Here is a 144,179-nt window from a genome sequence, read left to right on the forward strand (position 1 = left end):
CATAATGGACTCTTCAGAAGAGGTAATTATCTTCCCTCGGTTTTCTGCGCACAAAAGTTGCCAGATGAGACCAGTTTCTGAACATAGCCATACTGAGAAATACAGAGAGAGTTTCGTGGAGCTGATAGTCTTAATTAGCTTTGTATCAACTCATTTGTCAATGGCTTAATGTAACGGACGTCCATTAATATAAAAAAGTTACGCACTAAAGCTTTAACTTAACATGCTTATTTTAGACAACATGACTCCAGAAAAATATGATTTATGTTTTACTAATGATTTTTAGTAATGACTACTAATGAAAACTTAATTTGTCTACTGCCTCAACTCACTGCTCTGTGTTAATACAACTTGATCTGTTAAGTTTCACCTTGTGTAAAAGCGGGTTTCGATGCAAATTTCTAGTAAAGTCAACTAATTCGGGATAACAGTGCAGTATTGAAAATGGATGGATGCATATTTATTCCTGACTGAAAACATTACAAATTGGCATGGTTTGTGCACAACCCAGGACAGGAAGGTTTTGATTGATACCCATCTACATAGCATCAGTGATATCGGTGCGGTGCCCAAAAGTTATTAAAAGACAATTCCCACCCTAGCAACAGCCAGTTCACCCTGCTGCCGCCTGGGAAGCGATGCAGCTTTTTTCCTCAGGCATCTCAACTCATCCTCCGTATCCTCCATCATTAACAAATAGTTTAGTTTTTTCTTGTGTAGCATAAACAGACTAACTTGCATTACATTGCACCCTGTGTTGCTTGGTGATACATTATTAGTTTAAAGGCATCGGTGGAAAAATTGCTATCAAGCCAATGGATGAAGTATGCAATTAAAAATGAAGCCTGAACTATTTGTGTTTACTTTTTAAGAGCAATTGTACATTGACATTTTTTATAAAAGAGCACAATATCTGAAATATATTTTAAAAAATCTGCAGAAAAGGTTGTACGAGGTAGAAATTTCTAGTGCAGTTGAAAAAACGCAAAGAACCACCTTGAGTGGATCCACTATAGTATGTCACGGCATATTTGTAGACATACCAACAATTTTTTCAAGGTTCAACACCAAGATTCTTTGTCAGTGTGGGCAATTGTCAATATGCTTTAAAGGATTCAATTATTGGATTCTGGAGTCAGCACAGTGACGAGTGTGACTCTTTCGATGTAATCCTTTTGTGTTTCTCAGAAGGTTTCTAAGCATCAGAGCATTCTGTTCTATCTTGCCAGTCAACAATGTAGCACAAAGCAGTGCAATCAGTAATTGCGTAAATATTGTGTTCATGTGCTGTACAGTGGAAAGAAGTACTTGAAAAGAGAAGTATTTTAAAAACTCATGTCGTTACAACCTTTGACTTCTAAGCTGAAACTGTTGGAGGGCACAGTACAGTGTGGATGAATTGATAGACCAACATGACCAATCACAGCAGCTGCAATTTGCAAAAGGCACATGGAGCATTGCTAGGAGATAGTCCAAGGTAATGGTTATCTATGACAAGGATAAACTACACAGTGGCTTGTAATGAGCTGCAATGAGAATGATGTAATTGACCTGCTAATTCTGACTAAATTCTAATGTGACAAATGGGCTTCTTCAACAGCTAAAATGTATTGCATAAGTAAACTGTAAGAAAAGGTTATTAAAAACAAAGCATTATAATTTGAGAATGATACATACAACTTCCAAATGTTGTTTGTTGGTCTGTCTTATTCTGCTAGGTAAGTATTTTACGGCTTAGTCTTTCACTGTGGCTAATCTGCAAATGTGTAAAGATTTGTTAGCAGATAGCAGAGAACTTTGAAGTTGCTGTATAACTCAGAGCCTTTACAGCTCTGTCAATTATCCACTTGTGATCCCAGTTCATTTTATTCCCTGCATGCACCTTTCTTATTTTTGCCTTTTTGAGTGTCTGTTAAGAGCTCAGTATACTGTCACCTGCACTGTCCCATGTAGAGGTACAATTTAGGACATGGCAGGAAAAGAACCTACAGGTGTACTTGTTCTTCACATTGTATGGCTCTTATGGGGTACTACCCTTTGCTTGGTGAGATCTTTTTTTTTAAGATACTGTATGATAACTATAAATTTGATTTTCATACCTTTTCAATCAATAACATTTACATTTTAATTATCTTTTGTTTAGCCCACAACAAATGTACTAGGTAAGTGTTTTTTTTTCAAGCAAAACACGGACTACACTTACAATTGTCACTTTTGTGCTGTTTTCATTTGACTATTCTTCCACATTTATTTTCAAATCCATTTACACAGACTATGATGTGGACAGTGGACGGGACCTTGACATTTTTGACATCAATGAAGGTATGCTGTAATTTTTCATCCTTATGTCTCCAGATGATTATTCAGTAACCATTGTAAACCGATTTTCCTTATGCTTGGTCTCCATAGAGGCAGGGTTAAATCTAGTAGAGGGGGACATTGTGCTTGATGAGGTATGTCAATTTAACAGCTTTTAATTTTCACCTGCACAGTTGAATTTTGTGGAGTAAAGCATAACCTTGACTCATGTCGTTCCTGTCTTTGTGATTGCTTTTATTGACCGTCACAGAGACAAACTCGAAATTCCATAATAGGAGATGAGTACAGGTGGCCAAAAACAATCCCATACTACATGGAAGATGACTTAGGTAAGAGTGCCTGTTAGAGACTGGTTTTAGAAAATGTTTCTACATGTGCAGTAATGTTTTTTTATTAAGAAATAGGGATGGATTTATACAATATGTTCACCTAAATTAATATTATGGTAAGCCATGGTGAAAAGTAACTACGTGCTATTATACTGGTATTAACTACCCAACCATATATGAAGCAGTTATATTACCTCCACCTTGACCAACTGTAATATTTAAGTACTGCTTACATATTCATAATACCCGGAATTGGGGAGAATTTAACAACATTGGCAGCCCAGATGACATTGTTTAGTGCCGTTAGCCATGTAACGTTAGCTGCTATAGTTAGCAGTTGACACTAATAGAATATAGCAGCACTTTCTACAGTCAAAAATCGCACATTAAGGCATTTAACCAAATGCTACATAAACAGAAAATGTTTCAGGAGTGATGTGACTCGGAATTGGGGAGAATTTAAAGTGCTCGTATTATGCTCATTTTCAGGTTCATAATTGTATTTAGATAGGGTGACCAGATTTCCCGGAACTAAAACCGGGACACTTTGCGAGTGACCGTAGTGCTCGTGCACGCACACGCTTTTTAACGTGAACATGTGCCAGCCCAAGTCATATTTTTCAGAGAAAATTGAGTCCTGTTTCCATATAAATTGTCTTTTCAGGAAACCGTGACCTGTAGTAAGTAGCAGTGAGTGATTGGGAAGTAGCCTACTACAGCAATCAGAATGCAAATTAGATTTTTATTTCATATTTTCCAGAAATAATAATAACTGAACTGTACGTATTGGGAAGTAATGCAATCATCATGAAAACAAATTATTAGTGAATATGTTTTCAAAAAATAGCCAACGTGTTGCATCCCTACTGTCATTGTCAATCTACCAAAACGGTAATTTGTCGACGGTCCCTTACACAGAACCTAGGGACAGAACAGATGATGACGTGCTATGAAGCTTTATGTCGGATACAAATCTCTAGCAATAATAATTGTAGTTGTTTTCTCTTGATACTCTGTAATAATGACAACTTTCTTTGACCCTGATCACATCATTGACTTGAATTGCGTTGTCGATCTCGAACGAAGGGGAAGTTAAAATTGAATATGAACTGAATATCAAACGTCCAACCAACTTCACCACGCTTAAAACGAGACAGATAAGAAGAGGCATTGCAACGTTTACAAATATACATTGTAACGTTGGCTGCACAGATTATGCAGACGCAGACCGCTACGATTGACTGACACACACTACTATATTTAGAGGTTGTACCAGAATAGGTTTATGTGGTTTAATTTTCTAAAAACACCATATTTCTGTTGTACTGCACATTTCTGCAGCTCTTCTTTTCACTCTGTGTGTTGAGCTCTCTGTTTTAGCTACAGAGTGAGACATCTCACTGGTCCATCTTTTTTGTGAGTCGCACATGCGCAGTAGCTAGGTCAGCACAGCTAGCTAGTCAGTTGCAGAGTATGAGGGTGTGCCGTGCTAGCAGCTAGGCGAGCATTATAACGTGTTACAAAGTGACGCACGTTCGTCACGGAAGTAAAGGCTGGACTACAACAGAGCTGTTTGGAGCAGTTTGTGAACAGTGTTTTCTGTTGGAGATGGTGAATCCCTTTGGGGTGGACTTTGGGCTTTTTCACTTTGGCAACCTATAACGTGCACAAAAAGATATTTAACACAATAAAGGAAAGGAGAAAAGCCAAAAAGCATCATATGAGCACTTTAACAACACTGGCAGCCAAGATGACATTTTACTGCCGTTAGCATGTAGTTAGCTACATGCAACAATGTTAACACAGCAGTGGCTTAAAAAAACCACTCCAGTCTCGCCTACCTGGAGCAGATGACCAATCATTGAAGGCCGGCTTAGAGTTGCTTAATACTTAGCCAGAGTAGAAAAAACTGTTGAAACTGGAGCGTTCAGAACAGTTGGAAATCTGAACATTTTAGCTCACAGGGATTTCTCTATAAAATGTTTACCTCATTATTTGACGTTTAACATGAAAATCCAACATTATAACATTGTAGATATGACAGAAAATACAGAAAAGCATACTTTGATAATTCAACAGAGGCCCTGGATTTGCACTGCATTGCAGTCAATCTTAAAAGGGGATTTGGAAGACATATTTTATCATCTTTAACAGAATTGATTTATCATGTTCTCTGCAGAGATCAATGCAAAAGGTGTAATTCTGAAGGCCTTTGAGCAGTACCGACTCAAGACCTGCATCGACTTCAAGCCTTGGAGCGGAGAAGCAAACTACATTTCCATCTTTAAAGGGGGCGGGTAAGGCAAAAATAACTTTTATTCTTTATGGTCTGTTTACATGGCAAGACAAGTTGAACTTTCTTAAGGATCAGTGCATTATATATGGTGTATTCTATACTTACAACAAAAGTCCTCAATGGGATGTTTATAAAAGCCTTGTTTTTTTTTTCTTCCAAAAGCTGTTTCTCCTCTGTGGGAAACCGACGAGTTGGGAAGCAGAGCTTGTCAATAGGGAGCAACTGTGACCGTATTGCCACCATTGAACACGAGTTCCTTCATGCTCTGGGTTTCTGGCATGAACAGTCCAGAGCAGACCGCGATGATTATGTTAATATCATGTGGGACCGCATCTCAGAGGGTATGAATATGTAACTGCTACACTGCCAACTTAATTATAATTAATTTAAATTCTGCCCATTCATGATCCCACATATCATTTATTCCTTCGTGACATGCCTACTTCATGGTTCATATTTGTATGTGTATAATTATAAATCTGTAAGATGGAGAGGGAGTGTTTCATTTATGCATTTTTTACACAATGTACATTCTAATAATTAAAAAAAAAAAAAATCACTTAATTTCATGCAATGTTTGCAATGAGGTTTGTAATGTAGGACTTCATGCAGCAGTTGATTTATTGTTTGTTCGATAAGCATTTGTTGTATTCCTGGCTGCATAATCTCAACGAGATAAGCAAAAAGACATGATCAGCACATTAAGGCATCACATTACGATCTTGCATTGACCTATGCTCTTCAAATTGTAATTAATCTAATGTCTGTGGGTTAAAGTACAGTGTACTTTATATGTCATCAATCTTTTGTCAAGTCTTTAAACACGTGTCAGCTATTGATAATAAACTAAAAAAAAGGATCACAGATGTAAATTAGCTGTATAGCTAACTCTGGTACAGGGCTTGAACTGTGCATGGTCCCTGACAAATAAACTAGTAATAAGCCACTTTGATTAATGACCCTAACAAACATCTCTGAAATCCAACCCCACATTTTTAAGAATGGAATAAGACATTGTGATATTGTGAATTGATCTGCACTGACACCTTTATTCATGTCTGATCTACAGGTAAAGAGCACAACTTTAACACCTACAACGACAACACCTCCAGCTCTTTGGGTGTGCCCTACGACTATGGCTCCATGATGCACTACAGTAAAAATGCCTTCCGCAACGGCACTGAGCCCACCATTGTCACCAAGATCCCTGCTTTCAGTGATGTCATTGGCCAGCGTATGGAGTTTAGTGACAGTGATCTGCTCAAGCTGCACCGCCTCTATAACTGCAGTAAGAGTCAACAACCAGCGGTGTTTGGTGTTTTAAGCCCCCAACGTCGTCTTCCAGGCAGCGCTACCTGGAAGGCACTAGGATTAGGCAATGGTTAGGGTTAGGGTTAGGTGCCTTGAAGTCGACAGTTGCAGCGCTGCCTTGAAGTCGACGCTGGGGGCTTAAAACACCATCGAGCACAACCAACACCCAAGTTGGGTTTTACTATGTGTAAAAGAAGTGTTGTGTCAGCTTGTACCACCGTTGTCATAACACCTAATTCTCATTTGTAAGCAAAACATTTTTCATTACTGTCGATCAGTTGATAGCAGTTTAAAGTCCTACACTTGTGTATATGTGTTTATGAAATGGCTACTAGCCCAGGGCTCCACATTCCTGGACTCATGTGACTTTGAACGCGAGAACATCTGTGGTATGATCCAGGGACAAGGGGATAAGGCAGACTGGGTCAGGGTTGCCAAAGCTGACGGAGGGCCCAACACAGACTACTCCAACATGGGCAAATGCACTGGTGAGAATTCTCTTGCAGGAACATACATGACACATGGTGCAGATGCATAGCTCTGTGTTGAAGGATAAGTTCAAATTGTTTTTCAAAAGTCTGTCATAAAACGACACTCACATGCCCGTTTGTACATTGGAAAAAGTTTTTGGTCACTGTAGTTTTTCTACTCTCCATACTGGCCCTGGGGAAAAAAACATTCAAATACAATTCCAATGTAGGTGGACAAAAAACAGTCCTTGTTCTGTCTAGAACATTTTCCAAAGTTCAACCAAAGCTAATATGAGGCTTTAGCAGTCTGTGTTAGACAAATCAAGTGGGTATCTTCTAAAGATACAGTCTTTAAAGTATGAAATTCCACCTTTCGTGTTATTATCCCTCCACCACAGCCCAGCAAGAAAACACAAAGAGGACATTTCAAACTAAAATACCCTAATTTTGGAAGATATATCCACTTGATTTGGTTAACTTAGACATATGAAGCCTCGTTGAACTTTACCACTGAACTTTAAAATTAATTTAAAACAAGGACTGCAGAATTCCCCCCCCTATCTCTTACATTAAATGCACATTAGGAGGGGATCTCTTCACAGGAGGAACAATTACAGCAACCAAAAACGGTTTCAGTATAGCCAACATTTAGGCATGTGAGGGTTGTTTTTAAGATTGACTTTACAAAATGTACACCTATCTTTTAATTGTTGCTATATGACAGATCGGCCTTTGTAACCGTCCCTCTTATAATCCACTGTGCAAAGTGCATTCAAGTAATGCTAAGGTATCAACATTATTAATTAAGTGAAATTCGGATCTTTAGGCTCGGGGTATTTCATGCACTTCAGCACTGGCACAGCCAACACTGGGGATACGGCTCTGCTGGAGAGCAGGCTCCTATACCCCAAAAGAGGATACCAGTGTCTGCAGTTCTTCTACTACAACAGCGCCGGCCCCAGCGACTCACTGAAGATCCATGTCAGAGAATATGACAATGCTAACCCTAATGGAAAACTACGCTTTATAAAGACCATAGATGGTGACTATTACTAAATTCTGCTTCTGCTCAACATGTTACAATTTTGCTTGTGAAATCTGGTCATCATAATCTTGCCATTCAATAAATTCCATTTGTTTACCTCAACAGGCTCCCCTCAGGACCTGTGGCAACTGCACCACGTGAGTCTAGACGTCAAAAAAAAATTCCGTGTTGTCTTCCAAGGGACCAAGGAGGGTTCTGGGACCTTTGCAGGGGGACAGTCACTGGATGACATCAACCTTTCTGAGACTACCTGCCCAGAGTTTATATGGCGTGTGAAAAACTTCAGTCACGTTATGGAAAACACCCCAACAAACACATCTATCTTCAGCCCCCCATTCACCTCTAAGGAGGGTTACACCTTCCAAATGGAGCTGTACCCCAGCGGTAAGGCAGGCTCTCCTGGTGAGTTGTCGGCCTATGCTCATCTAGTGGCCCGTGAAGGAGACACAGGACAGATATGGCCATGCCCCTGGAAACAGATAACCATGATGCTGATGGACCAGCACCCACACATCCAAAAGCGCATGTCCAACCAGCGCAGTGTCACCACGGACCCCAACATGAAGGCAACAGGTGCAGCTACTTTCACTGTCAATAAGATTCAAATGAATTATTCTTTATGTAAAAACAAACCATAAAAATACTATATTCATAACAATGTCCTTTTAAACAGACTCTGACAGATTCTTCTGGGACGACCCTCGGAAGGTGGGCGTTGAGGTCACACACACAGATGGGTCCAAGTATTTCAGAGGGCCAGGCTCTGGCACTGCAGTGTATCTCACCCACCTCAGAGCCAAGAGTAGGGATTTTATAAAGGGAGGAGACGCCATCTTTCTCCTCACCATGGAGGGTAAAAGCACCAGAATACAGTATAAACTCAACACATTTTAACATAAAAAACATACTGTGTCCAATGATATTTAAGATAAAAGGGAAGAAATGTATCGCCATTTATGTTATATCTTTTGTGAAACCACATCCATCCTGTCACACATTACATCAATTATGTATTAATTAGTATGGTACTGTACATACTCATCCCTGGCACCCATGCAAAACAGCATGTTTGTGGGATATTGTATACCAGTGATGCATGATTACATCCATGATTAACATCTCCACTTGTCAGAAAAACACTACAACCATGCTATCCGGTCTGCTCCTCCACTTGGATCCAATTAACCACTTTCTCCCTCTTCAGATGTGTCTCATCTGACAGTGACCCAGCCTCTGCCTTCCACAACCCAGCAGCCTGTCACCACTGCTGTCACCACCACTGTCACCACTGCACCCATTAATCTCTGCCTCAGTGTGCAATGTCTGAATAACGGAGTCTGCATGGTGGATGAGGGGAAGGCTGCTTGCAGGTGAGCACTTTTTGACTGCACTCACTTAACTGTGAATGTAACATCAGGAAGCCTTAAAGCTGTCAGACTCTTTACAATCAAAATTGAGCAATCTACATGTTCACAATCCTCCAGCGTTACATTATCGTTGTGTGAAATTATTTGTAAAGGAATAGTTCAACATTTTGGAAAATACAGTGGCACTCATAAGTTTATGGACCCATGCTAAAGTTGACTAAAAAGAGGAATAAAAAAATCATCTTTTGGAAATTGATCTTAATGCCTTAATTAAAAAAAAATGAGGAACAATCCAACCTTTAAGGACACCAATTTTCTTTGTGAATGAATAATGTATCGTAAATAAATAAATGTTCTTCCTTAAAATACAAGGGGCATAAGTACCCCTATGTTAAATTCCCATAGAGGCAGGCAGATTTTTATTTTTAAAGGCCAGTTATTTCATGGATCCAGGATACTATGCATCCTGATAAAGTTCCCTTGGCTTTTGGAATTAAAATAGCCCCACATCATCACATACCCTTCACCATACCTAGAGATTGGCATGGTTTTATTTCAGTTAGCCTAATAGCTGGTTTGATTTGCATTGAGAGATGATTTTATGGAAAGTACCCCATGCCAATCTCTAGGTATGGTGAAGGGTATGTGATGATGTGGGGCTATTTTAATTCCAAAGGCCAAGGGAATCAGGATGCATAGTATCCTGATTCATGAAATAACTGGCCTTTAAAAATAAAAATCTGCCTGCCTCTATGGGAATTTAACATTTATTTACGATACATTATTCATTCACAAAGATAATGGTGTAATAAGGGTGTCCTTAAAGGTTGGATATTTCCTCATTTTTTTAATGAAGGCATTAAGATCAATTTCCAAAAGATGATTTTTTATTCCTCTTTTTAGTCAACTTTAGCATGGGTTCATAAACTTATGAGTGCCACTGTATGCTTATTCGCTTTCTTGCTGAGTTAGATGAGAAGATTGATGCCACTCTTTTATCTGTCCTTTCAATACGAAGGTACAGCCAGCAGCCTCTAAGCTTAGCACAAAGAAACGGGGGAAACAGCTATCCCAGCTCTGTACAAAGAGGAAAAAAATCCACCTACCAGCACCCTCTAAAGCCAGTCTGATATTGCTTGCTTGCTGGGATTTCTTGGCCATGCTCAGGTTTTTGCTACCTTTGGATTAGGGCTGTGCGATATGGAGAAAATCAAATATCATGATATTATTGACCTAAAAATACCTAAATGTTGATATTGTGACAATATTGGTAGGGTTGACAATTGATGCTTTCACAAAATATTTTCACAATGAGATTTTAGATGAATAACCATCAATAATGTTGATTAAATGACTAAGTGGTTACATACAAATAATAGAACAGTCTGGTAAGTTCAGAAAATGAAATTACTTTACTGTAATGCAGCCTTTAAAACCAGGAAAAAACAACACTTACAATATTACAATATCCAAAATCTAAGACGTTATACAGTCTCATATCACAATGTCGATCAAGATGGTTCCCCCCCCCGTTTCCAGTCTTTGTGCTAAGCTGAACGCCTGCTTCATCGATACCACATAAAAGAGGTTTCAATCTTCTTATCTAACTCTTTGCAAAAACAGAACATAAGTGTATTTCCCAAAATCTTAATTTTCTATTCTTAAGAGCCTTTTAAAATTGAATATTTGAGGAAAAAGTATAGTTTTTCCAGTGGGTATATCCAAAAATGTGATGCTCAATATCTCAGAACAGCACTTTATCTAGATAAAGCCTAATAAAAGCTTGTACATCAGTTCCATAGTGAATCATTGACCCTCTAATTTTGTCCCATCAGATTAAGTTCCTCTTATATTTACCTTCCACTAATTTTCCATACCCTCTATACATGATGGGAATACCTTCAGGTCTGATTTTTCTCTCGACCTCTTTTTTCTTTGGTCTCCAGGTGTGTGGTGGGTGATGACTGGTGGTACTATGGGGACAGCTGTCAGTACAAGGGCTCCATCATGGATAAAACCACCCTTGCACTTGCTTCTTCTCTGTCTGTACTGGGAGTAATGCTGCTGGTTACAGCAGTCAGTGTCATCTGTCTGAAGAAGAAATATAAAAAACACGCTAATAACAGCAGTGTTGTCATGGAAAACATAAGTGCCACTCAGAAAGCGTAGTGGAAGACCCTGACGTTTCCAATGACAACTTGGTGAACAGAAGGAAACTGCAAAATAAAAGTCAAATAAATTGATCTTTATCAGTTCAGTGTTTTTTGATAAATATCTTGTAGATCAGGCTTTGGATTTATAGATGTAAGGCTTTAAACTTCAGTGCAAGAAGGTAACGCAATCACATACTCTGGATCAGGGATCTTCAACAGGGGGTCCGGGACCCCTAGGGGCTCCTCAGAATCAATGCAGGGGGGCCACCAAATTATTGTTAATTTTTTTTTTTTTTTCAAAAGTTAAAAAGTATTTTCTCATTAAAACATGCCAACAATTATTAGGCTCTTTTCATAGCTTAGTTCACTATGCAAAAAAATTTATGAATAAAGGCTTTAGGCCTGCCTACACGTTATTCTAGGCCTAGTTTATTATACAACTTTATTTTATATAATGTATGTAGTTGGGGGTCCCTGCTCTGTCTCTCTTTCAGTTAAGGCGTCCTTTGCAGACCACTGCTCTAGATCATACCCATTGAGTCTATCATCATACCATTATGAGATTGCCCCCTTCTGGTCTTTCAATGTAAAAACACTAGAGCAAACTTAGAATACTATTGTAAATAAATTATTTTGAAATTCTGAAGTCTTATATGAATGTTTTCACGTAAAAAAAATCCAATAGAGCATGACTTATATTCACAAATTTAAAATTTATTATACCAAAGACAGGAACATCTGTGTTGTCTCTTTTCCATGTGGATATATTTGTTTGTATTACTGAATTTGACACAGTCATGCCGGTGATAACAGTTACTGTAGGAGGGAGGTGGGACTAATATTACGTGTGGGTGTCCATGTATGTGCATTTGTGCGTATGTATGTGCGTGCATGCGAGTGTGCATGCAAATATCTGCCTATAAGTGTTCATTAGATACAGTGATGACTACAGGACATCACAATCAAACAAAGTGGAGCAAACCATGGTAACTTTGTGTAGTTATTTTGCATGGAATGTTGGGGTTTCTGACCTGCAATTGCACATATATATATTTGTGTGTGTGTGCGTGTGTGTGTGTGTGTGTGTGTGTGTGTGTCAGATTTGTGGGTCTACATTGTAAGATAAAGAGGGTGGAGGGGTGACACCTCCATAACAGCAAACTCTTGGTGAACCTCACGTCCTCCCCACCAGTAAAACCTTCACCGACATACAGGTACGTAGTTCCTTTAAAAGCATCAGTATACAACATTTCTCTTATTTACAATCATTGGAGAAAAAAAAAATCACCATTTCTCTCAGAGAAGATTAGTAAAAGTGACTGAGTCACCATAAAGAGTATGCAACTCCTAGGAGTTAGTATTTAAAATTTCTACAAAAAATTTCTATGCCATTTTACAGGCCAAGAGCCATGATTTACTGAAGAAATACAGTATTTAAGTGCCCTATCTACAACAGTTAAGTGTGGTATTATTGGTGTACCATTCGACATAGTTCACTGATAATAAAAACATTTTCAACTTTTCTGTTTTAAAAAGTCCTTTCAGCAACTTCACTGCTTTCACATTAAAAGATATGGTAAGTTCTTACAAAACAAACAAATAAACCATGGAATTGTTATCCATAATACCAAGTGTTGTGGCAAGCTAATGCTATTGCAAAAAGACTAGTGTTAATTACATACTCAACTGGTTGTCTAATGTAAAAACAATGTTCCACAGTCTGTGAGAAGGGCACAACCCCAGGAGCTGTGTCCACAGCCTATTCAAGAGGGTTGAGTATCGTTAAAGGGCTCATTTGCTTGTTTTATCTCATGAGTTGCTGGGGTAAAAATGGATCACGTTACAGTGTATGATTCTTTAATGATGAGGCTGCGTTGAGCTAGGAAGGCTGTTTAGAAAAAGTATGATCCAACTTTTTCATGTGCATTTTACAGCCTCATGTTTGTGTCCGTACATGGAAAAATCAAACTGGTTAGGTCGATGGTACAGTAGGCTTCTGTGCATGCTGCAGCTGGGAGTGAGATGAGGCTGTAGTTGGTGGTGGTGTTGTTTAGAGAGGGGTATCGTAGTAGTCTGTGGGCTGATCGGTCCCAGGTGGTTTCTGCTGTTTCTGCTGATGCTGCTTCATAATTTCCTTCACCTCCTCCTCCAGCTCAGGCGGGATGATGAACTGGTCATCTGGGTCGGGCTGGGCTGGAGCTGTGAAGTAACCCCCGGACTTCTTGGAGGGAGCATCAGCAGCCACCTCAATAAGGTTGTGACTCTTTTCCTGGCGTGCCACCGACCCATTAATCCTCCTCTTGCCTGACAACTTTCCTCCATCCCCACCTCCAGCTCCGGCTCCCTGCCAAGACTCATCTCTCTCCAGCCCATTCTCAGCCTCACCGAGGCTCATGTCGGCCCCTTCCTCCAGGGGCTCTGGGGTGCATGGCGGTGGAGGAGGTGGCGGAAGAGTCAGCAGGGTTTGTTCCTGGCTGGAGGATGAGGGTAACAATGTTTGGGGTGACGAGGAGGAGGAGGACTCTGCTTTGAGGCAGTGGACATCCGCCTCTACTTCTACACGGCTCCCATTAGAGAAAACACCAGCGATGGGCTCCTCGTCCTCGCTGTCCAGCCCGTTGTCAGACAGGGCGCTGGAGAAGGTGGCACTAGACAGCTGCCTCTGGAAGGAGCCAGCTAAGCAGGCGGGATGAAGGGCACAGCAGCTGCGGGCAGAGGGCAGCTCTGAACCTGGGAACAGGTACTGGCAGGGCTGGGTGGTAGTGTGGGTCTGCTGGTTCTGTAGGGACAGCGGGTGGGCCTGATGGTGCAGGTGGAGGTGTGGATGGTGGGGCTGCTCATGCAGCAGCACCAAGGAGCTCTGTGGGGGCTCATCAGATGAGGCTGTGGAGCCCACCTCGCTGCTCATCTCACTGGTACTGATCTCACTGCTGATTTCACTGCAGGAGGAAGGCGGCACAGGGAGGGAGCCATCTGAGGGCCGCTCCTTGATGGCAGAGGACGATGGGGGATAGGGGCCCAAGCCGGGACTAGGAGGTGGGTGGGGAGGCTCAGAACAGCAGCAGGAGCAGCAGTCTTCACTCACACTGAGCTGGACCACAACAGCGCAGAGGCTATCTGTGCAGCCGTAGCCCTGCGCCAGCGTGCACAGCTTCTTAGCAGCAGCCAGGGCATCGGGGACGTTCCGAACAGCCTCCACAGCCTCGGTGGGAGACACGGCATCCCACAGGCCTCGGCTACCCAGAATGAAGAACTCATCCTGGGGGGTGAGAGTGACTGTCTGCACGTATGGACAAGGGATGACGGATGGGTAGAGAAAGGAGTAGCCCATAATTCGTGTAGAATCTGTCACGCCATTCACCTTGTTGTCCTGTGGAATAGAGCATAAACATCAATACAGTGTTCACGCAGTGCACATCTAAAGTTACATTTACATTATTGTACTCCACATTGATTACAATGTACTTGGGATGCCTTCAGGGATCTCTACCTCAGTGATGATAGCCCTGTGCTGCCTGATCCTGCGGTATTCGTCTTCAAGCCCCACATTTTGAAGCAGTGACAGTGACAATGGCTTTCCATCTCGGCACAGGATGGCCTGGCACTTGCCCACATTAGCAGCTGTGAGGGTGAAGCAGCCACCGGGGTCGGTGGGGTCGTGGCGAATGTGACACAGAGCCGCTGAGCCACCCAGTTTCTGCCCAGCAGTTCCCAGTTTTCTATGGTGGCAAAGAAAGAGGGGACAAGAGTAAATATTTAAAATTTCTAGTCTCAATCAATAATTTCTGCAGATTATAATTTGTGCTAGCAACTAAAAGTCTGCTGCAACATATTATGAAAGATTGGTAACAGAAGAGGACGGCTGATAGAAATGCTTGTTGTCATGCACCTTTGCATGACGAGGAAGGTGTTGGTCATGTAGTCCTCTTCGCTCTTGGTCTTGTGTAGTTCTTCCGCCAACACGTCATTCATTGTGCACTGCAACAAGTAGGGCACCTCCACATTCCTGTCCCCATCAAACACACCATACAGGGCCTCAAGACTCCCACAGAAACGGTTTACCGAGAGAGCTGCAACACACAGTCTAGACAAGAAAAAAGAAGAAGGCCATAACGTCATTGAGGCGTGTGCTCAGTGAGGAAACAATGAGGGCTTCAAAACTCTTCTGTTCTCCATATATTGATCACTTTACTCCACTCGCTTATAACCATGGAAACAATACCTTCTATGATTCCTTTGACTGTACAGTAGAACCTCAGACGTGCCTATTCAACTTCTCACTTATATGAAAATATGGAAACAATACTGTACGTCCAATTGCTTGAATCTCTTTTTAAGCATTGAACTGGCAATTTAGCCCATATAAAGATGTTTTGGCGTGTTAGTTTACATGATTCATATTTTCAATAAGCACTACTTCAATATTTCCTTGGGTTGAGTCATCTGGCTTTAACAAAGTGCATTCTCAAGAGGGTTGGATTAGTGATGCTTCACTGGACGAGTGTGATGGTGGTTGTTTTTTTTCTCATTGACTGAATTGAACTCACTTATTCTTGACGCCCGAGGCCTCTGTGTAACCATGACTCCACACAGCAGGCCCGCCAGATGCCTCATTCGACGAAAAGGTTGGAGGCGGATCAATACGGAAGCAGCGGATATTACTGAAAAACAACAAAATATGAAATAGATGACATTCACTGTAAAGATACATGAGCTTCTGACAGTATCCTACTCAGGATCTCTATATGGTGGTTTATATCATAAAAAGGTTAGATTAGGTTAGATAAAAGTATTTTTTTGGGGAAACTGGACCATTACAAAAGCAAAGTACTATAATAGAAAACCAAAAACACAGTATCTACACAACAATAACATTTAATCACTGGCAGAGCAAATATTAAGCATGAAAAAATGTATAAAATACTCCCAGTGCAAACTATATAGACACATTGTCAGAACTACATGCATAATTGCACTGTAACTAAAGTCAAAAAGACCTACAGAGAAAAACAATGACATACTTGAGATGCTCGAGGGTCTTGTGGTCCAGGTTGAGACGAGGGTTTCCAGTCAGGTCCAGCTCCTGAAGCTTGGGAGGCAGATTCTCTGGTAGCGTGATCTCACTCAGCTCATTACAGCTCAGATCCACACACTGACAACAGAGGACAAGACACTCACGCACATGCAAATACAGTACGGGCTTTGGGGCTCATACATACACTGTACATAAAGACCCGCAGAGATGTTATTACATAATACTACTGTCTTACTTTCATCTCCATCAGCTGCATGACCTCAGGGAAGACCTCGATGGCGTTGGAGTGGGCGATGAGTGTGTGCATTCGCCGGCAATTCATGATGGTTGTGGGCACAGTCTTCAGCATGTTTCCACTCAGGTCCACCTCCTCCAGCTCCTCCAACTTGGCCATTTTACTGAAGAATGAGGGGAAAGTATTGGGTGAGTTGAGTACATAAAATTTGCTGCCTAATTCATTCTTGTAAATTTAATCTATTGGGGTTTAAGACTTGTGTGGAACATTTTTTTTTAAACTATTTTATAGTCTAAATCAGAGATCTTCAACAGGGGGTCCACAGAGGGGCCACCAAATTATTGGTAATTTTTTGAAAGTTTAAAAAAAAAAAATCTAAATGTCTTAACATGAATCCAACATATTATTAGCAAATATAAATCTGCCTAGGCTTACTGGCTTATAGGTAAGATAGCCATCCACAGATATAGTTAACCCTAAGGATTCACTGTGCCACATGTATGTTTAACATCAAAACATGATTTATGAAATCATGCCAACAATTATATAATATACAACTTAATTTCATGTAGTAGGGGGTCCCTGCTCTGTCTCTCTTTCAGTTAAAGGGTCCTTGGCTTAAAAAATCATTGAAGACCACTGGTCTAAATAAATTAGAACTATATATCTGTCAGCTATAAATTCCTAATTTATTATTATTATTAGTATCTGTGTACGTGTTGGCCAATAAGTACAGAAATGCCAAAGACATAGTATGTATGAGGTAATTTAGAAACAATGTCACTATTACATTTTAACTGTATAGTATATCAGTATCGGCCTCCAAAATCCAGTATCGGTTGAGTTAAATACGCAACAGATGAATCAATAACGAAAATAACCGTTAGTTCCAGCTCTAATGTAAAACACAGGCGAGGCTAAAGGGAAGAGCAAATGACAAAGTGCATGTAAGTTCTTTACCTGGCCGGGAAGGTCTGGAGATGGTTGTAGGCCATGTGCAGAACACGAAGGTGTGTATGGCCCGTTAGCAGGGGTACACACTTATCCGTCAGCCGGTTATTGGTCAGGTAGAGTTCCTGCAGGATGCTGTTGCTCTCCTCTGATAAGCTGGATGGCGGCAGGTGCTCCAGCTTGTTGGCAGACGCATTTAAGCTTCGTAAGCTGAAAGTAAAAATTAAAGTACAGACTCATTTTTGTGCTCCTTCAGACAAGGACATAAAAACATAGCGCTGAGTCACTTTGATAACACACTTCTACATGGATACTTACTTCTATGACCCCCCATTAAAAGCTCCCACCTCTACCATCCGTGTCCTGGCTGGATGTTTTTTATTTGCCTGTCATCCTTGCCCTTGGATATCTTGTCCTCGATTAAAATCCTTTGCATAATTTCTGTCCTTCATCTTTATATAGCTGCATTTTTTTTCCTACACTTAATCTTCTTATGAGATGCCGGGTGCATTAGCTGATAAAAATCAAATAACTTCCAGCTTATAATTAATGCTACCTGTCAGATTTGAGGAACAGGTTGCTGGGCAGCTCCACTAGTTGATTGTGCTGTACATCCAAAACCTCCAGCAGAGGGCGCTCCACTCTTTCAGGCAGCTTCTGCAACTGGTTATGTCCTGCACTCAGTTTCCTCAGACTGTTGCTGCATAACAACCTGCGACATAAAGGATATACAGATTGGTTAGCATAAACATTTAGACTCTTATGAACCTACAGTGGATATATATGTATATATGTATGTATAGATAGATAGATAGACAGATAGATAGAGAGTACCAGTCAAAAGTTTGGACACGTTTCTCATTCATGGGAAACGTGTGTCCAAACTTTTGACTGATACTGAAGATAGATGTATAGATGTATAGATAGATGTATAGATAGATAGATAGATAGATAGATAGATAGATGTATAGATAGATAGATGTATAGATAGATGTATAGATAGATAGATAGATGTATAGATGTATAGATAGATAGATAGATAGATAGATAGATAGATAGATAGATACAGTAGATAGATACAGTAGATGGATGGTAATGTGGTTGGTGAGCAGGTGACACCATTTTTTGGCTTGTGAGCGACTAGACTGTAACTGAAGTAGGCTGAAACAGTCATGGAAATAAGGATAGCGCACTAGGAGAATGAAGGTGAGGATGAGGATGTGAAAAAGGAAAATAGCAGCGCCTCTAGTGGAGCCCGCAGCTGAAATTCATCATCCTGACACTTATTAGGTCAAAAATAAATCTGCAGACAATGATGGGACCAGAGGAAGAGAGAGAAGCAGAGGGAGGAAGGTTGGCAGAGGCAATAGGAGAAAGAGAGAAGTTGAGGAAGCAAGCTGCATCTGACCTTCTAAAAGGCTATATAAAGAGGAAGAGAATGGACGGAGGCTGCAGAGGTTACAGGCTATCTGTGTGATTTATGAGGCTCTATGGGGGATAGATGACTGGCCGGCAAAGGGCAGGGAGAGTAACGCAGTACTGTACTCCATTTACAGGCTAACGGACACATTTGCTGAGAGAGAGACTCACCGCGCCGGGAGCTCAGTGATGAGGTTGTGGCTCATGTCCAAAACTTCCAGTTTCTTAGCTTCACACAGCCAGTCTGGCAACGACTCCATATGGTTCCTACAGGAGGAGAGGGGGTGATGATGATGATAAATTCATGTAAAGCGAGACACTTTACATGGAAAATAATGTACTGGGATACTGCGTGTACTTCAATTTCCAACAGTGCTTCTAGAAAAAACTTCAGTTCTGGTTAAAAATTGGCTTTTTATCTCTCCATATTTTGGACTATTTCAGATTCACTTCTGAAATATTAAATATTGAAAATATTATATAAATACTTCAAGTATTTGAAATCTCAGCTGTTTTAAGTTTGGTTGTGTTTTAGGCAAAAAAAATGCAATAATAATTACTCTAAAAAAACAATAATAAATAATAAATAATGTATGAATAATTTCAGATAAAGTCAGCACTTGTGATATGAATGATAGTAGAGTACCCTTTCCATGCCTTTCTTATTGACCATAAGGAGCCTACAGTATATTTCCCATAGCAACCAATAGTCATGTGAAAGGTCAGGGCTGACACAGTTAAAGAGTGACAGCCCTCTAACATCAACATTTCACCACTCTTTCAAAGATCAGCAAGCAGGTATTCGGCTATGCAGTAACAAGATCTTTAAAGCTAATTTTCTTACTTACACGGAACAGTTACTGCTCTTCAGTACCATTCATAATTATAGTTGCATTCCTTTTGTGTGTGTGTGTGTGTGTGTGTGTGTGTGTGTACTTCTGGAATTTTTCTCACCTCGAGATGTCCATGTAAGTAAGATTGGAGGGCACAGGACTAACATCCAGTTGCCGTAGCTCTGTAGGGAGAAATCCAAACACATTAACCTCCAGCAAGGACAGACTATTACAAAAGGAGGTAGATGGAGCATTTGGGATGGGGGGGGGGGGGGGGGTAATGACAAGTTAGAAAGGGATGATAGAGAGAGACAATGAGACTGCAGCACTAATAAGAAAAATGAATGCATGAAGAGAGAGGAGCATGGGGTGAAATAAGGTTATATAGGAAGAGAAAGCAGTGATATCTGCGAGGTGAGATATGAGCTATTTAGATTTCCGTTAAGACGTGGTGGGGATGTGAGAGGAAGGGGGATCTGTCTTTTCTAACCACACATGAAGTCCTGCGTGCCAAACCCACCGTTGTTGGAGGCGTAGATGCCTTTGAGCAAGCAACCCTTGGACTTGAGGCTGACGATGTGGTTCCTCTCGCAGTGAAGCACCTCCAGCCTGGGAAAGACCGAGGCGTCCAGGTCTGTCAGCCTGTTATCCCTCACATCCAGCTGGGTCACGTGCCTCAGCAGGTCAGGCTCATCTGGCACCATGCTGGAGATCTTATTCAACCTGACAGAGGGAGCAGGGAGGAGGCAAAGGTTCAGCTCCAATGGGATCAGGTTGAACTGCACAGGCTGTGGCCTTTCTTACAAGGCAGGGAACATGCCTCAGGTGATGGCTGATATATTGTGCACCAGCTCCTTAACTTCTGTTTAGTACTCAGTTCTTCTGTGTACAACACTGATGGAAGTCTTTTTTTCATTGTGTGTGTGTGTGTGTGTGTGTGTGTGTGTGTGTGTGTGTGTGTGTGTGTGTGTGTGTGTGTGTGTGTGTGTGTGTGTGTGTGTGTGTGTGTGTGAGAGAATTTGTTGCACATCTGTTCTGTCACCTAGTGGTGATAGCTAACAGTGTTCAAGGTTCAAGCATTCAATTATTAGAAATAATTTATGGCAAAACTGATAGACATAAAAGACATGAATCTGATCCATAAACGATTACCCAACATTTAGTTTTCCTACGTTCAGGCTAAAGCAACAGCCAATCACACAATTGCCCAGTTTGTCTTGATTGACAGGCATAGGCTTTGTGATGAAAAGAGGCATTATGTAAGTTAAAATTTGAATTAAAAAAAATTCTGTTGGGAAATAAAATGTTAATGTGAAAGAAGCAAGATAAAATAACATTTCATAATATTGAGCTGAGTTTGTAAAATTGGATTATTGCACAATTTCATGGTTACATGTTTTGTCTGTATTTTAAATTGTCTTCACTAGACACGTTTTCTGAAAATAAATCAACAGAAACAGAGCAGCAGCACCCATCATCCTCAACAGAGATACCAAGTGATCTTTGCCCAAACAGGAATGCTGGAAAACGTATTTACTGACCCTGTCTAAGCAAAGTCAAGATGGAGTGAAGTATTAACTGGAAAATAGTGCAAGTCACTCAAGCTCTGTGCTTTTGCAAACAATAGGAAGACACCTGATGGTGCCACTAAAGGCAAATGATTTCCTGATTCCGTGCTGTCTGCTCATGCTTTGGCTTGTTTTTGTTTCCATCATTAGTGGGACAACATGTGTCATTGAGTACATTGCTCTGGAAAACGCATGACTGAGGACTTAAGTGATGCTTGTTCTTGAGAAAGTTGTCAAAGTTTATTCGTAAAACCCCTAACATAATCTCCAAATAATGATTTCTTTAAAAAAATATATTTGTAATAATCTGGCTAAATTGCCGTACCTTAAATCGATGTGTTTGACACGGAGCAGTCGGAAATTCTGCAGGGTGAGTGTTTCTAGGTTGTTTCCAGCCATGCACAGCTTCTCCATGGAGGCTAACTGCTCCAGCACCTGTGGCACATGGTTGAACTGGTTGAAGGAAAGGCCTAAGTAACTTAGCCTCTGGAGGGAACCCAGCTCATTGGGCAGCTCATCCAGACTGTTGCCATCCAATAGGAACGTCTGCAAACTGAGAGAGGAACACGAGATTAGACGATTGATCTCAGTCACAAAAGAGGTGACAGGCAGGATGGCAATTTAACGAAGAATTTTATTTAATTGCATGATGGTGAATTTTAGGAGCAATGACGTTGTGCCACATAATCAGTACACTTAATTTCCAGCAGATGGCGGTACTGGCCACTTCAGGAATTTACAGGCATACCCGATCATTCCTGCAGATTAACTTCTCATCTAGCCCCGCTTCAACCCACATACCTGTATGTTAAATTTCGAAGGAGGTTTGAGTTTAAAGCACATGTATCCATGAGTCAGTACTAACCCAGCTACTAAATGACTACCATAGTCTATGTATTCCCTTTTGTCATGGTGGGGTAAATTCACCCTAATAATGTAGTAATTATCAAGTTTAAGAGCCTAAGTTAATTAATTTGAAATATTTTTACATGTTTTCTGTCACTCTTTTAAATAGTGAGTTAAACAGTTCCACAGACAAAGGGGCTGATAATGAAGCACAACATCAACTTCAAATGTTCTGAGCATTCCCATGGGAAGAAACTGGTTTTCAGCCAGTGAAATCTGATTGGCTCCATGCTCTTGAAAATGTCACCATTGCAATAAAAATATGTGATTTTTTTTTAGGGACAGAGTAACAATGTCACAAAGTAAACCTAATATAATGTCTCAGCCACCATAACCAATTGACATAATCTATTTAAGAAATATAATTCAGTGGTCCATCAATTAGAAGTCAATGTTTTACTGGCAATAGAGAAATGTGAGATCAATTGTCGAAGAAAAGCGAGGGTGTGCACCATAATGCAAAGGGAGATAGTCAAAACTGGATTATACACAGCAGATTGGCTCAATAACAAGCTGGACAAACTTTTCAAATGGTAGAGAGTATATAAGTAATGTTTAAACAGGTCAGTAAAAAGAAAGGACTAGAATGAATTAACTTGCAAAGACTAGCAATTAATCAGTCCATGGGACAGGCCATGACTAAGGCAAAATGTCACGAGCACGCACCACAGATGATCTGTGAAAGTTGTGTTGTTGTTTGCTCACATGTTGAAACTGGCAAAACACACCATGGTGGTTGTTATGCCATGTACTTGTTGCTAGGTAACTCCCACATTTGGTTATGTGGTTGGTTTGTGAAAAGGTTTACTGATTTTCCACCCAGCCCTGAGGTGGCATCAATGCAAGCAAGCACTGGCCCCAACTCAGCAGTAAGGGCCGGTACAGGATGGGACGATCACCAACATCACAAGCCAATAGTAGGGAGAGGAGAGGTAAACACCAATAACAGAATCAATAGAAGAAGAATCTACAAAGGAAGAACAACTATGTGTATTTAGATGAGGGCTGCAATATGCCTGCACTTTAGATTCAGTTATATTTAGCCTCTGAGTTTAGCAAAGATTTCAATCTTGCAGCGTAAATACCGTTAGCATCAGGTCTGTATTCTCAATAACTTCCTTCTGTTACTTACTTGTTCATGGCACCCACAGAGCTGGGGACACAGGTCAGGTAGTTACAGCTGAGGTTGACCTCCGTCAACATGGGGATGTCACAGATGGCCAAGGGGAACTGACCAAGGTGGTTGTTAGACAGGTTGAGGCTCCGCAGACGCGAAAATCTGAAAAATAACGGATAAAAGTATTAACAACAAATCAGAAAAGAAAGAGAAGAGAATAGAAGAGAAGAGGGGAAGAGAAGAGAGGAGTATGAGCAAGTGATTGGAGATGTACAGTAGTTGTATCTTGTCAAGATGAATATTGCAAGAGAGTGGAAGATATTCATAAATATATCTTCATAAATATATTTATGAATATATTCATGGGAAATGTAGCAAAGTGTAGCTAACACTGAGTTTGTGTAAGTGAAGAGAAGAGAGAAGAGATTCAACCCAGCCTTAACATTCACATTTGAATGTCAAGCAAAGAATTGCAGCATTGGCGTCTGTGTTGTTCATTCAAACACCGGTGACCAGTGGCATTTGGCGTGGTGTCCTATGGCAGAGCGGTGACCTTCAGAGGGGTTAGCTCCTCGGGAGGGGGGGGGGAGCTGAGGGAACGGGGCGAAGCGGGGGAAATGACTCTGTCCTTATTTATCCATCTACACACATACAGACACACACATGGGACCTGTTATCACCTATCATGTGAGAGCAGCTATGGCGAGCCGGAGATGGGCAGTGCGCCATACTAGCATCGTTGGCAGGAGCAGCTACTTGATTTACCCCCCTTTGTAAACACACGCACACGCACACACACACACACACACACACACACACACACACACACACACACACACACACACACACACACACGCGTGCAGCCGAGACATCAGGGCTATTGATTATGGTGGCCAAGTAATTCCAGCTGAGGGTGACTCCTGCAGGAAGTGGCTAGGGGGTGTGTGGGAAAATGTCATTCCACCATTAAATCAACCCCTGCAATGTGCTGACTGAGTAATGCTCATACTGTGTCATGCTCTGTTATTCTGTCCTATCATGCTCTTCTGTTTTCTCCTTACTCCTTTCCTAGTGTACTTAAAGCTGACGTCATTATTCCTTATATTGTCAATGGATAAACTGACTATAAGTTCTGTCGTAGTCACAACCCACATAGAATTATCCCACAAATGTGCAGTTCCCCTTAGCACTGGGAGACCGTTTAGCCTCTTATAACTCACTTGATTTAGTTTTCCACCCCTCATATTCCACTTTTATTAAACTTATCTCTGGCTGTTTTTTTCCCTTTTAGCAAGAAAGTTTTGATTAATCAACTGTGTACTACCTGCCCAGCACTAAATGTCAGAAAGACAAAGTTAGCGTCAAGCTGGTAAACATAATAATATAAGATAAGCCTTTATTGATCCCCAGAGGGTAAATGTGGTTGTTGCAGCAGTACAAGGACAGCAATAGTACAGCTAAACAGAGAAAGTAAAATAATTAAATAAATAATAAGATGTATATAAAAAGCAACTGTCCTGCCGTTCACCATAACAACTTTATAAGGTGATGATGTGTCAATGCTGTGACCAAAAAATCAGTTAATACAGGTTTGAAGCCGCACCAAACAACATTTTTGTTAAATTATTATCCAACTTTGTAGTTCCCCTTAACTCTGCAGAGCCTTTTAGGCTCTTTTAGCTCATTTGTTTGGGTGTTCCAGCCTACAATTCCACTGTCATCAACCTTATTTCTAGCCAGATATATTTCCCAGGAGTTGATGAAGAGCAATCAAGAGGTAAAGGGAGAGTGGATATGGTAGGTGAGCAGAAGCCCACTCTAAATGAATGCTGATGTTGCTCTGTCTCTGCTGAAAGTATAAATAATCAACTGCTCGCAAACATTTTCATCATATCAACTTTATAGGGTGTTTTTAGCTTTTTCTGCTACCCCCAAGCGGCTAAAAAAAAAAAAATCAATTAATGAAACTTTAATCCTTTCACTTGGCCTTAAATACCCCCTTTCATCACAAATCATCATCTTTCTGCCGCTTTTCTGTCCAACATTCCTCCCTCTCCCTTTCCTTCTCCCTTCTTTTCCATGACTTTTATGTCCTTCATAACTTGCTAAACTATCATACATATGTAAATAAACAGGCCATAGGTTCAATCATATGCATGGAGCGTCAGATAATTCCCCTCAGTGAGTGGTGACCTCTGTATCACAGAGGGATGCATGCTGGGAAGGTAGTCCCATGCCAGAGGAGAGAGCTAGTATCCCAGACAACTGATTATGCATATCTGATTGGCAAATCACCCACCAGTTAGTATTTGGCCAGAGAGAAAAGAAAGAGAAGGGGAAAGGCATGTGGCAGGTTCACACATTCCATCCCTCTTGGAAAAATACAAAGGCACTATGACCCCATGTTAGATGTCAGAGAAAGCCAGTGTTTATACTGACACAAAAACAGACTCTCACACAACTGCCCACACCAAAACACATACACCCGCATTCATGGAGGCTGCACACATAGTAATATTGTTGCTGACTCCAGCTCTTTTGACTTCAGTCTCTCAGGGGCAAAGCGAGTACTCAGTATCTCTGCTACATGTTTCTGTTAAAACAGCTCTATTTTCAGCTAACTATTCATCTCTTCCTCATTACTGACCTCTTTTCTGTCATGCTGGGTCATTTGCGGATGAGCCTACTTAAGTTTGGCAAAGAGAAATGGATGTTATCTCGCTTGACCAGCAGGGGAGCTGTGCATCACTCACCCAGATTTAAAAACGAGATATTTCCTTTGCATCGTCGTCTTTTTAACACCAGTCTTTATTCCGAGGATTAAAAAAGAAGAAGATGATGATTCAGAAAATGATAAAATCCTGACCATTCACTACTACAATACTCTCTCAAGAAGACTCACTAGCATGCACAGCCACACACGCACATATACACATTCCTATCAGTGCAGTCATCTTAAAAAAAGAAAAAAAGAACGCCATACTGTATCAAGACTTTGTATGCACTGACCCCAAATCTGTAGCCTGCAGCCACTTTTTTTGTTGCAAACAAGCAAGCAACTCTCTCTTCCTCTCACATATACAGGCAATGCATTCTGCAAACATCGCTAAAACATACAAGCATCAGATTCACACAATTCACTCACTCGTATGATAAAAATGTTCTGGCAATAATCTTCACAAAGAAAGCTGTGACAGGCGTGCACATGTACCACTGTGTACATGTGCACTTGTCATGTCACTTTCACTCACACACACACACACACACACACACACACACACACACACACACACACACACACACACACACACACACACACACACACACGTCTTGGCTGTGGGCTTTAATCTGGGACCATGATAAGCATGCAGCAGATGGTGCCCACAGAGAGAGAGAGTGAGGGAGGCCAGGCACATTAAAAGCTTCCCTGCAGACTCATCTACCCTTCTGGGCTCGTTTGGCCTAGCCTGGTAAAGCACAGCCCTGGCTAGCCTCTTTGGCCCATGCGCGCCAGTGGCCCCAGTCCTAGACTGCTCAGGTCGATGGCTCGCAAATTGCAGGCGAAAGCTAAAGCTGTCCAAACCAGCCAGTCATGACCTGCTGTGTCCAGTGAAACCTCACTGTGTCAGTGTCTCCTCTCTGCCCTCCTTGTACAACAACCCAGCCAGCTCCTGTTGTGGACAAATTATTGCTGAGCTTTGCTAAACCAGTCTCATCTTGCCCAAACCAGCCCATCCAAACCACCCTGAACTGTCTCCTCGACCTGTTACAGGGTAGTCCTCTCCTTCCTTATCTTCCACTTCTTCCTGCCTCTTCCCCTCCTATTAGTTTAGCCTCAGGTGTGTTTACTGTACATTTATAGTGGCATTGTACCTCTGCAACTGCTGCAGACGCTGGTCTGCAGGCAGGAAGTTGTGTTTGAGGTTGAGGTGGGTGAGGTCGTGGCTGTAGAAGAGGTTGGGAGGAAGTTGCTCGAGGCTGCAGCAGGACAGATCTACCGAGTTGATCCTCTGGGACACCATCTAGAGGAGTGGGTTAGAAAGTGAGAAGAGTGGAGAGGTAACAGAGAGAAAGAGAAACGTGGAGTTAAACAGGATTATCACTACGAGAAGACTTAAAGACTATATAGAAGACTTAACTGGTTTACTCTGTGTGTGTGTGTGTGTGTGTGTGTGTGTGTGTGTAGCTTTCTGCTAAGTGGTCAAATGTCATTCAATGACCAATCTTGTTAGGATTAGGGAGTCAGGGGAATTCGAGGGAAAGTCCAAAAGGTTAGTGACCTCATATCCTACATTACATCATCGTGTAATCTAGTTAACTGCAGGTGCGCCGAGCAGTTAACCTATGATCATTTGTTAGTCAAATTTACAGAAAACCCAAGCTGCCATCTAAAATGAAATGACTAAATGTCCACCTTGTCTTGAAGGAGAAAATCTACACCCTGTGAACTCAAGCTTTTCAGAGCGGAGTTAGCTAGAGGCTCAGCAGTCGTCAACGGGGCACGTGCTGCTTCTATCCAGGCTTCTATTCTGAGTGGCCCTCTGGGTGCTAGTGACATGCATGTCCCTGTTAATATTTAGAAAAGAGGTTTTCTGGCTGTGGCCTACTTGAGTTCAAATGAGAGAAAAGAGAGAGAGAGAGCCATGATTGGTGTTTATGTGTGTGAGCGCACCCAGAGACACTTACTTATACTACAGATCGGACAGCAGTGAAATATGTGCAGTTTTGAATCACACTCACAGCTCATATGGGCAAGCGGGATCGTGGTGGGTGCAGTGCCATATTTTCATACTTCGACTCGCAGTCACGCATGTTCTGATACACAATGCAGCTGACCCGTAAGTAGCGCCTGGGAGCATATGCTTATGTTCTCCTTTCTTTTCTCTAACTCTCATGCACATGCACACACAGTACCTTGGCAGCGTGTCTGTACCAGCGCAGGTGCTCCGTGAAGCTGTCAAAGCTGACGTAGTAGGTTTGACTCTGAGGCCCCGCTGAGCTGAAGGCCAAACAGTGATTGTGCTTCTTCACCTCCTCCACCTGCAGCACAACACACACACACACACACACACACACACACACACACACGACATTACAGTCTGAATTACTGACATCTCTGACCCCCCTATGAATATAAATGATAAACCCCATGCCTAAAAAGTTAAGTATCTCACACAATAAAAGGAAGCAGAGGAAAAACTAATACATGGGAGGTCTCAATGCATTAGTTCTTATTTGAAAAAGCTTCTGTTGAAGGAATGAATGAATGAATAATTAATATTTTTTTAATTATTATGTCATGCATACAATAAAATATGCCCAGCCCACATGGGCTAACAAGACACCATTACCTAGGACAAAGGACCAGATGCCAAAGTAACCACATACCCTAAACAAATAAACTGTCTAGTCTTTTTTGCAAAGCTTTAGAAACAAAAGTTGCCAACTTACAACAATATTAAATTTAAACAACCACTCCAATTGGTCATCATCCATGCATCAGAACATTTCAGGATTTTGGACAGACATTTCATGTAAGATCGGTGTTCTTAACTCATCATAATATGGACAATACAAAAGAAACTGCGATTCGTTCTCAACTTCTCCTAGTTCACACAACCTTTTATCTTCTTGGATGTTTTTGAATCTACCTACTTGAAGGAAATAATAATATGCTTATAAATATATAAAATATAAATATATATATGCTTAATGGCTTCAGGGTAGACATATTCAGCCAACCAGAAGCAGACATGACAATATATAGGGCACGCATGATCATGTAACATCTGTGCGTGACATGAGCAAGAATAAATGTATGTGAAATTGCTTTTTAACCACGCAGTCACACACACTCAAACACATGGACACTGTGAATGAATGGCTGACTAGTTATGGGGCTTGAATAGAATACTGGCACGCATACAACAAACACTCAGGCATACACAGGCACATGCAGAGGCAAGTGTATGAATGGTTGACTAGAGGTCATGTGCTGTGTGTGAAATGTTTAAAAACTGGGTGTGGCAAAGCATGGAGTGTCCTTTGTGGGTAGGCAGGTGGGTAGAAAGGGCTTTTCAGGAGAGTCCTTGGAGCTTATTTAGTGGCCATGGAGATAAACAGATCCATAAAGCAATAAACGGATAAAGGTCATTTTTGGGGAGGCACTTTAAAAAAGTAGAGAGAAATAAGGAATACTGAAAAAAATTTGACTTTGTAATAAACCATGACTTGCACCATTGCTGTTTGACCTTAAACTAAAATCAACAAAGCAGGAAGCATTACTGGGTTTCACTAAAGGACAGCCAATTCTTGAAGGTTTCATCAAGAACAAACTTCATTGCGCAGGGAGACAATTACTTAAGAGATTAATAAGAGTGATTTTATCAAGTCAATCTCTGGTGATATGACATGATGAGTGTGTTATCCAAAGCATAAATTTACATAACACCACCATAAAAGAAAAAAAAAATGGTTATGTGATGCCATCGTGCACTGTTGTGGTGACTTAGACATACTTTTCCTCCAATGAGCGGCAGGATGTGCATCTTCCCCGTCTGGCTCTCTTTGACAGAAGAGACGATGAGGCAGGTGCCGCACAAGATGACCTGCCGTCTGGTCCAGCGGTTGACCGGTAGCTGCAGCTTCCCTTTCCGAACGTTGTATGTCCCTGACAGCTGGATCCGCTCTGAGCTCTCAATGCTTTGGGGCTTCCCTGGAACAAAGAAAAAGGGAGATTTTGTGTAGTTAGCACTGTAGACTTGACCTTAACACAAGTCTGTTGAATGATTAGGTACTGTTTAAGGAAAGAAATTAGCATACCACCAGTGAATAAAATCAATTTTATAGTATAGTAATTTTACACAATGCCACTTATAAATACATAAAGCCAAAACCAAACAAGATTAAGAACACTTTGAGCTAAATGCTAACATCAGCATGCTAACATTCTAACAATGATAACGCTAACCTGCTGGTGTTTAGCAGCTATAATGTTTATCATGTTCACCAGCTTAGTTTAACGTGTCATTTGCTAACAAGTACAAAACAAAAAGTACAGGAATGTCATTTGTTTTACGGGTATTTGGTGATAAACCAACAAAGCATTGGACAAATAAAAAATTGTAGCTGTATACAATTTCACGACAATCCATCCAATAGTATCAGAAATCATAGAAATATCAGATGTCAGTCTGGACAGCTGATAAAAAGTAATCTGTGTATACTAGCTGGCCACTAATTAATGCAACAAAATGAGAAATATACCCACAATGGCTAGCAGGAGAGCTCTCACCACAATACCATTACAATGCTGGTTAACATGAGATCTAAATACATTCAGCACAACTGCCTGGAATGTCCTACTTCGCACATGGAATTCAATAGTCTGGATTTGCATTCAGTGCAGCTCTACATTAATAGAGTCTAAAATTCAATACCAGGTGCACCTATTCTAAATTATTCTCTCACAATTTCTGAGCTGCCTTTATTCAGTGCTTTTCCTTCATGCCCTGTTCTCTTGCTTCACCGCCAGCCTGCCAAACCTGACAGTCAGGCTGCTTATCAGGCGTTATGTCAGCCAGTCTTATCGTTCTGTCTAAACATCCACCTGCTTTCTGTCTACCTCCACCTACGCAAAAAACCTCCCCGGGCTGGCATGCGCTGTCCTCCTCCACCCCTCCCTTCCCTGTCGTTTGTCTTCTATCTTTTCGGCTTTCAGTTTCTACTTTCTATCTATGGTTCTGTTTTTTTTGCCCACAGCATGTTTAACTTCACTGTTTTCCGATTCGGCCAAGAGATTTATGAAAAGGTTTACAAAGTAGACTAGCTGCATCCATCCTGTACTGTCGCCTACTGTAGACTAGCTGCATCCATCCTGTACTGTCGCCTACTGTAGACTAGCTACATCCATCCTGTACTGTCTCTTTTTAAACATATTTCACCTCACTCTAAACACAGACTGAAGCACATAGACTGAAGCAGAGGGGTTGTGGAGGTGAGTTCAAGAGAGGAAGAAAGAGTCAGTGGGGTAAAGCAGCACACGCTCTCATGGCTTTAAATAATTCAGATCTTTCACATGCCGACTGTAAGGCTAGCGCAGTAGAGTTCTGTAATGCATGCTGCAACACACTCAGCAGAGTTTAATAACAGTCTGACCAGAGTTCTGCTTATTTCAGCTGATGTGGCTACACCTGGGGTCATGCCATTACATACATATCTTATTCTAATGATTTTCACTAACAAATACACAACTGAATTCAATTTTAAAACCAGCCACCGAGCCCTGACCATTACCTCTGTACTACGATCTTGTGTTCACAGCAGAATCAATAGCCTAGTTTGCAAAAGTTTAGTTTGCTTTGACTAAATGCTGAGTGTGTAACACACACACTATTGTTAAATGTTGATCAGGAGTCATGTTTGACTACGAGGAGGAGATGTCTTTGTATGCTTAAACAGCAAAACCTACAATACATACATACATAACTAGAGGGCATGCAGAAGAGCACAAGCCTCTATACAACTCCTACGTTCAAAGATGCAGCCATCTTACTACTTACTACTACTTTTCGGAGAAAAAGCGTGAGAATGCAACAATGTTTGGCAGCTGATTACAAAGTCACACATGTTAGACACACATTTCAGACCTTCCCAACAGCATGCATTACATAATACTGCAATCTAGCATTCATATTCATTCCATATGGAATGGCCAGAAAAAACAATGAAGCAAAAGTAAAAATCCATTTGTGTTTAAACTGCTTTAACACAAGTGGGTGGTTCTAGGGGAAAAGATATCTGGTGTCTTACTTCTTTAAGTGAAGGACTATTTATAAACCTGCCTTAAGGCAATGCCAACTTAAATATTCTCTATTATAGAAAATGCAGTTCACACTGTGCACAAAGCTGTGAAGCTATGTATCTATAATATAATATCTTGAATATGACAATTAAAGTAGCATAACCTGTTTTTCATAATTTCCCTCTGTGCTCTGGCAGTCTGCCTTGACTTCACAGCAGTAATCAAACGCTAGCAATCATAATCTACGGATAAATATGTTTTAATGAGCTACGAGCATATAAAAGATATCTGTAATATTCCAAATTCGTATAATGTACTTAACCTCGCTTAACTGGGACAGAGAAATAATACACTTTTCGTTTTTATTTGTACCAAATCCCAAAATAAAGTTACTTAATGATAATTGTAGGATCTCCAAATTGTAACTTACAAAATGAGTAACTTTTAGGGAAAAATTTCAAAACTGATGGAAACACTTAAAGGGCCATAGACATTATGCTCAGTGTTTTTTTGAAGAGGTATCTGGGTTTAGTTTGAGATGTTAGAAAATGATACAAAGACATCATCTGTTGAATAGTCAAAGTTTCTGCCATCAGGATTAAAAATCAGAAGTAATTTCTTTACTGGATGTTTTGTTTTGTCTTATCTACACTGCATCCAAAACCTTCAAACTAGGGCTGCACGATATGACCTAAAATAAAAATCACTCATTAATTGCACATTTTACCTTGATGACGATAAAGGAACGATAATTTCATTTTTTTGTGATTTTTTTTTTTTTTGTCCTTGTAGTTCATGGTTCAAGGTTTGTAATGTAAATAGGCTCAAATATTGAAGGTGATATATTTATTCTAATTCAAAAGTGCTTATTTTTGTGGTTTTAAAATAATTGAAGGAAACACACAAAGCGGGAACTATTATGGCTATTTATTGAAAATGTATAAAATTGAAATGAAAGCACGCATTGCTTGAAATGAAAATGTCTTGTGAAAAAAGTCACATTTTAGTTTACATCGATGACAGCTTCAGAATTTCGATGTCGACACATTTTCGATTAATCGTCCAGCCCTACTTCAATCTGTCGCTTCTCTGTCCCGGTGCCCCCTTCACTCAACTGTTGATCTCCACACTCATTTAATTCCACCTCGGAAACAAGTAGAGAGTGCATGGCGCGAACAATACTGCAGGTTTTATCTCTCATCGAAGGGTCATCATTACCATCCACTCCACATGAAATGCAATAAGTGCTAATGAATGTATTTGTGAGTATGTGTACACTTATGTGTGGTATAGGTGCTGGTTGAGAGCAAAATGCTAAAAGTTTAAGTGGAGGAAAAGGCTTAAAGAAAACCACACAATCACAGCATTTAGACACATTTTATACAGTTTAACAAAATCTGAATCATATAACCACATTCACTTATAATTAAGTTAAAATGTCCATTACATTTTGCCAGGCCATATCCTCGTATAAACGGGAACCAGTGCACCTAGTTGGACACACAAATAGTTTTACAAGGCAACGGAAAAATATAACAGGTGTCCACTTTCGTTTTCACTTACAAATAAGTGGTGTAGATAAGTGAGTTAAACTGGGGACTGAACTTTAAGAGGAAAAATGGGGAATTAAAGATAAAGAAAATGAGATAAGGAAGCAAACTGAAGATGTCACATAAGAGAAATATTTACCAGCATGTACTTAAAAAACATCACACACAACTTTATATTATATATTAAAGGTGCTGTAGGTAGGATTGGGAAGATCCAGGACTTAGCCAAAAAATTTGAACATCAACAACTTCTCAGTCCCTCCCCCCTTTCTACTAAAGCCCAAAACGTTCTCCTAAGCCCCTCCCCCCACAAGGGAGAATGAATGCGTGTGCATGAGCAGTGATTGACACACAGTTAGACACCCCCCCTGGCCCTGATTGGTGCATCTGAACAGGGAGTGGTGGATTTTTGCAACTCACATTACAGGCTGTAGGTGGTGCCAGAGAAGCCAGATTTGTTTTTAATCACCTGCTTCATGTAGTTCCACTCAAACATAGGGTCAGTTTCAGCAAATATGACAGAAAGTTAGTTTTATAAGTCTTACCTACTGCACCTTTAATACTTTGATATCATGTGGCTATTTAGGTTTCCTTTGAAAATAACGCTTATACTTAATTTTTTCTTGGTTTAAGTACATTATCTGAAAAATAATGTATCTGCTGTAAACTTAAATAAAAGGAGAAAAAAAAATGAATGCAGCATGACGGGTGGGCCTACACCCGAATCGTAATTTCCAGATTACCACCAAAATCGAATCAAGTATTCTTCGGGCTAAGAGCTATCACTTCAAATTTCAACTTCATGTGACATCTTGCTAACAGATAGGAAAACCGACTGGAGACTGAACAGACTGGTCACCCCCCTCCAACTTTGCTGGCTGGCAAAGGTAACCAGCAGGCACAAATGTTTCATGTTTGAGCTTGGGAAGGGTGTGTGTGTGTTGCATTAGACAAATTATTCACACGCTTTTAGCCTCAATATGTCACATGGGCATATTACTACTATTTTTAGGCCTTTTGTTGGAACGTGCTCTCCCACACATGCATATGCAAAAACACACACTCTACTCCTCCTACTCTTCCCCTTGCTAACATCCACACACACACACACACACGCACGCACACACACACACACACACACACACACACACTGACACAGTGACAGTGATTAACCATCTCCATATGTGCATCCATCTAATTGCCCCCCCTGAATGTTGATGGACCAAAAACAGCAAGAGATTTTGCAAAGGGAGAACAATACAGACATCTTGAGTGGGCTGCTTTTGTGATAAGAAAAGTTTGAAAGCTTCTCCTGTACGGATGTTGCCGTTTACAACCATCTCGCAAGGATGTGGGATGACTGGATGGAGGCAAATCAGTCTGGCAAAGGGAATGCACAGTGGAGGAAGCAGGGAGATGAGTGGGACACCCACGTGAGCATCCTGTTTACAGGGTTGGGCCAGAGAAAGGCAGGATCTCTTGGTGACCCTCCATTAGGGGAAGGATATTATAAGAGACAGTTGACTTTATTCCAAATGCATGAACCATGGGCCACCTACACTAGAAATATTTTGAGCAGCGATGATGTTAGTCACAGTGGTCATCCCATAATCTATGGGGGATGCATGAATTTAAAAATAATAGACAGGCCCTGCAAGGTGGGTGTGTTCATGTGCAGAAGTCATAGTCTATTCCTAGACCTACTGTATGTAGAAGTACAGAGTACAGAGTGTGTGTGTGTGTGTGTGTGTGTGTGTGTGTGTGTGTGTGGTGGTTACTGGAGATGGCTTCCTTCCTTTTCCTCAAGCTCAGGAAGAGTGTTTCCCCTTCACACTAGGCTTCAATACCCATGTGCGCACACCCCTACTGCTCAAACACAAATGCGTGCGCACGCACACACACACACACACACACACACACACACACACACACGCTGCTGTCACTCAGACAGAACCAACAACTATATCAAAGTTATTGAAGGTTTCCAAAGCTCTAAAAGGTTTGTTCACAATAAATATTACAGGGAAACATGATTGGCTGGGAGATGCACTTGATGCTTTAAAGGAGAATTCCAGTCGATTTCAACACGTAGCTCTGTTGTTTGGAAATTTGGAGTGCTGTCAGTAGCAAGAAAAACTAAAACAATCGGTGCTGCCTACACTGTGTTATCCCCCTGCTAGCGTTAGGACCCAACAGGCTTAAACAGGGCAAGTTTTAAACGTGTTTTTAGCCTCTAAACATGCTCGAAATGTCATTACAAGTGCCTACCCATGTGCAGTGATTCCTTCTGAGGGAACACAGCAAATTTGACTGGAATATTGGATTGTATGAGTTCGACAATCGACTAGTGCGGACTTGACTGGAAAACAGGAAATAAACAGAGGTATATGCACTGGCTGGATTAACACAACTTTTATGCCTTTCTGTCACATCTACTGCAGTCAGATTTGCTGTGTTCCCTCAGAAGGAATCACTGCACATTGGTAGGCACTTGTAATGACATTTCGTGCATGTTTAGAGGCTTAAAACATGTTTAAAACTTGCCCTGTTTAAGTCTGTTGGGTGCTAACGCTAGCAGGAGGATAACACGGTGTAGGCAGCACCGATTGTTTTCGTATTTTTTGCTACTGCCAGCACTCCAAATTTCCAAACAGAGCTACATGTTGAAATTGACCGGAATTCTCCTTTAATTTCCTTGTGTGTATGCATCAATTTACTTTATTTTACTATAAGCCACAAGCGTTCCAGTGAGTCATTGCTATATATTAAAAACACAACAGTAAGGCAACTAAAACACATCAAACAGTAGTATTAAAACACAGATGGTCAGTGAAGTGTACAAGTGTCCAGATTTCAGTTTATATTTAAAAGACTAGTGTGTTCCTGTGTAGACTTGTATTACTGATTCCATAGATAGTGGTACTAAAATAGTGACAGCTCTTGAACACAGCATATCTGACTGAAGACAAATCCAGTAGATGCGGATTCCACCTCCCAGAAGACTGTGTGTGGCCTTTGAACATACTGCCTAATAACCTCAGAGCATGTTAGCCCGCAAAGGCAAATCATTTGAACTCTGCTTCCTACTAATAAACTATGATCATTTGCATTGAGAAGGTGGGAAACTTTCAAAATTATATAATTATACATCCTAAAACAATACTGCTATTGGATATACAGTATCTTACATAGTAGCACATTCCTGTAGGAATGGGGAACTGGCACTATACCTTTTCAGTTTAATTCATGACTTTAAGCCTGTGAAGCACACATTACAGATCCAGAAAAGCCAATGTTTAATAGCTGCTACTAGCAGTGTGCGACCACGAAAAGACATCTCTGAATATTGATACAGCGTATATTTATAGTATACATGGTGTAATCTTTGCAAAGTCAACCATGTCGACACAGAAGAGTACCAGGCTAGAAAGCTGCCTCCCAGATGTCTGCTGCACTCGTTACCCATCATTGTTAGTGATTAGTACCCACGGCCGACCTCTCTCCATCCATCTCCCAATTTAACAGATCAACGCTTTTATTCTTCTGGCTCTTCTCTGTAGTAACAAGGACACATCCCTGGTTAATCATCCTGTCCTGCTAAATGCAACCTGACATCAGCACACCTCCACTACAGGACTGGGCATGCTGTACCGTAGGGCATCGATGACCCACATAAGTCACAGCAGAGCACGATCATGCGTACACACACATTTGCTTATTCTATAGGCAGTGACATCTGTGATGTACCGGATAGCAAGCCTCTAGGAGTCTGCTTCTAAGCCTACATTGGGCCCCTATATCTCTGGTATCAGTTTTTTTCTGCGTCTTTTAAAATGTATCTCAACTGCAGCATCTCATTAAATACCTTACTATTAGGAACCATCTATAAAAAACTTGATAGGAGACACTTACACAAACAAACGTCAACATCATCTGTGCTGTGTTGGAGATATTAACTCATAAAGAGCAAACTACGGTTGGAGGGAAGTTAGTGGAGAAGGGATATAGAAATAGATGTAAGACAGAGCAGTGCCAGCTGTTGCTGAGACAAAAATAGCTGCACTGTCCTTCTGTTACAAAACATACACACACATGCACGCACGCACAGTGTCAGAATGTATCTACTTAAAAGGTGTGTGGTTGCAGGCAAGGGAAGGATGTGCTTCCCACATCTGATCAGCTATGGCTCTTTGCCAAAATCGCTGCCCTCCCTTATTCTTTTCTCCATCTCTCTTCCCTCTCTTTCTCATTCTCTGCAGATGACCTGTGGTGATTACTGATATCCAAATTGACAGGCCGTGTTAAGTCGACTGTCCACTCGAGCAACAGTTGACGAGCCTTGCTGGAAGGTGGCAAAGGCCGTCGCGGTTCATAGGCTGCTCATCGCACTCACCTAAGTGCTCCACACCTTTCTTTGCATTACACTTCACCTCTCCACACTTTTCACAACGATGCACATGTTGAACTGTGAATGTGTGGCAGCGAAAAAACACAACACGCAGTGGAGATCTTCAGGAAGGCCTCCACAGTATCAGAGATTCTGGAATGAGTGATGTTTATGCCTCATTTCCTTTGCATGGTTTCGGCTCAATTCGACTCTACTCCACTCACTTTTGGTACCACAGCTTTTCTTAATTTTATTTCTTGATCCTTTCATCAGCAACCAAAGAGGAATGTCTGCACTCCGTCAGTTGACCACAGCGTGGTTATGAGGGCTGCCATTTTAAAAAATCTGGGTCAAGTGAATAAAAAATTAAGGTCTGCTATTGATGGTAGCTTGGGTATTTAAAAATGGCGGGTTTGTGCAGTATGCCCCGCATTGGGTTAGTGGCAATTCCCTGACCAATCAGTGGTCTGCGGTGTTTTAACTCCACCTTCTAGTATCAGCTGAGCTCGCTTGAAACCTCGACTGAGGTGGTACAAAAAAACGTACCAGGTACTATCCAAAAAATTAAAGAAAGCAAGTTGAGCCGAGCCATACCATGCAGTGGAAATAGTAGCCTCTTAATCCTACAAACATCCTCTTGTTCCCAGATGTTCTCAAACAAACAGGTCCATGGAGATAGAAGAGGCTGCCTCGCCCTCTGGGACTGAGGTGTTGATGTGTGAAATGTGTCAAGCTGTACTTTGTGTGAAGGTGATAAGATGATGAGGTACGTGTTTGCATGGGAAATGGAAGGGATGTTCATGCATTATCGCTGTGTGACACTGCATAGCCTATATGTGTCTGTGTGTCCTTACTTTGAATCGTGTTCAGCATGAATATGCTGAGTTTGCCATGTTGTCTTGGTTGTCCCAGGTGGAGCATTTTATTGAGTGCTTTTAATATTTTGACTGCCAGGGAGGCTGAGGTAAACAAAAGGTTCAGCAGTCTAAACATCAAACATGGAAGAGCAAGAGAGTACTCTACTGTTTTAATTCGGTGGGGCTTTGAGAATGGCGATGTCGCTCTGTTCGGTTTGGTCCACCACTTTGGTCCAGACTGAAATATCTTAACAGCTATTGGATATATTGCCATGAAACTTTGTAAATTAATTTAATGCTTCCCAGCGGATGAATCCTACTGACCCTCCCTGTAGCGTCACAATGATTTTATTTGTGGTTTTGCGTAAAATGTCTCAACAACTATGGGTACAGGCATTCATGTCCCCCTGGGCATGAATTATACTAACTTTGGTGATCTCCTGACTTTTCCTCAAGCACCATTATCATGTCAAGATTTCAATTTGTCAAACACTTCGGTTTAGAACCAAATACCTGCAAACATTCCCATGAGCCTCAGTTGTACTTTGTGTTTAGTGCTAATTAGCAAATTTTAACATGATAAAAATGAAACAGGCTGAACATCAGGATTAGCATTGTCACAGTGAGCATGCTGCTGTTAGCACAGTTGCATTTATTCTTCTAGTTTTGTCCAAAGGTGCTTGATTGATAAATTGAAGGTAAATAAATAAATTCATGTTTCTTGGTTTTAATTTGCAATTTAGTTTTTTGGTTATTAGTCGTTTAAACTGGTGTTGAGTCTATAATATCTACAGCATATTAACGCAAAGTCAACTCAAAAGTGCAGTCTACAGTGAAATCATGACAAACAACTCTAAGTGTTGTTGAAAAGCGCCACAAGCAGTTGATTAGCTAGATGAATATTTAATCAATCATCCATGTTGCAGCTTGCTTTCATTAGCTCTTTAATTGATAAAACAATTACACACAATTTAATTCTTATGCATCTCAGATGGGTTAGGCCATTTGTAAATGTGTGGAATTCAAAAAAGAAAAGGCACAGAATTGTAATTATGTGGAATGTACTAAACTATTATATATCTATATAAACTATATCTTTATCAATAATTCACACATAATGTGTGTGTGTGTGTGTGTGTGTGTGTGTGTGTGTGTGTGTGTATAGATTTGTTTTTTGTGTTTCAGAGTGCTGAGGAGTGCTTCCAATTCCTCTAGGAAAAGCCAACTGCTGCTGCTCTGTGTCAGACACTGAACATCCGTCAGCTTAAACAGCTCAGTAGAGGTGATTTTTCTACTTCTTCTCTTTCACCCCATGTCTGCACTACTCTCAGGTGGTGATGTAGCATTAAGGACCAGGGCCAGAGAGACTCAGGGGGGTGCTCAGGGAAAATATGTTGCTGTGGCCCAGGTGACCATGAGATGTCCCTCCATCCCCAGAAAGAGGGTGGAGTGGATAATTAATAGTTTGATGGATGCCCTAAAATTCTCGTACCACATCTCTCTTAAGCATGTCACTTGGAAGGACACAATCAGACAGAAACACACACACACACACACACACACACACACACACACACACACACACACACACCTCCTCTCTCAGTCCAGTAAAATACATCCTGAATCCAAATGAGGTCACAGCCTGCAATATCTTCCCTATCAAACCATTATTAGCCTTTGCCCCTGGGGACAAGGGAACTAAACAGCTCTCTGCTATTAAAGGGCATTGTACAACTCCCGCTATCAGGTCAATGCATTACCACTCACCTCCTGTAGGGGCATAGTGGGAATGCATTATGGCATGCTAAATTATCTTCTTTTTTTCTTTTTCTTTTTTTTACTAGAATATGACACTCTTGCTCTTTTGCATTTTCTATCATGACTTCATGCACAGTACAGCATACTTCATAATTATTTCCACATATCAAGTTATGTTAACCTGATGCAAATCTGTGTTCATGGGCGAAGCAGAAACAGATGCAAACAATGTGTAAATATGCAATCGGAACTCATGCGCCTGACAGCTGGAATATGGACCTAGAATGAGAAAGGCCCCATAAGAGGTTGATTAATTATTGTGCAGCTATGAATTTTTAAATAAATGACTCATGTGCCCTTAAGTGAAAGAAATAACCACATTTTCTATCAGCTGCACCGTCCTTCACACCACCCACTGCACTGTGAACATGCTTCATCATGTAATTCAATCAATATCCACTAAAAATATACCCAGATGCAGTGGACACAGTGGAGAATTGCATTAGGGAAGCTTCGAATCGCAGGTGTTTGCATCAGAGTTTAAAAAAAATAAGATTTTCCCCAGTGATTCTCTCTGTCAGTGGAAGGGTTGGACGATGACATAGATGTGTGCTCCCTCTCTACTCTCCCCCTCTTCCCAGCGCCACTCCTGCTACTGTTATGTAACGAGTGTGTTACGAAACCTTACATTGGAAAACACGAAACCACTGATCAGAGCACACACACTCACACACACTCACAAACACACACAAACACACACACATCAGAGCTCTGTGATTTTAACCCCCTTGTTTGTGTGTGAGCGAATGCAAATGTCACCGTAGTTGACAAAGGTGGCCGTGTGTTTGTAAATGCATGTTTGTGTGTGTATACTACAAATTAATTGAATACATGGGTGAAAATCTGTGCATGATTGTGAGGCTGTGAACGTGCACAGAGCTCGCAAATAAATTATTTAGTATGTTTGTGGGTAAGCGTGTGTATAAAACACATAAATAAAAGTACAGAAAGTAAATAATGAGGGTTCATAGTTGCGTGTTGCAGTACAACAAGCGGGAATACTGGGAGCTATGCTGGTCTAGAAAGGACTATGGCAAGAGAGAGGGGGATGGACACAAAGAGAGATGTAGGATATAGGATGGAAAGGAAAGAGAAAACAAGATAAGGCAAAGCAGAGATGGCTAAGATGGAGGAAGGAAAAAAATGCACTGATAGATAAATACGCTGATAAACAGACAGAAAAAGAATTGGCTACAGGCATATCCTGTCACCTCTGGCAGAAAGACTCATGAGAGGAAAGAGCTGTAAGGCGAGGTGAGCTAATCAGTCAGCCGGAAATTTCACTATTAAGACACAAAACAGAGTAAATACAGACGCTACATTCTCTTGTGCTGACAAAATTAAAAACTGTATAATTGTATAAGCATGCATGACCAGACATAAAGGATAAATACAGTTTATTACAACCTTGGCCTTGTAGTTTTGGCCATCATCTTTATCAATTATGATAATGTATGTAATCTGCGTACATGCACAACTACAGCAAGTATAATAGGTCAAAGACCAGCCAAGAACGCAGTCTGTGAACTGTGATGGATGATTACAATGGACAGTTTTGGTATTCATTTTACTTTTCGCCTTGTGTTCCTTGCCTTGTCAGACTACTTTTTAGCATTGTCGCCTCATTCCAAAGTCTCAGAAAATAACTTGTTAAGTATAATATCGCAACTGATAGAAATCATGGCCAGAACTACCAAGATAAGACTGAAATAGTAATATGCCGATATTATCCTTCGACACACAGCCCTATAGTGGCAGATTCCTTTAAACAAAAGCATTTCTTTCTCAGCAGAGATGCTGTAAGGTCTATTTAATGAGGTCGAGGAAATGAGCAAGCTGTCTGACAATACCTTGCATTACACAGTGCCAGGCTTATTTAAACGATGATAATGCTTATCGCTTTTTTTAAGGTTAACAACTCAGAAAAGACTTTGATGTCTCTTTCACTTCCAGTGAGCGTCTAGTATCTTGCCAGCAAAAGGTCAGATGTATTCCCCATCAAACCCTCCAAGTGCTTATGTAACAGTCTTCCATGTAGATTGAGTTAAAATGGGTTATACACTTGTTTATCAGTGTAAGGAGATGGCTATTCCATGTTGGGAAATAATAAATCATCAGCAGGTCATGAATGCGTGAGAAACAACAAATGGGAGACTGCGCTTTCACACACAAAATAAAGCAAGCCTGCACACGTGTGAACTGAGTTACTGTTGTGTGATAGTAAACTGGCAGGAGAGCCAGGGTGCCCAGTTATGTAACGTGTTTCTGTCTTGCTTGCGCACACACACACACGGGTTATGAACAGAAAGGTTTCATCTAATGTGTGTGCATATTTTAATGTTTCAGAGGGCAAGGAGGGTCTTAGCTGAAATGAAATTTCTCATTTTTCCTACTTATCGTCCTCCATTACCCATTCCCTAAAGTAGGCTATATAATGTCAGGCTTCAATATCTGCAGCTGTCGTCCACACTCTAACTCTTCTCTCCCTACTTTCTTCTGCTCAGATATAAAGTTTTAGTGGTTTTATGTGGCGGTCTTTGCAGAGAATCACAATTTCTAGCCCAGCTTACTCATGACCTGACCTCTCTTTCCTCACATTCTTACAAAGCCCTGGCCTTCTTTTGAAATCACTCAGTACGGGGCCCGTCCTGCTTAAGTGTCATTAGGTAGGTGGCTGATAATTTTCTCTGAATTCCCCAAAGAGGAAGAGAAGCGAAAAGAGAACTTCCACAAAAAGGACAGATAGTATAGTACATTAATATTAGTGTCCTATTCAGCCCTCCTCTGTGTTCACTGCTTCCTCTCCAGCCCCCAGACTGGCACATCCATCCCCTGGCCACACCCACAGCCCTCCACATGCCAGCGGTCCCTGCAGTGTGTCCTCAGCACAGCCTGTGCCATCACGCTCAAGGATACGCTGTTGACAGCTACGGGTCACTGCAGTCCAGGCACAGGGTGGCACACACCCATGAATGATGCAGTACTCGCCATCAGTCCTACAGTACAGCTCTCTCACTAACACATGAGGACACATAATCAGGCTTGATCATAGGCAATGCATGCCCAATGACACAAAGGCGGGCCGCAGCATGTAGTGAAGATGCAATTAAGGCAAATCCCAGAAGCCAATAAAGAATGTAAGTCAACATTGTGATAGATTATCTGACTGGAGAGGCCTTTGCTCCTTTATACTTCGCCTGACTCAAACTTGTTTTTTATGGATCAATGGTACTCCAGCTTAGTGCTTCAACAATAAGGCGATTTGTGGATCGACACTAACTTAATATAGCTTATTGTTTAAGGTCTTTGATAACTGATTTTTTATTCTACTTACATAGAGTTTGGGCACAAGAAAAGGAAGATAAGAACGGTATAAATCGATGCAGCAAAGGCTGAGATGTCCTGACTTTTGATTCCTCCTATGAATCAAGTTTCAATTTGCTGCATCCTACAGAACCCACAATGCACTTGATAGTGTTAGATTTCCCCTGCCTGGTAAATTCCCATATTTATCAAACTCCATAGCCCCAGTTTGTGAAGATCCAAAGGTTTTACACATGTGCAGTGAAATGCAGGTTGGTATGCTCTTCATCAGACTATGGATAGTTCTCTCCAGAACCACAGCAGACCTTCTATAACTGTAACTATAACGGGAGGATTTGCTTCTTCTACACCGTTAACTGGTCAGACAAAATAAGCTAATTGAAGACACCACCTTGGGTCTGTTAAATGGCGATTGGCATTTTTCACTTTTTTCTGTTGTTTAATATGGACCCAAATGATGTAAGAAGTTTCTCAAACACACACATTATCTCAAAATTCAGGACACCGAGGGTTGCTCATCAGCAGCGTCACTGTGTCACTTCAGCCTCCGCATTCTGTCACTCAGCAGTTGCTAATGGCATGTATACAGCAGCAGCCTGTCTCTGCAGCACTCTGTACAGCCTTGATAAAATGCAGCGCCCTAAACTGTATGGGGGGGCTTAAAGAGAGTGAGAAAAGAGAACGGAGCAACCTATTGTCGTCTTAAGCACCAGCACAATAACCCCCTTCCAGACACAGAGGTTTAGGCTTACCCACCTAGCATTCAACCCCCCTGGGAAGTGCATCAGGGGAGGGTGAAATGTTAGAGCCAGGGATGAAGGGAGTGAAGCGATAAAGGAGCAGGCTGACAACACCGCCCTCTGATACCGAGGCTAAAGAGACGAGATGAGAACGGTAATTGCTAAGCCAGTGAAGGTGAGAGCTGAGTGTGGTGAAGTGCACATGCACGTAGGCACGTACACGAGTTTGTGTGTGTGTGTGTTAGGGCTGGGTAATATATCGATATTATATAGGGCTGAACGATTTTTGAAAATAATCTAATCGCGATTTTTTTCCCAAATATTGCGATTGCGATTCGATATTCGATTATTTTTTTAAGCTCTTTGTCTTCTGTATTATTCAACAAAGAATAATATAATAATGTATAGTATGAACACACAATTACACACTAGACAGTTAAATAAGTAAAAATATAGTATATAGTATATATCTATATATACACACACACACACACACACACACACACACACACAACAGTGTCATTTTTTACAGTGCACAGAGAGGAGCTGCCTCCAGCCCCTCCCCCTCGTGAAGTTGCGTGCTGCCGTGTGCACTTGCTCAGAGAGGCTATCGCTACGTTAGCTAGTTGCTGGTGTTCTTGCCGTGGGATTAACTGTACTAATAAAACTGTTGAAACCCCGCGGCCACGCTGCTGTGAAAGCTCCCCGAACGTAATTTATCAGTCTGATTGTTACCCCTCTCAGTGGCAGCTCCTCCACTCCATATCTTTATAACGGAGCTAACCGGAGCTAACCGCTAATCAGAGCTAATCGTTGCAAACCGAGCCTTGAGTTCTGTGTGCCTGTATCCATTAACTGCATGTATAGACTCAAGCCCGAATAAAACCCTTCATTTTATTAAAATGGCTGTAAAAGTTTTAAACTACAACTCAGAGTTGTTTGAATGACAGAAATCAGCTCAAGGTACGGCGTAGCGTTAGCGTTGGTAGTTGATGCTTTCTCTGCGGAGTGCAGACTGATTTGCTCTCGCGAGTCATGTGACCAAATCGCAGCCTTTGCGATTAGGAAATCGCGTTTTAACATATCGCGATATTATCGCAAATGCAATTAATCGTTCAGCCCTAATATTATATCGATATATGAGGCTAGATATCGTCTTAAATTTTGGATATCGAAATATCCTGATAAGACACGTGAAGTGTTGTCTTTTCCTGGTTTTAAAGGCTGCATTACAGTAGAGTGATGTAATTTTCTGAACTGACTGTTCTAGCTGTTCTATTATTTGCCTTTACTCACATAGTTACTATATCAACATAGATAATTATTTATCAAAAATCTCACTGTGTGCATATTTTGTGAAAGCACCAATTGTCAACCCTACAATATCAATATAGAGGTATTTGGTAAAAAATATCGGGATATTTTATTTTCTCCCTATCGCCCAGCTCTAGTGTGTGCAGTTTTTCCTCTATGTTGATTTTACCGTGGTGGCCCGCCACGGTAAAATGTCTCCTGCCACGGTATCAGAAATAGGGCAGACGCACAACAGGGTTTCCGCTATGTACACCGCACACTGCCGCTCCTTCAGCTGTTTATGAAAAGTCATAAAGTTGTAATTACACGACTCTGCAGAGCCGTCTGCTCTACTGAACGCAAGCGAACTGTCATCCGCTCTCTCCCCCCTTTAGGGTCCATGTTTAGGGTGAGCAACTGGAACAGTGACAGGACGTCATCACTCGCGAAGTCAGGCAACCAAATAAACAACAGGGCGAGTAGGCAAAGTGACACGAAAGCCGCAACATGAAATTCGCACTCAGGCGGGTCCCGTGAAATATGACAACTACAGTTTATTGGAAAATAGCATTGTGGACACTGAATTTGATGAATTTACCGTTTATCAGACCCCAGATGAGACAAGAAGCTAACGTTAGTGAACGCTACGGTCCCTCTGACTTTGACTCCCCGCTGCAGGAGACGCTGTGTTCTTCCGACACGCTCTATTAACGTTACTGTTTTTAAACCGGTTTCCAGGTTAGTGGGGCTGCATACTGCTCAAAACCAACATGAAAAACGTAGCTAGTAATGTTCACTCAGCGTTTTGTTTTGTTGTGTGTAAAATGAGCGGTGACGTTAAATCACCGGTACCGTCTATTTGCTGGATGGTTTCAAGGTAACGGTCGGTAGCTAACATTAGCAGATAAGCCCGTTGATAGCGACGTTATTGTTCATATTTTGGCACAATGTTTCTGACCGTAGTAGTAGTGGTCATAGTGACTGAAAGTGTGATGTGAGATGCTAAGAAGAAACTACACGCTGTTTTCAGGTAACATTACTTTTTGACGTGTGTGTGTGTGTGTGTGTGTGTGTGTGTTTGTGTGTTTATGTTTATGTGTATGTCAGTGATTAATTAGCTTGCAGGGACTCCCCCCTGTTTGTCACCCTGGGTTTCCCTGTTCGTTTGTAGTACTGCATTAATAATGCCTGTCGCTGATAGAAATGAAACAGGGACATTTTACATTTAGAACTCACCACTCTCAATCTTTCTCTCTTCGTCACTCTCATGGTCCTTTTAACAAGATCATAGTCATGATCAATATTGCCTTTAACCAAAAGTGCTTCCCAAAGTGTCTTATTCTCAATACCAGCATCATAAATTCTCTTTTAGTAAATCTGACAGACTGCTGTAGCGGTACAGCAAGCAACAATGTCCAAAATCAGTCCCTTCACATACAGTAGGTAGGAACAAGCAGATTATGCTAATATAGGGACAATTAACTTCACCTTTACAAAATCACAGTTTAATTCACAGTTGAACATAATATGTCATAAGCACAACTACAGTACAGGTCATTTGATTTTTTTTTTACCTGACTGGAAAGTAAAAATCCTAAACTGAATTACCTTCTGTATTTCTGGATTTCAGCAATCCCTCAAGCAATAATAATCTTGCTTAATTTCTTTATGTGACACATTTAATTAAAGAGTTTAATCTTATTTTTGACACTCAAAAATTAAGGCATTAATGGAGACTTTACAACAACTCCACTATCCCAGCCTGAAGGCAAGCATGAATGTCCTTTATAGGAGGACATTTAAAAAGGTCACAAAAGTACAAAACTGCAAAAGATAATCAGGTGGAATGTTTGTGTCGCAGCGCTGGGTGAGATGTGATACAATGACATTTGGCCATTTTTAGCATTGCATAAATAACTTTTTCCTAATTCATGAGCTGTGTTAAGTGTGCATTATACAGCTCTAAAGACCATGGTCTTATTTTGCAACACTGGAAACCGAGAGGAATTCAAGCATCAATTCTGAAGGGATTCATAGTGTCAGAAAGCTCAAATTAATAAAAAAAAACAAAAAAAAATAATACCATTGTGTGTGTGTGTGTGCGTGCGTGCGTGTGTGCATGCGTGTGAACACATGTCAGCCAGTCAGTCACTCAATCATGACGTCTTTTATCACACATTCATTTTAACAACGTATTGAATTATTAACATTAGGGTTGGGGAACAAAATTGTATGTATCGTGATTTTTTTTGCGATGATTTTTAAAATGTATTCTTTTCCCTAGAATCGATATGTATTTTTTATTTTTTTTAACCAATGATTCACCTAAATATTTTCTGTTCGTACCGCTGACATCATATCCGTTTCCAACTAAAAAGACCGAAAGCAGAAAATGCTGTGTTATGTACTTCTTTACAAATTAAATAAATGCCAGACTGATTAAAATGTGATTTTTAGAAAACAATTCGTTTTTAGAATGTCTCATGATATATTGTGTCTAAAAGTGTATTATTCAACTTTTGTTTTTGTTAGAGAAGGAAAAGAAAATCGCAATACTCAATACTATTGAATCGCAATACTTCTAGAATCGCAATAAATGAAAATCGCAACACAAATCAAATTGGCAACCATGTATCGTGAAAACAATTTAATCGGAACAAAAGCATACCGTCCCAGCCCTAATTAACATGGTAACACATAGCCTGCCATGCAAGTATACATTTACGTGTTATAAAAGATAGATGCTCACTTATAGTGTCTCGAAAAGATGGCATGTCAACTTTAGTTTTCCCCTGTATGTGATGGGACTTTATGTACTGTGTTCACACTGAGCATGTGCTACCAATCAACGAGTAGACAGATTCCTGAGTAGAGCAAAGCAGATTTAAGTAGGCGGCAGCAGCATTTTCATAGATGTGTTACAAGAATAGCAGTGGGGTGAGCAAGAGACTGGGTGAATACCAGAGCAGTGTACTGTACTATAATATCATCAGGAGCGTGTGTGTGATTGGTGGGATGACTATTTTGCTGGGCGGATCAAAAACTGCACCCCGCTTGAGGCTCCTGTCTTAACTTGTTTTGCTCATAAACAAGGATATGAAAGTGCAATTTAATATCACAAATACACCAAAGCTGACACACTTTGTTTCAAACCTTTAACTGCTAGAGAAATATGCAGTGAGTTTAATCAGTTGGCCCACTTAAACTTAATCTCTGTAAATAACTCTAAACTCTGTGACAATGCACTCTGTTGGTTGCATTTTGCCCGCAAATTTGTCCCAGCTGATTCAAGTGTCTTATACATCATAATGCATTATGCATGATGCCAGGGAACTTCTTTATATGAGCAGTGTGTGGTGACAATGACACAATTTGTATCGCTGATTGGAATTATTAACCGCTAATCCACAATGAAAGGCAGTCAAACCACTTCCAGTTTCCACTGAGGGTAGAGCACAGACACACAAATAAGCACATTGCTTTTATTGTTTGTATTTAACCTCTAATGCCGTTCATTATCAGAAGCTATGAAGGACTTTCGTAGCTTAGCTAAATCTGACAACGAGCCACTGGGATGTTGCAGGCATCCAAGTTGTTCTGGGAGACTGTATATTAAAAGGTTGCCATGTTAAGGCATTCCTTTGATGGTGAAAAGGGAGCAATAAGGATATTCATACAAGGGAAGAGCACAAGCAATAATAAAAGGCAAACAGTGAGTGTTATTATTTCAATTCCAGCTATTCTCCCCTTCCATAAAGTATTAAAAATGCATCTGATGGGCAGAAGTTGCCTCGGGGTAACTGAGAAGGAAGTTGTCCATGAAGACAGCAGCTACAGAGTCAGTTGTTCTTTAATCCCACAGTAGAACAGGCCACAAAGTAATCAGACCCCAGATCTGTGGTTAAAGTTACAAGCAGTCTAGTTCAGAGCAGAGAGAAAAGAGGGAGATACAGAGAGGAAGCCTTTCACACAAGCAGAGTGAGGGGGGAGGGGGGGAGAGAGAGAGAGAGAGAGAGAGAGAGAGAGAGAGAGTAAGAATTAAAGGGCCGCTCTCTCCAGATGATGCACAGGGACAGGACGAATGAATGAATGAGATTGTGATGTTGTTGCACATTCCCCGGGCCCCACGTGCTCACTTTTCTCTTTCTTCTCCTTCTCCCCCCTCTCTTCTTTCCTTTCCTTTTGTTTTGTTTAAAATTTAACAAGGTCTGAAACAGTGGAGGGCTGAAGCGGGCATCCGGGGTGTTTTGGCTCAGCTTCATGTCACATGCAGGGGCCATGTGAACACAGTGGCACTGACAGAGAGAGAGAGAGAGAGAGAGAGGGGCAGTGAGAAGAGAGAGGGATAGTGAGAAAAAAAAAAGAACTATAGAGGGGAAGTCTTTAACCAGAGGGACTGGGAAGCAGTGAGAGCTAGAAGTCGAGTTGAGAGTTAATAAAATGACTGTATTTATGAGAGACACACCACAGACAAAACAGAACTAGAAACAGAATAAGAACGACTGAAATAATAAGCATGTGAAATAGAAAACATGCAACCAAGGACATAACTTCCTGGTATAGCGGGTGACAGCTCCACTTTTTTCCAGGGCCTGGGCGATTATCACACTGCACAGCTAAAAGCAGGAGACAAGCAAATTGCCATGTTAATGATTGAGATTGGCTGCACGTGCAGTGATGTCTCCAATATAACAATCCTGTAATAAATCCTATGGTTATGAAGCTTATAGTTTTAGGGCTAGACTATTTGTTGTTTTGTTGAGAAATATGTTCAGTTTTTGATTTGAATATTAGAGGTACCTCTCTATAAAATGCATTCCAACACACAGTGGTCCATTCATTTAAGTGCTACACTTTACAATACAAGTTGTAAAATACAAGTACTTGAATATTTCCATTCTTTGCTACTTTATACTTCTACTCCACTACATATTACAGAGAAATCCTGTACAGCTAGTTACTTAGAAGATTAAGATCTTACATACAAGACAGATGATTGCATTTTAAAATACACTGTAACAAGATTCCGTAGTTTTCACAGCAGTATTGCTGTATACTGAACAAATGACTACTGCATATATGTACACAGTATGTTGCTGTAGATTTTCACGCGATCATGGCAAAAATGCTGGAGAATAGTAAATACAATTATCCTGTGAATAATATTACAGTAATTTTGAGCGGGATCTATCGGACTTCCACAGTCAAGCCACGCAGCCGGAAAGTTCTTCAGAGATTGCACTAGAGTATGTAAGTAGCCTCTTCCTCACTTTGGTGACAGTTAGTAAGTTATAAGGCATTAATAAGCTAAGAGTATTGGACCATGGATTTTATTAATTTATAACATAATAATATACAACATTAGACTTGATTAATATAGCTAGATTTTTAAAATTAGTTTGAATCGCGAGTGGGTGGCTGTGTGGGCTTGTGTAGACAGCTAGCTAACGTTAGCAAACACATTAGCTCCACTTACTCCTGCTAGCGCGAGTGGGTGACTGTGTGCTTGTGTAGCCAGCTAGCTAGCTAATGGTAGCAAACACATTTGCTCCACTTACTCCTGCTAGCACCCAAGATTTGGTATATTTTGTGTGTGTGTGATGTGTGTTGATCATGTATTTGTGTAAGTCGAAAATCTATCAGTACAACCCACTAGCTAACTAGCCCCATTCACTCGCTCACTTTGTTTGTCAGTACACAGTATCTGTCTGTTTGAGGTGTGTGTTTTGGAGAGCTAGCTAGTTTCCTAATTTTAACATAATTTAATCGTTTTTGTCCATCTTTCCCCCTTGCTAGGTTCCACTAGAGATAACGACACTACAGGCTGTTTGAAAGACAACACCGACTCAGGTAATTTTCACACAACACAGTTGAAAACTAGTCATGGGGTTTAAGTGCAAGCACTGTTTTGTCTCTACAGACACAATCCCTAGCTGCATAAAACACGTGAAAGTGCATAGAAACCGTGCAAATGTAAATTTTCCTTGTGGTGTTGCAAAATGTCCTTGTAACCTTAAGTCAGTGTGCGCATTACAGAATCACATGTACAACAAGCATGTCTTGCCTTATAGTTGCATACTTTCTAACAACGTTTTGTGTTTATTATACTGCTGAAGCACAGATTTCCCTGCCTAGCACTCCGAGGCTAATCATGCTTGGAGGCAGCCAAGTCCCTTGAATTTGTCCAACGGTAAGAGCTTTTTGACTATCTTTTTTTATTTATATATTTCTATTTTCACTATGTTCATTACAGTCTTCTACCACTATCATAGTGCAGACTCAGTACTGGATTAATATATGGGACTACTGTTGTGTGGTGATAAAGTAGCAAAAATACTGATGTATAATATCTTTTTTCTTCTTTCTTTTTCTTTTTTTACAGCTTTTTTGTCCGGATAAATCCAGAACAGAGTAAATGTGCTGCTAAATTCCAGACCAGCAAGAGCACGGGAAAGAAGGTTCAATGGAAAAATCAGTCCCTGAATCAACATGTCTCCGCTCTAATCCAGGACTTCATTGAATATGACTGGCAGAATACCTAGAGCATGCCGGGTAAGACCCCTTTATGAAGTGAGCTTTGAAGTATTCCCTTTGCCTTAAGTATTCCCTTTGCCTTAATATCCTCCAACAATGTATTTGTGTACCTTCATTTATTACATTACATGTATCATATTCTTATTAATTCATGTGTTTTTTTAATGTTTCATGCATTCAAATTTTACGTTTCTTTGCATTGGAGAGTAAATTAGTGGACTCTTTCATGAGAAAGTCATTAGTCTTGCTCATTATACATTTCTACATCAGCATCTAATTCCTTTTTACCTTTTTTTTCCATTGCAGTAAAGAAGACGTCCACTCCACTCAGGCTCCATTTCCATACACACACACATTGATAGATGCTGGGGTGGAGTTCTTGTTCTTGTGGTAGGACTTCACTACAACATATGCGCACATTCTCTCTCTCTCTCTTTGTCTCTCTCTCTCTCTCCATGTCTCTCTCTCTCCATGTCTCTCTCTCTCTCACTCACTCACTCACTCACTCACTCACTCACTCACTCACACACACACACACATTGACTCTCTTACACACATGTATTTGCCCACATGGATTCTCTATCCCTTCCTCTCTGACTAGCACATCACACATGTACACGCACAGAGACATGGACACAAACACACACACTACTCTGTCACACATGCATGTTCTCTCTCTACCTCCCTCGCACATACTTCTGTCTAACTACAACATGTATATGATATGTTGGGTTTTACTGTTTGTTTTTACTAATACTAGTAGAGTATGATACATTGATAGACCATGCTTTTCATATCTATGTCTATATGTCATATCCTGTATATCTGAGAATGTGAACGGTTGGATGAAGTTTTACTGTTTGTTTTTATGAATTCTAATAGTTGAATAAAGTTTTTAAACCTCACTTTCTGCTTGGGTCCAAATGTATGCTCTGTTCTTATTTATTGATAATATTACTGTCTGCCATTGGCCAGATTCCTCAGCCAGCTAGGTGTTTAGGTATTTTACAGTATGTCATTATTTCTATTTTATTATACAGCTCTTCACAATGCTATTATAACACTCCATTGACTTGAATGGGATTTCAAGTCCACTGGCACATCAGGGTCTGGTGGCCCTGACGGGACTTATTCTCCCGATAATGACCGGCGTTCTATACATTATCCCTTATGTATTAAAACAAAATATAACATAAATTAAAATAATAAATAAAATAATATATTGCATTTAAAATATAATACTGTAAATATAATACAGTAATAATACTGTAAATAATTATAATACTGTAATTATTTTACAGTATTGAAATGTATGCAGTAATATCTACTACAGTAGTCTAATATGTACTGTGATTAAAAGTGCAGTATTGTGATTACCGTAAATACAGTTACAGTACATTTCTATGTACTGTGATTAGATGTACAGTAGGCATACTGTAGAATATATTACAGCAACTTACTAGCTAATTGCTGCCAGCTAGTTGCTGTAGATTTCACAGTTTTCTTCTTACAGTGTATGATTGTTATAGATTAAACCAGCCAACAGTGGTTAAAATGAGCTGCAATCTGACCATCTGCAGCCTGTCTGCTGTTTGTGTTAAGAAGACAGCACTCAGTGGGTTTTTAGAGCATATTTGCGGAATGAAATGCATTGAACTATGAATTATAGCAGCTTAAGTATAGTACTTTGGATCTTTACTTGTGTAAATGTTACTTGTGATTAAGTATTTTTACATTGTGGTGTTGCAGCACCACCACTTACAAAAGACTAATTTGTTACACAAACATACACAAAGATATGATTTATTGCAGGTCTACTGTACTACATTAGGCTGCGAATGTGTAGCTATTAAACACAGTGTAAGATGCTGAAAAGGTAGCAAACATTTGGAATTGCAGCATCTAGCCTGTATGGCAAGGCAGCTTGAATGCAATAATGATGTGCTGTGGATATACCTTCAGGATCAAAGTATGGTACCTGTGCATTAACCACAGTGTTCTGCAGTAACTATCTATGGGGTTGATGCAGTGTCCTTCTGTTTGCTTTCAAAGCCTCTCTCTAAAAAGACACACTTGCCAATGAGGAAGTATCATTATTGTGCTTCAGCCTTTTTGGAGGGAGATGAACTTTAAACTAGGTTATTTCATATCACCAACTCGGCCACTTTCTATTGGAGCAGAGTCCAGTGAAACGAGCTCAGCTCCACCCAAACACACCTTATCTAGCTGTGTCCAGATGACACAGACAAAGATTGGGACAGTTTGGTACCGCTTTGAATTCCTTTCACAAAATAGCCTACTATTCGATAAACACTTCATCTAGGCTACTTGGCCTTTTGTATCTGCAGTGCAGGAAGGTGCCTCTGTAAAAACAAAATCACAAATAAAACAGCTGCCCCAAAACTGATCTTTTTGTAATTACTAAATGTGTGTTAAAGAAAATGAAATTCTAATACATTTGAATTATGAACACAATGCAAAATAACCTCTCTGGAGACTCAAGCTTTGTAAAACAAATCATTGTAAGCACCACTGGAGCGCTGGTATTTTAAAACCTCCCATCCAGGAATTGACACAGTTCTGTCCTGTACACAAGCAGGCAAGCAGGCCGTGTGTTCCCTAATCGGAATGTTTGGGCCTCTTTAATGCTGAGAGCTGCAGATGTTGTCTGGTATTAGGCTGTGCTGCTGCTGATCAAAGCTGCAGAGAGTGAGCCCCTGCTGGCCTGCCTCTAACCCCCCCCCCCCCCCTCCCTCCCCCCTCATTCATACAGTATGGTGAGGGCAGGGACTGGTGCTCAACTCGGGTACAGTCGGCCTACTCCATGACCCCACTGAAGGGGGAACCTTTTCACTGCCATGGCTCATGAACACCAGATACTGCAACCCTCCGAGGTTTCTGGGGAGCATTTGGCAAGGGCAGTTTGACAGCTGAGGCCGGGCTGCTCCCATAAGGCAGGATGCTAACCTTCTCTACCCCCTCTACCAATTCCCTATCTCAGAATGTGCTGCCAGGCAGACACAAATGACATATCAGCATGACATTGTTCAGCCTAGATTTAGCTGCTAACCGCAAAGAAATGAGAATTTCAATTGCATATACCTCTGTTACTTATTTCCACAGGGGGCTTGAACCAAACACAACTGTACACCAAAGCATGCACATTCACACACAGAGCAGACAGTGAGAAGAGTGCTAGACCTGTAGAAATAATAACGTGGGCTGTTAGTTTTTTGCCTTTTATTATTATTAATATTTTGTAGAGACAATTATGAGGGTGACCAGTAATTCTTGGGAGTGAAACGCAATAAGCTAGGGAGAGATAAAGAGATATAAGAGGATAAATGGAAACTGTCAGACGGTGTGAGGGAGGAGATGCGAGGAAAGATAGTGAGAGAAGAGGGAGGGGGATCGATCATGAGAGAAATTGAGAGAGGGAGGAAGATTTGGCGCGAGAGGACGGTGGGAGGATGTCAGCCAAGAAGGCAATCTATATTAGACAGAAAACAGTTCCCCTGGCTTTAACTGCTACAAGCTGAAACCACCATCCTCTCCATGTCTGCCTCAGTAGACACACACGTGTGAATCCTCAGAGACACACACACATCCAGCTCCACGCTGAGGCTGTATGACCACATTATATTTAAGACCACGTCTACACGTGTGGCTCGCACGTGGAGACATGAAATGCATAAATCTATTCTTTGATTGCACACTTTTTATCTTGGGCGCACACATCCAGTAGTGAACGCAAAAAACGTCAGCGCACACCGACACATGCGTATTGGATTTGAGCTCCTGAACGTGTGAAATCTGATTACACAATTACCTAATGACTGAGCAATAGGCCATCTAGAAAGACCATTAGCTGTCAGGCGAGGACATGGATGTGAGAAAGGATGAGGCAGCCTAGTGCCTCACTCCTGCAAAGTCCTCCCAGGAGTGTTTGCATACATGGAGATGCGGTAGTTTTGGTTAACTAAGCCACGTTTTATGGATTCAAGTCCAATTGACACTCAAATATTGCAATTCATAAATCCCTGGAGACTAGTAACACACATTTGAATAGCAAACTTTCATTCAAACTAAGCTACTAGGAGGGATCCCTATATAGCTATCAGGATAACCAGCGACCAACGATAAGAAACCAACGAAAAAAAACAATGACAAACTTTGAACAGACTGTTCTCCTTCTGCCTTTAAAATGTTTTCATAGAGATGCGAGTGTGGGAGCAATCTGGTGTGCTGACTGTACTAAGAAAGCAACGTGGCACAGACAAAACAGAGTGAGTGGTTTTCTGCTTAATAGCTGCAACAGCCTGCTGGAGAAAGTTGGGAGCTTCATTAAGCCTTTAAACCCTGCAGAGTGCTTTAAGTCATCACGTCACCAACCGCTGCCTCCTCAGAGATGGCCTGAGGTACTATTGGAAAGATCTGGCATTGAGATTCCTCAAAGCTTTTAGAGTAATTGAACTATTAATTAGTAATCTAACTCATCCTTGCATTCTTAAAATGTTAACATCTCGTGTCTACATGGAATATAGACATCTTATCAGCAGGACTCCTGGTGTTTCCACTACTCATGCCTCTGTTGAGATTTTTCTCTGGTTATAGATTGAGGGCTTTTATTTTATTGCTTTTAATATTGATTAAAACCTTTATTTGAGTAATAATTTAAAGCCAAAAATGTATCAAAGCCATATGTGTATTGCAGTTTTATATTTCTATGATGTTATTTGACAATACACAATATGGTGTACATTTTATTTTTTTTAGTCCCCTGATAGTCCTGTGGTCGTCTGCTAAACGTGACCAAAAATTAAGTTTGAGAATGAAGCGGCTCTTGTGAGAAACGAGAGACAATTTATAGAGCAAGCAAGAAGGGAAAAAGTATGAATACTCTACTGTAAGTACACATTTGAAAGGATATTTCTTTTTTTCAAAGTCATAATATGAACACCGTTTTGGTTCTTAAAAAGATGATAATCTGTCATTTAAAGATGCTGTGGATTTAAGCAGGTGATGACAATACATACTCTTTGCAATGTTAGCCTTAGATCTGTACTGCAGCTAGGCCCTAAAGCAATACAATAGTAAGATATTATTTGACTACTACGTCATTTTAAAAAAACGGAGAAATAAGGGTTCCCATTACTAATAGTGATCACAACTTTTGTGAAATTATAACTTTAAGCAAAGTATTACCATAAATGTGCAAAGCTAGAAAACGTGTTTACAGGTACATTCAACACTTTTGTTTTGTTAAAGCAGAGCCATTATCTGCAACATTCCATTAGATATCTCTGCTTTTATTAGTTCCGCATGAACAACTCCTCCTGCCAAGTTCACCTTGCTGGCAGATACTGAAAACAACATGGGAATTACCTGAAAATTGGGTGCAGCATGTTAAAGCTGTTTTTGACCCTGACTTTGTTTCACAGAAGCTTGAGCTATACGCTAACGTTAGCTCTGCTAGCTAACATCGGCAGTCAAACAAACATCAATGATCCAATGTCTTTTTGATAATCTACACGTTTTTCTTGGGGTAGCCTTTCTACAATAAGCCGTGCTTAAAGTTACTATAATCTGTTCAAGGAGTTGATAAGCAGACAGATTAGCTAGCTAGTTAATAAGTTGTCTACTTCCAATTTATAAACAGCTAACCATAGCAGCTAACATTAACGTTACGTCCCTGCTGGAGCGGTCAGCTACCTTAGCGATGTTTAACGTTAGCTACATAACGTTAGCAATATATCTTGTGTAGAATCCAGGACCAGCAGAGCAGAGGGAAGTGTCAGGGAGCAGAGACAAAGTATTTGTGAAGTGAGCTGGTTTGACCATGGAGATGGGATACGGTTAGCTTGACCGCAGTCGTGTCAGTGGCCGTGCACTAGCTAGTGCGGGGTAAGAGGTCGAAGGCTATGAGGTTGAGGGGTGTGGCGATGACATCATCGATACCCGTGTATGCGGCTTTGCCGTCCAAATGAAGCCAAAAGGGAGCCGTTTTTGAATTTTTTCACCCTGGGACCAGGTTTCAAAAAAGTGCGTTTTCAGGCAGTGCGTTTACAGGATTTGTTTGGACGATCGGCCCAAACGATGCAAAACATGTGCGTTTGCATCAAAAAGCGTCTCCGTGTGGATGGCCCCTAAACCTGAGTGGAGCTGAAAAGGGATTAATACCTTGACAGTTTCCAGGCCAGTATACCAGTGGTCATTACTTTTGCTCATAAAAGCAAACCAAATCTTAACACCACTTTATATTAACATGCAACCGCTTTTAAAAAAGCATGCATTTCAACTTTAATGGGGTAAGAAGAAAGCTCACAAAAAGCAGTGGGTATGCTGAAGTTCATGGATGAAAGTGTTTGCAAAGCTGAGTAGCCTAATGAATCTAAATAATTGAGTGTGCTGCTTTGGTTTGGTTAGGAACTCTGGGTCCTCCACCTCTCTAGGGAAGCCCTGTGCCACTGTATGTTAGGGTTCAGTATGCCATTTCCTTTTCTCACAAGTCTACACACACACACACACACACACACACACACACACACACACACACGTAGTGCGTCTCGCTATCTTTGTGGGGACCTGTCATTGACATAATGCATTCCCTAGCCCCTTACCCTAACCTTAACCATCACAACTAAATGCCTAACCTTAACCCTTACCATCACCCTAACCATAACCTAATTCTAACCCTAATCCTAAAACCAAGTCTTAATCCTCAAACAGCCCTTTAAAGTTGTGGGGTCCAGCATTTTGGACCCCATGAACGTAGTTAAACAATAACACACACACACACACACACACACACACACACACACACACACACCTCTGGGTAAGGGAACAGAGCCATCCAAGCAGGGGGCAGCTTCATTACTTGAGGGCTGAGAATCTCCTGTCTGACGCCCCATTACTGAGCAACACTAACCTTTGCCCTACCCTTTTACCTGAATGGGCAATTAAATCAAGGCTATGACTCAAGTGTACAGTTAGAAAATTCTGTTAAACACTCTCTTGAGGAAGTGTACTTTTATTTACAGTGTTGGCATTTTGGGCCTCTCAGCAAGAATGTGAATGCATTGATTATATGAGTCTGTGTATGTTTTTTTTTTTTTTTTTTACTCTTTTCCTTGTACTCAAACTCTAATAAAGCTGGCTAGGCATTACAAGAGGCTCCTGTGTGGGCAGCCCTGAAAGGATCACTCGTCAGCCTGCCAAAGAGGACTGCGGCCCTTTGATCTAGGCAGCCTTCTGTACATGTGTGTGTGTGTGTGTGTGTGTGTGTGTGTGTGTGTGTGTGTGTGTGTGTGTGTGTGTGTGTGTGTGTGTGTGTGTGTGTGTGTGTGTGTCTAGCAGGGCAAAGTGAGTTCTCTCATCTGGCCACTGCAGAGTCTATGCATTCAAACCATGACCTGAACCCTTCAAAGTCAAACTGGCCTCCGCATTGTCCAAAGGATCTGGCAAAATGCATCTTAGCAACTGTTTGACTTAACAGCCTCTTCCCATCATTCTCCTGCTTCCCAAATCCTGCTGAGTGCCTCTTCTGTCAATCTTTTTTAAGATACAGTACATTTTAATGGCCGCTCATGTACTTAATATCTAGGTTATATAGCATCAAAATGTCACAGTGCTCTTACTGAGCGACTGGACAATGTGACAGTTTAGATACTGGACTTGGATCCTGTATTAAAGGCCTTTTTGCATGCACAGGCACGCAGATAAAAAGGCCCTTGGTGTGACTGAGGTCTACAGTTGTGGCAGCTGCGTCTCAGTCAGCCAGCGAGTCAGCTGAGACTGGCCCTATCTCCATTATCTAGGCAGCGCAACATGTGTCGCTGCGGTATCCCCTCGTACACCGAGTCCCCCTAACCCCCTCGCTCCACTTCCTCCTCAGCAGATGTGACTGACATTCTAGACGAGCCAGCGTACATTCCTCACATGCTTCCATCGTGTAAGGAAACAGAGGAAGAGTAGGCCAGACATGTCACCAGTCAGCGCTGCTTTCTCTTTACAGTGCATGCATCTGTGAGTGCTCTTCTGTGTCCTTCTCTATGTGACTGAATGAGAATTAGGCTTTTTGTGCAAACTGCAGCCTGAGTGCTGCGTAGTGTTATTGGCTGTGTGTGTGTGTGTGTGTGCGTGTGTGTGTGTGTGTGTGTGTGTGTGTGTGTGTGTGTGTGTGTGTGTGTGTGGGGGGGCTGGAGAGAGCTCAGGTGACCACAGTTAAGCTGTCTCACATGGGATGTGGAGGCGTCGCCCTCAGGGCTACTTTTGCCCGCCTTTAGCGGCAGCTGCTACTGCTGGTTGAGCTCAGCTGACTGCACAGGCTCGTGTAGGATTCATTTGATTTTTTCCCCTAAATGCACATCCACCCACATGAGTCCCCGTGTGCATGCTCATACAGCCTGCCATATGATGCTATCGAAATGAAATCATTCTACCTCAAGCAAACCAGTATTCAAGAGCACAAAAAGTCATGAAGCGCATGCGACTGTGAACGTGAATAGCGCATGTGACCATTTTCACCTTCGTATTGAGTGACCTCTGGTTCAACAGCCTCTTGTTGGACAGGAAGTGTTAGTGCCTCTCTTTTTTCATACTTCAGACCCAACAAACCGTTTCTCTACAACTGTCCTCACCAGACACTCAGTTTCACCCCCCTCCCAAAAAAACCCAAAAAAAACAGCAATAGCAGCCGTGGTGGAGGCAGTGGCGTGGTGAAGAAAAGGACTTCCTGAGCTTTGGAGGAGCACGTTAACCCAGCTTGGCAGGCAGTTAGTTAGTATGACAGTAGCCACGCTGGATGCCAATAGGACAGGCACTGTGCAGCATCTCAATGACCAGAATTCACTGGGTACACAGAGAGGGTTTATGGTCCTCCCACCCCTACTCTCCATCCAACCACAAAGGCATTCAGCCTTTTCATTAGGATGATAATGGGGCAAAAGCCGGAAAGGGCCCCATGTCCGAGCACCATAAGTTGTGGTGATGGCTTTGAGGCGATGTCATGCGTGTCCACGGGAGCACAGTGTGCTGCTACGGACCGACAAAGACAGTCCAGGACAGAAGAAGAAAAAAAACAGACCTGAAATTTTAAAGGAAGTCCCTGAGGCAAGGTCGATCTGGCAAACCAGCAGCCTTTAGACCCTGACCTCACTCTGACCCATTCATCCACCACACAGTTAAACCTGAACATGGTAAACCATCACTGGAAAACACACTCAGGCTAAAAGACTTTTAATAATAACCCTCTAAATTGCTGCCGCAGTTATCAGCAAAGGTCTTGAGCGGCACTCACCTTGCCTGACAGCATTCACAATGCGGACAGCATTCACAATGCGGACAGCGGACAACAATAGCAGGGACATGTGGGCCTGTTCTTTTCAGTCCTACAAGAATTTACATTAAGACTCTGAGCTCATGCCACTAGTTGTGTGCTCCCACCGCTCTACCCTCTTGGGAAAATGATATTCTGTCTCAGCAAAAAAAGAAAATAAACTGTTGCTTTGCTCTATTAGTACAATGTCACAATGCACACCTGTCCTGCATGTTTGTGCATGTCTGCCTCTTTGTGTGATAGGCTACAGGTTGTCAACCTGTTACAAACACTACACTAAGGATCTGCAGTCCAAACTATGTAATATGCAACAGAGAAGGCCTCAACAAGTCCCAGAATGAGCAGAAACCTGATCATGAGAGAATGTGATTCTATCTGAGTGCATAATTTTACTTACCTGCATAGAAACGTAACAAGGAGCCAATTTCCGTGTTAAGCCCTTCCTCTTGAACTCTCCACGGGTCCTTAAATCCAAGCTTAAAGAGAAAGTCATTCTGGATCTGCAGAGGACTCTCATCTGGGCTAAGCCTCCTGACAGCCTCACCATGCAGCTGAACATACAGTGTGGGGCTGGAATCACAGGAGTCTCCATTGTGTTCTGCCGTCAGCCCTGATTTTACAGCACCTTGGCCACAGTCTGGATCTTGGATATCAGGTGTATTACCTGTAGAACACTCTCTTGACAATGAGCCGGCACTACTGCTGGGTGGCAGGCTGCCCAGACTGTGTGGGTTGAGTCTGCTGTCTGGTCCCATATTGTTTGCCATGTCGTCTAAATGTCCTATGTTGCACAATTTGTAGTTGGCAGTGACAGCACTGATTCCATTGGTGTGATGTTGCGAGATGGGGTCCATGCTTGTGCTCGACGCAGGAAAGTCGAGGTCCAATTCGTCCGAGGAGCTGCCATACATGTCGTGGCCCTCTGTAGCACTATCAAATGAGGGGCTGAGAATGGATGCCTCTGTGCCCAGGACCATGTCATCGCTGAGGGAGTCCCTGTGCTCGCTGAGCCTGGCCCCGGAGCTCAGGTCATCAAACGCACTGCTCTCTACATCTGAGCCAGAATTTAATCCATAGCTGTCCAAACAGTTCCTGTGCTCCGAGTCATCATCATTGAGGGTCTCCATGTTAGAGTTAGAATTTAAATCTGACAGTGAACAGGCTATGTTGTCTTGTGACTCTGATTCTGGGGTGAAAAGTTTTCCATCAACGTCCTGTTGCTTTTGCCTCTCATCTGCATTCTCCATGAGCAGCAGTCTCAACCTGCCACTTGGATGGCCCCTTAATTCTGTGGATTCCAGGGGAGTCAGGTGGTTGCATTGTATACTCGAGTCTTCATTCACCTTACATAGGTTATCATTATATTCATACTTCACATTGCAGTTGCCGTTTTGGTCAGTCTTGGGGTTATCTTTACAAAAAATGCGCATAACAGAGCTCGACTTACTGCAGAGTTTACTCAGACGGAGCGCCACCTCGCCGGCTGTGGTGTCCATAGTGCAAAGAACCGGCTTGGGATATGAGGGCGTCAGTTTGTCGTGGACATGTATGGAGCCCCGGTGGAGATCGGCTCTCACCCACTCGCGATCTGCGGGCTGCAGCTGCATGTTCTGTCGGTGCTTCAGCAGAGTCTTCCTATCCAGACTCCGAGTGTGTAAAGACGCAGAGGACAGGGCCGAGTTCATCTTGGCGGTGACAGCTGAGGTGGCGGCGGTGGCTGCAGCTGCGGCGGAGAGGTTTCTCTTCAAGCGCCTCCGTCTCAACAGGAGAGCGCTGGAGTTGCTGGATGAGCCCCGGCCATTAGACGCCACAGTTCGGTTTGACGCACTAACATTAGATCCCGCTGAAGAAGCGGAATGAGAAAAGCTATTCCCATTCTTTGCGTCTACGCGGGAGGGTGCCAAATGTCCACGGCCATCATCCGCTGGAGTCCCCCGGGCGACAGACAGTCCGCTGGGCTTCTTCATTAACTTGGTCGCGCCTCCATCGGACACACCATCCTCAGCGACAGCCTGCACACTTTCCATCTCTGCCAATGAAAAGTCCCCCACTCTAAATAAATAACGGTGCGCACTTGGTTACACCTACAACCACTACATTTAAAAGCCTTAAAAGCGTGCCCACCGTGGTAAATGTCCGCCAACTGGGCGGTGTTGCTGACTTATTCCACTAGTAGTCATTCACTTCTTGCCTTCCTTTCCCTGTCGGAGTCTCCTCCACTGCTCCTAAAAAACATTTTACCGATTAAATTTGCTGCGAAGAGGCTGGGCGCGCGGAGACGTGACTGTGCGTCCCATTTGGACCGAAATACAGCGCTAGAATATGAAATGAACGTCGGCCGACCTCCTACGCAAATACTGACTGATATATATTCATGAGGACACAAGATGGGGTCGCTAACAACAACAACGCAGTGGATTGTGGGAAATGTATTGCGCCAGAAAACGTCCTGCTGTCTCCGCTGCAGGGAAGAAATGATGTCATGAATACATTTCCCAAGAAGCTTTTCTTCAGTTTCAGTCAAGTGAGGCGGTGATCAGATGAGAGGCGTAAACATAGCTCGTATAAAATGTTTGGTGTGCAGCTACAGAAGTGCTCTTCTCTGCTGTAGTGTGTTATCACTCTGTATGCTAACAGTGCAAAAAAAACTCCCATATCAGTCAATGTAGTTAAGTTACTGCATACGCAGACAAAACTTATCAGCTGTCAACTGTTGAATATGAGAGAAACTTTCAACTGTCATTTAGGCTATTAGGGTTCCGCCTCATTAAATTCTGCTTCATAGCAATGAAGCTTCGCTGTCTGTCTATTTTAGACTAGTGGTGACGAGGCAAATAACTTCAACACCATCTCATCAGGACGCCATTTCACAAGGCCATTGCTGGCTCAGATGCTCTTATTCTATTGTGTTTCTCGCCATCTAGTGGCGCAAACCGCAAAGCTTGACCTAAACTTTTTCTCCTGTTGAGGACACAGCGACCCTGACCAAGGGGAAAGCTGGTGGTTTTAGTTTTAGTTTCAGGTCACCTTCTTTAAACTTAGTTTAAGCCAAACGGGGTTGTACTATTATTAGATTTAGGCTATATTGTGCATATTAAGGTTTGCATATAACGCTAAATCCAAACATTTGCAAACTGACTTTTGTAAAAATGGTGCTACGCAGATATCATCTTATATTAGTATCTTACATTAGTTTATCTTCAAAATCATTACCTGTGAAAATGATTAAAAAGCTCTGTCTTTAGTAATAATAAAATAAAACAGACCTTTAATTTCTCTGATTGGTGGAGAAACACAAAGAAAATACAGAATGTAGCCTACATCTAAAGTGTCAACACTTATGTGAATATCAAATATGATCAGCTTTATCTGGTATAAAAGGGTCACCTTTTCAACCCTCTTGAAGCATACAGGCTGTTGAGCATCATCCTGTCACTCTGCAATTGCTCCCTGATTTAAATAAACTTTATGTTTCAATTTCAAACCGAGATCAGCATATCAAGCTGACAAGATGACGTAATAATCAGTGGAAGGCCTGCAGAAAATAATTGGAACCATTATGTCAAATATTTACTTACATTGTGTAAAGTGCTCTTATGAGTGAAGAGGTTTCTTGTATACATGAGGATTAATAACAAAGTTGATTAAAAGTGACTATAGTTAAAGGATAGTTTCACAGTTTTTCAAGTCTGTCTTAAAACAATACTCACATGCCCATATATACATATTTTGCTTGCTGTAATCATTCCTCCTGTTTATGCTGGTTATTAAAACATCCCTTCCTATTTACAAATGGGGGCGTGATTATTTCTTTAAGACAGACTTGAAAAAATGTGAACCGCTCCTTTAAAAAACAGGCTGACATGGTATGTCAAACAACTTCTTTTTACATTAGAGAAGGCACAGACATTATCCTGCTCAACTGGTTACGTTTAACTATGTCCATTTATTTGTGTTAAATTTACATTTTTAGAGTCATGCATTTTTAACATCTCAATGGCTGAGCGGATTATAATGTGTCAAGTATTTGCAGTCAGTGTCAGACCTCCCTTGGTTAAAAATGGGACAGAACGTATGCCACAATACCATTGCATTCATGAATTCTCTCACAGTCTGAGTCTGACTGTGTTTCACCTGAACTACCTAACACCTGTCATTATTTAACCCTTGTGTTGTCCTTCCAGCTCAAAATTGAAAATTAACACTTTTTTGTCACTTATATTGACGCTTTTTTAAATGTTTTTTTTCTCAACATTTTTGTGGCATTTTTCAATGTTGTCTGCGCTTTTTTCCCACTACCACCAGTATACACTAACAATTTATTACTACTATTTTCATTTTTGGAAATTATGGTCAATAAACCTCTTGTAGCGTATATGAAATTATATCTAACTTTTGAGTTAAAAAAGCAGAAAGTATGAATTATTTTGACTAATATAAGATCAGAGGATGTTAATGGATAATCACAGACTGTCAAAGTTAAGTCAGATCAATGCTATCAAATTAAATAAAACACCCAAAATTCAATAAAAGTAGTGAACTGATCCCTAAATTTGACTTGTGAAGAGTGTTTCATGGAACCTTCTGTGTTACTTTTGGGCAATTTGGTTGAAAGAAACCCAAATGTTCTGCTATAGAAACTTTGAAAACGGGTCAAATTTGACCCGAAGACAACCGGAGGGTTAAATACACATTTGTTATGAAGTACAGTATAATACAGGCCTTACAGAAGAATGAGTAAAATGGGGAATAAAGTACTAAATCTACAGGGCAAAACATATGTGAAGCAAGCCTAAATGCAAATATCTGAAATTTAAAACCTTGGCAATAAGCTTGGATACAGCCGAGTGTTAAAGTGCTGCAAGTACTATGACCACCCCTATGGCACCTATGGACATAGGCAGAACTAAGGGTGACTTTTAATCTAAAAGAAATGATAAATCAAACAATTCAAATGCATTCAGAAATGGAATTTAATTGGCATGACGTATCCTTTACATGGTATTCTGTATTTAAAAAATGAAAACAGGAACACTTTCAAATTCGTTCAGATGCTCTACCAACATGTAAAAGGAAACAGATTATTGCTGAATTCATGTTCCTTGATTCCAGCTTAAATGGAAAATCTCATGCTCAGCCCAGTGGCTCAGGTTCGTTTCTTAGAGCTGAAATGAAAACTGGAGCGTGTTTGTGTAAATTCATTCCTAATTATGCTCTATTGTACTGAACCTATGGATGGACATTTTCAAATAATAACATGATGCTGGAATCATACAGAAGCTGGTTCTAACACAAGAAATACCTCATATTTCAAAGTCTCTGAGATTAGATGACCCAATGAAAATTTTATTTTAAAAAAGGAGCACTGTGATATGAGAATGACCTTGTACAGATTCTGAGGATAAACCGCTCCAAACTCTAACAAAATCCCTATTATTTCACATAAAATCAATAAAGTGCAAAACAAATTTTCTATGTTCCCAGGTTTTATTGGGTCATCTATCCATCATTGATCGAGACCTTGAAAATAAGGGAGAACACATTTTCCTTTGCAGACAGATGCATGCCAACATCCAGTTACCTCTACTACTTATCTTCATCTGACAAACAAGAATTTCATATTGCAACTTTAAGAGTAATACAGTAAAAAATAATAAAAATATTTTTGTGTACATAAAGCTTATGAGCATTGGAATACTGGCGTAGGATCAGTGATCAGGTAACAAGACCGTTAAAGTGAAAAGACAAAATGGTCACCGATCAGATATCGAACAAATGTTTACACACTTGGGCCCTGACCTTAAAACAGTGACCATTGTAAAGCCAAACTCTTAACAGTGCAAAGAATTTTAGCAATAAACATTTTAAATTCCTGACTCAATGAATTCACTTAAACCTGTACTCGTGTTTCAAAATCGAGAGTGCATCATCGTGTTCAATTGTAGATCTGAGACTGTGTTGGTAAGCTGTTAAAGAGGCAGATGTTTTTGGTGGCTCAGTCAAGAAAAATACAGAAAAAAGTCCTCCTGAATAAAGCCTTCCTAAAGTAAAGTATAAAAGAAAATGAAAACCCTGAAGTGAGGCGTAATGTGTAAGCACAGTAAAAAAAAAATGTGGGGGTTACACCTGTAGTTTAACCTTTCTCTACAAACAACGGATATTGCTTAGTCAAAAGCTTATAATGACATTAAGTAGAAAAGTAAAGTGTATAATACAATGCACATATTATGAGCAAAGATCAATGAACACAATGCTGCAAACAGAAAAAAATGATGTGGTGAGGCAGCTCTTGGTGTTCCGTTTCAGAGCTGGGACATGTAAAAACATGTAAATTAATCATTTATGATCTAAGTGCCTCTATCAAAAACAAGTAAAAACTGACAAAACATTATAAAACAGATAATTGTTGCACGCACTGGAACCAGAATATATCTGCCAGCTGCATTTTTTACATTACATTTTTAAGATTGTGACATGAATGAAACTTGGTCAAGCATGGTTCATCTTTAAATGTAACTTTACTTTTTCAGTATGAACAAAATGTACATTTGGAAAGAGTGTGGGCATTGCCCAAACTCTCAAATTCACAGTTAGCAATTAGATGTCAACATGGTCGGTACAGTAAGAATTGCACATAAGAGGGAAGAACAAAAGTCAGGACTACATAGTAATGACACAGAAGAGACTCTAGGGGGTGCTATAGCCTAGGAGAAGCAGAAGAAAAAGAATATTGCACATGATTCTAATGTTGCGGCCCTGTTGTTCCCTCCCCCCTGTGTGTCTTTCTAAGCTGTTTCCAAAGTCCCAGCAGGTGCAGTAAAGATTGATCTCCTGCTGATGTAGTGAGCTCAGAACAAGCAACTCTGCATCTTCACACAGAGTTGTCCATAAGGGCTTGAGGAGTCCAGAGTGACACCATAATAACGAAGAGGGATAAAAACATGTCAACTGAGACAAGTCCACTGGTGTTATTGAGGAACCAAGGTACGGTTGCTCTCAGTAGATGTTGAAAGTGTCAATCAATTGCAACAACAACAAAAGAGACCACCCAGGCTCAGCAGGGTGGTTGAAGAGACAGTCAAGCAAATTCCATAGAGGGGCAATGTGAATCAACTGGAGTCCTTATGTGCTACTACAGTGGATGGAGTAGTGGGTGTCTGCATCTTGGAGCGTAGTACCGACTCAGTTGTGTGGGTCTTGAAAAGGCATTTCAGAAGACATGGCCTTATTGTATAAACTGGCACCATTTTACTGTCCAGCACTTAAGGTTCTCAGTGGAGGAGAGCACCGGTCCGGCGCTGCTCAAGACAGTGGTGGTCTACTATGGTCTGTGAAACCTAAAAAGATGAGCATAAAAGTGGTGTTTCAAACATTTCATCACCTCGCCTAGAACTCACTGCAGTATTACCTTTAGCATGTGAATAGCTCCAGCTGTATATGAACTGATGTTAAAGGCATGCATGGTCACATGCAAATTAATGGATTCTGCACGTTACCTGGTTAAATGGCGACTTGACTCGTGCACTTCCATCTCATTGCTCTTGAAATCGTTGAGTTCCTTCCGTATAGCTGCCTGCAGAGGACAAACAAGAAGGACATTTGAGAAAAGCTGCTGAGGCTTAGTACACAAACAGCAGCCTCTAACTCCTGGCTCTACCTCCTTTTAGCATGCTTCATGCATCATTTACGCCTATCTTAAGGCCATGGATGATTCTGCTGAATTCTCTTCTCACATCACAAGAGCCCTCATATTCCTCGTCTTCAGACATCTAAGAGCATGAACAACAATGATGTACAATCTGTTGCTGGTCTACTTGGGCAGTCAGCTTGTGTTTTATAATATACAGTATGAAGTGGTGATACCATGGATTTACATAGACTTGAGTACACGTAGAAAAACACATTGAAATAGCATTTTTAGTTTAACCAATACAGGGTTATTTTTCTTAGAAAGTCAAAGCTGTACATTGTATTTAGGTGTTACAGGCTGTCAGTCCTTGGATGAAAAGCTTAAATTTTATCCCAGGTTGCTAAAGATCAGAGGTATGCATTTAAGGGTTAACAACACTTTCTTAAACATCTTATTTTCCTGGCTTGTTTTGAGAACAAACCAAAGGCGTCTTCCATTCATGTAGTTATACACATTCACATTTGGGACAATACTCAGTGAATCATGGCCTCTAAGTAGCACCACTGGAGCAGTGGAGGGCTGAGTGCCTTGCCCAAGGGTAGGATGACTGCAAAGAGATTCTCAAAGTGGGGGATGAGTCAAGGTTCCAGAAAATAAAATGATGTGCTGTGCCTTTTTTAATAAGCTTACGTCCTGTCTTAAATTGTATGTGTGACAGCAACCCAGCTGGGTGACGTCATTGCTTCTGCCATTCAGCATGACTCAAGAGAACGTCTCCAGCCTCGGAGAGTATGCTTCCGCGACAGGAGAACAAACAATATTCAAATCTGTGCTAGATGGACGAAGAAAAAAATGGAGGAAAACATATCTCATCAGCAGAGCTTCGCTGCGGCTGAGGGGTCCTGAGGCACTGCTTGTCCAGTTACTCGCTTACGTAAGGGGAGTTGTTGCGTAATCAAAATGCTGAATTTTCCCACGATTGGTCCTCAGGTGTGACCTGCCGTGTTCAGAAGTGCGCATCATCAAAGCAAAGAAGGCAGCATCACCGCGCCACAAAAAAATCAAGAACTCATTAAAAGTCAGACGCACGGACCGCTGGACAGTGAGCAGCAGCACTGCTCCAGGTTGTTTACTCACAACTGGGAACCAAACAGCTGAGGTGGAACTTGCCGTAACAAGCGAGGAGGAACACATCCTACTACAATTACTCTCCTGGGTTATGGTTTGCGTCAGATGCGGCACAGAGGGGGGGGAAGGGGAGCATGATGGTGTTTGAAGAAATTTGAAAGCAGACAAGGAGGGATCTTGAGATTTTTAAAAGATTAGCTCAATTTGACTAAGTGTAAGAGATACTTGCCTTGTCAGCTGCTGTGAGCCGGGTCCAGGGCTTATCTGCCCGCCTGTCGTAGTCCTGGGCATCTGACACCTCCACGTAGTCACTGAATTGGATGAGAATTTTGGCCTGTCTCAGCTCCTCTACAGTGGGTCTCTGGCTCAGCTGGAAAGAGAGGAGAAAGAAAGAAAGAGAGTTGGAGAACAGAAAACTAGGTAGAGTATCCCTAGTCGCTGTCACAGTTAGCAGCTTCTCAGAATTTGCATATGTTCAATTCCTTATAGAAAGATTACAAAAAAAGACCTGCACATCCAGTATTTCTTATGCAGGTGCGTCAGAAAGGAGTACAATATCACATTGATCACATTGCTTTGGCATTCAGGACTTTTATTGAATCAACGGGCTAATAAATATATTCTAAAAGAATATGCATAAAAAAAAAAAAAAAAAACATATCAATTGATTATTCCAGCTAAGGGGATAAAAATCACCACCATCTGGCCGAATCAGCCAGGGCGCAATATCGACAAATATTAGCTTATCCCAGTTATCTGTAACGGCTTTAATGACGGTCGATAAAGAACATGGAACTACAGAACAAAAACGCCAGAGGTCGTTTAGAAACAGTGAAGGCATTACACAACTTGTCCATCGGGGAATAAACTTCAACAGTAAAATGTTCAGTACATTTCCTGATCAAAATGTGTTAAAAACAAAAATCAAATGTAAGGGATCCTTACCTACAGTGCATGCGCAATGTTGTATGAATGCGTAGTAAGTGTGATATACAGTATAGGATGAACAGGTTTGTTTAAAACTGACTGAAAGTGTTTACACTGTGATGCATACAACTAATTCCCTCCAACAGCTGTGAGATTTTTGTTTTAAGCTGCATGTCTGCAGGTGATCAGAAAGTGCTATAATCTAATTGAAAGTGAAGGGAACACGCGCAACACCTCCATATGGTGCCAAAGAATTTGGCAGCCAACATGTCGAAGGGCCAAGGGTAACAAGGACGTCAGCGTATCCCGGGGAGACCTGAGAACTACAATACTGGACCTGTAACAAACTAGATTTTTACTTCTCGCTACAGATGAGTCACTGTCACAGTGTTTGCTTATCCTGGCCAACAATTTAACCCCTCCAAATTTAGTGTGCGTTTGCACCTTTGGAGCTATTTTGGACTCACCTTTCGTGACAGCCTTCGTTTTATCTCCCTCTTCTCCTCAATCTCCTCTTGCTCATTGCGAGCTGCAGAGAATGAGAGGATGAGTGTTATACTGCGAGTGCAAACAGTGGACTGAACATGAAATGTTTAGAAAGTACTGAAAGGGGAACAAACACTATTTGCATAATGTGGCTCATTAGATTCACACTAAACTGGATAAGTTCCTTACAGCCTAAAATAGTTTCCATCATTGGCTGTTTAATGCTATTAGGGATGAGTATCGGGGGAGAATGATTGCTTTGTTCCTTTTAAGTTGTCCCAGCGCTTTTTGGTCCATGTTTCTGATCAAGTGATTAACCTATTTAAGAATAAACATTTCTTTCTTTTACAAGAAAAAAAAATATGATCACGTTAAGAAGTTCTTACATCTCACTAAAATTCATCCATGTCTCGTATATTCAGTGAATTACAGAGCCAAAAAGCTCAGAGGAGGAAGTTAAAAGGAGACACACGTAAACAAGAAGCATACTGGGACACTGCTCCCGTTTGCAAAAGCTTCAGCAGTCAAATGTGTGCATGTGCTGAACACATACTGTATCTGTAGTACTATTCACAGTTTTGAATTCCACTCTAGAAAATCAAGTCCTGTTTATTTAACCTTGTATGTGTGAGTGTGATAACGAGGACATGACTTGTCACTCGTGAATTCTTTGACTTTGTATTTTCCTCCTGCACTCTGCCAATCATGCAGGAGCCTTTAGGAAAGCAGGAACTGCTGGTAAATCAGTCTTTGATGTGAGGGACGCAGAGTACCAGGCAACAGAATGGCTTCTCGCTCTGATAGTGCATGCGTTTGAGCAAAACAACCCAGCTCTCTGGACATGACCCCTTAGGGAGCCCTGCCGCCTGTCTGCCTCAGATGAAAAGGAAGACCAAGGAGGAATAAAAAAGAGAAATGTTTGCCACTAGCTTTCACATAACTAGGTCTCTCAAAAAAAAAAAAAAAAAAAAAAAAACACTGCACCATGAAGTCTTCTTGCACAAAAGGCAGCAACAAATACAGACTCGTACTTCGCTGGGTCGCAAATGTCACAGGGTTAGAGAGGGCAATTTTGGAAATGACTTTAGCAGCTTAGAGATGTTATGTTAAATATATTAAGACACTCACGTTTGAGTATGTTCCTCTGTTCCAGCTCCTCCGCTGTGGGTCTCTGACTCAAGCGCCTGGTTAGAAACATACATCCATGATCAGCACACAAACACAGGCAAGAGGTCAGCAGGGAAACACCAAATCAATACAGTTCCTGATGCAAATCAACCTACTTTACATATAATATAATGTACTCATCAACTGTCATTGTTCATAAGAAAATCTTTGCAAACATGTTGCTGGTTCTTCTTTTGTGATATATGTAGTTTAGAGAAAGGTGTTTTCTTCCCTCCATTTTTTTTTTTTTTTTTTAAAGATAATTTTGTTGGGCTTTTCCACCTTTAATGGACAGGACAGCTATGTGAGAAAGGGGAGAGAGAGGGGGAAGACATGCAGGAAATCGTCACAGGTCAGACTCGAACCCTGGACCTCTGTGTCGAGGCAATAAACCTCCATGTTATTGTGCGCCTGCTCTACCCACTGAGCCAACCCGGCCACTCTTCCCTCCATTTTGCCCAGTATTCACTTCCCTGCTTTGACAGCAGCTCCCAGTAAGGTTATCTTATTCACATTTTGCCGCACAGCATGAGTGCTTTTACAACTGACAATCCTTGGCTTTAGAGTAAGATGCAATGTGTTAGTGCCAAACATCAACTCAATGTTCCCTTACTTAATGTTGCAACAGGGTTCAATGTTGTTTTCTCATAGTTGAAAGGTTTGCATCATTTTTAAGCTCAGTAGCTTGACATGTGCACTTACCAAAAAATTCAATCAACCATGATCAACAATGCGTCTTTTTTATGGAATGACTGCATGGCAATACTGTACACTGGTGCAATGCAGGGAAGGCGGCCAGTAAAAGCCATTTATTCCTGAAGACTCAGCTCTCATCTGATGCTGAATAAGGCAATGTGACACGGCCACACGCCAAGTGAAAGGTTTTAACACTCAAGACAGCTAAAATAAACCAACCACACACACATCTACACAGTCAAAGACTCATGGAACATGACAGTCAGACACTGTACCCATCACATTTTCTTCTTTTCTGCAACATCTGAAGAGATACATTTTGTACAGATTATCTCCAATTTCCTCAACTTGAAAGCGGCTGAAATGACTAAGATACCAAAAGGCAATCTCTGTGAGGTCACTCGAAGTGCTTTCAACTGGGGACTCTTAATATAGCACTGTGTCAGGACCCTGCGGGAGTAGACCTAACAGTAGGCACTGGATCAATGATTGTCTCCATCTTGTTCAGATCTGACAGCCATCTGGAACTGCGCTGCCCTATAAGCTATTATCATGCCACTTGAGGTTATCGTTCGGAAAAAGTCAGAACACTGAATCTCAGTCTGGAGCTCTCCGCCTCTCAGTACTGAGCATCATATCGGCATCACGCCAGCAAAAATGCAGCTACTGTGAATAAACATGCACAGACTGGTCAACAAACATCCATATGGATGCTCCTTTCCAAATGATTTATATCACACCCAGATTTATTTAAGGCACTGACATTATCTACTAAGAGAACTGCCTGCTTGTTCTCTGCAATATGAAGAGTAGAGACATGAGTATAATGACATTATATAAGGAGTTACACAAGGTTTTATGATGTGGCTAACATGAAGAACAATTTGTTTAAAGCTGCACTAATCAATATTTTTTATTAACAATGAATCAAATGTGTATTGTGAAAGTTGTCACTCATAATGAATAACCTACAAAGAATTATCGTCAAATTCTGCAGTTCACCACAACAGTGTTGTAGTACTCGAGTTTGGACTTTTGAAGGTCTCATCTCAAAATCTTACTCGGTCTTGTCTCGGTCTCAGATAAAGAGGACTCCGATTTTATTTCAAGACCGCAACTGCCTTTTGATTATTTTATCAAGGCATTTCTCATACACTTATGGCAATAAAAGAGGTGAATGAAGAACAATCTTAATTTGTTTCCTGTGAGTGTTTTTTTATAGGAATGTGGATCTTTTAGATCGATTTGAGTAGTGCCTATGGTTAGCATTTTCCACATTTTATCATGTCATGCAGTGCGGGACTCGCACTGGTCTGGTCTTGGTCTTAACTCGGTCTCGCCCTGGCTTGGTCTTGGCTCTTTCTCAACCCCTCAAAGTCTTGATCTTGACCCAGTCTCAATACACTCTGATCTTGGTGATGACTTGGTCTCGGTTTAGGTGGTCTTGACTTCAACACTGCCCCACTTCTCTTTAAAGAAATAGTTCAAGATTCCAGGAAATAAGAACGCATGGCCAAGAAACAGTCTCGCACACCACAACGGATCAAAATATAACATGTTCATTTGTAAGCTTTAGGAGGTGCTGGTAGGCAGATGTTTTTACTAGCCGTCTCCCTCTTCTTCAAGTCTTTATGCTAAGCTAAGCTAATCCTCTCCTGGCTGTAGCTTCACAATTATCTGACAGATGAGAGTGGTATCAATCTTCTCATATAACTCTCAACAAGAAAGCAAATAAACCTATCTCCCAAAATGTAAATCCATTTCTTTAAGAGACATAAACTACATATTACATGAAATATATTAAAGCAAGTAAGATTCACAAACAAGTAGCCAAAGACACAGCAGTACACTTTCACAAGGGTAAAAGCCAAAACTCTTCTGTTGAGTTTTCTCCCTTGAGATAAGTGTCTTCAGGGTTTTCCCAGTTAATCAGGTCAATAGAAGTAAGTTGAGGTCAGCGTGTCCTAGAATAGCATTATCATAATCAATTCTGAACATTACAGGACAAATGCTGTTGGCAAAAAGCATGAAATTAGGTATTGTGCATCAGATGACACTGTGCAAAGGACACTGTGACAGAGCTTTTTGGGAACATGACAACTAAGCAGGCAGGCCTTCTGGGAACACACACTGTGTTCCAATCACAGTGGGGAATAGTGACTTGAGTGCCAATTTCTCTAGATTATACTCCATCCCTCCCTTGCAACCATATTTCCCATCTCTCATATCTGATTATACTATTCGGCTTATATTTTCACCCATACGCTTGGCAGTCTTTTCCTCTCTCAACACATTACGTCCCCTTCATTCAGACAGGCAAGACGTGTTCAAAGAGCACAGTGAAATCAAATGAGGCTTGTGATCCGTTGGAGAAAAACATTATGTTGTTGGATCTGTTCAATTACTAGAATTCACATTTATGATCTCAACATATGTATACAAATCCCTGTGATTTGTACGCACTGCACCATTGTAGAGCGCGTGTGTGTAAACTGCTGGTATGAAGTGGCTTGCGTGGTGCTGCTGTGTGGAGGAGTCGGGTGGAGATAGTTTGGCACATGCATCACCGTGGTGATTCAGTCAGCGAGGGAGGAAGTCAGGCAGGAGGAAGAAAGAGGAGAAAGAGAGTGAGAGCGAGCTAGAGAGAAGACAAGAAGAAAAAAGAGGGGGGGGGGGAATGATACATCGCTGAAATTAGGTCAGCTCCATTTTCAGAGCCTCTTTTTAACGAGATAAAACGTTTATCCTTATCGGATGTCGAGATGAAAAAAAAAAAGAAAGGATATAAAAGTGTTTCAATAGAAAGAAGGCTCACATTTGCAACACTTAGTCACAGTTCTATCAGCCGGGACATTGGGCCATCGCCAGCCCAAAGTAAGATAAAAACAAAATGCTTGGTTTGGTTGAGACGGGTCAGTGCTGTTTTCCAGCAACAATTGTTGCTACAGCAACATCAACCAGGTTAACTAGTTTAAAGATGCATGTGTGTATGTGTACTCACCTTGTGAGTTTGGTGCCTATCTGCTGCCTAGACTCCAGTCTCTCCTCGTCTGTCTGCATGGGCAGGATGTTTTTCTCCTCCAGCTCTCTTTTGGATGGACGGTTACTCAGCTTGATGGCCAGAGAGTCTTTCCTCAGCACCTTCTGAGCCAGAGAACCTAAACCCAAACACCATGGTCAAACATGAGAGGGGCTGCAGGCATAAAGCCAAGATGTCGGGCCTCATTTACCAAAATGTGTTTTTTCATCATTCTACTGTATCTCTCAATTGTTTACCGTTTTTATTTCGTGGTTCTGATGCTGAGATTTAAGTAGTTGCAAAATGTTTGAAAAATGTCCAAATATGAAATACTGCTTTACCCCAAGGCGACTATTATTTTGTTATATATTATAGTTTGTGTAACTTCAGATGCTTTGCACAATACCTGAAATGTTTGCCTATACATAGATTTGGAAAAACAAGATTCTAAATCAAGTGTCCTGTACCTTTAAGTATTACTCGTACTTTCAAGTCATGATGTGGCGCATCGAACGATTCCATCACACATGGCCGATCACAACCTTTAAAAGCTCCAACATGCTCCCATGTGAAAATCGGACACAGCTTTGCACAGTTCAGCATTTTTGCTGAGAGGTTGAGCATCCATGGGTAACAGCATGATACTGGATACACTCCCGTGAAACTCATTTTTACCATGCTTTAAAGGTCAAACTAAAACTGAGTTCCAGGAGCCTTCAGGTGAAGTTAACAGTACTGTCGATCAGGCAAATGTGTCATCATATCTGTAAACATGAGCTATTCTTACCAACAAAAGAGAGGCAAAGACAGTTTTCCTTCCAAGGCACACTATGTTTTTTTGTCATTTCATGCCTCTGATAACACATAGATGAAAAAAATCCTAGATAGACAGAGTATATACATCTCTGTTGAAAGAAAACCAATGTTAGCCACTGACTTTGCAATCAACGTTCTCTTCATTTGTGCAGTTTAAACATTAAAGACTCGTCAGGTCACTATAACGTCTGCTGCTCACTTGTTAATATGTCATCTTCATCATCGTCCTCGTCATCATCCACATCATCGTCCTCGTCCTTATACATGCTGGGCAGATCTTCGTAGTCGGACTCGTTCGGCATGTTCTCCTTGTCATCCTCGTAGTCGATGATCACAGATGGCACTTCTCTCCTGTCCAGGGGGACACACTGACCGACGCCGTGCAATGCAGAGCTAGTGGAGAGAAATGGAGAGGTGTTTCTAGCCATTAACCGAAGGGGTCATGCTTATGGCCATAGCATTTGGCCTTGCTTAGAAGATGAACATGCCCAGCCCCTCAACAGCGAAAACAGAAATCCAGTTTACATGGGAAACCTCAAATATTCAAGCTTAGCTCTATTTCATCTTTTTACAGTCAGCAAATTGTTTATGAGATGTTGCATTACTGAAACTATAACCCTCGTAAACCTTCTCAATCCAGAAAAAAAGGGATTTAAAAGACAATAATGGAGCTTCTGGTACATAGTCTAATGATAGCTTAGTGGGTTTTTAATCCAAGTATAGAGGGAGGGGAGATGTATAACTAAAGCTGAATGAAACTGCAGTACAAAGGGCCTGGATACAGACCAAGTACAATTATGTGCAGTCCTACGCAATAACATGCAATCCTCTGAACTACACAAGAGGAAAAGAGTAACTGACTATACAACTTGTATAATTCGAAACAAGGTGTCAGAAATACATTTTCAGGAGCTAGCATTTGCATGCAAGTGCTAACCGGTCACATATTTGATAGATTTCATTAATCACAGTGTAGTTGGAGCTTCTTATGATGGGCCACTGTTGCGTGACTAATTGTGAGCAATGTCAGGACCATAACTTCCTTATCCCTGTCCAAACGGCTTTGGAGAAAAAGAGATCCTAATGTACGACGTATGTTACATAATGTCCAATCCGCTACCCTGTCCCTTTTCTCCAAACACGAAGAAACGCAGCTCTTGTAAAGAGCAGCTGGTCATGTTATTATGTCAGGCCAACTGCTGGAGGGACGCCTACTTCATGAGCCTATGCCCAGACATACACACATTTACTTTAAAATTAGGCCATGCTGCCCTGTGAGGCAGGGTGCTGAAATAGACCTGTACACCAGCACTACATGGCAGGACGCGACCTCAATAACACCAGGATATATTTGTATTTGGAGTAGCGGACAAGACGTCACAAAATATAAACCTAATAAACAGAATGTTCTATGCTAATTATAATGCTTTTTATCAGTAACTATTCTGATTAGAGCTAGTTTGGCAACAGCTTTTACTAACAAGAGTGGACTTAACCACAGACTCATTAAATGAAGGAAAATAATTCTTTATAAAAAGGAAACATGTCACCGCCAACCCTTTGGGCCAATCAGTATCAAGTTATAACTTCCATACAGACAGACGGACAAATAGAGGCCAATCCATAATCCCTCCCTGCCTTCACTGGAGGACAATCAGATTTAATGACCTGAGCACTGATGGCTACTAACCTTTCAAACCTCTGCATGGAGAGCGCCAGGGTTTTGTTGAGCTCCTCGATGATGCGGCTGGGCGCATGCAAGCTGCCGTACTGAAGCTGAAACGGGTGACCGTGGCTCTGGTGAAGACTGGATAGAGCGGCGAGCTGAGAGGGCAGCAAGGTGCCGTGATATGGGGGCATGCCCTGGGGAGGGCCGCACTTTTGGGAGAAGGTGCAGAGGGAATTGGGGGGCGGAGAAGGGGAGTCCAGCCCCCCTGGAGGCACACAAATCATCACTTTCTTGGGAGGCAGAGGTGGAGAGTGCTTTCCCCCGGGCATACAGGGCAACTTCATCGGCTGGCAAGAATCTAGGAAGAAAAAAAAACAAGTATAACAGGACCGAAGAAGTATTTATGGGTTAACTTGTTCAATTCAATTTTATTGTCATTCAGCATGTTAGACACACGGAGAACGAAATTCGCTCTCAGGACCAGCAATATGGCAGTGGCAGTAATTCATTAACCTATGATTAAAAAAGATAAGATTTAAATATAGAATAAATAAAATAAAATAAGAAATAAAATCAGTTCTTTAAAAACAATCAAAGCGACAAGTATTTCAGGGCATCAGCAGTCCATAAAGTGCATCAGTAGTCCATAGGGTAAAGTGCATACAGTTCAATAAAAAGCATACAGTTCTTTAGGGAAAAGGGATGGCAGCAGCACACAGTAGAGTTTAGTTGTGCTATATTGCATCAATGCAGACAGACTTCAATGCAGACAGATAAACAGAGCTCATGGACGATCAGACATGGCTCAGATGTAAGCGCAGGGCGGTGGGAATTAGGCCAGGGTAATGTAACTTCCCTCTGACTGACAGATTGACAATGACAGAGAGAGCCCAGCTGACCTAACAACAGAGGACTTTAATGAGACTACTCTAATCCTGTGCACGTGTGGCAACGCAGGTAGAGTTTAAAGCAACAGCAGTCACGGCTCACTTTTCAAAACAAGTACTGTGCATAGTATGTAGGGCACAACACATTCTGTATATTGGTTTGGAAAAAGGGAAACTGAGCATTTACTAAGACCACTAACCTGTGCTATGGTTTGGGATCCTAGAGAAAGGTTTTGGAGGGAGAGCAGGAGGCTGTTTGTGGTAATGCGGTGGCTTGGCGGGGATATCCTGAAGGTCCCCTGAGTAGGTGACAGATTTCTTGATGGGCAGGACCATAGATGACTTAATAGAGGGCTCCTGAGTGCAGACTCCGCCGTCCATCGAGGATCGGAACTCAAAGGTTGCTAAACACAAAAAAGTAACAATCTGAAAATGTGTTTGACTGCACAAAAAAAAAAAAAAAAAAAAAGACACTTCACCAGAAGACTGTTCGAACAAAGTTGAAAATGAACTCTTGGTGCTGTGTTTTGAAACAATGCAGTGGGGGTGATTCAGAAAGCTAAGACTGTTTAACGACCCAAGAGCGTTTTATCAGCACAAAGCAGACCATGGAACAGTGTCAGCCAAACAGTTTGACAGAACTTTTGCTTTTTAATTCTTCAACAGCGCTGAGCCATTTGATGGATTTTGCATGATCACATTTTAAGGCTGACAGTGCGATTCACAACGCTGCTCACATATTCTGACAAACAATGTGTGGGAGCTTTCCCCCAATACTACATTTCATATTGACTGCCATTTTAAACAGACAACCACAATAATAATATTTATTAATGCTTATCCCTGTATAATTTGGAAAGAAAAGTTTTTTTAAGGCTTTTACCATTCAAGGCGTTATTGTAACCAGCTGCCATACAGAAAGACCTTTAAAAAGGCCCTCTTTTTGAAGCATCTTCATAAGGAAAGATGTAATGTTGAAATGCCGTTAAAATGGCGGACTCTGTACCATTTAACTCAAAACTAGACTAGTGACAGGGTTTGGCTGGCGCGTGCCACATTAAATCAAGGAACTCAAGAGTGCCAGTCAAAGACGGCGACCAGATAAAGCCGATTACAATCCAACAGCCAATCAGATGAAAGTTTCACACATTGTTGCCAACATGGGATTTCTTTTCTTTTTAATATAGTTCTATTTTTGGATCTAATTCTATTTTGAGCACAACAAAGTGAATTGTGTAGTATATCTATACATCAAGGGATGTCAATGCTAATAAAACATTACAGCTTTAATAGAAACTGTTTGCTTAGCATGGATAAAAATAACCACTGCTGATCTATCAAGCTGTGCGCACAAGCTTTTTATTATTATGGAAACTAGGTTGTCACTGGGCAGGAGAATTGAGCACACCTGGCCTAATTAATATGCATTCTAAGGAGTGGCACAGTTATTGTGCAAAAATAGAAGAGGTAGATTTATCAGTTTATCAGTTTTGACTAATTAACTGAGCTGGACAGCATCTGTCAGCTTAAGGTGCACATGGTAGTTTAAGCCAAGGAGTGGCTAGCATTCTATAAATACAATTTACTATTTATAATTGTACTTGATTTAGGTATGTTTGTAAGAGATTTGAGACAGCTGTCTTCTTATTTTTGGACAATGTCCCAAAAGCTCAGTTTGTAAAACAATAAAATATGAAAAAGGCCACACATTTTCCTCATTTGCTCTGTTCACATCTTGGCAATAGTTAATGGACTTTCTTAGCTTCACCAACTCTGTTTTTAATGTCCCGAGGCATGGAGCACCCTGCTGTCAGACTCAAATATACTCTCCAGCTTTGAATATGGGGCGTCTAAAGCACATCAAATCAAGATCAAAGAGTTTATAAAACCCTACTAAATTTTAATAATGAAAGATTATACCACTAGTTGCCCCGTGCCGAATCTTGAAGAGTGCACTTCAAAGACTACTGATTAATGAAGAGATGAATAACTTTATAATTTTCCAGCTCTGTTAAATCAGACTGTGATTTTATAACATTAGCTCACCTTTTTCAAAGATCTCTTTAAGCACTCCTCTTTTGATCAGCTCATCTCTGCTCTGTCGCATCGACATCTTCCTTTCCAAAGCTGAGGGGGTAAAGGAGAAGAATGTTAAAGTCATTTTTATATTCGTCAAACCGTTCAATAACACAAAGCAAAACTGATTGAGGGAACAGATCCCCGGGCAAAATAGTTTGCAATCACTAGCCATGTTTTTTAGAAGATTTTGGGTGATACTGGCAATACCTAGCAGTCTATGAGGGACTTCAAAGATAGCAGTGCAAGACCATTAAAATCTCCATATCCTGTGCAAGATTTTTTTCCAGCTGTTCTGGAACTTTAATAAGATCTTTCAGAGAGTTTTGTTGTTGAAAACATGTGATAGGGCAGGCATTTTTCTATATTTTTCTTATTGTCAACAAATCCCATGAAAAGACCAAAACTAATCATGCAATAGTCTATTCTTTCTGTGGCACTCAGCCCCAAACCCATTTGTTCCAGCTGAATATGTAAACCTTTTAAAACAGGTTCAAAAATACAGTCTTGTTTTTAAAAATGACCTTATACTGTATATTCTTAAAACTACTGAGCACTGTAGTTTTTAGCAAAGGTAATTCAGACAAAAGTAAGTAGGGCATTTGTTGGGGACTATTTTCAGCTGTCGATTAATACATATTCGGTAAACTATTGAGTATTTATAGCAGCAGGACAGTGTGTTTGACACAAAATGAACTACAGTGCCCATGTTCATTGTAATGAGGTCATATGACACCCAGTGCAACAATGTGGCTCATTGAGTTTCTATATTTCATTGGTATATAGCGTATAAGATGCATCAGGCTTTAGCTACACAGTAGTAGTTAGGATCAATTCATTGTTGGGTTATCTTTTTATGACTATCACCAAACTTATTCTTTAAGTAAATGCATTTTTTTTTACTTATTTACCTGAACACGACTGTATCACCAGTGCATTACTGGTCTCTCTGTACATGTAATTGTACATCTGAATTCTAAGCACCGTCAGTTAAGAGACCAGTAGTATTAAAAATCCTGCATTTTGTTGTAAAGATAATCTGTAACTGTGACTTCTCTTCTGACCGCCTAAAGCTAGAACATGAGACCTTTACTAACAAAAGAGATGGAGGATGGAGAGGAAGGATGGAGGAGATACTCCAAAACACTTCTCATTGTAATGCATTATGCACACGTTAACATGTCCCATTGCTCCTGATTCTATTTTAAGGGTTCAAAAGTTAAGGATCTTAACATCTTCTGACTATCAGTAGGCGGAACAAAAGCAGTTCAAAAAATCATGTTCGTAATATCAAAATCTACCCCTGCATAGAAACAAATTAAGAATGTGAAATGAGGATCAGCAACAACACTTGAGCACACTGCGCAGGAATCTCCCTGCAGGGCTCTGTAGCTCCTGCTTAAGAGGGAGATCACAGATTGTGCCATGTGCGCTTTACATATGACCCAGGAGTCCTGTCCCAGCTCTATCAGGGGCGGTGTGTTCAATGCTAATACATCCTCAGTGTGGATTCATGAAAAAACTGACAGCTTGACCTCTCTTTTCCTTGCCCTTAGTCACAACACAGTGGATTTAAAAGCAACTGCTGAGAGTCCAAAATTAAAAAACACAAATGAGAGCCATACAAATGTCAGACGAGCAGGCCTCCGGGGCAGAAATTTAAATCCTCAGTGCTCCAGTGTTCGAAAAATCCCCAGCAGAGTGAGTTATCATCAAACAGTATGCTCCATTATGAGTTCCTCCAGGATACCAGATATTTAATATCACTCAATACTTCAAAAGTTTTTGGGCATTTTAGGCCTTTATTTATATAGCATAGCTGAAGACATAAAAGGGAAGAGAGAGGGGGAATGACATGCAGCAAAGGGCTGCAGGTCGGAGTCAAACCTGTGGCCACTGCGTCGAGGAGTAAACCTCTATATATGGGCACCTGCTCTACCAGGAGAGCTACCCTGGCGCCCTTCAAACGTTTTTCAATAAAAGCCTGTTTGAGATCAGCTTCAAGCCAGGAATAAGTTAAGCAGCGAAACGTTTGTTTGGGAAAAATATTACCAATATGTCACACAAAGAATCATCTTCACTGGTGAAGAGTGTGAAATGAAAGGAAATTGTGCCATTTGTAGATGCTACTTGGGATGCTAATGCAAGCACAAGAAAGTGATTTTCTTTTCCACACAGACACAGCAAATTTAACATTAGGTCTAGTCAAGGGGACAGTAAATACTTATCAAACAGTTGACCCAGAATCAATATAGAGGAATGTTTCTAACTGAGAGTGAATGCAGCCCGTTCACTAGATTGTTTCCCATAAAGCACGTAGGCATCACACGTTTCACTTCTTTCTATCTGCGCATTCACACAACAGAAAATGAAGAGGTTTCTATAATGTCTGCCACATGAGCAGTAAATGGTTAACAAGAAAAGTGTTTAGTGTGTAGTACTCTGAAATCGTAATCAATACTAGGGATCTCTGCACCTTGGCAGCCAATTTTCATAAAACTCCCACAAGCTTCTATTAATGAGAAGCAACAAATTATTCTGTTAGTGGTTTTGACTACTGCCAATATCTGATAATTTTCTTTAAATCTTTTTTAGGATGTACATCTTTAGAACACAAAATGTTACAACACTATTTCAGCCTCTCTACCATCTCTCTTCATTAAATACAATTCCTTCAATAACACTTCATTCCGGCACCTTGCACGAAGTCATCTTAAATTAGACGTTAACATCCATGTTATGGGTTATTTGAAAAAAAAAAAAAAAAAAAAAAAAAAAAGTTGGGTGACAGACACATGTTCATTAAAATGACAAATCCCTTTAAAAACATCAGCACCAACTCTTTGCCAGAGTATACCCAGGGCAATAGGTTGACGCATGGCTGGCGGTGCTGTAATATGTTTAGGATTATACTGCTGTTTCATCCAAAATGAAGAGTAATTACTCAAAGCTTTATGACATAACTGCTTTGCCATGGGATGTGCACAGTTATGTAATACCATTAACTCAAAACCCTTTGTGAGGATATGTCTTCAGATTGACAGATACTGTGTGCTCATAAAACAAAAGAAGAACAAAAAATTGTTTAAATGGACACCACAGATGGCCGAGCATTGAGTCAGGAGTTAAAACACTGGTTACTCTTGAAAAAAAAACAATAAAAACATTTTGTTTAATATTTAGTGAATACATTAATATTGTGGAATTTCATGTTCATTTCATCAGAAAGGTCCTGGGAGAGCCATACAGAAAAACACATTCAGTGTGGATAAAAAAAACAAAAAACTGCTACTCGCACCAAATATGTAACTTTGATCCGGAGTATGATTGACTGGATCACCAGAATGGCAAATCATAAGCTGTCAATTTGAAATAAGGTCTATTACTTACTTTCTTATTAAAGGCCTATCAATACCAAAGAACGTAATGCAATCTTTCATATCAGTGTACGAAAAGCACAAACTGTCCTCTAAATCCACTCGAATATCAACCGAGTTTTATTTTGGACGGTCCACCGTGGGCCCAAGTGGTGTCCAACACTGCAGCCACACAAGCTGTACCAAGATGAGAAGATTAGACGCCTATCGGGGAGACTCAGCTGAGAGCATATTAAATGAAAGTGGCATATCTTAGTACAACCAGTATTGATCTGGGAACACAACACTTAGTTTTTCAGAGAAATATATATTCCACTGCGAAGTGACCCAGATAGTCGGAAACATCCTACCAACCCCAAGGCTGTAGCTCAAAGTGAAGGCTTCTACCGACGCAATTCTCTCTGCCGGAGCCTCACAAAAAACTGTATTAAAACTTTCATGGAGTCTTTTATCAGTGAAAAGCTCAAGCGTTAAGGCTCACACGTCAGAAGCTTGGATGTGGCTAAACCAGACCTTGATACATGCATACAAAGGATACATTAGGTTTGTAATGTGACATTGTTTTTTCCTCTCCATGCCACATATGATCAATGGACAGGTAGGAAATTTGTGATGATTTTTATTTTAAAAATATGCCATTAAACAGCAGGAATATTGCATTTAGACGACTTCTGTTAATAAGGAAATGCCAACTAATTGGATTAAAAATAAAAATGAAGATAACATCAGACTACCACGTGCATGTTCTTTTGATGAATCTCTGCCTAGTGAGATCTCTTTGTGATACAAGCTCGCTGTGAGAATGTACTGTGCACGATAAGACAGCATGATAAGACGTTCCAACTGTCAGGCCCTCCCTCTTTCCTTCCTGAGGTGAAGAGTACAGTATCCAGATCCAGCCTTCATCTGCTTAATATCACAACACATTCATAATCCTCTACTGTGCTCAGTGTCCAATTATCTACGACAACATCTGCATGCCCAGTGGCTGGTCTGCTCCCCGCTGGCACAGGAAACATAATCAACAGTAAGGCATCACAGACAAATGCAGAGACAAGAAGCATGGATCACAGCAGCACAGCAGGAATGGCGACACTGTCTCTAATGAGATTAATATTGCGACAATATTGTAGGGTTGACAATTGGTGCTTTAACAAAATAGTTTCACAATTAGATTGAATGTGGATATAATGATTAAGTGGTTAAAGGCAAATAATAGAACAGCTAGAACAGTCTGGTAAGTTCAGAAAATCACTTATTGTACTGTAATGCAGCCTGTAAAACCAGGAAAAGACAACACTTACCATACAACGATATCCAAAATCTAAGACGATATCTAGTCTTATATCACAATATTGATATATTGCCCAGCCCTAAACGTACAGCACATTTTCTTAGTCCAAGTATTGTTCCTAATAATGTGGCAGCAGTTTTCTTATAGTTGTTTAAATGAGGTCATCCCATTCCAGGCTTTAAAGCGAGTAAATAAATTGGCTGCCATTTGAGCGTTGAAAAATTTAATGAGGGCAAATGCACAGCAGCATGTGTAATTGTCCGTTTTAAAAACACAAACCAATAGTGGGGCTACAGGTCAACCAAAGTCAATGCAGTTTCCTGATGAGGTGAGCTGGATGTTGTTCCTCTAAAACACAGCTTTCATCACAACAAAATGCTTGTTACAAAAGGACTAAAAGTATGTGAATAATTACACTGAGCTATCTTTCTTAGAATAGGTCTGATAATAAGCAAACCATCAAAAGAAATTCTTTATCCAAATAATGAGTTTCCCTTAACAGACAATTTTTTATTTATTTATGCTCCGATTTATGGTATCGATAGATAACATGCCTGCTCAAAATCCACTCCATGCTTCACTCTGTTGTTAGATATTCATGCATGCGTACCACTGGTTTCAGTGCTGTTCAAAACACTGAACGGAATACATTATCTGATACTGATAACAACAGGGTGCATTCATTGGACATTGGAGCAGGAGAATTTCTTAGTAAATCAAAAAACAGACACGCAAAACTTTCGATACGCAAATGTTTTCAAAGAGGTTTTGTAATTATTGTCTCATAAAAGATGTGCTGTCACAAGTTGTCATTTAATGGATTGTGGGTGCACAACTGGATTAAATAAATGTAAAGTCTTTAAAAGCAGCTCTGTCGGTTCATCACTAGTAGCGACCCCATTCATATTACACGTGTAGTCATTTGAGCCATTGTTTATATGAAAGTATTTGTCAGTGCAGCTTTCAATCCCCATTTAAGTGCAATGGTCCATGTGTTGACCGCAATAGCTCAAAAAAAACAGGTCAAAACACCTCCTGTCATTTCAATTTACTGCGCTGGCTTACACTCGTTTGACTTCTGCTCTTCCACTGCCGGCTGCATGAGTGCAGGCCACATTCCTCGTTTGGGGCTTTAAAAGTCATGTTCACGCTTCTTGCTGAAATTGATGTGACAGTGTGTGTGCTATTGTAGTGGTGTCACTGGCTGAAGAACCTGCCTGAGCATCGGAGCTACTTGCAAGACTGCACACTGCCTACAGCTTGAAACGATGCAGAAATTACCACTTAGAGGCCGCTCCATTGAGACATGCTGGTGGGCCATAATGCACCAGAATACTGCTATCAAAAAGGATTGAACAAAACAATAGTAGCAAAAGAATTATTTGGAGACAGCGGCATTATGCATACAAAACAAGTGGATAACAAAAGCGATGAAGAGAGCTTCTTTTCACTCAACTCCACTGTGCATTAACACCATTGTAACAGAAAAAACTTTTGTTGCTCAGCTCTTCCTTGTTGTGCTTTGCCACAACAGGGGAGAGGCTGTTATCATAGAGCTTACATGACTGCACCAATGAACAGAAAACATCTACATGATTGTTTCATCAAGTACACACTCACTATTAAAATACAGTAAAACATCAAAAAGTCAAGTATCTAAAGCTAAAAAATAGATTTCATCAGCAGAAGTGCCAGGGGGACCATGTTAGGGCACAAACACAAACTACAGCCAAACAGCACCCTGGGAAGAATAATAAAATCCTAGCCGAATGGTCTGAATATCAACCATAAATCCAAATGAATGTTTTGTGCTAGTGGGAAGTGACGGAGATGACAAGATATCACATTAATGATCACGTAAGAGACTGACATGATCGGCAGTAAGAGAGCAATGAGGCAGCCGCAGCGATGATGATCAAATCAGCAAGAGGACTTATTCATTCACAACTGGATAAAGATAAAACTGAATCAGAACATCCTGTCCTGTTCAGACCGGATTCAGGTCTCTGTGCAATAGCTCATCTTCTACACGAGCAAGAATTCTGCTTCCAACCATGCAAGATGCGGTCTGACAAGGTGTCTCCTCCTGTCCACCAGGCTGACGGTAGAATTCAGGATGTGTCAGCCGAGGAAAATAAATACAGCCACATCTGAAGAGAGCATGTCCTTCACTCGCCCCTGACAATGCCTGGCCTGCAAGATCAAAGGAACTCTAAAGAGACCTCAAAACATGAAACTCTAACGCTGCACTTTTACACAACCAATTTGCCGTGTTTTCAATAACCCTGGAAACTGAAACGTAGTACTTTTTTTCTTTTGGCCAAATGATATACACTAACTTTCTTCCCAACAACCATACGGGGTATAACATAGCATTGTTTACGGTACACTTGGCACTTGCATGTGTTTTTTGTGCTTATATTAACATACTGTAGAATTAAGAAAATAATGTCCAATACCAGCTGAGGTCTGCTTGAACTTCTCACTCTTCTTCTTCCTCCATTTCCATGGCTTGAGGAGGCGTCCCAGAGTGGCAAACTTGCTTCGATGACGGATGGGTGGAGTGTGAGTGCCGGAGAGCAAGGACTCAGAACGCATGGCGGCCAGCCTCTCTCCTTCCTCAGCTGTAAAGGAATACAAAAACGGAAAAGAAAATCAGGGTCTAGTTTAGGTGAGGATGCAGAAGAGGCGATATTTTGGAAATCATGCAGGAGAGCAGTGAATGCAGCTGACATGTTTGATTACAAAGATCCAAGCAGTAAGAAGCTGTGCCAAGTGGCCTCCTGAATTCCCTTCTAACTGAATGAGGTTGGGAGAGGATAAACAAACCTGCATATCAGATAGCATTACCCACATGATGCTCCGAGTCTAAACAGTTTGACGCTGCATCACACTGAGCGGTTGGCATTAGCTTGCCAAAACACACTAAACAGACTGATAAGCACCTCATTAAGGGGACATCTTTCTACTCCTCATCAAATATTCACAAGGCCCAGCCCATTAGACTTTTACATACCGTTGCATATCAAAAGCCAAGAATGTTTAGCATTTTATTCTAACACAAAATATTAAATGAAAAGTGATGTTATGTTTTAAAAGATGCTGCTTAAAAAACTGAATGTAAGGTTTTAGCTGCAGAGGTATGATCATAAAGAGGTGTTCAAACTAAACTGACTTCTAGCACAGCGTGTTGTGTCAGTTGTCAGTGTCACCACATTGTGTCAGATCTTCACCCATGACGTGCTGTCAGGGAATCTGCTGGTGGCTCGTTTTCTGAATAATTACATCACATTCACGATGTTTGCCAACACGGACATGTTACTTTGCAAGCCAAGTCACCTCCCCAGGGAAATGGGACAGCAGGATAATTAATGTGACATTAATGCACTGGAAATCAGTCCCACGGACCATCAATTGAATGCTCTGGTGCCTCAGAGCCAACCATCTTAGAATTCCTGCCATCAAACTACTCTATAAATAGCTTTACAGTCTATGCTAATTAATTAGGAGGTCCGAAAGCTAGATAAAAGGCAAGAAAAAAGAACCAAACCGCTGAGTAACATCCAACAGCTTCTCACACTAGCATAGAGAGGATGATGACACTTTCGTTAACTTCAATAAAATACTTACAAACTGAACATCAGTTCACAACATCAAACACTTCTTCATAGGCCTCTAGACATCCCTGAAATATATATTATATTGACAAATGAAGCAAGCTTTTGATTTTTGGTGCATTCTGTGATGATGAATGATCTGTATATTGTCTACCCAAAAGGGCTGTGTGTCTGTCTGTGCTGTGTTTAATGCTACCCAATTTTTCTTTTACTGAACCATTTCCAGGCAGAAAATAAAGAACCAGAATGTGTACAATTTAAGTGCATGGTGATGTAATTAAACACAATCTTCTCAAGCCCAATCTGCTTGATGAGAAAATGAGAAAATCCTCTTCCAAGTATCTAGGGTGATTAAAATGGTGTTGTTGTTGTTTTTTTTAAAGGCAAGTGATAATTTCATGACATCAGGCACATACTACCCCATCTTCACCGTGTTCACCTACATTCTCCACTACTGTAACACACACACACACACACACACACACACACACACACACACACACACAGATGTGGCTACTTTTAATTAAAAACACTTGTTTGCATACCAAGATGGCTACTGGATGTCTAAGTGATGATGCAATGACGCTGAGGAAATGGCTTTGTGTAAACAGCCTGCACAGTTCCATGCCATTTTAATAACATCCATATGCTAAATTAGGGTATCTTTGAAGACATACTTTAGCTTACCCCAATTCATTAATATGTTTTTTGTGTGTGTGTGTGATGCAAACCAACAAGTAGCAATTCAAGTCGGAGCCTAAAACCCTTTAAGAAGTTCTGATCCAGTCAGAGGCACTTTCCACAACAGCAACAGCGAATCACAGTCGCTTTGTGTTAAAAGGTAGCCTATATACACTGACCAACTGCAAATTGTAACTACAGAATATTATCACACAAGCAGACACATCAAGGAAACGCAAAGCACATTCATTGAGCGTCTGGTCTGGTTGTAAAACACTTCGCAGCCCAGAAGCATGGCCCCAGATAATGAGAGGAGTAGCCTATATATCCTGAATGGCAGTACCGCAGGGCTACTGTGGGCGAAACCGCACACAAGGCTCGAGCCTGTAGCTACTCACCGTCCCGTGTGTCGTTCCCGCGACTGCAATTGCTGCAGATGTGCTTTATCTCTTTCCCGATGTGACAGTGGATCGTAAAGGGCATGTTGTTGTTGTGGTGCGGATGCTGGTCGTGCCCTTTCTTGTTGCTGAGAGACATTATTTTGACCAGGCTGAACGCCTTTTTCTTCGGTTTCTCCACCGCTACGGGCGTTTCTCGACACCCCGTGGTAAACCAAGTGCCGTGCATGATGGTGGGCGCAGGATCCACCGTCGGGTAATTGGCCGTCCTGAACATTGAGGACGCGAAAACGGAGCACGGTGTGGATTTAAATTAAAGGGCCATCAACTGAGTCCTACCTGACCTAACAGTAGCAGCTTTTATCGATCCCAAATCAGCCGCTTCTCTCTGCTGTGTTCCCACACATTTACCTGAGATCCCAATAATGTGCAGCTATTTGGTTACGCAATGCAAAAAAAAAAGAGCCGTTGTTGCTGAGAAAAACAGCCCTGCTGCCAGATTTAAGTAAGCTAATAATAAAATAGAGGGTCAGCAGTGAATAGCAGTGAGTACCTCTCCCTCCCAGAGCTGTAGACTGCAGTCGGTTGTAGCTAATCCACGATTAGTGGAGCTGAGCAGTGAACGCCTGTGATTGGCTGCACGGTGCGCTCCTCTAATAGGTCAGTGTGGACGGAGGAAAAATTGCTCGTCTGATAATAGAATTCCAATTATTATTTTTTTTAGCAAGTTACCTTATGTGACAGAACATTTCTGTAACAGTACAACTAAAAACACCAAGTGCATCATATTTGCAAAAAGAGTGAGTTATGGTGTGTTTTTGGTCTAATCAACAAATCTATTATTTAGGCAGAAGAGTGCAATAATTAATGCAATCTAATATGAAAGACTGACTCTAAGTTTATGAAAATAAAATAAATAGTCCAATCAAGGGAATAGAGCCAAACATTAGACAATTGTGCAAGTCCAAAAGAGGATCAAAATACTGATGATACTGTTACTGATTTCCTTAGAAAGGTCATTGTAGTATTGTATAGCATTGTATATCTTGACTCCAGACTTGTGTGACTACAGCAAGTGCTATACAATGAAGGGGACTGGACCAAATGAGAAACCTGGTACCTCAAAGCTAATATGTAGATTTTGAGTTGCCTACAATAATAGATTATTTTCTGTCTGAAAGGAAGGAAATAAACTACGTTTACGTTAAAATGAAATCACATTACTTACTATACTAATGGATAACAAACTAAGAGTATGTCCTCCACATTTATCCACCCCTCAGTCAGTTTTAAGTGCAAGGGGCAACAGAGGTGAATGCAAAAATGACATCATAATTTGGGCATAATAACAGACAAAAACTCAGAGAATTTAAAATCAAAGAAAAGAAACACAGCAAAGGGACAATCAGTTATCAGAAAGCCCAATACTTCACATGAAAGAGCTTAGCCTCAAGTAACAGCAAAGCATTAAATATTAACACCACAAATTCCAAACTGCAACTCGGTTGATCCCTGAAGTTACTGAGCTATTTCCGGGGTAATTGATAACATTAATGGCTAGTTAATGAGGCGTTAATCATGGTAATGATAAGGGACCCCACGGTATTTCCAATGACGTTTCCTACAGAGCAGTGAATGGTCGTGGGCTGGGGAGTATCTTTGATGTTCCTTCAATGAGCTGCAGCTTATTCCAGTGACATCAAAGCCCTCTTTAAAATTAGGGGCACAGGCACTTGATTTACTCACGCAACGGTGCAATGCAGCAGCTGCCCTCAGTTACCCTTTTTTCAATGCAAAGTTTCACACTTTTGCATTCATGTGTGTTAAAGTTAGGAGAATGGCAAGAAAGAGTTTTGTCTCTGAAAAACATTTTACAACAAAGAGTCTGAGGTTAACGGATAAAGGAGTGAAGTCTTTGCACAAAGTAGATAATACTGCAGCAAAGTGTGACTCTGTACAGTATGTGTGTGTTTGTGAGAAAAAGAATAAGAGGCTTTAAACACTCAAGAAATGTACGTTGCTGTCTTACTGCACTGCTAGTTTCATAAACAAGGAGAGTGATAACCTTTCTCTGTTTACTCCCATCAGTGCACATTATTCTGCCTATAGACCTTGAATTATCTTTAAATGTTAAGGCTCAAAGCTGGCATTGGCCTCAAAAGTATGTTGACTTATATGAGCCTACGTCTTGTTAAGCTCAATGCCACTTCGGCCTCACTTTTCTATTAGATCATTCTTACAAGAATCAGATAAGCTACAAGACAGGTCATTTGTCGGATGCCAATGTATTTTCTGTGTCAGGCAGTGCTTATCAGTGCTACAGCACATCACTTATTAATTATACACATGCATGACCTATAACTTCATTTAAAAAAAGACTTTAAAGGCTTGAAAGTGGAAATTGTAAGTGACTGTAATAAGAGTAATGGACTAAAGCTGACCACAGCTGTCATTTGTGAAGGAGCACACTTATCACCTTTTAGAGCCACCTTTCAATCACACGATACCCAAAAGAAAGATTGTTTTTTATTTTACTTTGAAATTTATTTATTCTTAGTTTTCCACTGTCTTTACTGTCATTATCTGTCTAAGTGCAGGCTTGTGTTAGAATGGTTTGAAGAACTAATGTTGGATTCATAATTACATTCTTGGATCAGTGCTGATCTTCAAAAACTAAGTCTACTTCCTGTGGTTGACAACATACCTGACACGTGTCACAATAAAGTTAAACTGACACAGTAAGCTCACCCAAAGCTGCTAAGAAGTATTAACCAATCCTTTCTGACTCACCTTGGATGGACATGTTGGCTCATAGAGTTGTTGCCATGAAGCCTTATTGGTATATGTTAGTTCTTACAGTATCTCACAAAAGTGAGTACACCCCTCACATTTTAGTAAATATTTCATTATATCTTTTAATGGGACAACACTGAAGAAATTACACTTTGCTACAATGTAAAGTATTAAGTGTACAGCTTGTATAACAGTGTAAATGTGCTGTCCCCTCAAAATAACTCAACACACAGCCATTAATGTCTAAACCGCTGGCAACAAAAGTGAGTACACCCCTATGTTAAATTCCCATAGAGGCGGGCAGATTTTTATTTGTAAAGGCCAGTTATTTCATGGATCCAGGATACTATGCATCCTGATAAAGTTCCCTTGGCCTTTGGAATTAAAATAGCCCCACATCATCACATACCATTCACCATACCTAGAGACTGGCATGGTTTTATTTCAGTTAGCCTAATAGCTGGTTTGATTTGCATTGAGAGATGATTTTATGGAAAGTACCCCACTCACTCACTTTTGTGAGATACTGTATACACTGAAAAGCAGTGAAAGTGTGGTTTCTTATACACTTATTGGAATCAAATGTAAAATGGGTGACGTTTTACTTGAAAGAGAGTTAATGCCGTTTCTTTCCTATTTTGGATCCTGGTTCAAACTGGTTTCCATAGATGTGGTGCAGGTTTTAGGCAAAACAATTTTACAACTTCTGACTGAGCAGCCTGTCATTACAAATTTGCTGTTCCTGTTCTCCCTGCAATTCTCTGTCTCTTCCCATCTGTCATTCTCTCTCTGCATTATTATCTGTCGTACTCCCTCGCACAGTACCAGATTTCCTTGACACAATCTGAAAGAGAATTAATAAGATGGTATAAGTGCAGTGCCTTGCCTTTTCTACTTTTGATGTAGGGAAATGTGAATGATAGTTACGCAATCATAATATGTAAGGAGAATGACTCCACACATTTTTTAAGCAGTTCTTGGCTCCATCTTCAGCATTTAGCTCAATCTTCCCCCTGACAGGCAGCAGAATAATGTGACAAGATTATGTGAAGTCAACAGACTGCAACACTTCAGGAGTGAAACAGTGATGTATTCATTTTGAAAATAAATCAAACACAGACACAGACAGAGCAAGACACAGACATGTCAAACTGAGATAGAAATCTATCTACTTGCTTTTAGAAACAGTTGTGCACGTCGACACGTCGACAACTTTCCCTCTTAACATTAATAGTCACTGTGACTATACAGTAATTCTGCTCAGCCACTGAATCCAACCGAAAAGTTCATAGTACTGTTACAGACTGTCAGGGATTGTTGTAAAATGCTTACAGTACAGTTTCAGAAAACAGTATACAGATGAATGCTCGCTTTTCATCTCTGTTAATTGTCTTCCCTTCAACCTTGAAAAAAACACTTTTTTTTCTGACATTTTTGACGCCTTTTTTTCACAATTTGTTATTGCGTTTTTCCAACGTTTTAAATTTTTAAATTTTTCTTATACACATTTTCAGCGCTTATTTCTACGTCCAATATTTTCTGATATAAAACAAAAATTTAAAACGGGCCAATGTGACCCGAAGTCAACACAAGGGTTATAATTCATTCTGCCTGTCTTTTCCTCTCCTCCTCCGGTTTGCTTGCCATGTCTCAGTATGTTTTCTGGATGAATTGACAAGTCTGAATGCCAAGGCGATAACACAACGTACGTATTAAGTTAAAAACTTAACCCTTGTGTTGTCCTCCGGGTCACCGGACCCGTCCAGTTTATTTGACGTTTTGTATTGGCCTGGCGTTGAGCTTCGGGGGTCCCCCCCCCCTCCGGTGACCCTCGCGTACTACGTGATGTCATTTCACATGAACCGGGGGGAAGGGGGGGACCCCGAAGCTCAACGCCAGGCCAATACAAAACGTCAAATAAACGTATAGTTAACCCTTGTGTTGTCCTCTGGGTCCCGGTGACCCGGAGGACAACACAAAAGAAGCTGTTGAAGTCTTTTGATTTCCTAATAATAATTTAATACTTTTCCAACATGGTTTGATATTTCGCGTGCTATCTAATGGATAACAACCTATATCGACATTTTTGTCATATAGAGGATAGAAAAAAATGTAATTACGAAGTGTCAATAAAATCCTAATGTAATCACTAGCATGTAATAACATAATTTAAAAAGTTGTCAGTATAGGCTTAAAATAAACCTTTATTACATAATATGCAGCTATCATTTATTTTGCACGGTTTTCATATGTTTTACGGTTTTCATGTTATAAATTGCTGCAAAAATCCCCGAAAGCCAACAAAATACGGGGATTGTTGCATTTAAATGAGGCCAGTCCAAGTTTATCCCATGTTACAATGCCGCCATCTAGTGGGGTATTTTGGTAACGTGGCGACAAATTATTTCATAGCACCCTAAACAAATCATAAACAGAGAGTAAATTCTAACTTTTCTGCTGCTTATGTGCCTCTTTCACCACAATACCGATTGTATGTTATTAACAATGGCTTTTGTTCTATCTAAATGCCAGAATACCATTATTTAACAGGCTATGCTACTAAAATAACTGAAATGTGCATCTGCCTTGCACGTTTGTACGTACCGACGTAATGCGTAGGATGATACTTCCCAAAGAGAAGTCGGAAGTGGCTTCCATATTCCATTGTCAGACGTTTTCCTACTCTGCGACATAAAATGATTATCCATCCATAACGCCAAAATGAGCAAGATATTAATGGACCATGGTGAGTGTTTAACACTCAACTAAACCTTACATCAGTCCTTATCGTTAGATAAAAAGATAGCGTTAGAAAGTGATGGTTTTTGGGTAACTTCACGGCTAATGTTAACGGAAACAGTGGCTATTAGTAACGTTACTGTAATACATGTGTTGTTTATGTTCACTCTAGTGATAAAAGCAGTTGTCTCTGTTACCACACAGTTTTACCATTTGTTTCCTCAGGTTTCCTTCCTCTTTCCTCTCTCCGTCTTATCGTGCCCCCTCTGCAGCTTGTGTCTGCAGCTCTGTGGGAGATAGTGAAGCAGGGAGCTGTGATGTACTATGGTCTGCTGGAGGAGTTCGTTACCTCAGTGCTGGAAACAGTCCCTGAACTGCTCACATACACAGAGAGAGTCCAACTAGCTATGGGCCTACGTGCAAAGGTAAGAATTTAAGCATACTCAAGTGCTGTTCCTATGTTCAATTTTGAGGTACTTTCCATTTTATGCTACGTTTTACTTCTACTCCACTACATTAATTTGGCAGCTCTATTTCAGATTTAGATTATTAATCAAAAAATATAAATCAACTTATAAATTATGAAATATTGTAGCAGCATGTACATGTAAAGCATGTAAATCAGCTCCACCTTTACCAGCTGCAACATGAAAGTGATATACACAATAATGCATCACTAATTATAATCCAGCAATATAATAGTCTCAACATTATTCTGAAATGGGCCATTCTGCATAATGCTAATACTTTTGTACTTTTACTTGAGTACAATTTTGAACGCAGGACTTTTACTTACCGTGGTATTACTACTTTTACTTAAGTAAAAAATCTGCATTCATACTTATACTCTACTAAATTGTAAATGGAAATGTAGCTACATACAATACAGCTATGTAGCTGTCAAATAAATGAATTGAAGTAAAAAGTACATTACTTACTCTGTAAAAAAAAAAGATAATAAACATGAAATCTATAATGGTTTTATGAAATATGGTGATTGTTTTTGATTAAACAACCAACAGTATCAAAGTATTTAAAGATAGTTAAAATGAATAACCAATTACTAAAATACTGTAAATAATACTTTAACACAATAATACTGCATAACAGGCATTTTTACATTTTGACTCATAATTAAAGGTGCACTATGAGTTCCTGCATGGTTTCAGCGCAATTTCATTTTTGTCTCAAATCGTAGGCATCTGTCCTTGATCCGCTAGCTGGCTGCCCCCTGAATACACTGTGAAAAAGCCCGGTCTCGGGAGACAACACAGGGGTCGTAAACGTCAAACAAACACTAGGGACACAGGATAGGCACCAAAATACAACAAACACGTTCCAGCCAATCACCGAAAAGATGGTTAGGGGAGGGGGTGGGGGTTAGTGACAGTTAGTCAGTTAGTCATGACCGTTACGGAAACATGGGGGGAGGGGCGAGCTTGCTCTGTTTTGTTTTCAATTTACTTGGAACGTCAACAGAAGTAACGTCATGCAGGAACGCATAGTGCACCTTTAAGAGCATTGTAGTATTGCTACTTTTAGGTTAATGATCTGAATGATTTTTCCATCACTGCTTGTCTGATAGTTATAGCCCTAATAGTCAAAAGACATATGCCTGTTGATCTCGGGGTCAACTACAAAATAGCACCTCTGGATTTGGTAGAGAATCGGTTTACTACAGCTTAAATATGCTATGATCACGATCATGTGCAATGTTATAATGCACATTTAGTATGTGGGAAGTATGAATAAATCAAACTGCATCATTAAGCACCTAATATTTGACTTCACAATACTGTTTTCTGCTCGTACTTCGCATTGTTATATATGGTACTATTGGTGATAGCTCTCAGGTGATGGGCCATGCTACTCAGGGCCACACCTTCACATGTGACTGAGTTGAAAAATAAAGGCTTCACTGAGATGTAGTCTCTTTCTATGCCAACAGGTGGTGCTAGAGTTGTGCAGCAACAGGGATTTTGCCAGCCCACAGGCCATCCAGCCTCATCTGAGCAGAATAAACACCTACATTACACACCAGGATAAAGAGGTGGGTGCTCTTGTTTAATCTCCATCACTCTTTGTGTCATGTGCATTTACTCATGTGCACTTTTATTTGCTTTTTCAAAGACTTCCAGCTCTGAGGTAAAAGCATCAGTGACAAACTTCCTGAAGCTTGTTCAAACTCTAGTGGATGACCAATGTCAGAGAGATACATTTTATCAGGTGAGTTGGTTGGTACTATATATTTTAATTATTAAGATGATGTCCTATGAGAAGAATGCTAAAAACAAATTTAAAAAGTCAGTTTCTAAGTTCCTATCATTATATACCATTAAATGTCTCCATGATTGCCTTAACGTATATCTCAAGATCTGTAGTGGTATCAAAAGGGCCTTCCCTTGTTGGATAACATTTAATTAATACTTTTCAATTTATTCTTTAGAAAATCTTTCCAACAGTGTTCGGCCCTAAATATGACTCAGCCCTACTGGCTCTAATGAGAAAGTTCCTCTTCAATCTGCAGAAGCTTTTACCTGTTCCAAACCTTGAACAAGTAGGTACCTGACAAACAGTAATCCTGGGACAAATAAAGCACAAAAAACGATAGATATTTAATATTTATACTGAACCTATTAAGTATTATTGTAATATTTGTTAGCAGTATGTTTGTATGTTAGCACAGAACCAAGTAATGGTTTATATTGCTTTTCCTTCCTACTTGTTCTCTACAGAGCATGTCAATTGGAAATTTTTAGTCCTTTGATGTGCTCTACTTATCAAATAGAAAGTATAAAATTCAGGAATTTAGTAGCGTGTTGGAGAGTTGCAAGGCAATTAGTTTTGTAACCTGCATGTGAAACCGTCCAGTGGATATTATTTTTCCTGACTTCATTAACTTGGTAATCATATCTAAATCCATGCATATAGTTGTGGTTACTGTAAGAGGAAGAACAGTTTCACTAGCTTACCCTTCTCTGGGAGATGCTGAGATGAGATGAGAGGGAAATGTAGAAAAGCATTACCTGATTTGAGGCATATGAGGGGCGTTATTACAATAACAAGAATATTAACAACATATATGAACACGACTGAAATGCAAGGATGGATTTTGAATATAACAATATCTGAAATTGATTCTAACTGTTCTGTTACATTTCAAGACTTCCCTTTGGCTCAGTCTCTCTCCTTCTATCTTGAAAGAGTGTGTAGACTTCCTGAATCAACCTGAGCCCCTGAATACACTCATTCAGCATCACAAACATCATGGCCACAAAGTTCCACAAGGTAGTATTTTCACACAACTCCCAATTGTTTATCATATTATTCCTTCTGTTTTAGTTACTGAAAATAATTTGTGTTTTGTCATTTTTTTTTTTCTTCTAGCTTTATCTTCCTCCGGTGATGATTGCATTCTTTCCAGCCTGTCCTATCACCTACCACATGTGGACAATGACAAAGGAGACACACTTGGCAGTGAGTCGAAAAAAAAGAAGAAAGAAGAAAACTCCAAGGTGATAAATTCAGAATTGTTGCGGAATAACGATAGAAATGGACATAAGCATGTTATTGATCTGACTGAAGACCAAGGAGCTTCTGTTGAAGTAATACTTCAACCCTTTGATGAAAGTGAGTCTAATGATGATGATGACATGGACAAAGAATGGTTCCACCATTTGAAAACTGGCAGTACGACATCCTCAAAAACCTTCAAGTGTCTTGTCTGTGGCAGAGATTTTGGTTCCCCAAGGAAACTAAAGGAACACAAGATTACCCATAGTGGTTGCTGTACAAACCCAACGAGTCAGTCAAATTATGTGGGCCAAAGTAGCTTTTTTGAGAAAATAAATGTACAGCCTAAACCAAAGACTTTTGAGAATAATGCTTCTAGAAGTGAGAATAGGCTTTCATCATGTGCAAGTGCCACAACACATAACCCATCAAATCTATACAGTCTTCAAAATTCTGAGCAGTCTAATGATGACTCTAGTCTTGTTTGTCATGTTTGTGGCAAGTCTTTCACTTACCCAAAGAATTTTGACAAACACCAGAGGACTTGTGTGGTTAGTAGTAAACGACAAGCAGAGACAGACCCACAGTGTTCCACAAGCTTAGCTCATCACTCCAAACCAAACCCTGTTGATAAGACCAAAGAGTATTTCTTCACTGAAACTGGGCTTTCAAATGGTCTACCCCAGGAATCAATATCTTTGGACTCACCACAAGAGCAGATGTGTAAAAGAAGCAGTCGTGTCAAACAATGCTCCGCATGCGGGGAAGTATTTACTTGTTCTGTTGACTTGATGAGGCACATGAGATGCCACACTGAACACAGTCCTTACCTTTGTTCTTATTGTGGGAAACACTTTGACAACTACGAAGACTGCGAGACGCACCAGGAAGGTAAATGCAGAGTTTCACACCAGCATTCACAAGACAATTCATCGGGCAACGCAAATAAAAGGAATCAGGAGAATAGCGTTGTTTCAAGTGGTATAACTCAGATCCCAACAACCCGAGACGCATCTGCCAACTCGCAGGCTAAGTCGACCCTGACGTGTCAAGAATGTGGCCAGGCTTTTACTTACTACAAGAGTTTTGAGAAGCACCAGAGCAGATGTTCCAAAAGAGCTCCTCGAAGGAAAAAGCCAACAAATGCAAACCATTGCGTTATCAATGCTTGTAATTTCCGATCAGCTGACAATTCCGACGGGAGACATGCTGAGGCAAGTTCTGAAACGAAGGAAAGTGAAACTGCAAAAACTCTGACCTCGGCAGAACACGCAGATGACTCCCAGACTGAATCTCGCGCCATCAAGTGCACCATGTGTGAGAAGAACTTCTCAGAAATTGTCCTCATGAAAAGACATTATTCCAAATCCCATAAAGTTAGAGGCTCATACCCCTGTCCTTTGTGTAAGAGAACGTTTGTGAGGTTGTGCGAGTTGGTTCGACATCAGCAAAACAAAAGACTGTACCAGTGCGCCGCCTGCAAGAAATGTTACACAAAGCCAGGACTACTAAATGATCATGAAAAAGTCCATAGCGCAAGTGTGGCACCACACATCTGTGAAACGTGCGGGAAAAGCTTCAAATCTCTCGCTCATCTGATTCTGCACCAGAGCAAGCATAGAGAACGGCAACCTAGTGTTTGTTCCTACTGTGGGAAACAGTTCAGTACGAAAGACTGCCTGAGAGCGCATATGGTGAGGCACACAGGTGGTTACCCGTGCCCTGTCTGCGGGAAGAAATTCTACCAAAAAACATACCTTAAATGGCATCTGTATAAACACACGGGGCAAGAGCCGTACCTTTGCGACACATGTGGGAAAGGCTGGCCGAGTGCAGCTCAGCTCAAGCTTCACATGATTGAACATACGGAGGAAAGGCCGTTCAAGTGCGAGGACTGCGGTGCGTGTTACAAGAGGGGATCCCATTTGATGGCTCACCGCAGAGCCAAACATATCAGGTTGCGGCCATTTGTGTGCGAGGTTTGCAGCAAAGCCTTTAGATTAAACGGTGAGCTGAAAAAACACATGATGGTTCACACAGGGGAACGGCCATTCACGTGTCCAAGGTGTGACAAAAGATTCACGAGAAATTCTCGCCTTAGGGAACACAGAGAAAAAGCATGTCTGTAACTTTGTCCTGTAATAAAACCGTTTATGATTCATATGCCATACTACACTACATACAGTATATACATGTGCCATAAGTTCTCTCATCAACTGTGTCTCAATGCTGTATATCTATGATGGCTTTAATAACAAACTACAGATGTGTGAATAAACATTTTGTCTGATTTTGTAAATGGTTTTCATTCACTGAGAATAAAAAAAATCAACAATTGTGACAAATGAAGGATTCTGTAAAATGTGCTGATGTCTACAAGGTTTCTCCAGGGGCTACAGAGAGCTCAAGTCTGTGTGATAGAATTTAGAGGAGGCAGACTGCCAATCTGGGTTATATGGGGGTAGATCCAATCCAAATAAATTGCACGAGGCCTGCCTTTGCATACACTGGAGTAAAGCTGAAACAATTTGTCAACCAAAAAATTTATGGATAATCATTTAGCTAATTAATCATTTTAAGTTTTTTTTTTTTTTTTTTTTCAAACCAAAAATGCCATACATTGTGTCACACCAGCTTCTTCAATGTGAGGATTTGCTTCTCTTTATTTTAATATAACATTTGAATACCTTTAGGTTTAAAATTGTTGATCGGACAAAACAAGTACTCCGAAGACGATACCTTGGGCTCTGAGAAAGCGGCAGACATTTTTCTGAAGTTATACACCAAACTATCAACCGATTAATTGAGAAAATAATTGTCATATTATTTGGTAATGGAAATAATATGGCAGTTATGGGAACTTGTATATTAAAATTTCCCTGAGCTTCCCATTATCTTGACAGTGCTTGTGTTGGGATGCCAATTTAAAATGATAGGAATGCCATTTTTGCTTTCTAGATTACTTATTGGTTAATCAATCGTAGTTCCAGCACTAGCGTATGTATTTATATATACAGTATATGTACATTTAACCTTGTGCAGTAGCCTACTGTTGCAGAAAAAGCATTGCTTCCACCAGAGAGCAGTGGTGTTCCTGGGACTGCCTCAGTTTCATCAGCCAGAGTCAAACTGTATTTTATGTACAGTATCTAGAAGCTGATTATTTCTTAACCGTTCTTCAACAGGCCACATCCCATGCAACACATTTTTCTATGTCAAACTGAAAATGACTTGGACTACAGAACATTTTGATTTTGGAAGTTGTTACATATGACTGTAATCGTTTAAATTTGCGAGGATAAAGGTGCAACAATGCTACTGTAAATCGTTCATTAGATCTGTTGTCTCCGACATCAGACCTCTTTTGTCTGTGTCCCTTTCATTTGTTCTATGCAGAGCCCTGTCTCTGCAGAGCATGGAGGAACACTCAGTTTGGGAAATTTACACATTGTCTGCTAATTAAAAAACAGTGTTGCAGGCAAGGTGATAGAGGGTGACAGACAGCATCTTTTTTTGGTTGGGGAAATTAACATCTCTGTAATAACCACACAATAGGGAGGGATGCAGTGACTTTTGTGTTAGTCCTGTTTAATGAAATGAATGCAGTAAGGGGAAAGAGAACACTGTATACTTTTCTATTTCGAGCCTTTGAAAAGTCTAGGGACAGGATGTGCTATACAAAAGCACATTTTGCAGTACTAAGGTTTGGTTACAAGCCCACAAAATCACACTTCTGTACTTGACAGCAAAGTGAGTGAAAATCGAAACAGAAGAAGTACCACAAAATACAAGCAATCTTCGGTGGGCTCTGCAACGCTAACTGGTTGGCAGACTGTGCCACTCCTCTGGGACATTCTGGCTGTCTCTGTCTGCAGAGACACCCTGAGATTTTTCTCTGAATGAAACCTCCATCTGCCCTGCTCACTCTTGATGAACACTGCAGCATGGAGTGGAGTGGACTATCAACTAAAGAGCTTAGGTCCCCTCTGGCCTCTTATGCTTCTGCTGAAATTCGGACTAATATCTCAGGCACAGGTAAAACTCAGCATTATATAACAAATCAAAGAGTTTTCCTAGTTACTAATGAGCCAGGACTGCTATCATAATTGCAGGTGTTAGTACAGAATGATCCCCCATGGACCATTATACAATGTTCCATACAGCATATGAGTCATTTTAAATCTTCTGGTATTGATATAGTCATAGCTATAGATGTGAACCCATTCACTTATTGACCCCAACCACCAGAATCAAGGCCAAAATCTTACTCTTAGAATATGAACAGAACCCCCCAATATCATGTTAGTTCCACTAACCGTATGGTTAGTGGAACTTTTTCGCTCATACAGTAATTGTTTCTGTTTTGGATCACCCTGGTGGCCTAGGACGCCAAGCTAACCATGAACAATGTCAACATGCAAACTGCTGTTTGCGTGCAGCCAGGGGCCTTAGTTGCATTTCATTCCCCATATCTCTCTTCATTCATTTCCTGTCATCTCTCTACTGCAACTATCTCATAAAATATGAAATAAAATTACAAATATTTTAGATTTTATGTTTGGTTAGTTTTAAAATATTGCATGTTTGTCAGTGTGTGCTTTTTGATACTACCACTGTGATTTTTCAAAGCCAAATATTTTCACAACCTACACACAGGGCCTTTAAGTAGTATTTAGAACATTTTATCACTGCAGTTATTATGTGATGTGACTACAAGATCAATTCTACATTGAAGCTGTAAGATTTGCTAAAGAAAGGGTAGCAGCAAAATGTCCCCTCGGTTTAATTTCACATAATTGTTCTGCCTCTCCAGATTTCAGTCATTTATCCTGTAGACTAGTAGTCTGTTTTTACACAGAGTTACATAATTGTCTGTTAATTTCAGGCATACCATAGCAAAATGTTCTATGTAGAGCACACACTGTACATCTTTGTTTGATATGAATGACTCCCACCTCCAAACTAAGTCCAAAAAAGGTTTATACTTTAACAAAATAATAATATCTACTTTGATTTATAACATAACTGATAGGGAGAGATGGTATGACAATATGATAACTAATACAGAAATACTTATATATTTTTTTTAAATACCAAATAGCAATAAATGAAAAATGGAAGTAGCTTTTGGGGATGTTATTAATTTGTGGTTTATATTGACAGAACATTTGAGAATGACTCATGGCCTGAGGATGAGCAAACATCAAGTGGTTTAGCTAATATAGTATAATAATACACATCAGCTGTTAATGTAAAGCCAACATGTATAATGACTTTTCTCATTAGAAATAGGATGCAATTTTGAAGGACTGCTGAGTGGTGCAATGCAGCTTTGATTGAATTGACTCCCAGGTTTGCAGCAGTGTTGAAAGGGATTCTGACTCTGTAAAATATCTTACTCAGCAGAAGTGTCCTCAAGAGCTGGTGCACTATGGGAGCTGCATTTTTGATGGCAGCAACAAATGCCATTCTGGTGACATTGATCATATCCACATAATGGATGCCCATCTTTATCCCCCACCTGCCTGACATTATCTTGCTGAGAATATGCATTTTGTTGTCACTGTAGATATTAGGGATATTACCTACCCATACTTTAGGCAATAGACTGGATACAGTATGCTGCCTCTTTTGTCTTATTTCCTTGGGCCCCACAGAATTCATTGCATGTTGCTTTAAATTCAGTAAAACCATCATTAGAGCGTGATAGTGATTCAGGCAGAGCTCTCTCCTCCAGCGTAATTGGTCCTTGGCAATGCTGCTTTTCAGATTGCAGTCGTATCTTTTCCCAATGTGCTGCCACACTTATTGTAAATATGACCCATAAGCACATCGCCATGCCGCTTTCTCCAGCTTGGGAGGCTTTTGAAAAAGGCGTTATTTCTCAGCTGGCGTGTGGAAAGCACATCACAGCCAGGAGCCTTTCTCACACTTCTAAGTGTGGCAGAGAGAGAAAACAGAGAGAGAGAGAGAAAGATCCTGAGAGGATGAAGCTTCCTGCAGGCTTATATAGAAGACACCTGGTCGTCGTTTTCTTTAAACCATCTTGGCCAGGTGACACTGATGGTTGATTGAACATTAAAGCAGCAGATGCATCCAGTAAGGGTCCTGGATATAGCATTGCTATTTTTTCCTACTGATGTTTTATTCAGACACAGGATGCTTCAGCACAAGAAGGCCTATGTGCAGCCAAGTAGGGAAGATGGATGCCAGGTTTTTGTTGTTTTTTTGAGATACAGGGCTGAGTCTATCATATGATGGTCTGTAAATGCCAGCCATATGCTTTGTGTGCATGCATTTGTTAGATGGGGGTATAAAAGAGAGGGATAGCTTGGAAGCGACCGAAACAGAGAACTCATGCTGAAATCTCTTGCCACTAATTATCACCAATTTGTTAAACAATTTTGCTAATAGCCTCAAGTGTTGCCACAAACTGCTAAAAACATCACAAATTCAACAGCATCTGCACTGGCTCCAGCCCAGCTAGTTAATCTGAAATTCACTTTCCTTTTGAAAAAAAAAGCCTGGCAGTTCGAATTGGTGATTGCAAATTCTGCTCGTTCTTGACCTTGTAGTCACATTTAGCTGCTTTTTGAATTCCAACAAAAAGTGGATCATCTGACTAGACCTTCTTCTGTGAGAGTGAATATATGCAAATCATTTCTACATGATTAACAGAGTAGTGAAACACAACACAAAATATCTGCACACGTCCTGTTAGAGAGGCTACAGTTAAATATCTCCCAGTGCGTGTAGGAAGTGTGTCTCTTACACACTGTAAATCCTCAAGTAAACCCTGCACACACACAGAGCTCTGCAGCAGAATTTTTTCCCATCCCACCATGCATCTGGTATGTATTGATTGTACTCTTTTGGACAGCGGTGCTTACTGTACACAGGGATTGCAACACAGAGCAGAGAGAGAGAGAGCGGTAGGGAGTGGTGGGTGGTGAATGAGTTGAGTTTAGCTTTTTTTAGCTTAATGTGGCTGCAACACAGAGCCAGGTTTGAACATTGAATTGTGAGACAGAGAGTACTTGTACATATCCAAATATTGTGTTCAAACTTGTGTGCTTACATCTTAATTTGTAGACAATGTTTGAATTTTAATACAGTATGCATGTTTTTTATGTGCAATGATAAGAATACATACCCAATATTATATATCCTCCAACAACTGTAATGCAGCCAAGTCTGGGCTTCAGCTTTGTCTATTTGCATTCAGGCCAGGTATAATGGTGGGAGCTCCAGCCATCGGCGTCCCCACACTTCTACATTTCACACAGCACCCAGCTGTTCAGCACAATTAACATCTGTACAGTAGGTCTGCTGTGATTAATGTTCCATATGCCAGACCAGACCTGAGAAGACCCTAAGCCTGTAAGGACAAGCTGACCTGTGTGTCGAGGCTGCAAGGTGCATAGAAAAAACAACGAAATGATTATCAAAACGTATTAGTGGCATTCTAGATCACAATATGCTACATGACTGTTATTAAACATAGTATTTATGAGCTTTGCCTAAATTCTGGCATGGCAAGTTGTAGTGTATATACCGATTTTATTAAAAGTAAACAAAGCTTACCTAGATTACCCCTTCATTTACTAACTTTTTAGTACAATTTAAAAACATCTGCCATGTGGCTATTCCTGTTTAAATCACAATACAAAAGCATTCATGTGCAGCATACATAACACACTTGTACTGTAAAACACAACTGAATTGCACCAGGAAGTCTGGTTTCTCTGGTAGAAGTGTGTTAGAGGAATATCAAAAAGAGACTCTGTAATTGGGTGAGTTTCTTTTGTGTATCATGAGCGTGCCGACAGAAAGCAGATGGGGCTGTAGTTGAGCTGCTGAATGATGGGCAAATAAAAACAAGCAGACAACCTCTTCCAGTGAGACGGATGCTGTGTCAGCAGGCAACACATGCATATCACACTAACAAGAGACCAATATGCATGCACGCTTGGCGGTCACAAACACACATAAAACAAATACACGTTCTACCTTTTGGCTTAAAATCCATAGACAAGATCCTTACTTAAATAATAATGATTGTAGTTCACAGACACTGTTGGTCCAGATGATGACGTGTGTGTGTGTGTGTGTGTGTGTGTGTGTGTGTGTTTCATAACAGGCAGTAATGACTGAAATTAAATCTGTGAAGTAGGTCAACCATCCGTCTACACCTTCACCCTTAAATGTTTTATGACAGGTGACACAATCGTTGATAGCTGCACAGTAACTGACGCCATTATATTATGTCTTTGTGACTGTGTGCAGGGCCATTTAACGGTGGGGCAAATTAGATTAGTGCAGACACTAAACAGGTCAATGCAATAAAGCAATGTTTCATATGTGCTCGCTGATTCCATTAGAAGCCCATAGAGTATCTGCCATTTGTATGCTACAGCCTCGTTTCTGCAAAAGTCAAACTGAATCCCCATAGACATCACTGACGCATGCATGGGCTAACTACGCTAGGTTTCAGCATCAGGGAATAGAGCAAAGTATCAGCTGTTTAAACACTAAACAGTCACTGTGAACCTCCGACTCATCTCCAAACCATCACATACACAAACTCACCACAAATCCAAAACAAATTACACAACTCTGTTTCATTGGCATTGTCTTGATTATAATGTGACTGTGTGAGATACTAAAGTGCATTTTCTGCTCTCTGTGAGCAGTTCATTGATGAAAACATGGATACAGTCATAAATAGAATATAAGGCTTAACCATTACAACGACACTGAAAAAGCATAAAGACAAACCAAAGCCATTGCCTTGTCCAGAACTAAACAGAGATAATTGCTTAGTTCTTGTTTCACATCTTTGGCAGCACTGGTCATTTATCATTATTAAGCACCTAGGCACACACAACCACAATGATTTTGGTTTCCTTGGCAATAAGCAAGCTAAAGCCTGCTCCACTTCTTCAGGTGGAAGTGAGTCAACAGTGCTGTTGTACAAATCGCCCCCGTGCCATCCTCATGCTTTGTATGAGCTCAGTGTAGAGTAGGAACACATAAAAAAGGAAGAAAAGAGACAAATTACAGTGTCCTGTCATTGACAACAAGCTTATCTCCACAGGCCAAGCACTCAATTGGCATGAGCAGCCAGTACTACAGAGGCTTATCTGAGATAAGCATGATGGGGGCCTTTTTTTATTCAACATTCATTCATCCAGGAAAACACAACTGAGCACCAAATGCTCTTTTCCAGCAGCACCCTGGTTCACATTGCACAGCTGAGAGCTAATACAGCAGCTACACTGTTGGCCACTGAGCAGCTGCACTGGAGAAAGGTGCAGTCACTTTATCTATAACCTGATGACCCTGAACCTGAGACCCTGAAAACACAATCCCCTCACGATCCAGAGTCTAGACTGCTTCTGTCCTGACTTGAAATAACACAAAAATCTGCTTAGTGACCTCCCACCTATAAACACAGTGCTGAAATGATTAGTTGATTAATTGATGTGCTATCAGCTTTTCAAGTGTGTTGAAGGTTTTCTGCATTCCTCAGTTTATATCTTATATAGGATTTGGGACTGTTGGTCGGACAAAATGAGCAATTTAAAGATGTAACTTTGGTGTCTGTTGAATTGTGATGGATGTGACTAATAAGTGAAAAGCACATTTTGATTATGACTGCTGCAAACATCACATATCCTTTAGAGATTATGAAATGCTTAAAATGACTATCATTAGATCTGTAAAACAGACAGCTGGATGCAGAGTGTATCTTAATAAAGTGCAAAAAATCTGAATCCGGTTGACTCAGCATAAAATGCCAAGTCACCATGGTAACAGGGAATGCAACACGCTTTGTAACTGGGTGATGTGGACAGTAGACTATTCACAATTAACTAGCATAATCACGGGATCTATTTAAAAACTATTTTTACTGTGGTGATTAAAGTCTACAAAAAAACCACGCTGAACCAACCATATGCCATTTGATTTTGTGCTCCACAACCACAGCCAAAGCTTAGGCTGGGTCACGTTGAAGCTTCTTCATATTATATAACTGCTTTAAGGTTAAATTACAGTGGTAGAAATTACCAAGCGCTGACCAAATCAACATTCACACATGAACGGTATTTAAAGCTATACAAATGCTGCTTTAATATCTGAACTCCCTCACTATGTTTTTTGCGCCAAACACGTCAGTATAACCACCAGCGTTAGCCTACAAAGTTGCATAACATTTCAGTCACATTTCCCCCTGCCTTACAAGAATATTTAGAGCTATCCATTAATAAATTATGGAGGGATACACACATTAAACTAGCGCCAGTCCACAAGAACAATAGCCATAGGGTCGTTGTAATTTTTCATTCGCGTAAACCAGAAGCGTATATCTTAGGCGATAATTCTCTCACAGTCCACCCACATAAGACATCTGGCAAAACATCTAACAAAAAGATTTTGGGGACAGGATGGATGGATGGATGGATGCGCGCCTACCTGTCCGCAGGTTGAAGGAGAGTCTGGCTTCAACCAGATACGGGATATCGCTCTTGGAGCGGAGTCTCCTTATCGGTCTGCGGTCTGTGCTGCTGTCTGGAGTGGTCGCCATCAATTTGAACCAGTGTCCAGGGATGACTGCCGGCCGACTTGGGCAGACGCAGAACCACGGCCACTCACACCGAGGTAGCTATTGATGGGGAGGAGGGAGTTCAGACACACACACAGAGAGAGAGAGAGAGAGAGAGAGAGAGAGAGAGAGAGAGAGAGAGAGAAGCGTTGGCGGCATAAGGATGGCAATTTGTGGGGGGAAAAAAAAATCTAAATTGGCTTGACCATAATACAGTATTGTTGTACACTGTTTAGTTACAGTATTTATAGACTAATAATTTACATATCAAGAATATGAATACATGTATGATCATCTAGACTAATTTATAATAGCCTAAAAAAAGACAGCTATGGCTTTCACGTTACTAACATAGGCCCTACCAGCTATCACACTATAGGCTAACTATTATTAATAGGCCTATTAAAGATAACCAAACAGTAATATTTAAAACAAAGTAAAATAATATATGGTAAGAGGACATTTTTATTTAACACTTACATTTGCAGTGGTGAGAACAGAAGAAGAGATAAAATGGCAGATTTTGAGAGGGATCAGTGCAGTTTTTCATGTGATTTTCGTGTGATAAGTTCTGTTAAAAATAAAAAAACTTTTTGCAGCAAGGCAGCATGAAAACATAAATAGAAACAGTCAAAACAATAAGACTTTAACGGTGTAGCATGAAGTGCTGCTCTGTCTCTAACTCGGGGGAATGAATGACTCATACTTACGGCAGTCTACCACCAGATGGCTCTACTAAACCTAAAACTTTTCAGAGCGCGGTTTACGACAGTGTGGCACTTTTACGGCCTCTCATGATAATTGCAGTGAGGTAAACAAGCAAACTCGGCGTGACTTTCTACTCGGAAAAGTGGGATTATCATTAAGCGAGGTAAGTACGATAAAGTTTCTATGGCAAGGTAATTTAAATGCGCATGTCTCGGTCCTGTTTTCAGCGGATGTTACCTGTAAATAGACGTTGGATGAACACGTTAGTTCCTGTTTATGTGACAGACAGCAAAGCATAGCCTATTAATCCATAGCTAACTTAACGTTAGTTCACGACGCTACAAGCGTTATGTTAGTTAACGTAGTGCATTTTAGAAGTTTGTAAACGTTAAACGTGTTATGCTAACGTTAACTACGTGTCCTCTAAATATATAGTAACGTGGCTGTTTGCCGTGGGAAAAAAAGTAAGTCGTTTAAAGTCTGTTTGAAAATGGCTAATACGAGCCTGGGCCTAAAACCTGTTACGCTACATTTGGCTTGTATGTTCAAGCTTGTAGCGCTCTTAATTTTCTGTTTACTTTTACTTCCAACCTCTTCGTTTTAAAATGTGCACATACCTTGTCTTATCAGTGCCAATAGCCAGACTTCCTCAGGTTTGCAGCTATCGCAGGCTACAAGAAAATAGTACCATTGCTCTGATTGCACAACCACTTCAACTGCATGCATTCCTGCAGCTATATCTTGTATTTATTTTTGATATATTGAAGCAACGTTATATAAAGTGGGACAGGTACACATACACAGGCTCCCTTCTATTGAATTTCCCACTAAAGAGAACATTTAACATAAGAGCACATTTGCATCACAATGTGCTTATTATTCATTGCAGCTATATATAAACTCAACAAGACAGCATGTTCGTTATGACTGCGCTATTACACCAAATGCATAATATATATTCTAGCTCGCTTTAGCATTATTTTGTATATAAATATAGCGTGACATATTTGGAAACTTTGGGATCCCTTTAGGGATTTAAGGTAACGTTTTGTAGGTTTGAACAATGCTTGACTGCACAACATGACTTTGTAAAGAAGAGTTGATGCTAAAGGATGATTTGTCATCTTTATATTAATTACAGAAAAGTAAAAATGCATGTAATAATAATCTGCACTTATATCTCCATACTGTAAATTAAAACAACTCGGTGAAAATAATACAAACAATTATTTTCATTTTGTGTTCTCTTTCATGTTTTTCATGTGTTCCTCTGGGATTTTGTAACAATAGTGACAATGCTTCTCCAAAATCGAGCTGTGTTTGCACTTGGTCTTCGCATGTACTCCACTCATGTGATGAAAGGACCTTTGATGGATAAAGCAAATCCCAACTCAGGTAAAATGAAAGCTATAATTAGGTTTATATACTGTTGGTTTGCTGCTGTGTCAGGTCAATACTGGTCCTTCATTAAACATTGATTATCAGCCAGTCAGGGGCCATCCTTCTTGACAGGCACTGTGCATAAGAAAATCATTCAGGAAAATGTTGAAATTAAGTGTTTTTAGTAGACTTTTGCAAAGGGACAGAGAAATATCGTAGGATCTAGTAAATGAGTGAAAAATCAATCAAGTAGTAACTGACATGACTTCTTTCTCAGATCAGTTGTTCTTGACTTGCCTAATGCAAAGTCTTTGGTAGGGACACTAAAACACTATAAATTAGAACTCAAATATTGTGATAATACCAAATGTAATATTTACTGATATTTTCCTGCATCCATAGTGCCCCTCCCCAGGCTTTAGTGGACAAATTGTTGGGTGGACTGTTAAAAACAGCTAGGATCAGTTGTTGAAAATGATCAGCTTAAGAACAAAACAATTGATCTCTCAAACTGATATCAGCTTGTGACTTGGCTTTCATACTTTGATAGTAATAAATAAGTTATAGAATGGTTTAAAAAATATCAAGACTAGGGCTGGGTGATATGGAGAAAATCAAATATAACAATATTTTTGACCAAATACCTCGATATCGATACCACAACGATATTGTAGTGTTGACTATTGGTGCTTTCACAAAATATTTACACAATGAGATTTTTGATAAATAATCATCAGTAATGTGGATATAATGACTAAGTGGGTAAAGGCAAATAACAGAATAGTTACAACAGTCTGGTAAGTTCAGAAAATGACATCACTTTACTGTAATGCAGCCTTTAAAACCAGGAAAAGACAACACTTATGCCATATTACAATATTACAATATCCAAAATCTAAGACGATATCTAGTCTCATATCACGATATCGATATAATATTGATATATTGCCCAGCTCTAATCAAGACACTTAGAAAGCACTTCATTATACAGTATGTTGCTTTGTCTTTTATTTTTCTAGAACTGTCTGAATTCCGCAACGTCTTTTCCAAAGCCAAGCACATAGCAATCATCACAGGGGCAGGTGTGAGTGCAGAGAGTGGACTACTAACCTTCAGGGGAGAAAATGAGAAGTGGAGGAAGTGGAAATCTCAGGTAATTTCTTAAAAAGCAAAACACACACACTTGTGTGTGTGGCTGTATTATCTTTTTTTGTCTTTTTATTTAGGTCAAAGTTTTGTGTTTGGTCTAATTTCCACCTGTGGTTCAGAGTTGTTGCTGTGGAGTGGGTGTATTTAATCTTTACATAATACATCTTCACAGCTCGGTGGATTTATCTCAGCGGCAACAGCCAGTAAAGAGAGAAATGGTGTTTGTTGCATAATCCTGATTCTTGTCATGGGCTGCAGCAAGATTTACCTCCAGGAAAAAAAAAATCTAAAATAGTCTTTCATACCAAAAATTATAAGCTCCCTCCCTAATTGAGGGTTTTAAACTTAATATATGCTGCCTTTCATTGTCTGTCTAATTCTTGCCTCTGATTACTACACTTTTGATTCCTACCTTCTAAGCACTTGAGTTTTGACCTAAAACATGCCTCTGTTGATGCATCCACAGGACCTGTCGACCCCAGAGGCCTTCTCTCGCACCCCGTCTCGGGTCTGGGAGTTCTACCATTACAGAAGGGAGCTGGCTTTGAACAAGACGCCCACTGCTGCCCATCTGGCTATAGCAGAGTGTGAGGCCCGGCTGAGGAAGCAGGGGCGCTCTGTGGTTGTCATCACCCAGTGCACAGACGACCTCCACCGACAGGCCGGGTCCAAACATGTGCTCAAAGTTCATGGTGAGGGGCAGAGTTGGACCAGAACTACAGACCAACATGCATTACACTAAAATAGTGAAATTTCACAGGACATAAAATACATAATCATAAATCATTTTGGAATAATTTGATTGAGAATGGTTTGCTGTTGCACCGAATACTAAAGTGGTGTCTCATTTCATAGGGGTATGTTTTCATCCCTAGCCCTTACCACTCGGTTTCGAGGGACAAGGGCTAGGGGTAAGACAAAGGGGAAGGGGTAAAACAGAGAAATGAGATTCAGCCTAATTTTACAGGAAAAATCTAGCCTCAAACAGAAGTGACGTGTATTTTTATTTCAATGTTTTGAATTTGTTGCCATCTAGAGACAAAAATGCTTAGTGAGGGTAAAATGCAGCAGATTCATTTCCCTATCTAACTAAGTAAATTATAACTGGAACCTGAAGTTGCTCCATGGTTAGTGATTACTGGAAACTAATGGCAGCACCATAGCATATTCCACGGTTTTACTAGGTTATGGAAACATTTTGTAATTCATAGTTGTTGGTCTTTCAAACCAACATCCCATGAGCACACAGAGGTAGCCACAAATTTAATGTCAGTATACCACTTCCAAAAGGTGTCTCGTAGTGACATAATTTCAAGTGTTGATTCTCGTGTTGTTTGACTGCCCTGTTTTCACCCAGTTTGACAGTGTATTGTGGCAAAAACGGCGGCAATTAATTGCTTGAATTAACTGTGTATGAGTCAGAAAAACATAACTATCATTGTCAATACATTGTGTGGAGAGGGAGATGGTTTTTGTGAGGCCTTAATGAAAAACAGCTGTTTGTCGTGTGTAACTGCAGGCAGTCTGATGGAAACGCGCTGTGTGAGTTGTGGATATGTCACCGTGAACAACCGAAGCCCCATATGTGCTGCCCTTAAGGACAAAGGGTAAAAGGCCGCACCTCTGGAGTATATACACACACACACACACACACACACACACACACACACACACACACACACACACACACACACACACACACACACACACACTGATAAACATGCAGGATTTGTAGACTGATTTCTTGGGGTAAAATTAAAATGACATTTAACCCACTGTGTTTGTTCTCCTAATGTACAGTGCACCTGACCCAGATGTTCCTGATGCCCAGATTCCTGTGGATAAACTGCCAAGGTGGGATTACTGTCACTTCATATTAATAACACTGAGGTCAGATTTGCCTTAGCCTTTTGTACTTTTTTTTTTTTGCATACTGCGCCTGGAGTTTTCCTTTATTAAACAGGTGCACCAGCCTGAAAACACAATTTGCCTGTGATCTTAGGTGCATTTAATCTGCATGACAGCAGTGAAATGTGTCTCTCTCCTCTATTTGTATATGCATTTGGATAGGTAGGATTGTGCAAATACCAGGAGGAGATTTGAATTTGCTTAATTGTGTGCACAAAAAAACATGAATGAACCTGTCTTGCACAGAAATCTCTTTGGAGGCAGACAAGTGATATAATAAAAGAAACAAAACATCTGAAGATTTTATAACACTAAAAGCAAAATATGACAGTTTGTGCTAATTGAACATTAACTTAATATTCAACTAAAGGGGGAGTCTCTGTATACTACCAATTGCACTCGTCAGATAAGATGAAGTGCAGTTAATTTGGCATGCTTGCGAGACATTAGTTGTATTACCCACCATCTCCAGCCTCCACCTGCTCTGCTTTAAGCTTCTGCTGGACCTGCTGCTCCTTCCTGCTCTGAGCTCTCTCTATGTCCCAGCTCTCTCTCACCACCTGTTGCAGTTGCTTGTATATCTATTTATTATATTGTGCATCTTATTAAGTTGCCCCTATTCCTTTTTTTTAATTTACTTAGAATAACATTGCATGACTATTGCATTAATAATATAAATTAGGGCTGTCAAACGCGATTAATCGCCAAATTTCTATAGTTAATCGCGATTAATCGCATATTTTATCACATGAATAAAATTCTATTATTTTGCATTTCAGAACTGTTTTTAAGTACATATTAACAATGGAAAGCCATTCTTACCAGTGTATCTGAATTGGGAATCAAATTAATGCAAAGAAAGTTACTTTATGAACTTGACGTTAATATTTGTAATTGTTTTGTTGTATTTATTTACTGTAAACAAAAGAAAAATGTGTGAATCTGTCATTATATCAGCTTGTAACCTAACTGAGATGTAACACTAACACTTTGCTTATACAGTACAAACAAAATGGTCCAAAAACCGGATGCCACAGCAGGACATTTGTAACCTTTACGTTTTTCTAATAAGGAATGTAACAATTCTCCTGGACAGAAAAGGGGGTGGACAATGTCCCAAATGACAAAAACAGTCAAAAAAACGATACAAACAACACATTCCTAAAACCGTACGCTGATATACATAGTCAATATAGTGTGCAGTAACTTCTAAGTAATTTTGATTACTCACTGACGTCCAGTGATCACCGGTTAATGAGACAGCGTTTGCAGCACTTTGCAGCAGTTCCAGTTGGGCTGCTTTCTCTGTGGAGTACAGGCTGTGTATGCGTGAAACTACTGTCCCCCTCGACAACTATTTAAAAGTAAACTTTCCATTCAGAATCTTATTGGCATCCATTTCGGCGTCTCGCGCTCGCCATCCACTCAAAACGTAACGTTAGGCTACTACTCTCTGGTCGGCTCGCAAGCCCAAACAAGTGTGTGCGCATGGTGTGCGGCGTGCCTGTTGTTTTGTTTCCGGTCTAGCTAGATCCGGTGTGGTGTTGTAGTTTTTCTAACATTACTAGTTGTTGCAACAGCATGTGAAAAAAAACGACGTTTGCTAGGCCAAAAAGACCGTTAATCTTGCAATAAAAAAATTGACGCCATTAAAATGGGTTTGCGTTAACGGCGTTAATAACACGTTTAACTGACAGCACTAATATAAATACATAAAGCAATAGATCATTTTTGTTTGGTGATGTTAAAGTGGGATAACCGCGTCATTACTTTTTTTGAGTTGCCCACTAACTCTTTTACTCACAGAATGCACCTTGCGTTGGTGTGCTGACCGAGTAAATCGGTGTGAGAGCAAATGAAATGAAGAGCACAATGCAAATGTTCTCTCTGTAACTCTGGCCCCCAGGACTTGGTTTGATCATGCATTAAGGGTTACACTCAATTCCCATGTCACTGATAGTGGAGTCAGGGCTTCCACGTGGGGGCATTGGTGTGCTATGAAAATGTTAACTTTCCTCCTAGCAAGTGTTGCTAAATATGGCAAAAGTGACAACAAGTTGAGTTTAAATTCAAACAAACACACATACAAGGAACATGGGTCATACCGTTGAACCATAAAGAACAACAGAAAAGTGATGCTTTAATTAGTCTCTGTCTGACCCTACATCCTCATCGATAGGACAAAAAACTGCCACTTCTTCGTTCTTTATGGGTTTTAACTATCATGCATGTTGCACCTCTGGCCACATAATCAGTGAAACTATGTCTGTGGAATTTTGCGTTATGGCCAATTATTCTGTGATAAATACAGAATGACACAATTAATCGTCTAAGGACTGTTTGATGCTGCCGTATCAAGGTGTGGTGAAAGTGACTGCAACGGTCTGCTGAGGCCCAATGTGGTGTTTTTTGGTGAAACTCTGGACTCTCATATCCTGACCAAGGTGGAAAAAGAGATGGAAACCTGTGATCTCTGTCTGGTGGTGAGTCATCCTCATTTTTACATGCATGTCATATTCTCCTCTTGTGTAATAGTATTACATAAAGCAATATTTGTTCAGAATCTCTCAGGGACTGGACCTGAAATACAATTTTGTACAAGCTGACACTGGTGTCATTGCTCCCTGTTAACTCATAGGTGGGCACGTCTTCAATCGTTTACCCAGCAGCCATGTTTGGCCCCCAGATTGCATCCAGGGGTGTCCCAGTGGCGGAGTTTAACACACAAACAACACCAAAAACGGAGTACTTCACGTAAGTCAGTCAAGAATGAAAAAGAAGATGAAAATATATTGATTAAATGTGAAACCAGACCAGTGGGTAATGATGCATGCGTATGTTGATATTTAGTGCCATCCACTGGCAGCATAAGCAACATCCAGGCCCCTCCCCAGTGTTTGTTACCTTAAATCTTTGAGTGACCTTCCACCTGTTAACACAAAGTGTGTGTGTGTGTGTGTGTGTGTGTGTGTGTGTGTGTGTGTGTGTGTGTGTGTGTGTGTGTGTGTGTGTGTCTGTGTGTGTTACCTTAAATCTGAGTGACCTTCCACCTGTTAACACAAAGTGTGTGTGTGTCTCTCTCTCTCTCTCTCTCTCTCTCTCTCTCTCTCTCTCAGGTATCACTTCCAGGGTCCATGTGGAACTACGCTGCCTCCAGCTTTGGCGCAACATGAGTCAGAGGTTATTTAACAGCCACAGGAATGACTTTACAAACAGCAACCATTGCCTTCTTCCTACTAATGCAGTCTAAGCCTGGGGGGTACATAGCATATTTTATTCCAAAGGTAGAGGGAGAGTTCAGCTTAAAATTGAGCTTTTTAGGACCTTGAGATGGATCTTGTAATACTTGAATATCATATATAGTCCGCTAAACTGGAAATGGGATATTGTACGTTTTACATATGTGCTGCTTTGAAATAGGCAAGAGCTTGGTATACGAAAGGGAATGCACTATGTATGTAGTTGTTTACATAGGATAATATCTCCTCCGATATCAGACGGTATTTCTATTCTTCACATATCTTGTGTATTAGATGCTGGTGATGGATTGTCACATTTTGCTGTAGATCAGAACATATTACTCCTGATGCTGATGGAGAGTATTCCTCTTTTCTCTTTGCACCAAATAAACAGATGTACAGAGCGTAACATAATCTTGTGCCTTTCAAAACTGTTTACACAACCTTGACCAAACGTTTGCTTTAAACCTCAAGTGCAAATCAACCAATGTTACAGAGATTTAGTGAAGTGTACAGAGTTTGCTTTTGACCAAGGACAGAGAGGGTAGAGAGAGGGAAAATGTCCCTTTTTAATGATTCAACCTGATTCAGCATTATTTCCTTCTCATGCGGTTTGAATGTGTTTATTTTGACATCAGTATAGTTACACGTCATGGATTATTCATGATGCATTTTTACACATTGTAGTGTCTGTTTTCAAAAAATATGTGTTTAACAACTGTAAACTAAAATTCGACATTAAACATTGTGCACATTTTCTTATAATGAAAACTGCCAATGCAATTATACAGAACATAATTATTAAAACACTAAATGTTTATGTGCTGTTTTTGTGTCTTATTGTGCATTGAAAAAGCATCCGTGGCTTTTCTTGAGAGTGGAGTGTACTGTGTGTGCCCAAAATGAACAGTAGATGCCAGCATGTAGCTTTCTATCTTAACCAGATTATACAGTAACAAATGACTGCTTTGAAAGTGGCACAGAAAACAACATTGCATCCACTTAGATTCTTCTCTTAGTATGCATGAGTGAGTGGAAATGCAGACTTAAGAACCCCAAGGCCATCGATGAGCTCAGATTTGTTACGGCTGAGCCGAGGAAACCGTATCGGCCTCAATCATAATGCTGCTGAGAATGGAAACAGTTTGAAGTGAAAAGCAGTCTATGACACAATGAGGCATCTGTTGTCCCAGCTGATCTCTTATAGGGATCTGAATACATTTTATATTTTCATAGTATTGCTTGAGTACAAAAACATGCGACGAGGAAGGGAGATTGTTTCTGGCAAACTAACATATTTTCAAATAAACTAATAATACAAAATAAAAAATCCCACTCCTAAAAGTGTTTGCCTTCATTGACTGACTTGACTAACGTGTAAGTCACCCAGTCCAATGAGAGAGACGGAGGGCTAGGAGTCATTCAAATTAGCCGTGGAAGGTTATGTTCATTAGGCAGTGTTATGATAATGTAATGATAGTCATAAAGGAATTATCTAAAGAGAGCTAGGGAGAGTATGTGTGTGAGAGGCACACACACACACACACACACACACAGAGAGGTACGTAATCCATCTTCAGTATCTCAGGGAAGTCACTCAGGGTTAGCCCATTTAATGCCCACTGTAGTTTCATTACTCTCATTATCCAATTGTTAGTCCACACAGCATTGCAGACCCTCAAAACAACACCACAAACACACCACAGTTGGTCCACATTGGTGAAACAGCACATGTGCGGCACTATTTCCTTTCCTAAATTGTATTCTGTCTTCACTGTGGCGCCTCACTACTTGCTTTCTTTGCTCAACAATTAGCATCCAAATCAAATCCTTCTGTCTGTCCATAAAGTATCTCCACCTGTTAATGTATATCATCATCATCATTGACATGATTAGATTTCCTCATTTCCTGTTCTATTACCGCTGCTTCCCCTTCAAGGAGAGGTAGGCCACGTCCCATTTGTCATCAAGCGAAAAACTACACGGAGGGGCACTTAAGAGAAATCTCAGCCATCTGATACAGTCATTTCTAGAGCTGATGCGAACAATTCTGCCAGAGAGCTGACAACTCTGCTTCCAAGTCCTGCAGCTCATTCATTTAATGAATGCAGTCGGGAGGGCTAAAATAGTAGAAGTGGAAAGGTTCTTGTCTGACCCAAAAGCCTTTGGGTTAATAGACTCATCTTCATTGGTGGCAGCTCTACAAATATCTCTCTGTCTCTTTGAATGAGGTTGTAGATTGACCGTGAGATGGCATCTCTGTGTGTGTAGGCATATATTGGTTTTAGTATAAGTGTGTGTGTGTGTGTGTGTGTGTGTATGTGTACGTGCGTGCGTGTGATTGACTCTGATTTATTTTGTTGGAGTCTGTGTTTTGAAAAAGCTGAGAGTGGTATTTGATGGCCAGCTGGATGTGTGTGTGTGTGTGTGTGTGTGTGTGTGTGTGTGTGTGTGTGTGTGTTTGTAAGTGTACTCGTGTGATTTTTCCTTTCTGTATGCAGACCAGCAGAAGTGTCAGAACAAACCAGGTCAGGCTCGGTGAGGAGCTGTGAATATTACACAGATAAGCATACTGTAGCTTTATGGTTACACAGAGCTATAACACAGTCAGTGTTGGGCAAGTTACTTCCAAAATGTAATACATTATAGATTACTAGTTACTGTCATTTGAGAGTAATTAGTTATATTACAATATTACTGTCTCTGAATTGTAATGCGTTACACTACTTTTGCATTACTTTTGAGTTACTTTTACCAAAATAACAGGGGAAGTTTGATTTGGCAGCTAGCTTGTGAATCCACTTTAATACATCATAGATTATTCATATTTTGTATAATTAATATAAATATGCAAAGTAACTAAAGCTATAAAAAATAGATAAGTAAAACGTATAATAGGCAATTAGGAGAAAATGAAAATACTCAATTAAAAGTACGGCATTGTTGTAAAATGTTTGTTTATAGCACTTGAATAAGAAATTCATGTTGTTTAGTTTAAAACACTCTAAAGGAAATGTTCAATTATAGTGTGATTAAAACTCACTATTTACATTATTTACAGTACTTGATTTACAGCTGATTTGTGAAAAGGTAGCCTACACAACCTTATTTAACAGTAATTTAGTATTACTGCGAACCGTCACAGGAAGTGCTTTTTATTTTGAAGTAAGCTACACGGACGTTGTCTGTTGTGTAGCCTACTCTTGCTAGCTTACTGAGATGCAACATGTCCGTCAGGCTCCAGTTGTTCACTTTCTTGTTTGTAAAACTGCAACATATTGAACAGTAAATGGTCACAGTAAAAGACAAGCGCTTTTGGTCGTCATTCGAAGCCATTCCACTACAGGCATAGTTACTCTCCACGGCTGATAAAATGCAATGATATTTACGTGTAGCAAGCCTCAACATTAATTCCCGACATGTTTATATCTGTCAGCCGCTGACGTACCGTCACCTGTTGGGACATACATGCTGTCCGTACCGTCTCTGGCTCTGACCACGGGAACAGAAACAGGACAGCTCACTTCAACGCAGTGTAATAACTCCTGAAAATAATATCCATCTCGCAAATGTATCTGTCTCTGCAGTCATCTCAACCATCGAATACAGCGACAGGAAAATAATACGGCTTTTTTTTTTCCTGTGAAGAAATGTGTTGGTGAATTCTTAAAAAAAACGCACCACTAAATGTTGCGTTAAAATGCGTTGTAACTCGCGTTACTGAGATTGTAACGAGTATAATATTACCGAAATTGAATTAGTAATGCGTTATATTACTGCGTTACAGCAAAAAGGAATACATTACTGTAATTGCGTTACTTTTGTAACGCGTTACTCCCAACACTGAACACAGTGTATAGCTACAGGCATCAGTGGCATTACTGTCAATTTTTTTTTTAAAGACAACTGCTCTGTCATCACATCCCATAGTACACATATTATTAATGTGTCTATTTTCATTTGATACAGTAAATAATTTGTTATACAATCAATTGGAGGCTATTGGGTGTGGTAACCTATAGTTCAGGAGAGACTTTGTTGAAAGGTGCAAATAAGTTTATTCATCGCATGATGCACAAGGTTGAAATGTACAGTCTTTGGAGATTAGACTCTGTGTCGCTATGTACATTTTTATAAGGGGTAGAGAGGCCATGAGTAGGCTGGATCTGGATAGATGTTATGGGAGCAGGGCTTCTGGTGGAGGACCCTGGGTGCTGTGAATGATGATGACTGGAGGTGAATGGGGTGGAGGAGGGCTGCTCGATTTGCCTGAAATGACAACTGATAGCGGCAGAGAGGAGAACAGATTTTAAAGCAGGGATGCAATGATGTGATTGGCTCATGGAAATCATGGCAAATTCTGGTTGGTTTAACTGAAGAGTGAACGCCAGAATCAGCTGATCAGATTAGGAAAGAGAGAGAGGAGAATGAAAGCATGGAAGTCTTCCTGAATTAACTTATGCTTAGCTTCATTTAGTTGGTTGAAATCATACCTAACTAATCATATTCAGTATAGTATTAATGGCACAGGTGGCGTTCCACAGGTATCAGTCTAAGTCCCTCATTATTCCTAATATGTATAAGGGATATGAAATCAGCACTTGATTGTTAGCTTTTTCTGTAAGCTGACAAAATAAAATGTCCACAAGTTTAATCCTTGTCTAAAATGTTTGAACAGAAAAGACTCTTCTTTAATGTTAGTTCCAAGAAAAAGTTATGTTTAGCTACGTTACAATCGAGAATTGATTATTCATGTAAATTATATCACTATGATCAGGCCCAGTTAAACATTATACATATATTTTAAACAATAAAAGAGCCCATTTTATCATCATGAAAATGGTTAAACATTGCTAGCAGCGTTCCGTATTCAGTAGCAAGTCATTGTGTATAAAAGAAGTACTATTTGTACAGTACAGTATAATAACTATCTCTGTCCAGTATCCTCATGTCCAGGTCCCATGTTGGTTTCAATTTGTGTCTTTGTCTTTAGGTTTTCTTCTTGTTTATAACAGAATATAACCACATGATAAAGACATGCTTTAATTGATTAATGAGCTTCCAAAATAGATTGCATTTTAAAATGTGGCTTACGTATTTTCTATGTATAGCAACTGTCATATCAGAACACTGGAGTGGAGAGTAGGGCTTGTCTCACATGCATGCAAACACAAACACACACACACGCACGCATGCACGCACACACACACACACACACACACACACACATACACACACACACACACACACACACCTGAACTCTTTGTGTTTAGCAAACTTGGCTGTGATACCAAAGGTTTACAGCTAATCGCTCCATTGCCATGAGCACCATTGTTATTTCAAAGGACCACTTTTTGACAGACCCACCTGTCCCCACTCTGCGATGATTTTGTGTTGCTTTATTTTTGGTCTTTTACACGATGAAAGCTTGATATTTCCACAATGAGATGAACCATAAGCGATATGTGAGAAAAAGGTTTCATCTAGCTTCTAGGTAGGACTGAGAGGGCTACCTAGAAGCACCTGGGAGGGAGCTGTTGTTTGAGAAAGGCTGAGATAGGGGCTCAGGTGCAAGCTAATCTGCTCTAACCCTGAACTAATTAGGATCAGGGCCAGTGGCCACTTTCTCCTGGTTATTGATCACCACAGAAGTACTTGGCTTCTATGAGAACAGCAGCACAGGACACACATAAGAGCAAACTCTCCCCTCCCTGCCGGCTGAATCTTGTTTGTGTCTTTGAAATTCAATATCAAGTTCCTATTCAACATCAGGCCTTTCCAAGTGTTGTTGAGTCTCATCCGTTACATGTCCAATCAGCCTGCCACCATCTCTCTCTCTCTCTCTCTCTCTCTCTCTCTCTCTCTCTCTCTCTCTTATTTTCCCACTTTCTCATTACACTTCACATAAACTTGAGATAGGCTTTGCTTTGACATACACTATTTCCAAGACTATTTCCACTCACTCAAGTAAATTGCTAAGATCTGGGAGTCTGGCAACATTGCTGTAAAGTCAGGAACACAAGCAATCAGATCGTAGAGGTTTTTCAACAACCCCCCCCCCAAGTTATCCAAAATTATTTGGATGAGAAAGCAAGGATAAATGGTAAAAATGATAACCCAAACGTACACTACATACTTGTGCACGCACACAGTTTTCCTGTCGCCATGTTTCCTAATCTCAGCAATAACTTTAGTGAGCACAATGCTATCGTAACGGCAGAAATGTGCTCTCATGAGCTCTCTCTCTTTTTCTTTCTGTCTCTGTCTGTCTCTCTCACTGCACAGTGAACACTCCAAGCACTTAAATGCAATGGGGCATGTGATACTTTGGAAGACAGCCTTTATGGGAGGGGACAAGGCACATGGACTATACGCAAACACACAAACACATACGCACACAGATACACGCTCACACATTGCCTCTCCCAGATTACTCAAACTCAGAAGCTTTAAGAGGATTTCACAATGGGGCGGGTGCTGCACTTGAATCTCATGCACCTGATGGCTATTGATCCATTTTAAGCTTGCACACAGACCTATGCCAAACAGCCACGAGTGTTACTTCTTGTTATGATCTTAATATTTCAGCATTTAGTGTTGTTGGAGGTTCTACTCGGTTTCTGTTGGACAGAAAGCACCCAAACAGTAATCCACACCTTATAAAAAAAGATAAAACCAATATGCAAACCACTACCATGTTTTCTGGGGCTGCCCAGTTATCAAAGACTACAGGAGGGGGGATACACAATGCCCTTTTTAAAGTATTTATTGAACATTCTGTTGGTTGCAGCTAAAAAGGCTTTAACCAGGAAATGGTTATCACAAGAGAGCCTGACTCTAAATGGATGGATGGACATCACAATGGACATTTACAATATGGAAAAGATAACAGCATTTGTCAATCATAAATTGGAGCAATTTGCCTCACACTGGGAAAAATGGATTCACTATGTAATGCCCTATAGGGCTGATTTTGTTTTCACAGATCATTAGTTGTAGAGAAAAGACTACTCCCTAACTGTTCAAAGTTCTCTTTCATTTTATTTAGTTATTTCATTGTCGGTATGTGTGTACTTTTGAAATGGACATTTCTCAGATCTGTATCGTTCATGTAAAGGAATAAATACAGAGGAAAATCCTGAGTCACTGTCCTTACACAATCCCATTTCCATTGTAGTCTGCAGTTACAATACATGTGTCCATAAACAGTATATAGTAGCTGGCTGTTGGGCTCATTAGCAATGCTGATATGAGTGGAAGATTAGAAGGGTGGTGTTGTCTGTAATGGAGGAGATGATGAAAAAGGTCCCTCAGATGTGTATGTTGATAAGCAAAAGGTTGCAATCAGCAAGCTGTCGTGAAAAAATATCATGTATGCTGTTTAGGGAAAGGAAGGTGCCGCATCAGGATTACATTTGATCTGCAAATTATCCAGATGCTACTTTAAGTATTCAGTTAGGATTTGATTTCCCTTTTCACCTCTATTATTTAACCTCACACATATTATTAGAAGGCAAGATTGCTAAATATTTAGTAAATAAAAGACATCTAAGATCAAAAGCTGGCTAATGTCACTTATTTGTTAAACCATGTTTTTGCACATTCTATCCAAATCATTCTTTGACTCAGAAAAGTATTTCTCAGTCCACTGGGTGGGAGTGAATGCATTGATCCCAAAATTGAGATTCATTTAGGAAACAATGCCGATCACACATTTTAAAACGACACACACTGCATAGATGCTGTTGTTTGTTTCGACAGATGACACACACAAAACAAAACAGTAACAACTGGCTGTAAAAGTCATGTGTCATCATCTTTATACCATGTGCAATGCATCTGAGAATTAATCTCAACAATTGTTTTTAGCCATGCTTACATGACAAACAGCTGAACTCTGTTAGATCAAGATTTTGTTGTGCAAGGTTTTAAAAATACAATCCAAACCTGTTCAATGACCTTGTTGACACTGAACTGACAAGTGCATCAACAGACAGAATTATGTTTGAATCATGGATTCTGGGGTAACTTAGCTTTTATGTTTATCTGTTGTGACGTGTTTTGTAGAGGGGACAAATCATTCTCTGTGCTGAATGAAGGATAAGCTTGTGGATTTTTTCCCCGGGTCCAGTTTTGATTTGGTAATCATGTGTGCATTATGTTTTCAGCCCTGACAAATGGAGTTTTGCATGTTCCTGCTCAAGGCTGAATTTGGACTCATTACTTTTAAGTTTATGTGAAAAATAGGTGACTTGTGGCCATGTTTGATTTACACTTTCTATTCAATTTCCTAAGTAAAGGAAAAGAAATATATCCATCACCATGGTATGAACGTAAAATCTCATGCATATACTGTAAAGCTCATATTCTCACAGAGTTCTCCATCTTTTGTAGTTTTCTTATCCTTCCAAGATATAGCCGTTTCTCTGAGGAAACCAGGAATAGCACACCTGACTGACAATCGTGGAAAAAAGGTGTTTTGTTTCTTAGCACATTTTAATTAAGGCTGACATTAGCTAATTCATAACATGCATTGCCTGTCCCTCTTGGGTCTGGCTTGGCTGTTTCATTTGCTGGTGTTAAGCCAATGTGTCTGTGATTATAAGACCAGCAATGCCTCAGCCACATCTGGACACTTGTGGGACTTGCCAGCTACTGGGCTATCATTACAGATGATCACTTGATGACAGTGAGTGTGAAGCAATATTTAGATGAATGCAGCAGATCTAAACATTTCCTATTTTTAATATGCTCTGCTTTTTTTCATCTGCTTTTCATCCTGTTGTCCCCCTCATGGACCACACATCTGTGTGTGTGTGTGTGTGTGTGTGTGTGTGTGTGTGTGTGTGTGTGTGTGTGTGCGTGCGTGCGTGCGTGCGTGCGTGCGTGCGTGCGTGCGTGCGCATGAGAGCTATCCGTTTTAAGATACGGAAACACCCTGCTGTTTGGAGAATTAAAGGCTGTGTAAAACTTTTTGCAAGAGAGATAAAGAGGGTGACATTTCTCACTGCTCAATTGACAAGAGGAGCCACATTTGAGACATGACCAAAGGCCCAACATGAAACAAATTAGGTTGCAAGCATTTGCTAGATCTTTTATGTGCTATAGATCAGCTTTTGGGAAGAGGCTATACAACTGACATGTGGCGGAGAAGACTTTAATTGCTCCAGAGAGCTCAAGCTGTTGAGTCATCAAGCTGTTATTCAAATAACGATTTTGCAATGTAAATATGTCAGATACATAATTATCTGTTTTACCACCATTTCAGACGCTCAGCTGTTTCATGTCTTTCAGTCTGAGTCAGTCTGAGAGGATTTTTTTTTGTGTAATGAAAGAGAAAGAGACAGAAATAGAAAGACAGACATAGAGGAAGCGAAGATGATTTTTAGTAGAGAGGCACGCAGCATAGAGCAGGCTGCTGTCTCCTTGTCCCATGACCTTGGAGTGCAGCTTTGTGGTGTGAACACCCGTGAGACCTCTCTTTGTTCTCAGAAGATGAGGGCTAGCAGAGTGTGACCGTGCACTTACACCTGAAGCCATCAAAAGCGCAGGGAATGACACTTTGATACGATGCCTCTGCTCTCATCCCCCAATGTTCCTGGCCACAAACAGGCCAAGAGGTCCTCCTGGAAATACCACATGCCTTCACACAAATGGGAAAGAAACCATCTGTCAATCAACTGCAGTCAAAAATAAAAAGCACAAGCCTGCATGAGCAGATACATAAATGGCAATCTGAATGTCAGATTTTCATCTTGTTTGAATGCACAGTTGACATTTGCATCAAAGGAATGCGAGATGTCTTACAAAATTGAAAAATAGCAGCGCTCATTATTGAGAATAATTTAGGAGCTGGTACACAAGGAATATTGAAATATTTATCAGGGCGATGGCAGAAAATCAATGCCAGATTAATTACACTCTGGTCGACAGACAATATGTAAATGAGGTCACTGATTTGTTTCATTTGTATATCACCTCAGGCTTGTTACAGTATCCCTGTCACTGACAGGCAAACTACACTAACACATCAGTGTTTGTGTGCCGCCTAATAAAGTCCAGTGGAAGGTGCCAAGAGTGAAAAACGTTGTAGATAAGACAGACAGAGAGTTTCCACCTAACAGTAATGTGTCCTACATCATCTGTCCCACATCTTTCTCTCAGAGGAGCAGGAGATAGATAACACAGAGGAGTGAGACTGGCAGGCAGACATGAGGGGAAGGTAAGGGACACTGTTGTGGACACAACAGTATCCTGACAAATCATTTAGTGTGAGCGTTTTGCAAGTTTGATTATAGTAGTTTATAGTTTATCAACTAGGGCTGGAACTATTGATTATTTTCATTATAGATTGATAGATTATTTTTGAATCATTGTTTGGTCTATAAAATGTCAGAAAATGGTGAAAAATGCCATTTCCAAAATGGAATCGTAATTGTCCAAACCCCAAAAACATTCAGTTTACATTAAATATCAGAGAAAAACAGAGGATCGTCATATTTGAGAAGCTGCAACCGTAGAATATTTGTTGTTTTTGCTCAATAATGCAGATTAATCTTCGTCAATCCGCTTGATTTATCAACTAATTGTGTCAGCTCTAATACAGCATCGACTCACTAGAGCTTTTTGTTCTCAGATGTGTTAAAATGTCTATTTTTTTTTATTTTTCTCATGAAACACTGGCTTTGATGCTTCTCTGTGGCCAGACTAGTCTTTTATAGCACTGCTTCTTTTTTTGTCTCTGAATTTGGGCGGCTGCCAAATACTGGTTCTATATTCACTACACCCCATCCATTTCTCTCTCTGTCTGTTTACCTGTCAGACTGCATACACTCATTCAATAGCTGAATGAGATCAGTGAATGCTAGGGTACTAATGGCTGAGAGAGAGAGCCAGGAAGGGGAACAGAAAGCATGCGAGTGTCCTGGTAGCATGTAAGAGGGCCAGACTTTGGCATAGGCCATCCATCTGTCACTTTCTAACACCCTCTCTGGCACTGACGGGTCATGGCAAAGGCAGCCTGTGACGGATGACTAATCTTCCCATGGTAATGAATGAAACACCACCCTCTGAATGCCAAGAGGTTGCTGATGGTAAGGGTGCCTGCCTCACTGGCAACACAGAAATCATATGATGAATGGTATGCAAGCATGTTATCCCATGTGCCAACAAACACAGTAGCTGCCAGCTCAGTGAGAATTCCATGAATCATGGTCTGAAAACATTGATACACAGTTAGGCCTACAACAGTATTAATTCTACATTTTACTCTGCTCCTAGTGTGTGTGAGTGAAGGAGACAGGAAAAGGAAGAGCATTAAATGAATTAATATATGTAGAAAATAAAAATTGATTGCGCAGGCTTTAATGATGGAAACATGTCATGTGTAGGTGGAAAAGAAAAGGACATTGGGATTATGGATGATGTATGCACATGCTCTGTCACATTGGTGAGAAGAGCTCTGCAGCCGCACCAGCCAAATCGCTTTGAATGTGTGTTCAGTAGCTGAGACCTGTCTTATCTTCACCTCATAATGCGCAGGCGTGATCCTATCTGAGCCTTGCGAAAAGCTTTACCATCTGAACTAGACGTCGTGTGCGCTGCTCTTCATGTGGCGGTCAAACGAATGTTAAAAAAAAACTGATATATGCGTGCAAATACAGCCGGGACATGAAGGTTTCTCTGTTAGCTGATCTCTCCGAAGAACACAATTCAACCTGTGGATAGTGTGGAGCGCGTCTGTGGCCACCGGTCAGTCTCCAGCTATTTGGGACGCTCTGCCTCCAGCCTGCTGTGCGCGTCTTTTACCGTTGGCTCCGGTCTGTGTCGGCGTGGGATCCGGTGTTCCGTTTGACCTAAGCTGTGAGCAGGTATTCAGTTTATGAATGGCCCTGACATGGAGGAAATACCGTTTCAGAAAGTCAAAACCAGGCGGAAGAGAAGTCACTGTCCAACGGGCGTCCCTTTGACCACCATCGCGTGTGAGGACGAGTTCGACTGCAAGGAGCTCGAGTCCCTCTTCCAGAACTATAACCTGAAGCTGGAGCAGACGTCCACTCTCAAAGCCCTGGCCGTCCTCATCTTCATGTCCTCGACACTGGCCGTGGTGGAGTTGCTGTCCGGCCCCAGCCTCACCATCTCCAAAGGGTCCCATCCAGTCCACTGTGTCATCTTCGTCTCCCTGTTCATCGTAACCAATGTCAAGTACCTGCAAGTGACTCAGCTACAACAGATTGTTAACCTGACGCTACTCTTCGGCTTCACGTTCTCTTTCCTCTGCTGTCCCTTCTCGCTGGGTGCGATGGGGATGGAGCCCCCGACGTCCCCGGAGCAAGGCGTGTGGCAGCTCATCCTGGTCACCTTCGTCGCCTATGCGCTCCTACCTGTGCGGACACTCTTGGCGGTTGTGCTTGGAATAATGGTCTCCATCTCGCATTTGATTGTGACTGCCACTTCTGTCACAGCGAAAACACAGAAACTATGGAGAACGGTACGTATGTGCTACACGTTAATTATGGTGCCTTTGTATGTTGTATTTTTATTTTTTAATAGGCATATACTGTAAAAGTCATCATTATTTTACCTTCATCTACACACATGCATTATACTTTAAATACAACAAGTATAATGTAGGCCAATGCAGTGAAACACACTATTTAGACTTCATTTCAGCACCAAGGACAGCTCCCTGTGGTTAGACTTGATAAGATTTATTCAGGCTTTGATCAAATTTGACCAAAGTGTAATTCTTGGTTACAAAAAAAAGACTGGCTAGCTCATGTCAACTCAGCCACAGACGGGATCAAATACAACTATGAGCCATGAAGAGAAGCTTGGTCTGTCTGCTGGACAAACACAAAGTGAGACAGTGTGAATTTCTGCTTAATGACCTTTTGCCTGTCCTCCCTACTACAATATCGCACCTGTAAGTAAGTCTACATATTTACAGAGGTTCAGTAATAGTGAACTACTGTGTATAGGCCACAACTGTGGTGATGCATACTTGTAGGCCCCTAAAAAGAAAAGAAACAAAGAAAAAATGAATGAGCAAAGCCGTCTACATGCCCATGACTGTTTCCCTGGCGATGTGACACAGACCAAAAGGAGCTGGTTGGGAATGAAGAACCATAGTGACATCCTGCTTGCACCAGAAGTAGGGCAAACAGAGGCACACACACACACACACACACACACACACACACACACACACACACACACACACACACACACACCACACTTTCACCACACTATATGCTGTTATGAAAAAGAGGGCAAAGTCATTAATGTCATGTCCATGCCGAAATAGGAATTGGTAAACTGCTCTCTGTGAATGTACAGTATCTCTATGTACCTTTTTCTATCACAATGAAACATACACACTCACATTTCTGATTGTTGTCAGGTGTGAGAAAAAAATGTCACATCAGTCAAACCCTCCAGGCTAGTGGAACATTTCTGCCTCTGTGCAGCATATGGCATGAAGATCGTGCATTTCGTGGAAACGAAAGAGAGATGTGATCAGTTCATCACGCTCTCGGATGATGACAGCGTATTTGCAGAGGAGATTGTTTTCCTGTATGTAGGCTATGAGATACCTGCATTGCCATGTGAAGGACAGTGTTAGCTGTACTACCAGAGATAGCTAATCCATTAAGCTTAGCGATGAGCTGTGTGGCATGACCCCGCATGGCCCAGGCTTGCACCAACCACCCACCTAGGGCCCAGGCGCTCAGCCTATAGTACTGTCTGCTTTCATGGCTCAGTATATACCTGAAATGTCTTATTACTAAAAAAAAACCTAATATTGCTTCAAAAATAGGTTATTACTAGTTCCTTACTCTTCCGCTGTGAGTCTTGCTGTCATCTACTGAACATGTTTAATTGTGTATGTTAAGAATATATATTACTCTTTACAGTGCCACATTTCATTCGTACATCAAATAGTTGGGAGTAATAAAATGTTATATAGCATTAGTTGAAAACCTTGCATGTCTAGATTAAGCTTGGATTGGATAAATATAAAACAATAACAATGAACAACTGTTATATTAGATCCCAATCCAAAGCACATTCACACCTTATGACTATAATGACTGCTATAAACAATGTAACCAGTCCCTGGGAGTTTGTCTTATATTTCGCTGCCTAATAACATGCATTATAAATGAAAGCCCTCGTGTACAATACAATGCTATACATGTATCCTTTCACTACTTTAACAAATATTGAAAATCATAATTTTACATATTAAAAACCAATGTAAATGTTGTAGTTTCCTCACTGTGTAAAACTATTAGGAGCTTTCTTACTGGCAGTGAATGGGTAAGATAGCTGCACGAGTGAGTACAGCGCAATGAGGTCAGTTATTGCCATCTGAAGAGAAATTGGGGTTATCACCACAGATAAGCAGAGGAGTGTTGTACACCAATCATCTCAGATGTCCACATTTACTTACTTGAGGCTGTAAAGTAACTTGAGCATCGCTTGAACATGTTGATGCTTGCCAGCACTGCTGCCAAGCACAATGACTGACTGCTACTGCCAAAACGGGAATCCATTATTCATTGGACTGGGAAACATGCCTGTCTGTGGCAATAGAAGTTTGTTAAATTTGAGATTATGTGAAGCTTTGACAGTGTATTTATGATGCCCACTAAAAAACATGAATGCCCCAAAGTTACATTTTTTGTTGTTGTTGTTGTTGTTGTTGTTGTTGTTTATAAGTGAAGCGAAAAGTCATTTGTTATAGATTTTCTTTTGATGTCAAATTTGCTCCACCATTGACTCAAGCTGTAGAATACACTCATGATGAATAACCTAAGATATGAGGATGGATATAGTAGTAGTAGTATATTAGTAGGACTTGGTTTGGTTTGTGTACAAAGTCACAGCCAGCCAAACTCAGTCAAGTATAAAAAAAACTTGTTTGTGTCCTGCACAAGGTTGAAGCAGTCATGCTGCTGTGCATCTGCTGTGATGGATGAACCAGAGCAAGGATTCTCAAATACTGAAATCTCACAGACCAAAAATAGAGAACTATTAGGCCCCACCACCCTCTCACCCATCTCTCGTATAGGAGGATGTCACATACTGTGTATACTCCAAATGTAATAGGGATAGATTATTGTGAATTTATTCAAGTCAATACAACTTTATTCATCCCTGTAAGCAGCAGCTTGCCTCACAGATCAACACACACACACACACACACACACACACACACACACACACACACACACACACACACACAATAGTACAAATGTAAAAACATAGAATATCAATAAAATGGCATATTTAACCCTTGTGTTGATATCAGAAAATATGGGACGTAGAAATAAGTGCTGAAAATGTGTAGAAGAAAAATGTAACAATTTAAAATGTTGGAAAAAGCAAAAACAAACTTTTTTTCAAGGTTGACGGGAAGACAACACAAGGGTTAACATTTGATTATTTTCTGTACATGAAAAGAGCAATTTACTTTTCTTTCATCATTCTTAAGCACACGTGCATGTAAAGTGACACGTACATAAATACATACAACAGTCTTCTTCACAGCATCTCTTAATGTTTTCCTTTATACTGTATGTGTCTTTAACAAGAATTAAAACAGTATGTTTCATGTTTTATTTTTTCTTCTGTTTGCAGTTGGTTGCCAACACAGTGATGTTCACCAGTGTCAACCTGTCAGGACTGTTTGTGCGCATCCTGACAGAACGAGCCCAGAGGAAGGCCTTCCTGCAGGCTCGCAACTGCATCGAAGAGAGACTCCGGATGGAGGATGAGAATGAGAAACAGGTACAGGCACCTGTACTCTGCTGAAACTATGGGTAAAATTAGATGTGTGTTGTTTTTTTTCCCTTTTTCCCCCTACCTCCCTCTCTCTCTTGTACCGTGAGTCATTTCGACACATTATTCATTTCTGTTAGATTTCATGCCTTTTTTTCTAGCGCATTTCTTATCGCTACTAACACTTTGTCCTATGATAACTTTGCTGTGTTTGACTGTATAAATGTATATTTAAACTTATTTTATCCTTTCTCTCTCTCTCTCCCTCTCTTTCACACACACACACACACACACACACACACACACACACACACACACACACACACACACACACACACACACACACACACACACATACACACACACACACACTCAGGAGCGCCTGCTAATGAGTCTGTTGCCCAGGAACGTAGCTATGGAGATGAAAGAGGATTTCCTGAAGCCCCCAGAAAGGATCTTTCACAAAATCTACATCCAGCGCCATGACAATGTCAGGTAGGATCCTCATATCAACACAACACAACTGCAGACAAATCCCAGTGGTATCCCTCCCTTGAATTGATTTAACTAATACCACTTTTAACAGTGGTATTTTGAGATACAATATTCTCCTCGTGGGAGAATTCCAAGCTAAATTAGAATGAATTATGGGGCATGCTAAAAAGGAACAAACATGTCCTTTGGAATGAACACTGAGGGCTATGCAATGTAGTATGATCCAACCCAACAGTGTCCTAAAATAGTAACACCCCCACGGGCTGCAAAACTGAAATATTTAATTTTTCACATTGAATATCAAGGGTTGACCCCTGACTCATTTAATTATTATTTGTCCTTATAACACTGAATCCAGACTTTAGATTAAGCAGCATGTGAGGAGGAGATTCATCTGGCACTTATGCAATGTCCTGCACAGTTACCAAGCTCCTAACAGTTTGGGACTGATACTTTCTGTCTTACAGTAAGATCATTACTCTTTGCTACAGGTTGATGGCTATGGTAACCCAACTGCTAACCTTGATGAATGACAATACCTTATATATCTTCAGAAGATGTTAGCTAACATAATGTACCAAGACAATGCTGACACAGTCATCACAATCATATCAATCATCTTTCCTCCCTCCCAGCCATTTCTACTCTACCTAGCAAACAAACCAGCTGTTTATCAATTTTGTCTGACATTTGTGTAGTTTATTTACTTTGGTTTTCATTGGGCTGCTATTATTATACAATATGCAGTGATGGGAATAAGTAGATCCAGATCCATAAGAAAAGCAGCAATACTGCCATGTATTTAACATTGTGAGTTAAAGTCCAACATTCAAAATGATAAAGAACAGTATCATCAGCAACATGTATCAAAGCTGTTATGTTGCAGAATTGCACTTTTCAGTTATACATTATTGTTATATTATTGTATTATTATTAATAATATTACAGATGCATTAGCATGCAAGCAGCCTTTTAATGTTGTTGCGAGTCGAATAACTACAGCTGTCAGATAAATGTAGTGGAGTAGAAGTCACATTAAATGAAAATACTCAGGTAAAGTAGGAGTACCTCAGAATTGTACTGAAGTAGGCTACAGCACTTAAGTAATTGCACTTAGTTCAAATCCACCAGTGCAAATCTGCAGTCTGCAGTTACATCTTGCATTTTATCTCCTGACTACTGAAGCTTTAGTTGGCTGTGATTGACCTTTTAACCCTTTAAACAGATCAGAACAAATCTATAAATCAGATTTTTTTTCCTTTTCATCACCTCCTTCAATCTGTGTTTCTTACTGTATTCTCAAATCTCTTTTATCATGCTCCCATATTTCCTTGTTTCCTTTTCTTATCTCCTCTTCCTCCTTTCCTCTGTGTTCTCATAGCAGCAGGGAGGCTTGAGAAGGAGAGTTTGCTAAACCCCAGGATTAAGTTGCTACAGGGGATTAAAAGCAATGGAGACTAAATTCTTGTTGCATAATGCCGTGTGTGCGTACGGTGGTTAAATATGGACACATCTCAGTGGAGCTCGGCTGATTGCTTTTGTGCCGTGAACTCCTTCAGATAGCGCCACCCTTTGAGAGTGATCTAGACTGGATGCGGACATGATTTATGTGATTTGGGTGGACTGTAATTAGAAAGTAAACAGTGTGCTGCACAATGTACTGAGTTTTCTTCATTATGTTCTGAGACTGTGGGCAGTATTTGATCTGATTAAAATCCAGCCACAGGGATATTGTAATAATCACTTACAAAAAAAGAATAGGACTTCAAAGTAACAAACCTGCAGCTTATTCAACAACATATGTGGGATAAAATGCTCTTGAGCTAAAAACAGTGATTACTGTACCGAAAGGACATTTTTCAAACCACCAGTAATTCATTCTGAATTATTTCTTAATTTATCAAGTCAAACAAATTGCATTTTTATTATTTATATGTGAAAATGATGTGATAAATTATGAGCAGGCACTGTTTAATATCATATTGGTCTTTTAATCAAAGAGCTTTCAGACTTATCATCACTTTATAATTTAGCACTCGCTTTAACACAACAACACATCTTTATCACTTTTTGTTTTTTTAATTTACAAGCATTTCCATCATGTCTATTTGTAACATTTCATTCCATGACAAAACAAAACATACAGTAAATACAGTCTGCACAAAATGCAAGTTAAAGACAAATTCCCGCCGGTAAAGGCATTCCCTTTACTAAATAGATGTAATGTTGATCAGTCGACATATCAAGTAGGATGCTTTTAACGACTTTTATTGCATCACTTGAGTTTGCGTTAAATAATTCTTTGAAAAATTTGAGGAAAAAACTAAATTATATCATTCTCTTTCCCAGGTGACCTACTTGGGCCACTGTCAGGGTTTTGTAATGTTTGTAGATGCTCACTGACACTATCACTAAGAAGTTACAGTTTATCCTTCTAAAATGTCCTGTAAGCATCTTGCATGCTCATCTGTGTTAGCGCCTCTATTGGCCCGACATCAGCACATACACTGCCCACATACTGTAGCTCCTGAGGGGCCTTTCCAAAGTTAACCCTTGAGTTGGCTTGTCTCTTCCGCTATGTGATTAACTTGAAATCACATCTGCCAAAATAGCTACAGTAATGCCTCCCATAGAGGGAAATAGGAGATAATTGAGGGAATAACTTTTCATGAGTATGTGCCATTGGAGAGGAAATAATGGATGAGGGTGTGAGGGAGGTCGAATTAGACAATATTATTACACAAGTTGTAGCTACCACAGGAAAAATCATGTTTGTATTACATTGCTTAATCATTTGAATTGTTGTGCTTTGCCCGAGTTTACTGAGTCAGAAAGTTGAGTTGGGGATGAGGTTTTGGCCAGTGAACATGGTACAGTCCAGAACAGTGGGTTTGCTGTAGACAATGGCTGGGGATAGACTAACTTATAGCTGTTGCCAATGATATAATAATATTGTATAATAATATTTCCTATATTTGCCAAGTACATTTACAACGAGGAATGTATCCTCTGCATTTAACCCATCCTAACTAATTAGAAGCAGTGGGCAGCCATAGTCCGGCGCCTGGGGACCAACTCCAGTTGTAATGCCAGTACCTATACGTCAAGGGCAATGGCAGGAGTTACCTAGCTGCTAGGTAACTCCTGCCATTGCCCTAAGTCCTAGCATGCATGTCTTTATGCATTATTATGCATTACTAGACAAGAGAGCTGCAGTGTTTGTTTTGACTTTTTTGCCGGAGGACATTCAAAATCAGATACAGAAGCTCCCAGTCTGTGATCCCTGTGCTTCTCAGTAGTCCAACTCATAAAAACACGAGTGCCTTTGATGTGTGAGATCACTTATTGAAAATTAGTCTTAATGCAACTGCAAATTCTATGTCAAATATCTCTTGCAACACTTCAAATGCATATGTGTAAATTTTTCACATGGGTGTATAAATAGAATCAGAATCATGTTATGCAGGTATATATTAAAAGGAATGCTGTGTAGTTAAAAATGAGCCCTAGTTGTTTGTAGTAAATAACTGCATGCTCAGCACACACCCCACATTCATATTTGTCTTTATGATTTAGTTTGCCTGTCCTCGCACGCTTGGACACGGTTACTAATTGCCAAGTAAGCTTATGTGTTCTCCTATTTAATGTGCATCTCTGGATTTATGTAGCTTTTATGATGTGCTGAGTGGGACAAGTTGCTCATGTTGAGGTATTTAATCATAAACATTTTTATGAGCTGAATGTGCAGTTACTAACATAACATTTGTGGCTTATTTTGAATTTACCAGCATCATTTGACCCATATTACATGCGGATAACAATACTTCTGACCTGAACTTTGAATGGAACACAGCCCCCATGCGCTATGCATGCTTCACATTAAAGTGGAGACAATGGTGCGCATGTGCTCTAACTGAGGTAAACACAGCCACAAATAACTGAGTGCAGTGAAGTTCACACAAGGTCACAAGACATTGGGACCATGCACTAAATGGGATGCCCTCTGCAGCACATAGGAGACTCATTCTTACTTTCTTCAAGTTTCTTTGCAGAAAAATCCCCATACTTTTGTTTGCCTGTATGAAAATGTCTGCCTAAATCCTCCTACATATACATAACCAAACTACTTACTAAAGGAAAGCAGTTACAGTCTGTAGTTGGGCTGTAATTATGTATGTTTCACTTGTGTTAACACATAATGATAATAATAATAATAACTTTTATTTATATAGCGCCTTTCAAGAAACCCAAGGACACTGGCTAAGCTAAAGGAGGTTGTAGGCTGTGGTAAACAGGTGGTGTTTCAGGAGGATTTTTTTTAAATGTCCAGGGATATAGCATTTTGGATATCTGCAGGGAGGGTTTTCCAGAGGGATGCTGCTGCAACACTAAAGGCTCTGTCTCTGAAGGTACAGAGTCTGGTGTGGGGAATGGAGAGCAGGCCAGCGTCTGAGGACCGCAGGATTGGGGGGGCCTGTATGGATGGAGGAGGTCGGAGAGGTCCTGTGGGGCCAGGGCATGGAGGGATTTGTAGGTGAGAAGGAGGATTTTATATGTGATGCAGGACTTAATTGGGAGCCAGTGAAGGTGGATGAGGGTTGGGGTGATGTGCTGCCAGGTCTTGGTGTGGGTGAGGACCCTTGCGGCAGAGTTTTGGACATACTGGAGCCTGTCTACGGTTTTCCTGGGGACCCCAGACAGGACTCCATTGCAGTAGTCCAAACGGGAGGTTATGAAAGCATGAATGAGGGTTTCTGCCACAGAGTCAGAGAGTGATGGCCGGAGTCTGGAGATGTTTTTGCGATGAAAAAAGGTTGAACATAACGCATTCATCAGCTTCCAGTCCAGTATTGGCTGAGCAAATGAGGGCCATGATTCCAGTGTTATTTCTTTAGACTTTTTAAGTGATGTGGACGTGAAAGCATTAAAGAATGCGGAGAGACATTTTATACAATACTGTCTTGCAAAAGAGCGCTTGAATTTAAGGCGTGCAGTCATGAAAATTGCAGAAACGTAAAAGTTTGCTGCCTCCACGTGTTGAGGAGCCTCGCAGATATCATGAACCGAACATGGACTGAGACATGTGTCACTTTGCAGGAGTCCGTTAGCAAGCACACTACAGGGATCATCCTAAAATGTGTGTGGAAGGCTACTATTTTGCCTGTTTAACATCATCACATCAGAGAGAGATGCACTATAAGCTACTCCAGGCAGACGTTACAGTGCTACTGTGCTATTTTTAAAAGAGAGCTCTGAAATAATTAGCATTGTTCTTTTCCAGCAAAATTAGTCCTCTACTCTTACAGTAATAGCCAACAGTCTATGTAAAGACACACATAAATGAGAAACAGCATGATTTAGTAGTGTAGTTTTCCAGCTCCTCTATTCAGGCACCTGCCAAAGAAAATAGTTTTCTTGTGAGAAGATGGTTTGAGTAAAATTTCACTTTTAAGAATGCTTATTCAAGACCGTTTACAAGAAATAGTTTTGGCCCAGAATCAGCAGCAGGCATGAAACACAATTTGTTATGTTAGTTTGAAAGACTAAATGACTGGGCATCAAAATCAATCTGTGTTTATCCAGCTCTTTGCTCCATTGTTGGTTAATTCAATGCACACAATAAATATGATGTGATTGCATCTGTATACTTTTTGTCTGCATTTTGTCCAATGAAATGAAGTTTTCAGAGTTAATGTGAATCTAAGTGTTTACACTAGTACAGTATTTAACATTTCAAATATTTGTTAGCCACAGATGGTTGCCAATTAAAATGTTTCCCCCCATTACTATGACATCTGTACCTGGTAAAGATCTAGCCCTCTGTCACATTGTGAAAACACCAGTCCACATGCAGGCGAGTCGGCCGTCAGTACGAGAGACGCAGACATGCAAGTTGGACATGATAGTCAGAGTTTAATGACTAATCCCCTTCACACTCTCAATGGGAGGACAGCACTCAGGGCAAATCCTTCACGGGAAAAAACATTCCCGTTCTGCTCTGATGCAGATTGATAACGAGTTGTTTCTCAGGCAGGTGAACCGTATTAAGACACCAACGTTTTTCAAACAAGTAACCTTTCCTCCAGGGCCTGTTGTCATGTTATAATGAAACATGATGCATACGATAATCAGCACGAAACACTAATGGCACAGAAAAAAGCTATAAACAGTGAAAATAACTTCTACCAACCCTTAGAAAGCAACATTTAAAGTCAACCTGAAATTTGATTTCTCCACACTTTTAGTGTAAGGAAGTATAATCTAAAATGTAGCCATTGTGCATTATTTTCCATTTTTCAAAAGAGAATGAAACCATTTTGGACACATTTGCAAAAACAGTGTCTAAGCTAAGAGTGTCTATGAGGGGGGTGTGACAGCGCATAATAAGACTGAGTTAACTCAGGTAACCTCAGCACTGAGTATGCTACTCTGTGATTCAATAATCACATGGAGTAACTGACAAGCAGAGTCAGTAACATACACAGTGCTCAAATCACAGATGGGACTACCAGCAAAAAGAGTCAGCTAACAACATTAGCCCCCCAGCTGGTTAACTGCTTACGTATGTGGCTGTTGGAACTAGAGTGATATTCTGAACTATTTTCAGTTCCCACCTACACAGATATTGGACCAATTGCATTACAGAACCAACATCTTCAGTGGGAACCAACAATCCATGCCATCTGGAGAACATTAATGTAGGAGGTGATATCACAGCAGAAAAGTAAAGTAATCCTAACATTTCTTCTTTTTGGTACCACTTCTTTTCTGACCACATCAGTACACAAGTAAAAATAAACCCACACCAATATTTCTTAGATTTCTTTTTAATTCCAGTTCAACTTTAAACCTCAAGCACTCTAAGACGTATGGAACAACTGTCAAAAGGGAATACGAGTTGACCTGGAGAGCGTGAAATCACCTTGATGGTTGCAATATATCCTAGAATGGCTCCACACCACCACTCTTAACAGGACATGTCTTCACCTTGATCCCCATGAGAATGCTCTCTCTTCTATTTTGAGTCGCTCTGCTTGACTGCGCTGCTAGTCAGTTAGAGAACCGAGCACGTTCTCTCTTTCTCTTTTTTATTTCTGCTGCAGGTCATTAATTTAAATGTTTGATTAGTTTGCTGTAAAAAAAAAAAAAAAAAAAAAAAAAAACATCCAAAGAGAATGTTTAAATTGACTTACTAAATGTCATTTAAAACAAATTCCTGTGAGCTTATCTGATCAGGCACCCAATACTCTTTTCTTTCCTTCATACATGCTGCTATAAATAACCTGCATTGACTGAAACACTTCTCTCTCTCTCTCTCTCACAGCATCCTGTTTGCAGATATAGTCGGTTTCACCAGCCTGGCTTCGCAGTGCACAGCCCAGGAACTGGTTAAACTGCTAAATGAGCTGTTTGGAAAGTTTGATGAGCTTGCCACGGTGAGTCTGTTTCCCTTCCTTGAGCACATATCCCTCAATTACCGTCACAGTTGGCATGAAAAGCTGCTCTTTTTCTCTGTGTACACATTGTCCAAACTTTTACATTGTAAGTGTGTGTGTGTGTGTGTGTGTGTGTGTGTGTGTGTGTGTGTGTGTGTGTGGTGTGTGTTTGTGTGTACTGCTTTGGCCACAGGCTGCTGGCACATGCCACTATTGTACCAGCTTAGCATGATGTCACTGTGAATACTGGAAGCCCATACGGTGCTTAATATGATTATCCAGTGCTTCATTTGAGGAAGAGTGGACAGACCCCTTTAATCTAGGCCAGATTTACCCAGGGCTAAACCTTGCCTCAACTCTGGTTGTGGGTATGAACTGAATGAAGGGACCACTGCATTGTCCCAATCTATCTTCCTTCACATGTAGAAAAGATTGCAGCTCTCCCATCTGTCAAATATCACTCATCTGTGATTTCAGTGCTGGAAATCTGCTCAACTTTTGCTGCATATTTGACCGCGGCGGTTAATCTAGTCACTTTCAAAATGTGACCCTCTAAGTGCTT

At 40.6% G+C, this 144,179-nt stretch overlaps 6 protein-coding genes and 1 long non-coding RNA gene across 15 annotated transcripts in view; 5 read left to right on the forward strand and 2 right to left on the reverse strand.

The window, feature by feature from the left end:
- Nucleotides 1-1,892: 1,892 nt before the first annotated feature.
- Nucleotides 1,893-11,569, forward strand: si:ch73-40a17.3 (meprin A subunit beta). The gene is made up of 14 exons (XM_031294151.2): nt 1,893-2,044; nt 2,144-2,162; nt 2,272-2,322; nt 2,410-2,453; nt 2,570-2,648; nt 4,828-4,945; nt 5,107-5,285; nt 6,014-6,232; nt 6,591-6,743; nt 7,552-7,767; nt 7,876-8,343; nt 8,444-8,623; nt 8,975-9,140; nt 11,084-11,569. The coding sequence occupies exons 1-14, from the start codon at nt 1,970-1,972 to the stop codon at nt 11,304-11,306; spliced, it is 2,190 nt and encodes a 729-aa protein (XP_031150011.1). The 5' UTR covers nt 1,893-1,969; the 3' UTR covers nt 11,307-11,569.
- Nucleotides 11,570-11,983: 414 nt separating this feature from the next.
- On the reverse strand, nt 11,984-64,363 carry phlpp1 (PH domain and leucine rich repeat protein phosphatase 1). Its single transcript, XM_031294152.2, has 17 exons — nt 62,395-64,363; nt 29,873-30,069; nt 28,269-28,394; nt 27,228-27,376; nt 23,370-23,516; nt 21,657-21,884; nt 20,284-20,486; nt 19,885-19,945; nt 19,102-19,197; nt 18,068-18,223; nt 17,521-17,721; nt 16,561-16,723; nt 16,312-16,442; nt 15,838-15,951; nt 15,180-15,374; nt 14,781-15,009; nt 11,984-14,660 (listed from the first exon to the last, which is right to left on the reverse strand). Exons 1-17 carry the CDS (start codon nt 64,022-64,024, stop codon nt 13,341-13,343), a joined length of 5,346 nt encoding a protein of 1,781 aa, XP_031150012.1. The 5' UTR covers nt 64,025-64,363; the 3' UTR covers nt 11,984-13,340.
- Nucleotides 51,268-53,565, forward strand: LOC116046034. The gene is made up of 4 exons (XR_004104040.2): nt 51,268-51,376; nt 51,923-52,316; nt 52,509-52,678; nt 52,967-53,565. It is a non-coding gene; the product is annotated as an uncharacterized LOC116046034 (long non-coding RNA).
- A 4,717-nt stretch (nt 64,364-69,080) lies between the features above and the next one.
- Nucleotides 69,081-111,620, reverse strand: LOC116046036 (phosphatase and actin regulator 1-like). 3 transcript variants are annotated; one of them, XM_031294156.2, is made up of 12 exons: nt 111,387-111,620; nt 89,629-89,793; nt 82,469-82,549; nt 80,623-80,826; nt 79,557-79,893; nt 78,066-78,259; nt 77,033-77,189; nt 73,297-73,352; nt 72,150-72,211; nt 70,985-71,125; nt 69,494-69,570; nt 69,081-69,334 (listed from the first exon to the last, which is right to left on the reverse strand). In XM_031294156.2, the coding sequence occupies exons 1-12, from the start codon at nt 111,496-111,498 to the stop codon at nt 69,319-69,321; spliced, it is 1,602 nt and encodes a 533-aa protein (XP_031150016.1). In that variant the 5' UTR covers nt 111,499-111,620; the 3' UTR covers nt 69,081-69,318. The 3 variants fall into 3 exon arrangements, with proteins under 3 accessions (XP_031150016.1, XP_031150015.1, XP_031150017.1); XM_031294155.2 differs by lacking the exon at nt 111,387-111,620 and adding an exon at nt 91,866-92,453; XM_031294157.2 differs by lacking the exon at nt 111,387-111,620 and adding an exon at nt 89,915-89,937.
- On the forward strand, nt 97,269-104,268 carry LOC116046035 (zinc finger protein Xfin-like). Of its 3 annotated transcripts, XM_031294153.2 has the most exons (7): nt 97,269-97,404; nt 97,623-97,822; nt 99,346-99,447; nt 99,528-99,623; nt 99,844-99,954; nt 100,562-100,685; nt 100,785-104,268. In XM_031294153.2, the coding sequence occupies exons 1-7, from the start codon at nt 97,380-97,382 to the stop codon at nt 103,037-103,039; spliced, it is 2,913 nt and encodes a 970-aa protein (XP_031150013.1). In that variant the 5' UTR covers nt 97,269-97,379; the 3' UTR covers nt 103,040-104,268. The 3 variants fall into 3 exon arrangements, with proteins under 3 accessions (XP_031150013.1, XP_031150014.1, XP_035860847.1); XM_031294154.2 differs by lacking the exon at nt 100,785-104,268 and having other exon boundaries at nt 97,273-97,404; nt 100,602-100,685; XM_036004954.1 differs by lacking the exon at nt 97,269-97,404 and having other exon boundaries at nt 97,740-97,822; nt 99,327-99,447.
- Nucleotides 111,621-112,256: 636 nt separating the features above from the next.
- On the forward strand, nt 112,257-120,717 carry LOC116046039 (NAD-dependent protein deacylase sirtuin-5, mitochondrial-like). Of its 3 annotated transcripts, none has more exons than XM_031294158.2 (9): nt 112,257-112,387; nt 113,515-113,619; nt 114,624-114,757; nt 115,220-115,445; nt 116,273-116,360; nt 116,554-116,607; nt 119,021-119,144; nt 119,300-119,415; nt 119,778-120,717. In XM_031294158.2, the coding sequence occupies exons 2-9, from the start codon at nt 113,520-113,522 to the stop codon at nt 119,848-119,850; spliced, it is 915 nt and encodes a 304-aa protein (XP_031150018.1). In that variant the 5' UTR covers nt 112,257-112,387; nt 113,515-113,519; the 3' UTR covers nt 119,851-120,717. The 3 variants fall into 3 exon arrangements, with proteins under 3 accessions (XP_031150018.1, XP_035861335.1, XP_031150019.1); XM_036005442.1 differs by having other exon boundaries at nt 112,278-112,387; nt 113,499-113,619; XM_031294159.2 differs by having other exon boundaries at nt 112,290-112,387; nt 113,512-113,619.
- A 10,725-nt stretch (nt 120,718-131,442) lies between these two features.
- The window catches only part of LOC116046040 (adenylate cyclase type 1-like), a 37,096-nt gene continuing 24,359 nt past the window's right edge, over nt 131,443-144,179 (forward strand). For 2 of the 3 annotated variants that reach the window (XM_031294160.2, XM_031294161.2), the window contains exons 1-4: nt 131,782-132,390; nt 135,546-135,695; nt 136,063-136,181; nt 143,506-143,617. In XM_031294160.2, the coding sequence (XP_031150020.1) occupies nt 131,782-132,390; nt 135,546-135,695; nt 136,063-136,181; nt 143,506-143,617 (990 nt within the window). Of the gene's footprint in view, nt 132,391-135,545; nt 135,696-136,062; nt 136,182-143,505; nt 143,618-144,179 lie in introns of all 3 variants that reach the window. The other variant, XM_036005235.1, reaches the window with a different exon arrangement.

This window comes from Sander lucioperca, chromosome 9 (assembly GCF_008315115.2).
Source record: "Sander lucioperca isolate FBNREF2018 chromosome 9, SLUC_FBN_1.2, whole genome shotgun sequence".
Classification (NCBI taxonomy): Eukaryota; Metazoa; Chordata; class Actinopteri; order Perciformes; family Percidae; genus Sander; species Sander lucioperca.

Coding starts and splice junctions, on each gene's coding strand:
- LOC116046036 (XM_031294155.2), bottom strand. CDS start 92,142: ATGTTCAGGACGGCCAATTACCCGACGGTGGATCCTGCGCCCACCATC. Junction 77,190..78,065: donor TGAAGATGACATATTAACAA/GTGAGCAGCAGA, acceptor GTTTGGGTTTAG/GTTCTCTGGCTCAGAAGGTG. Junction 71,126..72,149: donor AACGAAGGCTGTCACGAAAG/GTGAGTCCAAAA, acceptor CTCTCTTTCCAG/CTGAGCCAGAGACCCACTGT.
- LOC116046039 (XM_031294158.2), top strand. CDS start 113,520: ATGCTTCTCCAAAATCGAGCTGTGTTTGCACTTGGTCTTCGCATGTAC. Junction 116,608..119,020: donor CCTGTGGATAAACTGCCAAG/GTGGGATTACTG, acceptor TGCCGTATCAAG/GTGTGGTGAAAGTGACTGCA. Junction 119,416..119,777: donor CCAAAAACGGAGTACTTCAC/GTAAGTCAGTCA, acceptor TCTCTCTCTCAG/GTATCACTTCCAGGGTCCAT.
- si:ch73-40a17.3 (XM_031294151.2), top strand. CDS start 1,970: ATGGCAGGAAAAGAACCTACAGGTGTACTTGTTCTTCACATTGTATGG. Junction 8,624..8,974: donor CTTTCTCCTCACCATGGAGG/GTAAAAGCACCA, acceptor CTCCCTCTTCAG/ATGTGTCTCATCTGACAGTG. Junction 9,141..11,083: donor GAGGGGAAGGCTGCTTGCAG/GTGAGCACTTTT, acceptor TTTGGTCTCCAG/GTGTGTGGTGGGTGATGACT.
- phlpp1 (XM_031294152.2), bottom strand. CDS start 64,024: ATGGAAAGTGTGCAGGCTGTCGCTGAGGATGGTGTGTCCGATGGAGGC. Junction 28,395..29,872: donor TGCCGCTCATTGGAGGAAAA/GTATGTCTAAGT, acceptor GTTGTGCTGCAG/GTGGAGGAGGTGAAGAAGCA. Junction 14,661..14,780: donor ACAGGGCTATCATCACTGAG/GTAGAGATCCCT, acceptor TCTATTCCACAG/GACAACAAGGTGAATGGCGT.
- LOC116046035 (XM_031294153.2), top strand. CDS start 97,380: ATGAGCAAGATATTAATGGACCATG. Junction 99,624..99,843: donor AGAGAGATACATTTTATCAG/GTGAGTTGGTTG, acceptor TTTATTCTTTAG/AAAATCTTTCCAACAGTGTT. Junction 99,955..100,561: donor CTGTTCCAAACCTTGAACAA/GTAGGTACCTGA, acceptor TTACATTTCAAG/ACTTCCCTTTGGCTCAGTCT.